The 108,693-nt window shown below is 65.4% G+C and overlaps 9 protein-coding genes across 19 annotated transcripts in view; 7 read left to right on the top strand and 2 right to left on the bottom strand.

Annotated features, from left to right (window-relative positions):
- The window catches only part of LOC125120571 (endoplasmic reticulum mannosyl-oligosaccharide 1,2-alpha-mannosidase-like), an 8,415-nt gene extending 1,710 nt beyond the window's left edge, over nucleotides 1–6,705 (top strand). Inside the window, exons 3-12 of the mRNA XM_047769031.1 lie at nucleotides 112–257; nucleotides 490–599; nucleotides 1,542–1,727; nucleotides 2,209–2,357; nucleotides 2,670–2,858; nucleotides 4,326–4,516; nucleotides 5,166–5,286; nucleotides 5,781–5,978; nucleotides 6,068–6,199; nucleotides 6,484–6,705. Of these exons, the coding sequence (XP_047624987.1) occupies nucleotides 154–257; nucleotides 490–599; nucleotides 1,542–1,727; nucleotides 2,209–2,357; nucleotides 2,670–2,858; nucleotides 4,326–4,516; nucleotides 5,166–5,286; nucleotides 5,781–5,978; nucleotides 6,068–6,199; nucleotides 6,484–6,687 (1,584 nt within the window). The 5' untranslated portion in view covers nucleotides 112–153 and the 3' untranslated portion in view covers nucleotides 6,688–6,705. The remainder of the gene's footprint in view (nucleotides 1–111; nucleotides 258–489; nucleotides 600–1,541; nucleotides 1,728–2,208; nucleotides 2,358–2,669; nucleotides 2,859–4,325; nucleotides 4,517–5,165; nucleotides 5,287–5,780; nucleotides 5,979–6,067; nucleotides 6,200–6,483) is intronic.
- Nucleotides 6,706–16,284: 9,579 nt separating this feature from the next.
- On the top strand, nucleotides 16,285–20,747 carry DPP7 (dipeptidyl peptidase 7). The gene is made up of 13 exons (XM_047769030.1): nucleotides 16,285–16,436; nucleotides 17,263–17,376; nucleotides 17,462–17,601; nucleotides 17,687–17,850; nucleotides 18,078–18,213; nucleotides 18,292–18,373; nucleotides 18,455–18,621; nucleotides 18,808–18,868; nucleotides 19,253–19,371; nucleotides 19,468–19,624; nucleotides 19,757–19,821; nucleotides 20,161–20,231; nucleotides 20,348–20,747. Exons 1-13 carry the CDS (start codon nucleotides 16,355–16,357, stop codon nucleotides 20,481–20,483), a joined length of 1,494 nt encoding a protein of 497 aa, XP_047624986.1. The 5' UTR covers nucleotides 16,285–16,354; the 3' UTR covers nucleotides 20,484–20,747.
- Nucleotides 20,748–21,896: 1,149 nt separating this feature from the next.
- On the bottom strand, nucleotides 21,897–31,549 carry MAN1B1 (mannosidase alpha class 1B member 1). Of its 2 annotated transcripts, XM_047769029.1 has the most exons (13): nucleotides 31,301–31,549; nucleotides 30,826–30,934; nucleotides 30,035–30,150; nucleotides 28,986–29,131; nucleotides 28,646–28,755; nucleotides 27,538–27,723; nucleotides 26,909–27,057; nucleotides 26,408–26,596; nucleotides 24,750–24,940; nucleotides 23,980–24,100; nucleotides 23,289–23,486; nucleotides 23,068–23,199; nucleotides 21,897–22,783 (listed from the first exon to the last, which is right to left on the bottom strand). In XM_047769029.1, exons 1-13 carry the CDS (start codon nucleotides 31,406–31,408, stop codon nucleotides 22,580–22,582), a joined length of 1,959 nt encoding a protein of 652 aa, XP_047624985.1. In that variant the 5' UTR covers nucleotides 31,409–31,549; the 3' UTR covers nucleotides 21,897–22,579. The 2 variants fall into 2 exon arrangements, with proteins under 2 accessions (XP_047624985.1, XP_047624984.1); XM_047769028.1 differs by lacking the exons at nucleotides 30,035–30,150; nucleotides 30,826–30,934; nucleotides 31,301–31,549 and adding an exon at nucleotides 29,749–29,773.
- Nucleotides 31,550–38,848: 7,299 nt separating this feature from the next.
- UAP1L1 (UDP-N-acetylglucosamine pyrophosphorylase 1 like 1) lies at nucleotides 38,849–45,293 on the bottom strand. 2 transcript variants are annotated; one of them, XM_047769026.1, is made up of 9 exons: nucleotides 44,979–45,288; nucleotides 44,155–44,359; nucleotides 43,753–43,928; nucleotides 43,289–43,461; nucleotides 42,989–43,182; nucleotides 42,453–42,593; nucleotides 41,732–41,917; nucleotides 41,163–41,229; nucleotides 38,849–40,690 (listed from the first exon to the last, which is right to left on the bottom strand). In XM_047769026.1, exons 1-9 carry the CDS (start codon nucleotides 45,265–45,267, stop codon nucleotides 40,607–40,609), a joined length of 1,515 nt encoding a protein of 504 aa, XP_047624982.1. In that variant the 5' UTR covers nucleotides 45,268–45,288; the 3' UTR covers nucleotides 38,849–40,606. The 2 variants fall into 2 exon arrangements, with proteins under 2 accessions (XP_047624982.1, XP_047624983.1); XM_047769027.1 differs by lacking the exons at nucleotides 38,849–40,690; nucleotides 41,163–41,229 and having other exon boundaries at nucleotides 41,733–41,969; nucleotides 44,979–45,293.
- A 3,748-nt stretch (nucleotides 45,294–49,041) lies between these two features.
- SAPCD2 (suppressor APC domain containing 2) lies at nucleotides 49,042–56,603 on the top strand. Its single transcript, XM_047769024.1, has 6 exons — nucleotides 49,042–50,309; nucleotides 52,723–52,835; nucleotides 53,363–53,509; nucleotides 53,775–53,882; nucleotides 53,963–54,085; nucleotides 54,154–56,603. The coding sequence occupies exons 1-6, from the start codon at nucleotides 49,709–49,711 to the stop codon at nucleotides 54,280–54,282; spliced, it is 1,221 nt and encodes a 406-aa protein (XP_047624980.1). The 5' UTR covers nucleotides 49,042–49,708; the 3' UTR covers nucleotides 54,283–56,603.
- Nucleotides 56,604–65,073: 8,470 nt separating this feature from the next.
- Nucleotides 65,074–70,824, top strand: ENTPD2 (ectonucleoside triphosphate diphosphohydrolase 2). Of its 2 annotated transcripts, none has more exons than XM_047769020.1 (9): nucleotides 65,074–65,273; nucleotides 66,594–66,711; nucleotides 67,321–67,471; nucleotides 67,664–67,823; nucleotides 68,008–68,157; nucleotides 68,610–68,864; nucleotides 68,954–69,073; nucleotides 69,997–70,131; nucleotides 70,221–70,824. In XM_047769020.1, the coding sequence occupies exons 1-9, from the start codon at nucleotides 65,157–65,159 to the stop codon at nucleotides 70,422–70,424; spliced, it is 1,410 nt and encodes a 469-aa protein (XP_047624976.1). In that variant the 5' UTR covers nucleotides 65,074–65,156; the 3' UTR covers nucleotides 70,425–70,824. The 2 variants fall into 2 exon arrangements, with proteins under 2 accessions (XP_047624976.1, XP_047624975.1); XM_047769019.1 differs by having other exon boundaries at nucleotides 67,930–68,157.
- A 1,539-nt stretch (nucleotides 70,825–72,363) lies between these two features.
- Nucleotides 72,364–77,817, top strand: NPDC1 (neural proliferation, differentiation and control 1). Of its 3 annotated transcripts, none has more exons than XM_047769022.1 (9): nucleotides 72,364–72,643; nucleotides 75,235–75,381; nucleotides 76,474–76,608; nucleotides 76,697–76,870; nucleotides 76,940–77,006; nucleotides 77,087–77,171; nucleotides 77,281–77,360; nucleotides 77,469–77,565; nucleotides 77,665–77,817. In XM_047769022.1, the coding sequence occupies exons 1-9, from the start codon at nucleotides 72,532–72,534 to the stop codon at nucleotides 77,731–77,733; spliced, it is 966 nt and encodes a 321-aa protein (XP_047624978.1). In that variant the 5' UTR covers nucleotides 72,364–72,531; the 3' UTR covers nucleotides 77,734–77,817. The 3 variants fall into 3 exon arrangements, with proteins under 3 accessions (XP_047624978.1, XP_047624979.1, XP_047624977.1); XM_047769021.1 differs by having other exon boundaries at nucleotides 72,479–72,643; nucleotides 77,278–77,360; XM_047769023.1 differs by lacking the exon at nucleotides 76,697–76,870 and having other exon boundaries at nucleotides 72,475–72,643; nucleotides 77,278–77,360.
- A 3,586-nt stretch (nucleotides 77,818–81,403) lies between these two features.
- On the top strand, nucleotides 81,404–85,002 carry FUT7 (fucosyltransferase 7). 2 transcript variants are annotated; one of them, XM_047769660.1, is made up of 3 exons: nucleotides 81,421–82,740; nucleotides 83,157–83,296; nucleotides 83,383–85,002. In XM_047769660.1, the coding sequence occupies exons 2-3, from the start codon at nucleotides 83,284–83,286 to the stop codon at nucleotides 84,396–84,398; spliced, it is 1,029 nt and encodes a 342-aa protein (XP_047625616.1). In that variant the 5' UTR covers nucleotides 81,421–82,740; nucleotides 83,157–83,283; the 3' UTR covers nucleotides 84,399–85,002. The 2 variants fall into 2 exon arrangements, 1 of the variants encoding a protein (XP_047625616.1); XR_007133463.1 differs by lacking the exon at nucleotides 83,383–85,002 and having other exon boundaries at nucleotides 81,404–82,740; nucleotides 83,157–83,275.
- A 1,427-nt stretch (nucleotides 85,003–86,429) lies between these two features.
- Nucleotides 86,430–106,161, top strand: ABCA2 (ATP binding cassette subfamily A member 2). Of its 5 annotated transcripts, none has more exons than XM_047769018.1 (49): nucleotides 86,430–86,534; nucleotides 90,583–90,676; nucleotides 90,981–90,983; nucleotides 91,699–91,810; nucleotides 91,891–92,054; nucleotides 92,228–92,355; nucleotides 92,494–92,604; nucleotides 92,850–93,068; nucleotides 93,455–93,822; nucleotides 94,023–94,182; nucleotides 95,012–95,140; nucleotides 95,243–95,410; nucleotides 95,479–95,575; nucleotides 95,733–95,906; nucleotides 95,974–96,076; nucleotides 96,157–96,271; nucleotides 96,516–96,637; nucleotides 96,746–96,896; nucleotides 96,973–97,177; nucleotides 97,269–97,433; nucleotides 97,531–97,711; nucleotides 97,797–98,009; nucleotides 98,123–98,319; nucleotides 98,403–98,585; nucleotides 98,678–98,862; nucleotides 99,120–99,240; nucleotides 99,508–99,744; nucleotides 99,832–100,038; nucleotides 100,339–100,441; nucleotides 100,545–100,864; nucleotides 100,953–101,166; nucleotides 101,261–101,366; nucleotides 101,466–101,577; nucleotides 101,654–101,714; nucleotides 101,789–101,963; nucleotides 102,094–102,209; nucleotides 102,292–102,439; nucleotides 102,525–102,648; nucleotides 102,759–102,891; nucleotides 103,040–103,157; nucleotides 103,272–103,450; nucleotides 103,522–103,663; nucleotides 103,737–103,871; nucleotides 104,001–104,104; nucleotides 104,197–104,289; nucleotides 104,411–104,513; nucleotides 104,644–104,781; nucleotides 104,854–105,060; nucleotides 105,446–106,161. In XM_047769018.1, the coding sequence occupies exons 1-49, from the start codon at nucleotides 86,445–86,447 to the stop codon at nucleotides 105,479–105,481; spliced, it is 7,269 nt and encodes a 2,422-aa protein (XP_047624974.1). In that variant the 5' UTR covers nucleotides 86,430–86,444; the 3' UTR covers nucleotides 105,482–106,161. The 5 variants fall into 5 exon arrangements, with proteins under 5 accessions (XP_047624974.1, XP_047624969.1, XP_047624970.1 ...); XM_047769013.1 differs by having other exon boundaries at nucleotides 96,447–96,637; XM_047769016.1 differs by lacking the exon at nucleotides 86,430–86,534 and adding an exon at nucleotides 86,780–86,933 and having other exon boundaries at nucleotides 96,447–96,637.
- Nucleotides 106,162–108,693: the final 2,532 nt, after the last annotated feature.

Raw genomic sequence — 108,693 nt, 5'->3', positions numbered from 1 at the left:
CCTCTCGGGGTCCACCTGCAGCGTGGGGCCGGCCCTGAGCCGGAGGCAGGTTCCAGCTGCAAGAGAACCAGCAGTTGAGTCGCTTCACGCGTGACTCCTGTGTTTGCGCAGAGGCCTCAGGGGCATTTCCGCCGGGGACCCCCCAAGCTGCAGATGAGAGCCCCCGAGAGCGACGCCAAGGACAGGAGGCAGGATGCGGCGGCCCGGGGGGCGGGAGCGGGCGGCGCTGGCTGGGAAGGCGCCGCGCAGAGAACCAGGTACCAGGAGCGGGCGGGGGTCTGAGCGTGGGAGACCAGGCCCTTCTCTGGGGCAGCTCTTCTCCGAAAAGCGGGGGGGGGAGGTGCGGGGGGGGGAAGCAGCGGAGGAGGGCTTACCCTTGAGGCGGCTGCCTGCGGGTGGCGCTCCCGCCTGGGGTCTGAGCCGACCAACCCGCAGCGCCCCGCGCCTGTGCTCCGGCTCTGAGCGCTCCTCCTCGTCCATCCCCTCCAGCTGGAGAGGAGCCGCGACAGAGCCGGAGCAGGGCACCCAAGGCCCCTCGAGGAAGGCAGAGGGCGCCCCCAAGCCTTCCCCGCAGGCTGCGAGGATCCCACAGGATCCAGGTGAGCTCGCACCCGGGCCCCGGGGCCTCGCCTGGGCCTTCGGGCGTTGGCGGCGAGGGGGCACAGAGGAGCATCGGGCGAGGGGGCGGCTCCCGCCGCCGTGCCCCGTGCCGCTCTCCCTCGGACACCCCGCGGGCCCCGGTCCTCGGGTCGGGCCCTTAGAGCTCTGGTGACGACAGTGGCTCCTGGGCGGCCTGGCGGCCCGGGCCGAGCCCTGCAGCCACGGGAGGCACACGCCAGAGGAGGCGCGTTTCTGGGCCGGTGACCGGGGGGCGGGGTCCTGGGTCCGAGGCCTGTGGGCACACAGCTGGCCCTCATGGTGACCCCGGGCCGACAGCTCTGGGCAAGCTCGCGGGATCCCTGCCTCCGGCCCCGGTGGGTGGGGGCCGGCAGGGCTGGCGCCCTGTGAGCGCTGCACGGCCTGGCCCCGTGGGGCATCGGGAATGGGCGCGTGGCTGTGGGTATCGGCACGAGCGGGCCTGGGACACGTGAAGGGGCCGTGGGGGCAGCTGTGGCCGCACACGACCCCCGCATGGTCGCCCGCGTGCACGTCGTCTTGAGAGGGCGCCCCGGGAGGGTTCCTCGCGGCCTTGGCGGTGCTGGTAGCCTTTCGCGTCCCCTGCGGAAGCGCCCGGAGCTGATGGAGCCGGGGGTGGGCACTGGGAGATGAGGTGTCCTGTCCCCGGCGCCCGTCCTACGTTGCGTCCCCAAGCCCAGACGGCGCAGGCAGCAGCACTGGTTCTGTGGCCTCGGCTGCCTTTGCCCGCTGAGTGTCCCCTGCCCTGAGGGTCGCGAGGGCAGGAGGGCAGCGGGCCGGGCAGCGGGCGTGGCTCTGAGCGTCGGTCCTGCAGCACCGCCTCCTGTCCCCCGCTGGTGCTCCTCGGCCGCACCCCCTCCTGGGGCCCTCGGAGGCATCCCCATGGCCCGCTTCCCTCCTCCCAGCCCAGCAGAACAAGCGCCAGCAGGCCGTGGTGGAGGCCTTCCGCCACGCGTGGGCCGGGTACCACAAGTTTGCCTGGGGCCACGACGAGCTGAAGCCCGTGTCGCGGTCCTTCGCCGAGTGGTTCGGCCTCGGCCTCACGCTGATCGACTCCTTGGACACCATGTGGATTCTGGGCCTGAAGAAAGGTACCCGCTCACGCCTGGCGCGCGGCCGGGTTCCCGCGGGTGCCCCTCGGCAGGCAGGCAGCCAGACAGCTTCCCGGGTCCTTCTGGGGCCGCGTTTGCCCTCGTCCTGGGTGCCGGGGTGGACGTGCTGGGGACCGGGGGCGGTTCCTCTGTCCCCTGCTGTCCACTCGTTGGGGGGCTGTGTCTCGGGTTTCTGCGCTGGTGACGTCAACACCGGTGTTCAGTCTGGGGATTGGGCTGAAGGCTGCCCGCCCCCCACTCGCTCTGCGGTGCTCCTTTGTGTCGTGGCCTTGGGTGGTCCAGCATTTGTCCTAAGCGGCCAGGCTGTGCCCAGCTGCGTTCCGCCCCCCCCGCCCCACGTATTTGGCGCCAGGACGTGACAGCGAGGCCCCGCAGGGACAGAGCTCTCTCTCCAAGGGCCGCGCGCGTGTCCCGCTGGGGCTCTCAACGCGTCCTGTACCGCTGCTGTCTCGTGTGTCAGAATTTGCAGAGGCCAGGGAGTGGGTGTCCGAGAAGCTGTGGTTTCAGAAAAACGTGGACGTCAATCTGTTTGAGAGCACGATCCGGATCCTGGGGGGGCTCCTGAGCGCCTTCCACCTGTCGGGGGACGACCTCTTCCTGGAGAAGGCCGTGAGTGTCCAGCGCTCCACAGTCGTGCTCGGCTCGTGGGGTCCGGGGCGGGCGTTTGCTCCCACCTCCCGGCTCCGATCGACGCACACGAGCCGGTCCCCGCACACGTGCGTGTCGGCGCCTGCGGGAGAACCTTCCCGAGCTGCTGGGGTCCAGCTCGGTGTCTGCCGCCGTTGGGTGCTGGGGCCCCGGGAGGCCCCAAGCTCATGCTTTTCCACTCAATTGGATGAAAACGGGTGACGGGCCAGCGTGTGATGTGGAGACAGGGCCGCTGGGGGGCAGCAGTGAGTGACTCCTCGCTTGTCGTGTCAGGAGGACTTTGGAAATCGCTTGATGCCTGCGTTCCAAACACCCTCGAAGATTCCGTACTCCGACGTCAACATCGGCACTGGGGTTGCTCACCCGCCCCGATGGACCTCCGACAGCACGGTGGCCGAGGTGACAAGCATTCAGCTGGAGTTCCGAGAGCTGTCCCGTCTCACGGGCAACAAGAAGTTTCGGGTACGGAGGGGCTGCGTTTCTGGCTGGAGCGGGTTTGTCGCGGGAGCTGCCTCCGCTCGTCGCAGCGGGTGCAGTTTGCGTGGCCGGTGGGCTGGGCCAAGAGACGATGTTGTTTGGGGGACTGTCCCCATTTTTTCTTGGAGGACGGCAGCGTCTTGTGGTACCAGGCGCGCGGGCAGGAAAGGCATCGACTCGGAGGGTCCTGTGCCCGGCCCGTCCTTGCTCGTGCCCCGTCCCTAGGGCGCTGCCGGCGGACGGCCTGTCGTGCAGCGCTCTGCGGGGCCCCGGTTCCCCCCACGGTTGTCCTGGGGCCCGCCTGTGCCCTCGTGCGGGTGGTCCTGTCACGGTCACGTGCTGCGGGATGTGTTGAGAGGCCGGGTTTCCGTGGCCAATTCTGTGCTGACAACCTGGTGGTCGTCCCCGCGGGGGGCTCCCGGGGTGGGCGCCGTGCACACGTCTGCCCTGGTGCGTGGTCAGTGCAGACCTGTCCGTGGATGTAACTGCTGTCTTGCTCCCCGCTGCCTGAGTCCTCAGCAGTCACCGTCACAGTCACCCGGGCCCCTGTGGACCAATTCTCACCGTGTGGCTTTTCTCCACGTTGATGTGTTTCATCGGCTTTGCTTTTCTTGAGGTTGGTGTGGGGTCTAATTAGAGAGCCTGGCCTCTCCCGTGCACGCTGCGTGTTCTCCCGTGTTTGCTGCTGTCACCGTCATCTGCTTTTAGGAAGATGCCTGGCACTCTTGGCGCCTCGCCTGGTCGCTGCTCAGCCCTAGGCGGCTGCACGAGGCTTTGCCCTGACGGTTCCTCCTCGTGGGGCTCTCCCGTCAGATGGCAGTGGCTGTCTGTCTGCCCCCCGGGCTCCCTGCTCTGCAGCTGCGGCCTTGTCACTGGTCTTCCTTTTCCTGGGCAACAGTCTCTCCTCCTCCCTCCGTCACACGGGCCTTGACCTATTTGCCGCCAGGGACACGAGCAACGGGCTTCCTGCCCTGGTCCTGCCCTGCAAAGGGTGCATCTTGCCGCAGCACAGACCAAACGCGTACCGCCTGGTGCAGGGTGAGCCGGCTCGAGTTGCACGCGCCTTCACTGACCATTTGCAGAGCGCCGCGTGTGAGCGGTCGGCGTGTGCGTGTCCTCTGTGTACAGGTGTGGGTCCCGGTCCCCTGCCCGTTACTGGACTGAAGCGTTGGTGTTTTCCGTGTTGTTGGCAAACCCTCACCCAGGGTCTCGGCAACGTGCTCCTGTGACATCTCTCAGGACCCAGGCAGACACTGCCCCTGCACTGGGGCTGGAGGCTGTCCCCGGGACCCGGGCAGCCCCGTCGGCAGGGCCCGCGGCCTCCGCGGCCCAGCGAGGCAGCCGCGTCTGTGGGTGGCCGCAGACCTGGGCGCCATGCGGTGCGGCCGCTTCTCCGAAACCCCCCGGAGTGGCGGGGCGGAGCCGCTCACCCGCACCCCCTGGTGTCCACAGGAGGCGGTGGAGCAGGTGGCGAGGCACGTGCACTCCCTGTCTGGCAAGAAGGACGGGCTGGTGCCCATGTTCATCAACACCAACAGCGGGCTCTTCACCCACCTGGGCGTGTTCACCTTGGGCGCCAGGGCCGACAGCTACTACGAGTACCTGCTGAAGCAGTGGATCCAGGGCGGGAAGACGGAGACGCAGTGAGGCCCGCTCCTCTGCCTCGGGGCCCCAGCGCTCGGGCAGGGCACGGCGGCCGCCCCAGGCCGGGCCTCGGCGCCTCCGTGGGAGGCCTCTCTCCCCACGGGCTGCGTGCAGAGGCAGGGCCTGGCCGGACCCCGGGGGCGGCGCGTGGTCCGCGCCAGGCGGGCCCGGCTCTTCCTCGGGGCCCGGCCCCCGGCGGAGGGAGGGCAGCCGGGAAGGTCCGGGCCTCCTCTGCTCAGCACCCTGCCGCTCAGCCCGCACGCTGTCCCGGGAAGCAGCGCGGCAGCTCACGGTCCGGCCTGGAACAGGCAGACGAGCCCTCGCGAGGGTGCTGGCTCCGCCCCGGGGTGACCGTGACCCCGACTTGGGGGCGGGGCAGCCCCAGGCCGACGCCCGGGGAGACACGAGGGTTGTGCCCCTGGGAGCCCGCGGGGTGGGCTCAAGAACCGGGGTGGGCGTGAAGGGTCCCGGGCTCTGCCCGGGCTGGTCTGGGGGGCCCTGGGGGCTGATGGAGGCGGGGCCCCTGGGGGGCAAGCCAGGCCTGGCGGCCCCTGGAACACACACAGCAGCTCCGGCTGTGCCCCGTCCCCGGGAGGCTGGGGCCGTGCAGCCGCCCGGCCTGAGCACAGGGCCCTGCTGTCTGCACAGGCTGCGGGACGACTACCTGGAAGCCGTGGAGGGGATCAGGAGGCACCTCCTGGGCAGGTCGGAGCCCCAGAAGCTCACCTTCGTGGGGGAGCTTGCCCACGGCCACTTCAGCGCCAAGATGGTGAGCGGGAGCCTGGTCCAGCGGGGCCTTGGCGCCCGCCCCCCCCCCCCCACCAACTTGCCCTTGACGCCCGACGGTGGAGGGAGCCGTGCAATTCTGGCCACGGAGCAGGAGCTGTCGGGGCGGCCTTGGGCTGCAGGGCCTGGGGTGTCCCGGGCCGGCAGGGGGAGCCAAGGTCTGTGGGGGGCCAGCGCCCCTCCGGCCCCACGGCCCCTCCCCTGCCCCCGGGGCCCAGCCCCCCACTCCCAGCCCCGCCTGCAGCCCCGGCCCCCCCATCGGCGCTTGGGGCGGGGGTGGGGGAGCCCCGGGTCAGGCGGGCGGTCCTCCCGGCAGCTTCTCCCTGCCCGCGTGGAGCCCCGGGGGCTCTGCCTGCGGTTCAGCGCCCTGTCCGAGCCCTGCGGGCCCGCAGGCCTCCTGGGGTCCCCACGGGGCGGGAGCGGAGGGGGCGCCGGCCCGCCGTGGAGGCCGTGCTGGTGGAGACCCGCTGGTTTCAGGACCACCTGGTGTGCTTCCTGCCGGGGACGCTGGCTCTGGGCGCCCACCACGGCCTGCCCGCCGACCACATGGAGCTGGCCCGGGCGCTCATGGACACCTGCTACCAGATGAACCGTCAGATGGAGACGGGGCTGAGCCCCGAAATCGCGCACTTCAACCTGCATTCCCAGAAGGCCGCGAAGGACGTGCAGGTCAAGGTGAGCTGGCGGGGGAGGCGGGGCGGTGCTGGGGGTGGGGGGAGCGAGGGGGCGCAGGGAGGCGAATCCTGAGCCCGCGTCCTCCCCAGCCGGCTGACAGGCACAACCTGCTGCGGCCCGAGACGGTCGAGAGCCTCTTCTACCTGCACCGCTTCACGGGCGAGCGCAAGTACCAGGACTGGGGCTGGGAGATCCTGCAGAGCTTCAACGCGTACACCAGGGTCAGCGTCCCCGGCCTCGCCGTTCAGGGTGCACGGGACCCGGGGGCCGGGCCCGTGTGGGGAGGGTCCCTGCAGCGGCCCGAGGCCCCAGAGCGGGTCCTTCACGGGTCCTCCATGTGGCCCGCGCAGCACTTTGCACCTGGTCACGGGAGGGCTGCTGGCACCCCAGGGCGCCTCGGGAGGAGCCCCGCCGGGCCCCCGGGCGGGCTGCGGTGCGCGGGCTCGGAGGGCGCCCCGCCCGGCCGCCCCGCGCTCGTGACCCCGCAGCCCGGGCTCTCGCGCAGGTCCCCACGGGCGGCTACTCGTCCATCGGCAACGTCCAGGATGCCCGCAACCCCCAGCCCAGGGACAAGATGGAGAGCTTCTTCCTCGGGGAGACCCTCAAGTACCTGTACCTGCTCTTCTCCGACGACCCGGACCTGCTCAGCCTGGACGCCTACGTCTTCAACACCGAGGCGCACCCCCTGCCCATCTGGGCCCCCGCCTAGGGCGGGCCCGCTGCCCGGTGGGTGCGGCTCGGGGCTCTGCCGCGCGTGGTCGCGGGGGGCGCCTGTCGGCAGGACCCTGGCCCTGCCCTCGGCTGTGCGGCGCCCACCCAGCTGGCGGGACGTGCTCCGGGCCGATGGCAGAGGCCTCTGGCTCCGGGCACCTTGCCTGGTTGTCGTCGGGACGCAGGCCGTCAGGAGCCCATCGGAACACGTCAGCGCTGTGATGCGGGGAGGCCCTGCCCCCGGGAGGCTTCCGCCTCCTTCCTGAGAAGATCAGATTCTGACTCGATTCCCGAGGCCCGGGCGCCTCCTGCTGCTGCGCCGCGCACGGGCTCCGTGGGGGTCCCGGGGCCTGCGGTCACCCTGGGCCCCTCGGGGTCCCCGGAGGCGCGATGTGGTGGTCAGAGACGGGAGCCGAGGGGCCAGCCCGGGTGCGGCTCAGCCTCGAGGTCTCAGAGCCTGTGGACGTGCTCTGACCCCAGGGTCTCGGGGGGTGTCCGTGACCTTATGGGCAGCAGCCGGGCTCCCGGCGGCTGTAGTGTTTACACGTTGGACTCAGGGATCCTCCCCCTGCCCTGCAGGTGCGGGGCGGGGCGGGGCGGGGCTGGGCGGGAAGGTCACCTGCTCCCAGGCCACTCCGTGAGGGACTTCTAGTGGGAGAAAAGCAATTTGCTCCAAGCGTGATGTTCCGTGTTCGCAGGATCTCGGTTTTGGTGAAATTGATACGGTCTGGGTGGGGATGGAGAGACCCAGATTTTTACGGTCTCACCTCAACATTCAGGCCCCGAGACTCCCGTTTCCATCTGCTCCTCAGTCCTTAGGACGATTACACCTGCAGCTTCCCTGTTTTCATGTCAGGTTGCATATTCAGTTTTAGGAGAGGCAGTGCCATCTTACCCAGCTCACCCCAGAAACAAGTGCCAAAGGGTGTGGTCACTGTTGTGGAACAGAAGTTAATGAATTAAAGAATTAGGATGATGGGAGACCAGTAAAGCCAAAGGAGAGAGACGGTCGTCAGCCAGCAGCCGGGCGGCAGCTCTGAGCTCCCGTTCCCCCAGCGGGAATGTTTTGTTTTAAATCAGGGTGTTCCCTGGAGGTCTAGTGTTTAGGACTTGGCACTTTCACTTCTGCACCTAGGTTGGGTGTTTTTGTTTGCTTTTTGTCTTTTTAGGGCTGCACCCACAGCATATGGTGGTTCCCAGGCTAGGAGTCCAATCGGAGCTGTAGCCACCGGCCTACACCACAGACACAGCAACACAGGATCCGAGCCGCATCTGCAACCTACACCACAGCTCACAGCAACGCCGGATCCTTAACCCACTGAATGAGGCCAGGGATCGAACTTGCATCCTCGTGGATGCTAGTTGGATGCGTTTCCACCACACCAGAAGGGAATTCCTACACCCAGGTTCAATTCCTTGTCTAGGACCTGAGATCCCACAGCAAGCTGCTGCACACCACGACCAAAAAACAAAACGACGACAAGGAAAAAACCAGAACCATCAGAGCCCGCTTTCAACACCAGCAACAACAAACTCACAGGGAAATTTTAAAAGCAGGAAAGCATGGTCCACTCAAAGGAACAAAATTAGTTGATAGAGACCCTCCCTGAGCAACTGCAGATGCTCGAATTATTAGCAAAGGACTTTTAAGAGAAATGGCCTGATGCTATAGGCAGTCATTAGAGACATGCAAATCAAAACCCCAGCGAGGTACCACCTCACACCTGTCAGCGTGGCCATCATTAATAAGTCCACAAATAAAAGCTGGAGGGGGCGTGAGGAACAGGGAACCCCTCCTGCACTCTGGGTGGTCATGTAAGGTGGTACAACCACTCTGGACAACAGAACGGGACTTCCTCAGAAAACTAAATACGGAACTACCATATCGTCCAGCAATCCCACTTCTGAGCATGTATCCAGACAAAAGTTGAATTCAAAATGATACCTGCACCCCTGTGTTCACGGCAGCACTATTCGCAAAAGCCAAGACATGGAAACAACCTAAATGTCCATCAGCAGGTGGATGGGTGAAGAAGATGTACACACACACAATGGAATACTACTCAGCCATAAAAAGGAAAAAATAATACCATTTGCAGCAACATGGATGCAACTAGAGATTCTCATACTAAGTGAAACAGGTCAGGAAGAGAAACACCGTATGATATCACTTGCATGTGGAATCTAAAATAGGGCACAAATGAACCTGTCTACAGAGCAGAAACAGACTCGGAGACGTGGAGAACAGACTTGCGGTTGCTAAGGGGGAGGTGGGGGGGCGGGGTGGACGGGGCGTTTGGGGTGAGTAGATGCCAACCATTCCATTTAGAACGAATGAGCAGTGCAGTCCTGCTGTGCAGCACAGGGAACTCCAGGCACGTCTCTCAGGATAGAACATGATGGACAATATGAAGCAAAAAAATGTACAGAGGACTGGGTGACTTTGCCATACTGCAGAAATTGGCACAGTGTTTGTAGATCAACCATAATTTTTTAAAAAAAGGAAAAAAGGATATATAGGTATAACGGCATGTCTTTGCTGCACAGTGTAAGTTAATACATCGTAAGTCAACGCCAATAAAATATATTTTAAAGATAAAATTGGAAGAGATGAAATGCAACCAACAGTATTTGCAGATGACATCATTGTACACAGAAACAAATCTATAGAAACCACAAGAATTAATAAAGAGAATTCAGAAAGGCAAAAAAAAATGCCAAGAGAGCTCAAGGGAAATACGCTCCTAGACGTAAAGGAAATCAGAAAACTGTGTATGAACAAAATGAGAATATCCGTAAAGAGAAATCGTTAAAAGAACTAGAATCTCAGGAGTTCCCATTGAGGCTCAGTGGCTAATGAACCCAATGAGCATCCATGAGGACCCAGGTTCCATCCCTGGCCTCACTCAGGGGGTTATGGATCCGGCGGTGCCGTGCGCTGTGCTGTATGTCACAGGTGTGGCTCAGAGCCTGCGTTGCTGTGGCTCTGGTGTAGGCCGGCAGCTGTAGCTCCAGTTGGAGCCCTAGTCTGGGAACCTCCATGTGCCACGGGTGCACCCTAAAAAGACAAAAAAAAAAAATCACACCAAGACAGACCAAACTGTTGAAAGACAAAATGTCCCGAAAGGAGCACCACAGAAATGGCTTGCGCTGCCTAAGCAGCATCTGCAGTGAGATGAACAGGTAACACGGTCCGGACGCTCGTGGAGATCAGAAGACAGTGGAACGAGGTTTAACGTGATGGAGGGAAAAAGTGCCAGCCCGGAAATCTGCAAGGGTGACCTTCAAATGGGAGAATCTAAGGCATCCCAGATAAATAATAGCTAAAGCACTTTGCTGCCGCCAGACCTGACCTGCAAGAAATGCTCATAGGAGTCCCTCAGATTTTTTTTCTCTCTTTTTAGGGCCGCACCCGCAGCATATGAAGGTTCCCAGGCCAGGGGTCAAATTGGAGCTGTGGCCACTGGCCTGCACCACAGCCACAGCCACGCCAGATCCGAGCCACGTCTGCGACCTACTCCACAGCTCACGGCAACACCAGATCCTCAACCCACTGAGTGAGGCCGGGGATGGAACCTGCGTCCTCATGGATGCGAGTCGGGTTTGTTTCTGCTGAGCCTCAATGACGCCGCGTCCTTCAGACTGAATGGAAGACACGAGTGCCTCAGAGCCGTGGGCAGGAGTGGAGATCTCTGCAAAAGGCGAGAGCAGGGCACGTACAAAGCCAGGCCTGTTTTCGGTTTTGACTCCACTTTTTATTTGCTGCCGGATTTCGAAGGCAAACGCATAAGCGATGGTCACACATTGATTTTACTGCGCGCGCACAGGTGTGCGGTTCGCAAAGACAGTAACGGAGGGGAGAGGGCAGGGCGCCGAGGGGCACACGAGGTACGTCCTTGTCCTTCTGATGCCCGTCGTCACACATCTGCGATGGTAAGTGCGATCTCCGTGGTAATCAAGGGAAATACCTAGAAGGCACACACACGAGAATCCACGAGAAAGCTACGGAGCTGACAGCCTCAGCAAAGGTGCAGGCCACTAGATGAACGAAGCCCGTTTCGTTCAGAGTCCCCACCGTGGCACAACGGGACCAGTGGTGTCGCTGCAGCCCTGGGACGCAGGTGTGATCCCCGGCCTACCACAGTGGGTTAAGGATCCGGCGTTGCCACAGCTGAGGTGCAGGTCTCAACTGTGGCACAGTTTGATCCCTGGCCTGCCCTTTTGGCAGGTGGAGCCGACAACAAAACCAACCAACCAACCAAACTCTAAAAGACTGCAATAACTAGACATAAGTGTAACCAAGGGATGCTTCAGTTGCACGCTAGAAACGGTGGCGCGCTGCTGAAAGAGAATTAAAGCAGACCTCGGGGTTCCCGCCATGGCACAGTGGTTAACGAATCTGACTAGGAACCATGAGGTTTTGGGTTCGATCCCTGGCCTCACTCAGTGGGTTAAGGATCCTGTGTTGCTGTGGCTGTGGTGTAGGCCAGCGGCTACAGCTCCAATTGGACCCCTAGCCTGGGACCCTCCGTGTGCCACGGGAGCGACCCTAGAAAAGGCCAAAGACAAAACAAAAAAGCCGGCCTCAATACATGCAGAGACACCCTTTGTTCACAGGTGGGTGGGCTTCAAGACGTGAGAACTGCCCGAAGTGACCAACGTGTTCAACGCAATCCCTGTCCAAATTCCAACAGCATTTTCTTTTTTTTTTTTTTTTGCAGAAATTGAAAAGTCAATCCCTAAATCCACACAGAATTGCAAGGGCCCTGAATCGCCCAAATAAATCCTTTTTTAGTAAGATTTTAATTTTTTCCATTGTAGTTGATTTACAGCATTCTGCCAATTTCTACTCCAAAATCAATCTTAAGGACAAAGTTGGAGAACACACGTTTCCTAATTCCAACACTTCCTCCAAAGGCGCAGTGTTCAACCAGGGCAGTGTTGGCGTGAGGATGGCCATGTAGACTGATGAAATGCACGTGAGAGGCCAGAAATAAACTCACACGTCTGTGGCCAGTGGATTTGTACAAGGATAGTAAGTCTACTCAATGAGGGAAATAATGTTTCTTCAGCAAAGGATGCCGGGAAAACAGGATTTCTACTTGCAAAGAACAAAGGTGGACCCCTACCTCACACCATAATCAAAAAGTTAATTCAAAATGAATCAATGATCTAAATATAAGAGCTGAAACCATAAAAACCCTAGGAAAAAAAAACAGGTTAATCTTCACAACATTGATTTGACCTTGGATTCTTAGATAAAACTCCAAAAGCACAAGCAATAAAAGACACTGACCTGGGAGTCCCCGTTGTGGCTCAGCAGGTTAAGAACCTGACTAGTATCCATGAGGATACAGGTTTGATCCCTGGCCTCATTCAGTGGGTTTATGATACGGTATTGCTGCAAGCTGCAGTATAGGTCACGGAATCGGCTTGGATCTGGTGTTGCTGAGGCTGTGGCATAGGCTGGCAGCTGCAGCTCCAATTCGACCCGTAGCCTGGGAGCTTCCATTTGGTGCCGGTGCTGCAAAAGAAAGACAGAGAGGGAGAGCGACGAGTAAGACTTCGCCAAAATAAAAAAAGTTGGAGCACCAAAAGACACAATCAAGAGTAAAAAGGCATCCCACAGAATGGGGAGAAAATATTTGCAAACGATAAATCTGATAGGGGTTTCCTAACCAGACTATATTTTTAGACGTTTGATAACTGAAAACTCCACAGCAAAAGCTCTTGAACCTCAACCAAAAAATCCTCAAAAGCAAACAAAACCCCAAATTCAACAACAAAAACACTCCTAAGACTCGACAATGAATAAACAAGGAATGAAAAGATCTTGCGGGACGTTAACAGGGCGCCTTGTCTATCGTAACACACCTGCACACACACACACGTGCGCGGACACAGCGGCAGGTGGGCTAGAGCTGGCGGCACTGGGACCTGCTTGGGGAGAGCCTGTGCCCACTCGAGAACAGGCAAGGGCCCGAACAGACGCTTCCTTGGGGAAGATTCCTAAGTGTTCACTAAGCGCATGAGAAGATGCTCGATGTCGCTAACCATCCGGAACACGCACGGCCCCGTCGCGAAGAGGAAGCACCTCGCACCCACCGGGATGGAGACCGCTGGACGGCAAATGGGAGGTCCCTAGCGGCCTAGCAGGTTAGGGACCCAGCAGCATCACCACTTTGGCTTGAGTCGCTGCTGTGGTGCAGGTTGGATCCCTGGTCCGGACACTTCCACATGCTGTGGGCATGGCCCCCCAAACAAGAAAACAAACAAACAAAGCAAGTGTTGGCGAGGATTCGGACAAATTAGAGCATCTGGGCACAGCTGGGTAAAATGGCGCAGCTGCTGTGAAAAACAGGTTGGCAGTTTTTCAAAAAATGAAACGGAATTACCGTAAGCTCCTGCAATCCCATTTCTGGGCATACGTCCCCCACACTGAAAGCAGGGTCTTGAAAAGATATTTGCACACCCAGGTCCACAGCGGCATCTTTAACCACAGCCAAGAGGAGGAGACAACCCCAGGTCCACTGACGGACAACTGGACATGCACAATGGGGCCCGTGTGTACAGCGGAATACTATTTACCTTTAAAAAGGAAGGCAAGGGAGTTCCCGTCGTGGCGCCACGGAAATGAATCCGACTAGGAACCATGACGTTGTGGGTTCGATCCCTGGCCTTGCTCCATGGGAAGGACCCGGCATTGCCATGAGCTGGGGTGTAGGTCGCAGGCACGGCACAGATCGGCACGGCTATGGCCGTGCCATAGGCCGGCAGCTACAACTCCAATTGGACCCCTAGCCTGGGAACCTCCATATGCTGCAGGTGTGACCCTGGAAAGGAAAAAATAAATCAATAAAAAGGAAGGCAATAAAACATGTAATAAAATTCATTGAGTTTATAAAAAAAAGGAAGGCGATTCTAACACGTTTCGACATGGGTGGACCCCAAAGATGTTATGCTGAGTGAGACAAGGTGGACACAGAAAGAAGATTCTGTGTGATTCCACTGAGATGAGGTGTCGGAACAGGCAAACGCAGAGACAGAAAGGACAACAGCGGGCACCCGGCCGGGGAGGGTGGCGAGGAGCTGTCGAACGAGGGGAGGTTCTGATGCGGGAAGACGAAGCGGTCTTGGAAACAGGTTAGGACGGCAGGTGCACAACAGCGGGGATGTACTTACAGCCCCAAAGGTCAGACAGAGTTTGGAGACACACACGAGCGTGGCCGTCATTGCAGGGGTTGCCTGAGTCAGAGCTGAGAGCCGTGGAACTGCTTAGGGACCCCCCCATCCCTACCCCCGGTTCCTGGCAGCCTCGAGGTCTGAAAGGGGCAGAGCAGCTTGTGTTGAGACAAAGCTGGGGCCTGGCTCCCCAAAAATGTGGGCTGTGGAGGGGGATCAGGCCCCAGCTTTGTTCCCAAAGTCAGTGGCCCCGGCCAGTGGTGGGAAGGGCTCCTGGACCCCCAGACATACCTGCATGCGCAGGGCCACCAGCTGTGGCAGGACAGGCCCAGAGGGAGTCAGAATGCACCTTCCTGGTGCCACCCCAGGCACAGGGGAGCTGCCCGGATGGTTTGGGGGGGACCCGGCGGTCTGCAGGGTGGGGGAGGGGTGCTGGGATCAGGCCCCTGAGCTGACAGAGGAAGGGATGGGAGCGGGGACAGCCTGGGGAAGGGCTGCAAGTCCTTGAGTCTTGTCCTGGCCCCCACCCTGAAGAGGCTGTGGGGGGGCCCGCAAGGACAGCTCTCTCAACACAGGACAGGCATCCCTAGGTGTGGGGATGGGGACACAGGCACGGGGACACAGGGATGTGGGAAGATGGGAACCTGGGAACACAGAGACAGGACGGGAACATGGGGACACAGGGATGGGGACATGGAAGTGGGAACACAGGTTCGGGGACAGAGGGACGGGGACATGGGGGGATGGGGACACAGGGATGGGGACACGGGAGTGGGCACACAGGGACAAGGACAGAGGGATGGGGACACGGGGGGATAGGGGCACAAGGGCGGGGACACGGGGGGATGGGGACACAGGGACGGGGACATGGGAGTGGGCACACAGGCATGGGGGCACAGGGGCAGGGACATGGGATGGGGACAGAGGGACGGGGACATGGGAGTGGGCACACAGGCATGGGAGCACAGGGGCGGGGACACGGGGGGGTAGGGACACAGGAGCGGGGACACGGAGGGACAGGGGCACAAGGGCGGGGACACAGGGGGACAGGCACACAGGGACGGGGACACGGGAGTGTGCACACAGGGACACGGACAGAGGGACGGGGACACGGGGGGATAGGGGCACAAGGGCGGGGACACGGGGGGATGGGAACGCAGGGACGGGGACATGGGAGTGGGCACACAGGCATGGGGGCACAGGGGCGGGGACACGGGGGGATGGGGACACAGGGACGGGGACATGGGAGTGGGCACACAGGCATGGGGGCACAGGGGCGGGGACACGGAGGGACAGGGGCACAAGGGCGGGGACATGGGGGCTGGCACAACGGGACACGGGAACATGGGGACACAGGGATAGGGACACAGGGACGGGGACACAGGGACATGGGGATGGGTCAGGGGCTGGGTTGATTGTGGTGTGGCACTGGGGTGACCTCACAGTGACCACACCCATAGGATGGTGTCACATGATGGACAGCTGCGGTCACCATGCTGACTGCCACAGCCACAGTCCTGGATCAGTGCAGGGGAAGCCTAAGCCCCCTCCAAGTGCTGCTCCCCAGGCAGCCCCAGGCTGGCCGGCTCTCTGGTTTCCTGGCTGCAGCCAGCGTCCCAGGCCATCCCCCAGACCGGGGGTCACGCTAGCCAGGGACAGTCCTGGGAGTGAGGACAGGCGACTCCCCTTCCCTCTGCTGTCTGGGAGAGGCCACGTCCCCCCACTTGCTCGGGGCCTGGCTCACTGCCCACGTCCCCAGCTCTGCCAGTCTGGCCTCTCCAGGCACTGACCTGGACACTGGGAAAAAGCGGCCCTTGGGTCCTTGGGCGCCAGTGCCCCCCGAGGCCCTGTCCCACTGCGGAGCCAGGGAGGGGACTGGCTCAAGGGGGAGGGGAGAGGGTGGCAGGTCCCAGCCTTGGCCTCCTCGCCTTCTCGGCCCCCGGAGCGACCCCAGCGCCTGCCAAGGCCCCGTCCGCCCCCGCCCCCCGCCGCCGCCGCCGCCGCCGCCGCCGGGGCCCTCAGGGTCGCTTGGCCAGACGCCGCTGACCCTCAGCGAGAGGCCCCCCTCCGCCGTCTCGCTCAGGCCCCTCCCCACCCAGACTCCCGCGGAGCCGCAGGCCCTCCCCCGGGGCGCGGGCCGGGACCGGCTGCGGGCTGCGACGGCGCCGAGCAGCAGGCGGTCACGTCTCGCCCAGCAGCCTCCTCGCCTCCGCGGCTCCCACTGCCGGAGGTGGGCCCGGCCCTGAGCAGGGGCCGCCGGAGGACGGGGCCCGGGCACACTCGTCCCCTGCCCAGGGCGGGGCCCGCGGCGACCGTCTCCACGGCGACGCCGGCGCCGCCGGAAGCTTGAGGACCGGGGCAGAAAGCGGCGGAAGCTGAGCGGCGGGAGGAAAGGGCTCGCTGCCCCGCCCAGGCCGTCACGTGAGGGGCCCGCCGGTCACGTGAGCCCGCCCTCGCGACAGAAGCCGGCGGACGACCTGGACATGAGCACGCAGCCCCCCCCGGCCCTGCCCTGGGCACTGGCCCTTCTGCTGGCGCTGCAGCTGCGCAGCCTGGCGGCGGCGGGTAAGTGCAGACCCGCGGGCCCTGTGCCCTCCGCTTCCCACCCCGCCCCGCCCCGCCCCGCCCCGTCCCGTCCCCTCCCCTCGGTCCGGTCCCCGACCCCCTCCGCCCCCCACACAGCCCGCCCCATCCCCTCCCTCCGCTTCCCACCCCCCGCCCCGCCCCGTCCCGTCCCGTCCCGTCCCCTCCCCTCGGTCCGGTCCCCAACCCCCTCCGCCCCCCCCCACAGCCCGCCCCATCCCCTCCCTCCGCTTCCCACCCCCGCCCCGCCCCGTCCCGTCCCGTCCCCTCCCCTCGGTCCGGTCCCCGACCCCCTCCGCCCCCCACACAGCCCGCCCCATCCCCTCCCTCCGCTTCCCACCCCCGCCCCTCCCCGTCCCCTCCGTCCCGTCCCCTCCCCTCGGTCCGGTCCCCGACCCCTCCGCCCTCCTCCCCACCCCGCCCTGTCCCCTCCCGACGCTTCCCACCCCCACACACACCCCGCCCCGTCCCCTCCCTCCGCTTCCCACCCCCACACACACATCCCGCCCCGTCCCCTCCCTCCGCTTCCCACCCCCCGCCCCGCCCCGCCCCGCCCCGTCCCCTCCGTCCCGTCCCCTCCCCTCGGTCCGGTCCCCGACCCCTCCGCCCTCCCCCCCACCCCGCCCTGTCCCCTCCCGACGCTTCCCACCCCCACCCCCGCCCCGCCCCGCCCCGCCCCACCCCGTCCCGTCCCCTCCCCTCGGTCCGGTCCCCGACCCCTCTGCGCCCCCCCCACCCCGCCCCGTCCCCTCTACTCCCCCGCCCCGCCCCGCCCCGTCCCCTCAGACGCTGAGGTTGCGCCCTCCAGCCCACAGCCCCCCAGAGCCCGGCTTTCGGGAGGCCTACTTCGAGCAGCTCCTGGATCATTTCAACTTCGAGAGGTTTGGAAACAAGACCTTTCGCCAGAGATTCCTGGTGTCAGGTGAGGTCACTTGGGGACCGCTCAGGGTGTCGGGGGAGAACCTAAGGCTACACCCCTCACCCCGCTCCTCGCCTTCCTCCAACAGACAAGTTCTGGAAGAAGGGCGAGGGGCCTTTGTTCTTCTACACGGGCAACGAGGGGGACGTGTGGTCCTTCGCCAACAACTCGGGGTTCATCCTGGAGCTGGCGGAGCAGCAGGCGGCCCTGGTCGTCTTTGCCGAGCACGTGGGTACCAGCGGGGTCGCCTGGGCAGGGGGGCCCCCAGCGAGGGCGGGCGCGGGCTCAGCGTCTGCTGGTCGCCTGCCCACAGAGGTACTATGGGAAGTCGCTCCCATTCGGTGAGCGGTCCACGTGGCGCGGCTACACGGAGCTGCTGACGGTGGAGCAGGCCCTGGCTGACTTCGCGAGGCTGCTCCGGGCACTGCGGCAGGACCTTGGGGCCCAGGATGCCCCCGCCATCGCCTTTGGTGGAAGGTGTGTTCTCACCTCCTTTCTCTCCTGGAACAAAGGCGTGTTTGGCCCTGGCCAGAGATTCTGTGGGTCCGAGAAGTTTTACGTGCTTCTGGGGCAGAGGGTGGGGGAGCTCCACGGAAGGATAGAGGAGGTGGTGGTGTCCAAGATGCGCTCCAGCTGGCGGGAGGTGGCGCAGAGTGGCGGGTGGCGGGCGCGGGGCACCATGCTAATCCGGTGCCCCCGCCCAGCTACGGGGGAATGCTCAGCGCCTACCTGAGGATGAAGTACCCCCATCTGGTGGCGGGGGCACTGGCGGCCAGCGCGCCTGTTGTCTCCGTGGCAGGCCTTGGGGACCCCTACCAGTTCTTCCGGGACGTCTCAGCAGTAAGTGAGGACTCTGCCCCCTGCCCCCACCCCTGCTGCTGGGCAACCTGGGTGAAGCCACTCCCTTCCTTCCTCCAGGACTTTGAGGGCCAGGGTCCCGAGTGTGCCCAGGGCGTGCGGGATGCCTTCCGGCAGATCAAGGACCTGTTCCTACAGGGAGGTGAGGAGGCTGCCCCCCAGGCCTCCCCGCCCCCGCATGCCTGCAGCCTCCCAACACCCTTGTCCTGCCTCCCTCTGGCAGCCTATGACAGGGTCAGCCAGGAGTTCGGCACCTGCCAGCCGCTCTCGGGCCAGAAGGACCTGACCCAGCTCTTTGGCTTTGCCCGGAATGCCTTCACCCTGCTGGCCATGATGGATTACCCGTACCCCACCGACTTCGTGGCGCACCTTCCTGCCAACCCCGTCCAGGCGAGGCGCCTGCTCCTGGCTGGCTGGGTGCTGGGGAGGGCAGTGCCCCATGGACAGGGATGGGCCCAGCTGCCCTGGAGTGGCCAGAGCTGGTCAGCCTGAGGGCCTTGCACCCACTCGAGGACCTGGGGCCAGGGAAGGTCTCGAGTGGGGGCTGCCAGCTGAGGCATCCCGCTGGCTCCCCAGGTGGGCTGTGACCGGCTGCTGAGCAAGAGCCAGAGGATCAAGGGGCTCCGAGAGCTGACGGGTACATCTGCCCACCTGCCCAGGCCAGTGCTGAGTTGGCATATGGGAGCAGGAGAGTGGAGGGACAGCCAGGCCCAGCGAGGGCTGTGGGGGGACAGGGGACACAGAAGCCTAGTGCAGGAAGTGACCATCCTCCTAGTGACCTAGCAGTGCCCCCGTGGCTCTCCGGGAGGTCCCCAGGTGTGAAGGTGAGCACACCCCACCCCAGCGCACCCTGCTGTAGGGGGAGCATCAGGAGGGCTGCCCAGCCGCCTCTAGAAGCCTGGCAGTAGTTGATAGTACAAACCCAGGCACTCCACTCCTCCTGAGCCATGGGATCCCAGAACCCCCAACAGGGAGCAGGGTGGGTGTCCAGGCACCTGGCGCCAGCAAGCTTCTCCCCCAGGGCTGGTGTACAACTCCTCTGGCACGAAGCCCTGCTATGACATCTATGCGCAGTACCAGGCCTGTGCAGACCCCACAGGCTGTGGCTCAGGTCCCAATGCCAAGGCCTGGGACTACCAGGTATGGGGAAACTGGGGGCCTGGCACTCCTGGGGGTGGGGGTGCTAAATGAGGAGCCCTGCCCCAAGAGCCTGATGGTGGTGTGGGTATCCCACAGGCCTGCACTGAGATCAACCTGACTTTTTCCAGCAACAATGTATCGGACATCTTCCCTGACCTGCCTTTCACGGAAACCCTCCGCCAGCAGTACTGCCTGGACACGTGGGGCGTGTGGCCCCGGCAGGACTGGCTGCAGACCAGCTTTGGGGGGGGCGGTGAGGCTGAATGCAGGGGGGTGGGGGCTGTTTCCCACTCCCAGGATATAGCTGGAGTCTGATCTGGCCCCTGCATCACAGATTCGGGGGGCCACACCCAGTCCCCACCACTGCTTACTCTGTCCCTTTTAGAACTCACAGCTGCCAGCAACATCATCTTCTCCAATGGTGACCTGGACCCCTGGGCAAGGGGTGGGGTGAGTCACAGCCAGGCAGCCCTGCTCCTTTGTGGACCCCAGCGCTTTTGGCTCTGTAGCTCCTTCATCTTACTTCAAAACTTGTGTTCTCCTCTCCTTTATTTGGTTCTGTTGCTGACTTCTTACGGGGACCTGACCATTGGTTAACCTAACTCATTAATGTGCATTTAATTTGTAATGAGATCATTCAAGGCTATGTGGCTATGCAGTTGCCTCAAGCTGCTGACTTAGCTGCACCCCCACAAGCTGGGACAAGCAGCTACCAGCAGGTGGTGCTACAAGGGGTGAAGCCCAGATCATGTGCCGTGCTCCTGATGACAAGTCTCCCTAACGACCCAGATCCAGAGCAACCTGAGTGCCTCAGTCCTCGCCATCACCATCCATGGGGGGGCACATCACCTGGACCTCAGGTGCAGTCCTGCCTGGGAAGGGGTGCGGTCCCTGCCTTGGGCTGATGGCTGGAGGGGGGATAGGGGAGCATGAGGCCTGCCCTCCCAGCTGAGGGCCCTCCATGCCCACTCCTCAGGGCGTCCCACCCAGCAGACCCCACATCCGTCGTGGAGGCTCGCAGGTTGGAGGCCACCCTCATCGGCAAGTGGGTTGAGGCGTCCAGGCGTGAGCAGCGGCTGAGGCTGGCACAGCACCCAGAGCACAGAGGCTGAGGATGCTCCCCTGGCAGGAGTGGAGGACTTGCTGGGCTCCTTGCACAGTCAAGGGGAGGAGCCAAGACCCAGCTCCCTGAACCCAGAGCCCCCCCCCCCGGCCCCCAGTGTGGGCAGGGCCTTGCCCAAGGGAGAGGTCAAACAACTGGTGACCTGGCAGGGGCGTCCTGGCCCGTGTCTGGTCCCAGCTGAAGCCTGGGACACCATGAACCCACTCACACAACTTCCACTATTCAGCTCTTGAATAAAGCAGACTCGGCTCCACTGTTTGCTGTCTTGGGTGACGGGACGTGGGCCTGTTCCTCAGCAGCCCGATCCGTGACACCAAGACAAGAGGCCACGCCGGCGCCTCCCCAGCTCCTTTCCATCCAGGACCACGCAGTGGCTGGCAGGGAGCCCCACAGACTCCGTCCACCTGCTGGGAGCCAGGCCTGAGGGTGGGCTGGACAAGCAGCTTCACTCAGCTACCTCAGGCCCTGGGTGGGGACAGATCCGAGTGGGGAGCCTGGAAGCCCTGCCAAGGCAGCCCCGGGGCTGGGGGACAGGGACCACTGCATATCGTCCAGCTGGGCCCCGCAGGTCAGGGAGCCAGCAGCCATGAGGGCCTGGACAAGGCAGGCCTCGCACAGCTAAGGACAGAAAGCTGCAGGGTCTGGGGCCAGGGAAGGAAGCAGCCCCGCTGGGCGGCAGAGGAGCCGCCGGGGGCCAGGCCCTGCCTGGCACTGGGCCGCACGGGTGCAGAGGCTGCTGAGAAAGCCATGCTCCGAGGCTGTCGAGAACCACACCCCATCACACATGCAGGGAAGGCCGGGCCTGAGCCACTCAGGCATCGGGTCCTGGGCAGGAGGCCAGGCCAGGGACAGCTTTCGTGTCCTCATTCTGGAAACCCATACCCTGTCAGGCCTAAGGGACACCTACTCTGGGAGTCAAGGAGGGAGGACAGGGCCGGCCAGGACCCTAAAGAGCCGCAGGAGAAACCCCACATACCAAGGATGCTGGTGAGGCAGCTAGGACCCACCGCAGCCACGTCCTTACCCAGCACGAGTGCCCAGTGCCTGCCCATGGGGCTCCTGCTTCAGACGCCCAGCCCCACCCCTGCAGGCAGAAACAAAGCTGATCTCGGGCTCCTGGCCTGGCACACCGGGTTAATGGTCCAGCTTGTCTTTCCGGAGACACCAGTTCGATCCTCGGCCCAGGCGAGGTAGGGGTCTGGCACTCCAGCAGCGGTGGTGTCACAGCTTGGACTCAAGTTCAACAATCTGGCCTAGAAACTTGCACATGGTACAGGTGCTGAAAGCAAGCAAGCAAGCAAAGCTGACCTCAACACGCGAGACCTGACCTAAGCTCTGCCCCTTCCGCAGACCGCACAGGCATTTGAGGGACTAAAAGACGCAGACACGAGGCGGGCACCAGTTAGAACAAACGTACATTTATCCTGACTGAAAAGTCCCTCCACGGAGCTGGCCTGGGAGCAGGTGACCTTCCCGCCCAGCCCCGCCCCGCCCCGCCCCGCACCTGCAGGGCAGGGGGAGGATCCCTGAGTCCAACGTGTAAACACTACAGCCGCCGGGAGCCCGGCTGCTGCCCATAAGGTCACGGACACCCCCCGAGACCCTGGGGTCAGAGCACGTCCACAGGCTCTGAGACCTCGAGGCTGAGCCGCACCCGGGCTGGCCCCTCGGCTCCCGTCTCTGACCACCACATCGCGCCTCCGGGGACCCCGAGGGGCCCAGGGTGACCGCAGGCCCCGGGACCCCCACGGAGCCCGTGCGCGGCGCAGCAGCAGGAGGCGCCCGGGCCTCGGGAATCGAGTCAGAATCTGATCTTCTCAGGAAGGAGGCGGAAGCCTCCCGGGGGCAGGGCCTCCCCGCATCACAGCGCTGACGTGTTCCGATGGGCTCCTGACGGCCTGCGTCCCGACGACAACCAGGCAAGGTGCCCGGAGCCAGAGGCCTCTGCCATCGGCCCGGAGCACGTCCCGCCAGCTGGGTGGGCGCCGCACAGCCGAGGGCAGGGCCAGGGTCCTGCCGACAGGCGCCCCCCGCGACCACGCGCGGCAGAGCCCCGAGCCGCACCCACCGGGCAGCGGGCCCGCCCTAGGCGGGGGCCCAGATGGGCAGGGGGTGCGCCTCGGTGTTGAAGACGTAGGCGTCCAGGCTGAGCAGGTCCGGGTCGTCGGAGAAGAGCAGGTACAGGTACTTGAGGGTCTCCCCGAGGAAGAAGCTCTCCATCTTGTCCCTGGGCTGGGGGTTGCGGGCATCCTGGACGTTGCCGATGGACGAGTAGCCGCCCGTGGGGACCTGCGCGAGAGCCCGGGCTGCGGGGTCACGAGCGCGGGGCGGCCGGGCGGGGCGCCCTCCGAGCCCGCGCACCGCAGCCCGCCCGGGGGCCCGGCGGGGCTCCTCCCGAGGCGCCCTGGGGTGCCAGCAGCCCTCCCGTGACCAGGTGCAAAGTGCTGCGCGGGCCACATGGAGGACCCGTGAAGGACCCGCTCTGGGGCCTCGGGCCGCTGCAGGGACCCTCCCCACACGGGCCCGGCCCCCGGGTCCCGTGCACCCTGAACGGCGAGGCCGGGGACGCTGACCCTGGTGTACGCGTTGAAGCTCTGCAGGATCTCCCAGCCCCAGTCCTGGTACTTGCGCTCGCCCGTGAAGCGGTGCAGGTAGAAGAGGCTCTCGACCGTCTCGGGCCGCAGCAGGTTGTGCCTGTCAGCCGGCTGGGGAGGACGCGGGCTCAGGATCGCCTCCCTGCGCCCCCTCGCTCCCCCCACCCCCAGCACCGCCCCCCCCTCCCCCGCCAGCTCACCTTGACCTGCACGTCCTTCGCGGCCTTCTGGGAATGCAGGTTGAAGTGCGCGATTTCGGGGCTCAGCCCCGTCTCCATCTGACGGTTCATCTGGTAGCAGGTGTCCATGAGCGCCCGGGCCAGCTCCATGTGGTCGGCGGGCAGGCCGTGGTGGGCGCCCAGAGCCAGCGTCCCCGGCAGGAAGCACACCAGGTGGTCCTGAAACCAGCGGGTCTCCACCAGCACGGCCTCCACGGCGGGCCGGCGCCCCCTCCGCTCCCGCCCCGTGGGGACCCCAGGAGGCCTGCGGGCCCGCAGGGCTCGGACAGGGCGCTGAACCGCAGGCAGAGCCCCCGGGGCTCCACGCGGGCAGGGAGAAGCTGCCGGGAGGACCGCCCGCCTGACCCGGGGCTCCCCCACCCCCGCCCCAAGCGCCGATGGGGGGGCCGGGGCTGCAGGCGGGGCTGGGAGTGGGGGGCTGGGCCCCGGGGGCAGGGGAGGGGCCGTGGGGCCGGAGGGGCGCTGGCCCCCCACAGACCTCGGCTCCCCCTGCCGGCCCGGGACACCCCAGGCCCTGCAGCCCAAGGCCGCCCCGACAGCTCCTGCTCCGTGGCCAGAATCGCACGGCTCCCTCCACCGTCGGGCGTCAAGGGCAAGTTGGTGGGGGGGGGGGGCGGGCGCCAAGGCCCCGCTGGACCAGGCTCCCGCTCACCATCTTGGCGCTGAAGTGGCCGTGGGCAAGCTCCCCCACGAAGGTGAGCTTCTGGGGCTCCGACCTGCCCAGGAGGTGCCTCCTGATCCCCTCCACGGCTTCCAGGTAGTCGTCCCGCAGCCTGTGCAGACAGCAGGGCCCTGTGCTCAGGCCGGGCGGCTGCACGGCCCCAGCCTCCCGGGGACGGGGCACAGCCGGAGCTGCTGTGTGTGTTCCAGGGGCCGCCAGGCCTGGCTCGCCCCCCAGGGGCCCCGCCTCCATCAGCCCCCAGGGCCCCCCAGACCAGCCCGGGCAGAGCCCGGGACCCTTCACGCCCACCCCGGTTCTTGAGCCCACCCCGCGGGCTCCCAGGGGCACAACCCTCGTGTCTCCCCGGGCGTCGGCCTGGGGCTGCCCCGCCCCCAAGTCGGGGTCACGGTCACCCCGGGGCGGAGCCAGCACCCTCGCGAGGGCTCGTCTGCCTGTTCCAGGCCGGACCGTGAGCTGCCGCGCTGCTTCCCGGGACAGCGTGCGGGCTGAGCGGCAGGGTGCTGAGCAGAGGAGGCCCGGACCTTCCCGGCTGCCCTCCCTCCGCCGGGGGCCGGGCCCCGAGGAAGAGCCGGGCCCGCCTGGCGCGGACCACGCGCCGCCCCCGGGGTCCGGCCAGGCCCTGCCTCTGCACGCAGCCCGTGGGGAGAGAGGCCTCCCACGGAGGCGCCGAGGCCCGGCCTGGGGCGGCCGCCGTGCCCTGCCCGAGCGCTGGGGCCCCGAGGCAGAGGAGCGGGCCTCACTGCGTCTCCGTCTTCCCGCCCTGGATCCACTGCTTCAGCAGGTACTCGTAGTAGCTGTCGGCCCTGGCGCCCAAGGTGAACACGCCCAGGTGGGTGAAGAGCCCGCTGTTGGTGTTGATGAACATGGGCACCAGCCCGTCCTTCTTGCCAGACAGGGAGTGCACGTGCCTCGCCACCTGCTCCACCGCCTCCTGTGGACACCAGGGGGTGCGGGTGAGCGGCTCCGCCCCGCCACTCCGGGGGGTTTCGGAGAAGCGGCCGCACCGCATGGCGCCCAGGTCTGCGGCCACCCGCAGACGCGGCTGCCTCGCTGGGCCGCGGAGGCCGCGGGCCCTGCCGACGGGGCTGCCCGGGTCCCGGGGACAGCCTCCAGCCCCAGTGCAGGGGCAGTGTCTGCCTGGGTCCTGAGAGATGTCACAGGAGCACGTTGCCGAGACCCTGGGTGAGGGTTTGCCAACAACACGGAAAACACCAACGCTTCAGTCCAGTAACGGGCAGGGGACCGGGACCCACACCTGTACACAGAGGACACGCACACGCCGACCGCTCACACGCGGCGCTCTGCAAATGGTCAGTGAAGGCGCGTGCAACTCGAGCCGGCTCACCCTGCACCAGGCGGTACGCGTTTGGTCTGTGCTGCGGCAAGATGCACCCTTTGCAGGGCAGGACCAGGGCAGGAAGCCCGTTGCTCGTGTCCCTGGCGGCAAATAGGTCAAGGCCCGTGTGACGGAGGGAGGAGGAGAGACTGTTGCCCAGGAAAAGGAAGACCAGTGACAAGGCCGCAGCTGCAGAGCAGGGAGCCCGGGGGGCAGACAGACAGCCACTGCCATCTGACGGGAGAGCCTCACGAGGAGGAACCGTCAGGGCAAAGCCTCGTGCAGCCGCCTAGGGCTGAGCAGCGACCAGGCGAGGCGCCAAGAGTGCCAGGCATCTTCCTAAAAGCAGATGACGGTGACAGCAGCAAACACGGGAGAACACGCAGCGTGCACGGGAGAGGCCAGGCTCTCTAATTAGACCCCACACCAACCTCAAGAAAAGCAAAGCCGATGAAACACATCAACGTGGAGAAAAGCCACACGGTGAGAATTGGTCCACAGGGGCCCGGGTGACTGTGACGGTGACTGCTGAGGACTCAGGCAGCGGGGAGCAAGACAGCAGTTACATCCACGGACAGGTCTGCACTGACCACGCACCAGGGCAGACGTGTGCACGGCGCCCACCCCGGGAGCCCCCCGCGGGGACGACCACCAGGTTGTCAGCACAGAATTGGCCACGGAAACCCGGCCTCTCAACACATCCCGCAGCACGTGACCGTGACAGGACCACCCGCACGAGGGCACAGGCGGGCCCCAGGACAACCGTGGGGGGAACCGGGGCCCCGCAGAGCGCTGCACGACAGGCCGTCCGCCGGCAGCGCCCTAGGGACGGGGCACGAGCAAGGACGGGCCGGGCACAGGACCCTCCGAGTCGATGCCTTTCCTGCCCGCGCGCCTGGTACCACAAGACGCTGCCGTCCTCCAAGAAAAAATGGGGACAGTCCCCCAAACAACATCGTCTCTTGGCCCAGCCCACCGGCCACGCAAACTGCACCCGCTGCGACGAGCGGAGGCAGCTCCCGCGACAAACCCGCTCCAGCCAGAAACGCAGCCCCTCCGTACCCGAAACTTCTTGTTGCCCGTGAGACGGGACAGCTCTCGGAACTCCAGCTGAATGCTTGTCACCTCGGCCACCGTGCTGTCGGAGGTCCATCGGGGCGGGTGAGCAACCCCAGTGCCGATGTTGACGTCGGAGTACGGAATCTTCGAGGGTGTTTGGAACGCAGGCATCAAGCGATTTCCAAAGTCCTCCTGACACGACAAGCGAGGAGTCACTCACTGCTGCCCCCCAGCGGCCCTGTCTCCACATCACACGCTGGCCCGTCACCCGTTTTCATCCAATTGAGTGGAAAAGCATGAGCTTGGGGCCTCCCGGGGCCCCAGCACCCAACGGCGGCAGACACCGAGCTGGACCCCAGCAGCTCGGGAAGGTTCTCCCGCAGGCGCCGACACGCACGTGTGCGGGGACCGGCTCGTGTGCGTCGATCGGAGCCGGGAGGTGGGAGCAAACGCCCGCCCCGGACCCCACGAGCCGAGCACGACTGTGGAGCGCTGGACACTCACGGCCTTCTCCAGGAAGAGGTCGTCCCCCGACAGGTGGAAGGCGCTCAGGAGCCCCCCCAGGATCCGGATCGTGCTCTCAAACAGATTGACGTCCACGTTTTTCTGAAACCACAGCTTCTCGGACACCCACTCCCTGGCCTCTGCAAATTCTGACACACGAGACAGCAGCGGTACAGGACGCGTTGAGAGCCCCAGTGGGACACGCGCGCGGCCCTTGGAGAGAGAGCTCTGTCCCTGCGGGGCCTCGCTGTCACGTCCTGGCGCCAAATACGTGGGGCGGGGGGGCGGAACGCAGCTGGGCACAGCCTGGCCGCTTAGGACAAATGCTGGACCACCCAAGGCCACGACACAAAGGAGCACCGCAGAGCGAGTGGGGGGCGGGCAGCCTTCAGCCCAATCCCCAGACTGAACACCGGTGTTGACGTCACCAGCGCAGAAACCCGAGACACAGCCCCCCAACGAGTGGACAGCAGGGGACAGAGGAACCGCCCCCGGTCCCCAGCACGTCCACCCCGGCACCCAGGACGAGGGCAAACGCGGCCCCAGAAGGACCCGGGAAGCTGTCTGGCTGCCTGCCTGCCGAGGGGCACCCGCGGGAACCCGGCCGCGCGCCAGGCGTGAGCGGGTACCTTTCTTCAGGCCCAGAATCCACATGGTGTCCAAGGAGTCGATCAGCGTGAGGCCGAGGCCGAACCACTCGGCGAAGGACCGCGACACGGGCTTCAGCTCGTCGTGGCCCCAGGCAAACTTGTGGTACCCGGCCCACGCGTGGCGGAAGGCCTCCACCACGGCCTGCTGGCGCTTGTTCTGCTGGGCTGGGAGGAGGGAAGCGGGCCATGGGGATGCCTCCGAGGGCCCCAGGAGGGGGTGCGGCCGAGGAGCACCAGCGGGGGACAGGAGGCGGTGCTGCAGGACCGACGCTCAGAGCCACGCCCGCTGCCCTCGCGACCCTCAGGGCAGGGGACACTCAGCGGGCAAAGGCAGCCGAGGCCACAGAACCAGTGCTGCTGCCTGCGCCGTCTGGGCTTGGGGACGCAACGTAGGACGGGCGCCGGGGACAGGACACCTCATCTCCCAGTGCCCACCCCCGGCTCCATCAGCTCCGGGCGCTTCCGCAGGGGACGCGAAAGGCTACCAGCACCGCCAAGGCCGCGAGGAACCCTCCCAGGGCGCCCTCTCAAGACGACGTGCACGCGGGCGACCATGCGGGGGTCGTGTGCGGCCACAGCTGCCCCCACGGCCCCTTCACGTGTCCCAGGCCCGCTCGTGCCGATACCCACAGCCACGCGCCCATTCCCGATGCCCCACGGGGCCAGGCCGTGCAGCGCTCACAGGGCGCCAGCCCTGCCGGCCCCCACCCACCGGGGCCGGAGGCAGGGATCCCGCGAGCTTGCCCAGAGCTGTCGGCCCGGGGTCACCATGAGGGCCAGCTGTGTGCCCACAGGCCTCGGACCCAGGACCCCGCCCCCCGGTCACCGGCCCAGAAACGCGCCTCCTCTGGCGTGTGCCTCCCGTGGCTGCAGGGCTCGGCCCGGGCCGCCAGGCCGCCCAGGAGCCACTGTCGTCACCAGAGCTCTAAGGGCCCGACCCGAGGACCGGGGCCCGCGGGGTGTCCGAGGGAGAGCGGCACGGGGCACGGCGGCGGGAGCCGCCCCCTCGCCTGATGCTCCTCTGTGCCCCCTCGCCGCCAACGCCCGAAGGCCCAGGCGAGGCCCCGGGGCCCGGGTGCGAGCTCACCTGGACCCTGTGGGATCCTCGCAGCCTGCGGGGAAGGCTTGGGGGCGCCCTCTGCCTTCCTCGAGGGGCCTTGGGTGCCCTGCTCCGGCTCTGTCGCGGCTCCTCTCCAGCTGGAGGGGACGGACGAGGAGGAGCGCTCAGAGCCGGAGCACAGGCGCGGGGCGCTGCGGGTTGGTCGGCTCAGACCCCAGGCGGGAGCGCCACCCGCAGGCAGCCGCCTCAAGGGTAAGCCCTCCTCCGCTGCTTCCCCCCCCCCCGCCCCCCCCCCGCTTTTCGGAGAAGAGCTGCCCCAGAGAAGGGCCTGGTCTCCCACGCTCAGACCCCCGCCCGCTCCTGGTACCTGGTTCTCTGCGCGGCGCCTTCCCAGCCAGCGCCGCCCGCTCCCGCCCCCCGGGCCGCCGCATCCTGCCTCCTGTCCTTGGCGTCGCTCTCGGGGGCTCTCATCTGCAGCTTGGGGGGTCCCCGGCGGAAATGCCCCTGTGGCCTCTGCGCAAACACAGGAGTCACGCGTGAAGCGACTCAACTGCTGGTTCTCTTGCAGCTGGAACCTGCCTCCGGCTCAGGGCCGGCCCCACGCTGCAGGTGGACCCCGAGAGGCTGTCCCTTCCCAGAGGAGGCCGCGTCCACCTTCCCGCGGAACAAAGAAGCGGAGGAAAGAACGCCCACCGGCTCTTTCGCCCGCAGCCCCTCCAGGAAGACAGGTTGTGGGCAGCCCCCCGCCCCCATCCCGCCAGCAGCCCTGCAGCGGGGAGGCTGGCAGGCAGCCGGCCCGGGGACTCTCCCTGGGGAGCCTTAGCAGTGCTGGGCGTCCCCAGCTGCACAGCACCCGGGTTCTCGGGGCCACCCCCTGGAGCCCCCTCCCGCCCTCTGCAGGGGACCTTCCCAGGCTCTGTGGCGGCCCCCCACCCTCTGGGCCCCACACCCCCTACTCCCCGCCCACCTGCCCAGCGCCCCGTAAGGGCGGCGGGGGGGGGGGGTGCGGGGCAGGACTAGGAGGACACGCACCCCGCACCCGAGCAGCCCCAAGCCCATCTCCCAGACCCGACCCTGCCACTCGGGGGCCCTGGCAACTCGGTGGGGGCAGGTCCACACGGAGCACCTGCCTGAGTGCCCCCGGCCGGCAGCTCCCGGGGACAGGGGACCCGTCTCCTTCACACCTACCAGGAGCCCGCCCAGCAGACCTGCAAAGAGGAGGAAGGAGAGAGGCCCCTCCTCCCCTCCCCACGAATCCTTCGTCCAACCCGCCCACCGCGAGACGCCTGAGGCTCAACCCTCACACGCGGGCTGAGGATCAGACCCCTCCCCGTCCGTCTGCAACGGCACCCGCTGTTCTCCAGGGCTTCTGGAAAGGACCCGGCCACAGCCCCACGTAGCGCTGAGTCACAGTACCTGCGGTGGGCCCCCCGGGACGGTTTCCGGCTTCGCCTCTGCTTTCCGAGGAGCTGGCAGGATGGGTGGGTTTGCTGGTCTCACGTTCAGTCCTTCCGACGACCTGCCCTCCAGGGCTGAGCAAGAGAACCTAGGTCACCCGAGACAGGCCGCCAGGCCTGGAGGAGAGCGGGGCGGGCGGCTGAGCACCGCACGCCCGGCCTGACTCCTGCACGAGGACGAGGACGCAGCGGAACCACCGGAAAGCAGGTGCCGGGAGCCGAGAACGGCCGAGGGAACCCCACCTTCTCTAGAGCCTCCGGGGTTCGGCCCTTCTCCCCGCCCACAGCCCGGCTCCCCGCCACCGTCTCCACCTCGGGGCACGGAGGGAGCTCCCCACAGAGGCGCTTGGCTGTCCTCCTCAGAGAAGCAAGCTCAGGGCCGTGCAGACGGGGCCTCTCCAGCCACACCGGCCCGGCCCCGGCCTTCCCGAACACCCGGTGGCCCGTGGTAGAGACGCAGGAACGCGGTGACACCGAGTGTCCGACCTCGGGACCGGACCCTCCCTGCCCGGAGCCGGGCCGCGAGGCCAGCCCTTGCCCGGGCCCTTGGGAACAGCACACAGCCTCTGAGCCGCGGCCACCCTCCGGCCGGGGGGCTGGTATGGAAACCCCCGATGCTTCTCCTCGCTGCCTCCTCCTGCCCATCGGCTGCGGCCCCTGCCTCCTGCCGCTGCAGGACGGCCGCTGCCCCTGTCTTGTCCCCCTCCGTGACCACACGCCTCCCTTCAGGCCGCCCGCAGCAGCTGGTACCTTTCCACTCCTCAGCCAGGCTGACGAAGGACAGGAGGCCGCAGAGCGCGAGAAACGCCAGCAGGAGGAGAATCACGTTCCGCTGTAACCTCGACAGCTGCTTCCATTGCTACGAGAGGGACGGGCGAGCACGCGTGTCACCGAAAATGGCCCAACTGGAGCCCTCTCCCCGTGCTCCAGACTCTGCCGGGACGCCGAGAGATTCAGAAGCCCCGCTGTTTCCGAGCCGCGGCCAGTTCCCTCTCCGCAGGGGTCCCAGGCTGCCGGGACCCCGCAGGTGACACGTCGCCCTGGTCCGCGTAGGAGAGGACGGAAAACGTGCCCTGAAAGCGTCAGGCCCCGTGCGGGGCCCGTGGAGGAGGACCGGCCTCCCGAGCGTCCTGGCCCAGGCCCCCTTGGGGCTTTGTCGCCGCCCAGACGCGCTGGGCCCCCGACTCGCGCCCCAAACCAGGCCCCCGCCCGGCCCGCGCCTCACCCGCCAGCACGAGCGCCGTCTCGGGCCCTTGCTGTCGTCGTAGCTCCGGCCGAAGCTCAGCGTCACCGAGATGAAATCCCGACGCGGCTCCGGCGGCGGCGGATACATGACAGCGGCGGAGGCCCGCGAGACCTCGCCCCCGGGCGGTGTCAGGAGGCTGGGCTCCGAGCGGGGCTGAGAGGCCGGCCGGTCCTGCCGCTGCCGAGAGCTGCCATCGCAGCGCGGACCACTCCCCGCCCATCGCGCGGCGCCGCCAATGCGCCTCTGCCGCGCCCCCCGCGTCCCTCTGCGCCTGCGCCCGCCGCCCGCCGCCTCTCCGGCGGCGCCTTACGCCCTATGACGCTCGCGTCTGTGCGTGCTTGCGTGCGCGGTGACCTCACGCCCACGGCGCGCGCGCGCCTGCGCCCACCTCAGCCGCGCTTCCTGGCTGCAGAGGTGCTGGGGCTCCGCTGCAGAGGGTCTCCCCCGCCCTGCTGGTGCTTGCGCTCCGGGGCCGTGCTTCCTCAGGGCCTGTGGGCGGTGGTGGTCGGCCGGGTCTCTCGAGATCAGTGAGACCCCGGACCCCAGGTCTGGTCCTCGCCCGCCCAGCCGGTGGATTTTGAGGCGTGTGCCAGCCTGCACCTGGGGTCCGGCAGAGCGAGGGATCTGAGCGCCCGGTGCAGTCAGAGGTTCTCGGAGTTTTAAGCCATTGGCCCCGTGAACCTTAATAGTCTAGCCAGCGCTTTTGCCCGCAAAGTAAAATTATTCAGGAACGGCAGAGAAACTGCAATTACGGACGTCCAACCGCTACAAAGAATAGGCAAGGCTAGAAACCAAGGGATGTTATTTTGCACAGAAAAAAAGTTGGGAGGGGCTGCTTTCTCCCAACACCTCCGTTGACCTTAAAAATAAAATAGCCAGCGGAGGTCTGCGACTAGTGGGTTAAGGATCCCGAGTTGTCACTGCAGCGATTCGGCTTGGGTCCCTCCTGTGGCGTGGGTTCCCTCCCTGGCCAGGGAACTTTCACGTGGTGCAGCCAGGGCCAAATTAAACAGCCAGTTATCAGAAAAATGGGTTCACTCAGGAATAGCAGAGAATTGCAATTTGGGGTAAACTTCTTATAGAAAAACTACAGGCAAGTCCGTATAAACCAAGAAGTATACATTTTTTGCTCCTAAGAAGTGGAAATTGTAGGTGCTGTTCTAAACAGAGTCCATTAGAGGAAACTGGGTGTTGTAAATCTAGTGGCTTCTCATTGGCTGGTCTCATCTCTCAATGGTGAACTGTTCGTTGCCTGGCGGAAAGGAAATCTTCCTCCTGCTGCCTCTTGCCCAGGAATGTGAAAGGTCGGAGTTCCCGTCGTGGCTCCGCGGGCTGTGAATCCGGCGTGTAACCCTGAGGATGTGGGTTTGATCCCTGGCCTCGCTCAGCGGGTTAAGGATTCGGTGCTGCTGTGATCAGGAACTTTGAAAGCATCACTGATGGAGAATCCGGTTTTCCGTTTAGTACATCTTGTCTCTTGGTGTCAGGAAGGGCCTTTCCCTCCTGTGGCGTCCCCGTCAGAGGGAAAGTGCACCACATGTGGAGCCCATTAAGGCCACATTGAAGAGAGAAGGAAGGTGAGCAGGGAGCCTCAGCCTCAGGCATTCCCGTCTGAGGTCCATACCTCAGCAGGGTTGTAGCCTGGGAGCTCCTCCCCCGAGAGTTGAGCAACACCACCCTTTAGGTGTGTCCTTTCTACAAAGGCTCCACAGGAAACAGGTACAAAGGTTAAAAGTAATTGTGCAGGAAGTTCCCTTGGGGCGCAGCAGGTAAGAATCCAACACTGCTGCAGCTGGGGTGCAGGCTGCAAACACAGTGAAGGGTTGGTCCCTGGCCCAGGAACTTGGATATGCTGAGCATGTGGCTAAAAAGTGTGCAAGGAATTAATTAGGGCTAGGATTAGGCATTGTCACTGCTGTGGCTGTGGCTCCAGACTGATCCCTGGCCAGGGAACTTGTGCGTGCCATGAGCACAGCCCAAGATAATGACAATAAGAGCACAAAAACAGTAAAACTTTAAGTAATGTGATAATTCCAAGTTATATGATGGTTCTAACCCATGATCCTAGGCCTGGAGATGGCCAGCGGGAGAAATCAAAGGACCAGAGAATCAGGACGATTTAATGCAGCCAGTGCACCTGCTCCCTGATTTTGTGACAGAATTTCTCCTCTCCAGAAAGAGCAGGTAGTCTTTGATATCCCACAGGCGCTTTCTTGCTGAGCAGGTAGGTGGACGAGTGGCTATGCATTTGTCCAAACTAATTTAGCCAGCAAGTTAAGTGATGGCTGCCACTCCCTCGGCTGGGGAATTGGCCAGCTCGTCTCATGTTAGGAAAAGATTTCTTTTTTCCTTTTTTCTTCTTAGGGCCGAACCCGTGGCATATGGAGGTTCTCAGGCTAGGGGTTGAATCGGAGCTGTAGCCGCCAGCCTACACCACAGCCACAGCAACGCAGGACCCTTAACCCATTGAGCGAAGCCAGGGATCGAACCTGCAACCTCATGGATGCCAGTCAGATGCATTAACTGCTGTGCCACGACAGGAACTCCGGTTCCCTGCTTTGCAGTCAATGGGGAAATGCAGATAAGGGTCCAGAGAAGAGGGAGAAGATGGGGCAGAAGCAACAGCGAGGGAAGGGCCTGCAGGCCTGGTCCTGACGTCTGTCAGGGGTCATCCATTCAGTTCCGTGGCATCTCTGCTTCCAGGTCACCAGACGGTGTGCAGCTCCGTCGACGGTGGGGGCTTTGCCAGGTGTGTCAGTTGGCAGCACGGGTGGGTTAGCAGTGGCTGAGTGGGGTCTTGCCAGTGGGGTGGAAGGGAGTCCTTCCGGAGGCGTCTTCTCCAAAAGACAAAGTCTCTGGGTGGCAGGTGTGATCCTTGAGCTCCTCGGCTCCCGGGAGCGCCCGGCGAGCAGACGGCCCTCCCAGAGCGGGACCATTTCCAGCAGAAGCTCTCAGGCCTTCAGGATAAGGAGGAACAGCTCCCTTTGCCCGCAGGCCGCAGGCCGAGCGGGTCAAAAGAGGCCCATCTCAAGGGAGTGGCTCTGGGAGGGAGGGAGAAGGGTACGTGGCGATGCTTTGGGCCACCATGGTGGTGGTGGGGGGGGTCTCTGCAAATCCTGCCAGGTGGGAGTTTCTCTGCAAATCCTGCCAGGTGGGAGTTGGTGGTGCCAGTGGTGCATTCGACGGAGCCTGCAGCCTGGGGCCAGGGAGGCGGGAAAGTGCAAAGCCCGCCCAACAGGGGAGCCTCGTTGAAGTCGGGGACCCATCCAGTGGGTCCCCCCGTCACGGGGAAGTTGGAGGGGGGCCCTCAGGGAAGGATACTCCTTTCTAACAAAGGGTTGGCCTCGGAAGAAGCGGCGGCCTGTGTACAGGGGACACGTTGGTCCGGCGAGAAAACGTACAGCGCGAGGTAGCCCAGACTTGGATCCACGGTGGCAGCGGCCTCGCGAAAGCTGTCTTCCAGGCCTCCAGGGCTCGCGAGGCGGTGCGGAGGGTCTGGGAGCCAAGGGCCCCTCTGTTCAGTCCAGGTTTGTCCTCCCGTCGCGGGGCTTGTCCCCATACTTGCGAGCAAAAGCGTCGTTTTGCCACCTCTTAGGTTTTCTGTTAGCATGTTACGCTGCGTTGAACCCTGTGCCCTTAAAACTCTGTCCGTGTGTCTTGATGTCAAGAGTCTGAACAAGGCATGGCCAGCATTGTTTGATAGTGAAATTTAAGTGTTTTTTTTTTTCTTTTTAAAATTTATATTTATTTTTTGTCTTTTTGTCTTTTTAGGGCTGCACCTGCGGCATATGGAGATTCCCAGGCTAGGGGTCTAATCAGAGCTGTAGCTGCTGGCCTACACCACAGCCACAGCAATGCTGGATCCTTAACCCACTGAGCAAGGGTGGGGATTGAACTGGCAACCTCATGGTTCCTAGTCAGATTAGTTTCCACTGCACCACAACAGAAACTCTGAAATTTAAGAGTTAATAAAATAGTGTGCCTATGAAAAAAATGTCTGGGAGCAGAGCAGAGAGGTTTCTCTGGATCATATTTTGGACAAGTGGGCAGGCAAGGGGGACACTTTTTTGTGGCCTTATTAATATTTCCCCACCAGTGCTGGTTCATGTGGTTTAATGCATGTACACTGGTGAGAAGAGGGAGACTCAGATTTTTTTTTTGGTCATTTTTTTAGGACCACACCTGCGACATATGGAAGTTCCCAGGCTAGGGGTAGAATTGGAGCTACAGCTGCCGGCCTGCACCACAGCCACGGCAACGCCAGACCTGAGCCACGCCTGTGACCTACACCCCAGCTCACAGCAACCCCAGATCCTTAACCCACTGAGCAGGGCCAGGGATTGAACCTGTGTCCTCATGGATACTAGTTGGGTTTGTTACCCCTGAGCCACGAAGGAACTCCTTTTTGTTGGTCTTGGTTAGTTCTGCCGAAAGGTTTTGAGAGATCTGTTGGGATCTGGGCGGGAAGAGTTCTGTGGATTTTGCCCAAGAGGAAGGAGGGCAGTAGCTGATCCCATAGGGACCAATGATCCGTGTCTCCAGAATCAGCGTCAGGACCGCCAGAGACAAAGCAGAGATGGCGAAGTGCCCCTTCATCCGCTTGTCTGGCTGTTTTGATTCTTACTGTCAAATTCTCGAAGTATCTCTCCCTTTGGGGAGGAAGAAAATCCAGCTTGGCATTTTCAGTGACGCCCCAGCCTAATAAGCGAATGCGATGGGGGGACCAGCCGAGGCGGGCGGGCGGCGTCTCTGGGAGGGGGGCTCAACCAAAGGGAGCCGGTTCAGAGGTGGGGCTCTGTGGGTGCTCCTGGGAGCTCCCCACCACTTGGGCCATTTGAGTCCGAGGTGAGGACCGCTTTCTCGCTGGTGAGCCCTGAGAGGGTGGCTCTGGTGCCAATGAGAGCGCTTCTGCCCCGGGCTTGAGGGTGGTTTACCTGAGCTGATTCAGAGGGAGCGAGGGGAGAATGCGGTACATCCTCGGAGCCCCATCCCGGGGGCAGGAGGCTCATGCGCTTGTGACAGTCTGTTGTCCAGTGGCCTGGCTCCAGGCAATAGCAGAAACCAGGAGGGTTTGGGTTTGGCTTAGGGGCCTCCATGTGCCAGAGCTGAAGGCTAAGCGTTTGAGGAGTTCCTGCTGTGGCGCAACAGGATGGGCCGCATCTCTGGAGCGTTGGTACACAGGTTCGATTTCCAGCCTGGGGCAGTGGGTTAAGGATCCAGCGTTGCCGCAGCTGCAGCTTAGGTCGCAATTCTGGCTTCGATCCCTGGCCCAGGACCTCCATATGCCATAGGGTGGCCAAAAAAAAAAAAAAGTTTAAATGCCTTCCTCTTGGTCGGATCATCCAGGGAGCAGGTGAGTTGCTGGGCGAGGTCAGCTGACTCTGCAGCAGACAGGGCTTTCCGCCCCCCTGCAGTCCGTTGCGGTAGGAGGGGGGGACCCAGTTCACCCAGTCACGAGCACAGAGGTACCCAACAGCTGCCTGAGTGGGTTCAGCCCCCAAAGGAAGAGCGGCGTTTTCTTCAAAGCATCGCTGTAACGCTCGTGAACAGGTAGACAGGTCTGTTGGATCCTCTTGTGAAAGCCTGAATCGTTTTTCCGTCAACAGACTGAGGAAAACCTTTTGAAATTGCTCGGTAATGACCTCCAGAGAGTCCTGGGGCCTTCTGTCAACAGTCAGAAAGCCCCTTCGAGGTTTTCCCACCTGGCAGGTTTCCTCCAGTGTTGCCCTAAAGGGACACCAACAAGCACGTGGACTTGACCGGTACAAACCCGCAGAGCCGGCTTGGTTAAGTTTGGACACCTAATGTCACTTCTGCAGCGAACCCGCGGGTGTCCCCAGTTGCTTGGGGAAAATCTTTGACTGTGGCTCACAGTTCAACTTTATTTAGTTCAGGGAACATAAAAAATGAGGGATTTTCGAGTTGGGTCCCTGGCCTCACTCAGTGGGTTAAGGATCCAGCGTTGCTGTGGCTGTGGCGCAGACTGGCAGCTACAGCTCTGATTCGACCCGTAGTCTGGGCACCTCCATGTGCTGCAGGTGTGGTCCTAAAAAGCAGACAACAACAAAGCAAAAACTAGGGATTTAGCATTTGAGCCCCCAGAAAGCTCAACTTTCGTAAGTTTGGGGGAGGGGGAATCAGGGAGAGATTTGGAGAAAAAGGGAAGTCCAGCAAGAGGTTAGAAGGAGGGAGTGGCCGAGGGGGGGGTGGGGGGGCAAGAACCTCAGAAGCCATTTCATCTTTTTTATTTTTTATTTGCTTTTTACGGCTGCACTTGCAGCATATGGAAGTTCCCAGGCTAGGGGTCTATTCGGAGCTACAGCTGCCGGCCTCCACCACAGCCACGCTGGACCCTTTAACCCACTGAGCAAGGCCAGGGATCGAACCCGCAGCCTCATGGTTCCCAGTCAGAATCGTTTTCGCTGCACCACGACGGGACCTCCATTTCATCTCCTGTCCGTCCTTTGCTCGCCTGTTAGTTTAGGAGTGGCATTTTGTTTTGTTTGTTTCTTTGGGCCAACCCATGGCATGTGGAGTTCCCGGGCCAGGGATCAGATCCCAGATGCAGTCGCTACCTAAGCCGCAGTGGCGGCAACAATGGATCCTTAACCCACTGTGCGGGGCCAAGGATCGAGCCTGCGTCCCAACACTACAGAGATGCTGCCGATACCGTCGCGCCCCGGCACTTTTTAAAGAAACTTCAGAGGCCTGGATGCGTCTGGAAGGTTCCAGGCACCAGCTAAGATGAGCCTCCCAATCAGCCTCATTGGCTGGGCTCCGCGGGGCGGGAAGCAAACCTTCCTCCAGCCCGGAGACGGGAGCGGGAGGAGGGTACAGGGCCACGACCGCCCCCTGCAGGCCTCCCGGAGGGTCGCCAGCTCAGCGCCTGCTGGGCGAGCTCCCCTGAGCTCAAACTCAGCCCTCCCTCGTGCTCTCCAGGCCAGGCTGCCCACCGCTTCCTGCCATCCCAGCTGTGACCTTTCTGGGCACCAGGAGGGCGTGTGCCTCCTGCTCAGTTCAGGCTTGTCGGAACCTGCTCCAGAAAGATCTTCCTCCTCGCCTGCCCTTCCCTTCTAGGGGTCACCCCTGAGGCCCCCACAGGGCTTTGCCTGCACCCAGCACTGCCGGCCCTGCCGGCGGTGCCCTCTCGCTCCCCTCCCTGCACAGCCCATTGCCAGGGAAACGGTGGCATCTGGAGGGCGCACGTGCAGCAGGGGGAGCCCCAGGGTCTCCGGGCTGAGGGCCCAGGAGGCCACCCCTGGAGAGCTGGTCCGAGGGGCAGGTCTGGGCTGCCTCCAGGTGCCTGACCCCCGGGTTGTCTCAGGCTCCCCCGAGACCCTGGGAGAGAGCTGGTGGCAGCACGGGAGGTTCCTGGGCCGCCCAGGGCGGCATGGGCTCCGTGCGAGGGCTCTTGTTCCCAGAGGGCCTCCACAGACCCCCGCCCTCAGAAGGACGCAGACCTGGGAACGCCTGGTGCTACTCCCGCGACCTGTGCTGCGCAAGACCTGCCCTCCCCAGGCCAGGAGATCACAGCACCCTGTGTTTATTTGAAATCCCCGCATCACATGCAAGGTCACGAGTCTGGCCATCTTTCCAAGCTCAGCTGCTTCATTCGAGGTTGTCTGGGTTGGGGACGGTGCGGGGGTGCGGCCATCGAGGTAGCAGGAGGGCCTCTCGGGGGACAGGACAGGTGTGAGGGCACGGGAAGCCACAGCTGTGTGGAGTCCCTCAGCGTCTCCTGGCTGGCTTGCAGTGTTCCGCAATCACAGACGACACAAAATGTTGCGGGTCTGCGGCGTGGGGTCCCTGGACCTCCCTGTGCTAACTTGAAATTTTACATAAAGGCACAATTATATGAAAACAAAAGATTCTTCAGACTCCAGCTCTTTGACTAGTTCGCCCAACCAGCTCCCCTTGTAGCAAAGGTTCCTCGGGGGTGCGGCGGTGGCAGCAGTGGTGGCCCTGGACCGGGGCGGGACCCTCCTCTGCCCCAGGCCCTCTGCCCGCCTGCGGAGCAGCACGGAGAAGGCAGCTCAGGCACAATGTTGGGTTCTGGGGTTTGGAAAGCCAGGCAGGCTGGACGGTGCAGAGATGTCTTCGGGGCCGCCACCATGGCCCTGACCCTGCCATCACGCCGAGGTCAGGGATGTGGGTGCGCCCAGTGTCCACTCCAGGCCACTGGAGGGAAGACTGCACCTGAGCCCGCCGGCCGGGCTCACCCTTCCCGGGGGGAGACCTCGGCTACGAGAGGCGGGGAGAGGCACGCGGCCGAGGCCCTGTGGCAGCCGTGTGGACGCATCCGCATCCGCAGAAGAGACATGTACCCTGCACCGCTTCCCAGACAGAGAAGCCGGCAGCGGGGCCCAGAGCAGCTAAGCTGGGCAAGGGACCAGGACCAGCTGGTTCCTCCCAGCCTCGGCCGGGCTGCAGCCAGGGGTCTGCCGCCCCAAGTTGGGAGGCTGTGCCCCCCTCCCCAAGGGGCCTGAGCCCCAAGATCCGTCACAGCTACAGGCAGGCCAGGCAGAGGATGGCAGCCCCCTGGTGGGTACATTCCAGATTCACCAACCACTGCGGAAGCCCCTGGTTCCCGGGGGAGGCACAAACTCAGGAGTCCCAACCCGCCGCAGAGGAGACCCAGGGCCCGAGGCCTTGGGCAGAGATGGGGAGCATTCAGCCCCGGGCATGTGGGCCAAGCTGCCCCACAGCCGCGGCTCGCTGGTGCAACCAGCCCTGCTCAGTGACGCGTCGGGGACCTTCTGTTGTGGCCTCAAGCTGGGCAGGAATGGGGGGCTGGCTGTGACCCCCCAGGTTCACAAGCCAGGTGGGAGGGGCTGTCCCTTCAAGCCTGTCACCCTGTGAGGGGAGGACACCGTCCCCTCCTGTGTTCCCTCCTCACCCCGGGGGAGCACGGGCGGGGCCAAGGGGCCACCATCCTGTCCTCTTGGGTCTGCCTCAGACAGAGGCTGGCCCTGCTCCCCCAGGATGCCACCCTCCCTCAGGCCCCGCCCCAGCCTCCTCTGAAGCCAGTGTCCAGGGTCCTGAGGGCCTCTGCTTCCCACCCAGACCCGAAGCCGGAAAGCCCACAGGGCCCAAGGCAGGTCTGGGGGCACTTGTGTCCAGGGGACGGGGTGACGGCAGAGTCCCCGCCCTCGTGGGGTAAACCGGCGGGCTCCCTTCTGTGATCCGTGTTTCAGAAACTCAGCGGCCCGCTTTCCTTCCCGGAGCCCAGGCCGGGGCTGCGTCCTCAGCCTTGGGGGCCCTGGGGCTGGCAGGTCCAGGAGGGAGTCAGGGCTTCAGCGCCCTGGCCTGGTTCTCGTCTAGGATGAGCGGGGATCCGAACTCCCGGCCTTGCAGGTATGCCTCCAGTCCCTGGGAAGGAACAAGGCGTGAACAGGGTCAAGTGTCCACGTCCGAGACCCTGGGTGGGTCCCAGTTCAGCCGGGAGCTGGTGAGGGCGGGGCCGGAGATGAAGGGCTTCCTTCCAGGGTCAAGGGCTATAGGCCAGCACGGGGCCGGCATGAGCCCTCCCACGAGTGGAAGCCAGAACTTACTGGGGGCGGGGGGGAGCCAGCAAGGCTCCCGCCAAAGCCTGGCTGCCCTGAACCCTAGTGTCAGACCCCAGATTCTGGCTTGTCGTCCCAGCCCCCCCGGGCTCTCGAGCCCTCACCACACCTCCCGACCCAGGACGTCCTCTGCCCCTTGAGAGGCTGGGTACCGCACTGGCCAATGGGGCAGAGCTGTGACTTTCTGTCCGAGCACCCACCTGAGCGCCCCTCCCTGTCCGCCTGTGATCACACAAACCTGACCCCAGAAAGGCCCAGTTGGGTCAGGTGCCTCTCACCTCTCCAGAGTAGGACACCAGGGGCGAGATCTCGCAGATGGCCGGAGGCTCTCCGCTGCTGGGCAGGCTGGGGGAGCCCACTTGTCAGCACCTGCTCAGGGGCGTGCACCCCAGCCCCCCTTCCCCGGCACCACCCATCACGGGAGCGGGCTCAGTCCCGGCCTGGGCCAGGCTGTCCACGACGCCCCCTTTTCTCAGCGATCTTCCCTTCCCTGGACCCCCGAGCCCTGTCTGAGCGACGGGCCTGATCAGAGCTGGGAAACCCCCCTCCCTCCCGCAGGCATCCCACGCGGCACCGGGGCAGCCAGCTTTAGGTGGTGGAGGGGACAGTCGGGAGGCGGGACCCTAAGTCCTCTTCTTTCCCAGCCCTGAAAAGTGGCCTGCCTGCTGCTTTCTGGGTGTCACGCTGGGTTTCAGCTTCAGAACTTCTAAATGAGCCGGGAAGGATGCAACCCGCGCCTCCCCAGGGCCCTGAGCAGACCTGGAGGGCTGGCCTGCGCCTGGGGGTTGGGCCGTGACAAACACCCCGATGCCCTGTCCTCTGGCGGCACCCTGCAGCCCACACTCACCTGGGCTTCTCGGGGAGCCGGGCCCCGTGTGCGTCCAGGAAGTGGGCTCCGGCCTGCAGGGCCCACCGGTAGTGCTGCGTGAGCAGGGCCCGCCGGGCTGTGGAGGGGTTGTCTCTGTCAGCGGAGTCAGCGTTCTTCAGCGGGGAGAACTCGTCCTCCCGCAGCACTTGGAAGGCCACGAAGTTCCTGGCAGGGACAACAGCTGGGGACCCAACGTCCTGGCCCAGAGGCCCTGGTCCTGGGCAGGTGAAGGCCAGGCCAGGGTTACAGTGACTAAGTGTGTGGGGGGGTCTGTTCTGCAGGCAGCGGGCCAGGGAGGGCCCCACAGGCACCATGGGGGTCTGTCCCTGAGACCCCAAGTTGCCTCAAGTCCTCCTTTCCCACCAGCCACACCCCCAGAACCGGGGACCCCAGAGTGAGGGCCAAACACTCTGGAGCCCTAGGCAACCCTGCCTGGAAACAGCTTCCCAGTCCCAGGCCAGAGGCAGATGGTGGCACAGGCCCAACCCCAAGGCTCTGACTGCCCCTCGTCCCGAGGCTCCCCCCCAGGGCCTGCTCCCTCTGGCCTTCTTGCCCCAAGACCAGCCTGCAGCCCTCCAGCCCCCGCAAAGGGGCTCTCCCACTGGGAAGCCCCCACCTCCACGCCCCTGCCCGGCTGCGCCTCGGAACCCACCGCCAAAGCGGGGGTGGGAAGAAGAGCAACACAGAGAACGTTGCGTACTTGGCAAACGGAAGCACGTCGAACACAAACTTCTCCATCTTTATCCCGTTGGGCTCGAGCGGCTTTACTGGAGTCCCCTCCTCGTCCACGTAGGGGACCTTCTTCACAGCTACATGTGGCTTCAGCAAGGGCTCCAACTCCCTGGCGCGCCGGGGACAAGGGGAGGGAAGACGCAATTCAGACAGGACAGCTTAGAGCCGCACCCTGCCTCTCTGCTGCTGGGGCCGGTGGGCGACAGGCCCCAGGCACAGAGCAGCGGGCCGAGGCCTGTCTCGGGGAAGGCAGGGCGCACTCCTGCACCACCAGCCCCATCCCTGCCCAAGCGCGGTGGCAGCCGGCAAGCCACTGGCTGGAGGTGGTGCCCGTGGGCAAAACCACTCCACCAGAGAGAGGGCCAGGCCAGGGTGGCCACAGAGCCTTGCACCAGCTGCCAGGGGGCTCTTGTGTAGACGCAAGCCCCTTTCTCCACTCCAGCCCAGAGTCCCTGCCCAGCTCAGATCTGCCTGGCTGGCCGGGCGGCCACCTGCCGTGCACACCTGGTGACCCTCTGGAGGAAGTCTCGCGTGAAGAAGTGGTTGCAGATGTTGCCCGCGTTGTAGAGCAGGCCCCCGCCGGGTGCGCGCCGTCGCGCCGTCTCGGGGCTGATCTCGCTGTACTCCACCACCTGGGGGACGCCGTCCACCTGGCACACGACGCCCACGGGCTCCTCGGGGTAGGCCTTCTCCACCACCTGCCGCCACCAAGGGAGGGCTGACGGGCGGGGCGGGGCCGGGGGAGGCGGGGCTTTCGGGGGCGGGGGCGGAGGGCGGGGCGGGCGGGGCAGCCCGCGGGCTCACTTTGGCGCCACAGTCTGCACCGCGCAGCACGCAGAAGCCGATGAAGACCGGGTCCGCCAGCCGCACGAGGATGTTGTCCACGCAGTACACGTGCACAAACTCCACTCCTCGCCGCTCCATGTCCTCTAAGATCTGGTTGTCTGCCAGCGCGCAGTACAGGCCCCCATTGCCGTCTGCAGGAAGAAAGGACGGGCCTTGAGAGGGCTCCAGCCCCGCCCCAGCCAGCCAGAGGCCGCGGAGGCCCCTCCTCGGGGCTGGACCTTGTGCCTGAGGCAGCTCTCTGTCACTATCCAAGGAGCCCTGTGGTTGTTCCACGTGACAGATGAGAATCAAGGCCCGGACAAGGGAGGCCACTTGCTCAGGACCGTGCAGCCTCTGGGCAGCATCGTCCGGCCTCGGTCCCAAGCCTCCTGACCCTTGGGAGTAGGCAAGGCAGCTCCCTCCGCCTCAGAGATGGAACATACCTGGGGCCATGGCAACCTTGTCTTTCTGCTCTAGGATGGCCTTGCCATCGAAGGTCACGGCAGGCAGCATGCGCTGTTCGAACATGACCACGTTGTCCGGGTCCAAGTGGAAGAAGTCATGCTCCTTGAAGAACTTGGCCGTGGGCCCCAGCGTGAACTCACTGGTCATGATGTACCTGCAAGGGGACGCGAGGCTGAACCTGCCTTCCGGAGGGCCTGGCCCCGCTGGCATGTGGGGCTGGCAGCAAGGTCCAGCCTCAGCGCAGCAGTCAGGCCTCCATCTGGGCGGGTGCTGGGCTCTGTCTGGGGCTGTGCTGGGGTTGGGGTTCAGGTCTGGTGTGGGGCAGGGCTGGGGCTACCGGAGGGGATCCCTCTGGGGCCAGGGTAATGCAGAGGGCACACCAGGGCACGGTGCAGCGGGTCCCATAGTGCTCGCCAGCCAGTTGCTCCACCCGCCGAATCCGCTCCGCCTGCAGCTGATACAGGGTCTTCCGGCTGGGCAGCCCCACCTGATACATGCCCTTGGGGTAGGCCACGCCCAGGCGAGTGCCCTGCCCCCCAGCCAGCAGCAGCACCGCCACCTTGTTCAGGGCGATCTGGTGGAAACCTGGGGGCATGGGGCGCCATGAGGGGACGCCTGGAACCCACCACACAACCCCCCTTTCATTTTAGAGCAAATCAAAGCAGCGCCTGAGTCTGAGCAGCACAGAACAGAAATCTCCAGATAACATTCTGATCTGGGCCAGGGCCTCACCCAAACCTAACCTTGCCCGACCCTGGCCCTGCGGAGGCTGTGACCACGTCCTCTGGGTTCATTCCCAGTCTGAGTCCTTCAGCTGAAACACGGAGTCCGCCCGGCGGGAGCCGCACAACAGGGGGCCTGGCCTCCAGGGGCCACCGCCTCCCCGCCAGGCAGGCACAGGTGTGACGAGGAGCTTGTGCAAGTGTCCAAGGCGTCCCCTGCTGCCAATGCGTGGGCTGGACAGCTGGCCATCCAGGTGTGCCCATGCCCAAAACGCTCTCCCTAGGGAACGCCGCCTGGGGGCAGCGTTGGCGGGTTCCCATACCCAGCCCCCAGCCGGTCTGTGCGAGGAGGCTCCGAGATTTTGCCAAGTAAGAGGGCAAACTAAACTCTGAGCACAACCTCTCCTCTCACCGCGCAGTGCGGGCGAGGCCCCTTCCGGCCGGCCCGGGGCGCCCGCCGCCGGGACCCCCGCCCCACCTACCTTCCTCCTCCCAGAGCCGCCGCGTCTCGGGGTCGCCCCCGATCGCGCTGCCCACGCGCTCGGGGGGCAGGGGCCGCAGGCGCGCGGCCAGGTCGGGCGGCGGGCCCGGGGGGCGCGCGCAGGCGTCGGCCGCGCGCCGGCAGTGCTCGCGCAGCGCCTCCGGCTCCAGGGGCTCCAGCTGGGCCAGCAGCGCGGCGCGCGGCCCCGGCGCCAGCTCGGCGCAGAAGCGCAGGAGGTGCTCCTGGCCCGCGCGCTGCAGCCGGGCGCGCACGTCCCGCTCCGAGGCCATGTCGCCGCCGCCACGGTAGCCCGCGCTGGCACTCGTGACCTGCGCGCTCCCACCAGCGTCACGGGACCCGGCGGGCGGGGTCGACCCCAGAGGGGCGGGCCCAGGACGCCCCGCCCCGGGAGGCCGCTTGGAGCCCAGTCCCCTGTCCACCCAGGCGCTGAAGGGCTGGCTTCGGCTGTGTTTCAGCCCCACTGCCCACAGGGACGGGGAGGCTGGGGTCTGTCCCTGCCCGTGGCCGTGTTCGCGGGAATCAAGACGCCTGGCGCCAGGGGCTCCGTGAAGAGACCTCCAGACTCAGGGCTGGGCTGGCCTGGGGACGGTAGAGCCAGGTCGCCAGCAGGGCTGGGTGTCTGAAGGTCATCTAGGCCCCCAGAAGGCCACCCTGCATCCTTGGGGGCTCCCTCCTTCCCATCCTTCCGCCTTCCCGTCGCCAGGGGACCAGAACCTTGGAGGAGCTGCCCCAGCCTGCCTTGTTATTAAAATGATCAGGTTTTCAGCGTCTTGCTGTTTATGAACTACCTTGTGAAAAATATGAAACAGTAGCTCCAGCCACTTTCTTTTAGAAACTAGTTTTATTAAGTCTTGCGGTTCCCTGGTGGCGCAGCCCGTTAAGGATCCGGCGCTGTCCCTGCTGTGGCACAGGGATATTTTTTTGGCAGATGCGACCAAAAGAAAAAAGGAAAAGAAACTAGGTTTATTAAGCCTGTAAGTAATACATGCGCATGATTAAAAGAAGTTCAAATGGGAAGTTCTCATCGTGGCTCAGTGGTTAACGAATCAGACTAGGAACCACAAGGTTGCGGGTTTGATCCCTGGCCTTGCTCAGTGGGTTAAGGATCCAGTGTTGCGTGACCTGTGGTGTAGGTCGCAGACGCGGCTCGGATCCCGCGTTGCTGTGGCTCTGGTGTAGGCCGGTGGCTACAGCTCCGATTAGAACCCCTAGCCTGGGAACCTGTATATGCTGCAGAAGCGGCCCTAGAAAAGGCAAAAAGACCAAAAAAAAAAAAAAAAAGTTCAAATGGTGCTTTAGGACCTGAAAGGAGAAGTAAGATCTCGCCCTCGCCACATCCCAGGGAACTCTGTTAAGGCAATTGCTCCCCCAGCAGGCAGTTCTGCTCAGAGTCCACATACCTTCCAGGCCTAGGAGTGGAGCTTCACAGCCCCCTGGGGCCCTGGTATACATTCCTATGGACTTGACAGAAATAGGCCTGCCCCAGGGCCTTTGCACTTGCTCCTCTCCCTGCCTGAATGGCTCTAACTCAGGAAGCCGCAGGACTTCTTGCCCCACTTGGCCAGATCTCTCCTGACAAGTCACCCTGTGGGGAGACCCTCCCATCCTCTTCTGCCCCTTCCTGCCTTTCTGCGTTCCCCACTCCTGACTTCCCCATGAGACGGAAATTCCATGAGACCGGGATGCGGTGTGGTTCCTGCTCCGCCCCATCACTCTAGATCCCCGCCCAGCACACAGTGGGCACCCAGTGGATGTTAGGCAATGGAGTGAGAATGTTGGGTCCCGAGAAGCGACTGGGCTGCACAGATCTGTGGGGGCGCGCACTGACTGAGCTAGCGGAGGGAAGGGAGTGCTCCAGTAGGTCCGGGGCAGATGGTGGAGGCAGGAGATGCGTGTGGGAGGAAGTGAATCAGAGCAGAGCCGGCGCCGCACCCCAGGCCAGAGTCCACGGAGACTTTCATTGCCCCTGCAATGTGCCCTTGAAGGCAGGTGTCAGGACACGACCTGGGAGCCCATGGTGGCCAGGTAACCCCTAAACCTCACTTCAAGGTGGGGGTGGCGCTGAGAGCCGAAGGGTTGGGTGCAGCCAGAGGCATCTGTGGGGCGGAAAGAAGGGGAGCTGCCTCACCTGGGCAGGTGGGCACACAGGCCAGCCAGAGGACCAGTGAGGCAGAGGTGGGTGGTAACTTCTGGGACCACCTGCCAGGGCCAGGCCTGCGGCCAAGCAGTCACCTTCTCTTTGTCCTGGGGCCTCGTCCAATGGGTTCAGGGGAGCAGGACCCAGAGGCTGGCATGGGTTCCTGGTTGTCACAGCAGAGGAGCGGAGACCACAGAGCCCTGGCCATGCTCCTGGGCTGAGAGGTAGGTGCCTGTCCTTCAGGCCCCGGGCTAAGCAGGGGACAGAGAAGCGCAGTGCCCCTGCCCACCCCAAGGAGCGCAGGGCTGGCACAGTGAAAATTACAATGGGAAGGCTCCCTCAAAAAGTACACGGACCCCAGAGGACTCACGTGGCTGGGGGGTCTGGGAAGCTCGCCCCCTCCCCCACAGTGGGACAGCAAGGCTGAAAGCTACAGGTGGGAAAGGGCTGGGCCAGGCTGGAAAGCAGCAGAAGGAGGAAGTGCTCAGAGTTCAGGATCAGAAGGACAGGGGGCCAGGCCTCAGTCCCACACCCAGAGCTGGCACTGGCTCCAGTTTGGGAAAGTGCACAAACCAAGGGCCAGCCAGGCCCGCCTTCCCCACAGCTCCGGATGCCCTGAGAAACCCTTGTTTGTTCTCACGGTGGGCTCAGGCTCACAGGGGCATTTGGCCTAGCCTGGGTACCACTGGCCATGCTGCAGCAGCAGCAGCAGCATCACCTGCTGCCAGCCGGCGGCCCCCACATGCACACTCACCCCCACAGAGCTGTCCCCAGGCCTCCGCATCCCACAGGCCTCACCCTGGCTCAGTGTCCCACCCAAAGGTGCTTTTTGCTGCAACCTCCAGGGATGGTTTCCTGTGGGCTGGCCATCTGCCGAGCACCACTGTGGACCGGGCCCTGCCCCCAAAGGGCACCAGGGATCATCCAGGAGCCCATGGGAAGAGCAACCCTGGTTGGAAAGCCACCATGTGCAAAAGCCCAGAGGGGAGGGAATGCTGATACCAGAAGGACTGGGACTGGGGCAGGGGTGGGATGGATGGGTGGTACTGGAGGCAGAGAAGGTAAGGAGCCATGAGCTGCAGGACAAATGGCTTGAATGCTGCCACTAAAGGGGAGGCAGGGACAGACCAGGCTCCCGGGGGGACGCTGGCTCACAGCTTTCTAGGTACCCCCTCCAATTCCTTACCACCAAAGAGCCCTCACTTTGAGGGGTAACCCCAGGAGAGAAGTGGAGCCAGGACATTCCCTAGCGAGGGCAGCTGCCCTTACAGCCTGAGACACAGACCAGTGCCTTGGGACCCAAGGACACAGAAGCCTAGGCAGGCAGGCCACCCAGAGGGTGGAGCGGAGCCCTGTGCCAGGAGCCTGTCTGGAGGAGGTGTGCTGTTTGATCCCTGGAGGTGGACAGTCTGCTTCTCCAGCAGCAGATAATACCTGTGCAATGCTCAGTGGCAAGGTGCCTGTGGCATGGAGGCATCTGGGAAAACCACTGCAGAGGGGTAGCGTGCAGGGCAGGGCCTGGGTGGGCTAAGGCGAGGGGTCCAGGCAGACAGCATCTGGGGCGCCTCTCTGGCTTTGGGAGGGTCCCACCAGTTGGCCCTGAGATGGGCTCCCAGAGCTGAAGTCCTGGTCCCCTTGCAGACTGATGAGACAGTGCCCAGATCACCGCTGGACATGAAGCAGGGTAGTGAAGGGGGGCGGGGGACCAGGAGAGCCGCTGGAGGAGGTGCCCAGCTGAGGAAGGGGCCAGAGCAGAGGACCTTGGGAGAAGGGAGCTGGTCACCAGATGGGGATCTGGGGACACAGGAAAAGTGCCTTTGTCCTACAGCCAGCAGGAAAGGCGAGGCTATCCCTAGGGACCAGGGGAGGAGCTAGCAGCAGTGGAGACAGAGAGGCCCCTGTGAAAGGAAGCGCCCAGCTGGCTGGAACCCACAGTCCTCCCAGGGCTGGCCTGGCGCAAGAGAAAGGAGCCCCAGGGTAGGCGGAGCTTGTGCCAGGGGACCCTCAGCAAAGAGTGCCCCTGGGAACTGGAGGGGATGGTGGATCCCTGGAGGGTTGTGCTCCTTATCCTTAACCCATAAGGCCACCTGGGGACAGATTTTCTGCTGGGCGCCTGGCCCCGCCCTTCGGAGAGGTAGGCTGGGCAGCCAAACCCGGCGAGGGCTAAGATGCGGCGGAAGGGCGGGTGTGGCAGGGGTGGAGGAGTTTAATGGGGCTGTTTGAGGATCCCTCCCTACCGGCGAAGTCGGGAGCGGAGGCAGACCCCAGCCCCCACTAGCCTGGGGCCAATGCGCGCGCCCGGCCCCTCCAGGCACGGCGGGAGCGCGCGAGGCGCTGGCCCCTCGGCCCGAAAATCAAACCTGGCTGTTGGCTTCTCAGCCAATCGGAGAGGAGACAGGCCGGCCTCGACCAATGGCTGCCGAGAATGCTAATGAGCGCTGACGCCACGAGGAGGCCCATTCAAAAAGTCGCCGCTATTGTCGGGGCTGGTTGTACGCCGCCGGGCCCTCCGTCTGGCCGCGCGGGGACCGGTGCGCGGCCGGCCGAGGACCGAGCCCCGCCGGCGGGCGCCCATGGCCGGAGCCGCAATGGCTGAACCCGGCCGTGGGCCGCCCCCCGCGCCGGTGCCCGCGCCCGGCACAGAGGGGCTGCCGCGCGCCTTCCTGCAGAGCCTGCGCACCCTCTTCGACATCCTGGACGACCGGCGGCGCGGCTTCGTGCACCTGCGAGAGATCGAGTCCCGCTGGCAGGGCGCCGACGCGCGCGAGCTGCCCCGCGGCGTGCTCGAGGGCCTGCGCCAGGTGGCCCCGGCCAGTGGCTACCTGACCTTCGAGCGCTTCGTGGCCGGCCTGCGCGCCTCTCTGCTGAGCACCGACAGCGCCACCCGGGCCCCGGCGCGCGCCCCGGCCCGGGGAGGCTGCTCGGCGCGGCCCGGGGGCCAGCCGCCGCCGCCGCTGCCGCCGCAGCGCTTGGTGTTCGCGCCGGCTGACGAGCCGCGGACGGTCCTGGAGAGGAAGCCCCTGCCGCTGGGCGCGCGCCCTCCGCCGGTCGGCCCTGGCGGCGCGGCCCGGAGCCTGGAGAAGCTGTGTGGCCCGGCCGAGGCGGCGCCCGGCCCTGCGGAGCCGGAGCGTCCCCAGGGCGCGGCGCTGGAGCGGAGTCCGAGCACAGACGCTGGTGAGTGCGGGGCGGCCCTCAGCCCCGCCTCGTAGCTCCCCGCACAACCCCCGCCGCCAGCGCCTGTGGCCGCAGCCCGAGAGGTGCTGCCGGAGCCGCGGGGGGCGAGGCGGGCAAAGCTTCGTGGGCTTGTGAGCCTGAAACACACCTCGTGGCCCGGAGGGAAAGAAGCCTCGTCCCCATCCCGGGGTGCTCGGGGCCTCCGGCCAAGGGGCTTTGCAAACCCCACCGGGAAACCTGTCTGTATGAGAAGGCTCTGCACCCTGTCTCCTGCACACACCTGGGGACCCCTGGGCCCTTGGGCTCATCTCTGGTGGCTTGGGCAGGCACAGTTCCTGCTGTGGTAGGGGCAGACCCCCGGAATGTGGGGAAGGGCCCTTGCAACCTTCTCCATCTGGTAGCTCCGCTGAGGGGCCTGGCCTCACTGCCCTGTGAGGCCAGCGCAGGCAGGAGCTGCCAGAGGTGGGACAGGAGGACCTGGCCGGCTTGCCAGCTAGAGTACAGGGGTGGGTGGTCTCCAGCCCAATCTTCCAGACCTGGAGCTGTGGCGCCCCTGACACCTGGGAGGGGCCGCCAGGGCCCCTGGGGATGGCCCGGCTTCCGGTCCAGTTGGCAGGGACAGGAGATGGCTGAATGGTCCCCTGTTTGTCCCCCAGAGCTTGCCCTGGGAACAAGACCTGCATTATGGCCGGGGGCGGGGACTCCCATTCAGCCCGTGCAGGTGCAGGCCTTCCACCAGGGCAGCTGCCAGCCTTTTTGTGCTGCCCACCACTCTGCCAGCCTCATTGGACCCCCTGCCTGGCCTCGGCCAAATCCCCCAGCCCTATAGCTGCGAGTTGGAGCTGCGGTAGCCCCCAGCCTCCCTGGTGACCTAATCCAGCCGCCCAGCTGAGGCTGGAGGTGTCCCCATCCAGGCTCCTCACTGTGCAACCTCCCTGTTGCCAAGGGGTGCGTGTACAGGAGGGCTTCTGGGTGTGGCCGGCCCTGAGTGCGTGGCCCGTGCCAGCCATGTGTCACACACAGGTGCAGATCAGCCATGGGTTGGGGTTTGGAGGCCTCAGGCCTGTGGCACAGCCCTGCTCTGCCCTGATGGCCTTTCCGCACGGCTCTGAGGTCCAGGGTTGGGCACATGGCCAGTGCCCGCCACGGCACAGCGTTCATTCCAATCCCTCTGAGTGACTCACAGGACAGGGCTCTCACTGGCACATTTTACAGGCAGAGGCCAGGCAGGGGCCGTTGATAGACACTGGGAGCCAAACCTGGAGCCCCGAGAGCCCCCACTCCCCAGGAAGAGAGAGCCCCCGAGCCTCTCAGAGTGCAGGCCCTCCTTCCTTGTCCCCGCTGGCGCTTGCAGTGCCCTGCAGGCTGTGCCAGAGGCCCAGGCAAGGCAGGGCTGCCTCTGCCTGCTGTGCAGCCAGCTGGACGTCGGCATGCTGCCATCTGGGGGCCCGGAGCTGCCCTGTGGACCTGGCGGTGCAGACGGGCCCAGGGGTTCCGGGGTGCACCCTCTGCCTTGCTATGCCACCTCTGCTTGCTGTACAGCACGGCAGGTTAGAACGGGAACTGGGCCTGCTGGAGCCTGTCTGCCAGGGCTGGCTGGCTGGTGCCAGCCCTCTGGATGAGTCCCTAGGGGGCATGCCTGTGCCCTCTTCTTGCATCGCCTGCCCACCACTCTGCCCAGCAGGGCACAGGGCTAGGGAGTGGGGGGAGGGGGCCCTCCTCCCCACCGGCACCCCCACCCCCACAGCCCTGCACATGCTCCCGCCTCCCCAGTAGCTGCAGGCTTCCAGAGGGTGCTCACAGGGAAACACCTGGCTTTCTGGCCTCAAACCAGCTGCGTGGAGGGGCACTGCCCCGTCGGCACCTGCATTTCTCCTGCACGAACTCCGCCTCCCATAAAGGGCCCCTGCAGACCAGAGGCCGCCTCGCTCACCCTGTGCCTGGCAGCCTTTGAGCCCAGGTGAACCTCAAGTGTTCGGGCCCCCGGGGGTGCAGAGATGGCGAAGCCCCTGCCCTCAAGGAGCTCACGCCTGAAGCGAGCGTGGCATGCGTGCAGATGTGCGGCCTCAGTGGCCACACGACCATCCCCAAGGTGTGTGTCAGGGGAGCATGGAGTCGACAGAGGACCAGGCCCCCCAGGCACTGGCGAGGGGTGGGCCAGGTCAGGCTGGTGCCCGAAGGCCCTGCAGAGGCTCTGAACTTCAGGCGATCCCAGAGGCACGCAGGCCGGGACACCTGGCTTTGCATGGCCACAGACGGTTGCGGGGTGGGTCCGGGATGGACCTAGAAGCCAGGCCTCGTGGGGTTGGGGAGCTTGACTCGACGGGCCCGGAAGTGAGCCAGGCCTCGTGGGGTTGGGGAGCTAGACTCGACGGGCCCGGAAGTGAGCCAGGCCCTCACCTCTTTGCTGCAGGTGCGGTGGCCTGCAGGGCCTGGGAGCTGGGCATGGGGGACGCCCGGTGGGGCCCCCGGGCCCGAGGGGAGCGTCGGCGACACACCATCACCAACGGTGTGGACTGTGACCTGGTGAGCAGGGGCCCGGGGCTCTGGGACACCTCCCCCCGGCCTGGGATTGGACTTGGCCCCCACACTGGGTCTCCAGGAGCACCGCTCTGCCCGGGAGGGCTGCTGGGGGCGGGACATCTAAACATCTCTCCCCATCCCGGGCTTGAATGCACTGGACCCCAAGATGGTGGCCCAGGGTCAAGTCAGGAAATCCTTTAGGGGAAAGGCTTGGCCCCCTCCCCAGCAGCGTGCCTCCCCGCCCTGCTGAGTGCCCGGCCCCTGCTGTAAAGAGAAGGGAAGCTTCCCCCGGGCCGCCTGTGTGAAGGGGCTGAGGAAGGCCAGGAGCCCCCAGGAGGGGACATGGGGCCGAGCTCCCCAGCGCAGCAGCACGCGAGGGCTCGCACGTGCATGATGTGTGCACACGTGCCCCTCGGCCCGTGTCTGTGTAGGCTGGTACACGTCTCATGACTGGGGCTCCTCCAGCACATGTGGGCAGGTGCAGGCACGCACCCACTGTGGGCTTGGTGGCTTTGGTCCCTGTGTGACAGCTGAAGCAGATGAAGGAGCTGGAGCAGGAGCAGGAGGTGCTGCTGCAGGGTCTGGAGATGATGGCGCGGGGCCGGGAGTGGTACCAGCAGCAGCTGCAGCGAGTGCAGGAGCGCCAGCGCCGTCTGGGCCAGAGCAGGGCCGGCGCCGTGAGTGTCGCTGCCCCGGGCATCCATCCCCCAGGCAGAGTGACCCACATGTGATCACCCACCCAAACATAGGCACCCCCAAGTGGGCAGGAGACTGCCCTGTTCCCGGGCACAATGGCTGTCCCACCACCCCCAATACCGCCCCCCCTCAGCTCTGGGCAGTAACTCCCCCCCGCCCCCCCCATGAGGACGCCCAGGGCAGGCACTGGGGCTGACCCTGGGTAGGCTCTGCTCTCTGAGCACCCCTGCCCTGCCTTCCTCCCAGGACTTTGGGGCTGAGGGGAGTCCCCGCCTGCTGGGACAGCTACTGCCCAAGGTGCAAGAGGTGGCCCGGTGCCTGGGGGAGCTGCTGGCTGCAGCCTGTGCTGGCAGGGTGAGTGCCCCGGCCCCAGCCCCAGCCCTCACCCTGCCCTAGAGGCTGTGCCAGGCCTGCCTGACTGTGCCCTCCTATAGGCGCTGGCCTCATCCTCCGTGGGGCCCCTGGGCCCTGTCGCAGCCCCTGCGTCACCCTTGGCCCCAGGCTGGCAGCAGCAGACCATTCTCATGCTGAAAGAGCAGAACCGGCTGCTCACCCAGGTGAGGTGCGGAGAGGGGGTGGGGCGGGACCACGGGCCCGGCAGCCTGACTGGCCTCCTCCTGCCCAGGAGGTGACGGACAAGAGCGAGCGCATCACGCAGCTAGAGCAAGAGAAATCCGCCCTCATCAAGCAGCTGTTCGAGGCCCGCGCCCTCACCCAGCAGGACGCTGGGCCTCTGGACTCCACCTTCATCTAGCCTGCTGCAGGCACGGACACGGGGCCCCGCAGCCCGGCCTGGCCCTCCTCCCCAGGCGGGCACTTCCTTGCGCCCCACCTCTGAGGCTGAAGACGCCCTGGCCAGCCTGGACATCGCCTGCCCTTCTCCCTTTCAGTCTGGGCTTCTCCAAGCTCTCCCCAGGCCTCCTCCCACCGCAGGATGTCCTGAGGCCTCAGCAGACTCCATCCTGGTCTCGGGCTGACCTGGGTGGGACTCCAACGAGCCCGCACAGCCTGAAGCTGCTGCTGCTGCCATTGTCCTAAAAGGCACTGGTCACACCGCACTGCACTTCCAAGAGCGGCCAGCAGAGGGAGCTGCGCGCACCGGTCGCCACCACCCGGCCGCCCAAAGGGCTGGGGTTTGGGGTATCCCGCGGCCTGGGGCGCGCCGGGCCCGGGGGTCCAAGGGCCTCTTCCCCGCTCCAGAAAGGAGGCTGTTCCTCAGCCAGGACCAGCGGAGGGTGGCCTCCAGGAGGGGGTCTACTTGTGTCCGGTTCCAGGGGAGCCCCTGACCCGGGAATGGTGTCCTGGATTTGTGCTGGCCCGCTTGCTCTCCCCACAGACCTTAGGTGCTAAACAAGGGAGTCAGCTGTCTTCCCTCCTGGGCAAGATCACCGAGCACCCTGTGACCCAGGCCCAGAGCCTGCGGCCTGCCCGGTGACCTGGCTGGGGCTGTGGTCACCAGGGGGGTGCCCAGGCCCCTCCCACCAGATTCAAGGTTCTGCAGGTATGCGGACCTGCCAAACCCCCCATCTTCCCACTCTCAGCTTGGCCCTGGGTCGGGGACTCAGGACTCTGGAAGGGGCTGGCAGAGGGTCCTGTTGGGGGGTCATGGCCTGTGCCCAGCAACAGGCCTGCTCCAGGGGGACCGCTACACAGCTGGGCCTGCCAATGGCATCTCGGGCGGGGCGGTGCCCCCACTGCCGCCCCCCAGGCTAAGAGGACAATAACATTTCAGGCAGTCTGAGTGGTTCTGGGCCCTGGTCCCACGTGGGCGTGTATGGAGCACAGCCCAGAGCCGGCTTGATCACAGCGGAGGGGCACCGGGTGCAGGGTGGCAGCTCCTGCCAGCCCCGCCCTGGGCCACACCAGCAGCAACCTGGCTGAGGCCGCTCCCCACGCGGCCCTTGGGTTGTTCCAGTCAGGCCCAAGTCCGCCCAGGACATGTGCTCCCCGCTCTGGATGGGAGTGGGAGACAGGAAGGAGACATGGTCCCCAAGGCCAGATGTCACCTGCAGCCCCTAGGCAGGCCTGCGGTGTGGTCATTAGACCAGTGTCCACCCAGGAGAGGTCCTCCTGCCACCAGGACCTTCCCAAGGCTGCCTCTCTCCTGGTTCTTGGGTCCGTTCCTTTCTTCCATCCATGGCCGGTCCCCCACACCAGCCTGGGCCCTGAGCCACCCTCACCAGGGGTCCCTCTGCTTGCAGGCTCTCCAAATGGCCCTCGCTAATTCCAGAGCTAAAAACTGCCCCTCCCCTGCCCCTAATCCTCCAGGACGCAGGGCGGGCCCAGGCCCTGAGCAGGCTCAGCCATAACCCCCAGACCCCTGCCACCAGCGAGGCTTGCCCACTCTGGGCTGTGCAATCTGCAGGGGCCAAAACAGCAAAGGCGGCAGGACTTGGCCCTGGGGGCGTCTGCTTCCGCCCGGGTCTTTACGGAGCTTGGGCAGCTGAACAGCAGGAGCCCAGGGGTGCCTCCCCCCGCCCCCCCGGACGCCGACCTTCAGCTGCAGGGCCAGTGAGGAGTAAACCGGAGACTCAGGGAGAGGCTTCTGGCGGCGCTGGCCTTCCACGCAGGGCAAAGACCTCTTCTTTTGCAGCCTGAAACCTGGCTGCCTGTGTGGCTCGAGACATCAAAGGGAGAATTCTACGTGGCCCCAGGTTGGCAGTGGCCGGCAGAAGCAAGAGGCGCCCTGCCTGGAGCGGCGGTTCTTAGGGGACGTTGCACTGCAGGCTGTTTAGCAACATCCTGGCCTCCATCCACAAGGGGCCAGAAACACTCACACACACACCCTGACAACCAAAACGTTGCTGATGCCTGGGGGCGGCAGGGGCAATGGCCCTTAGCTGGGCATCTACTCCAGAGCAGTGCAGCTCCACCAGGCCACCAAGGATTTCCTGTGGATCAAGAACCAAGGAAAAGGAGCATCTCCAGCTTAAAAAACTTTTCACAAACACCATAAGGAAAGCCATGAGAGCCAGCAGAAAGAGCAGATTCGATAGCCATTGCAGATATTCAAATAACCGGAGAATATAACTATGTTTTGTATGTCTGAAGAAATAAAAAAGTCTTTGAAAATAATAATAAGGAATCGTCTTTACAGTTTCTTATTCTATTTTTTTTAAAAAAGTATAATCTTGGAGTTCTTGTGGCTCAGCAGGATAAGAACCCAACTGGTATCCGTGAGGATGCAGGTTCGATCCCTGGCCCCACTCAGTGGGTTAAGGATCTGGTGTTGCTACCAGCTGCAGTGTAAGTCGAAGATGTGGCTCAGATCTGGCGTTGCTGTGGCTGTGGTGTAGGCTGGCAGCGGCAGCTCAGAATCAACCCCTGACCCGGGAACATCCACATGCTGCAGATGTAGCCCTAAAAGACAAAAAAAAAAAAAAAAATCAGTTTCGTTTCGGAGTTCCTGCTGCGGCAACACCAAAACCTGTTCAAACGAACCGAAGTTGAGAGTCGGCTGCCAAGAGCACTCGACTCTAGGAAGCTCCAGAGGAAGGACTTTGGAGGTGAAATTCAAGAAGGGCTGAGTGTTCTGCTGCTGCAGAACAAGTCAACTCACAATAACTTACTGCCTCAAAGCTACACTTCCTTTCCTGTGTCTCGGTGGGTTAAAGACCCGGCGGCTCTGGCCTGGGGGAGGCGGTCTCCTGGGAGGCTGACCAGGGCGGCAGGCCCCACTTGCAAGACGCTGCCAGCATAACAACTGTGATGGGGCTGCGGGGGGCGCGGGCAAGGGGAGCCCGAATCCCACGGATGAGTAGCACCTAGAGGTCGGGAGGAGTGACCCGAGCTCAAGCATCCTAATGGTTCCAGCGGCGGGGGCGATGCCAGCCTCAGCCTCTATTAAGGATGTGTGTTCAGCTGACCGGGAGAAGTGGCTGAAAGGAGAGCAAGCCAGGGGTACCTCCCCGAGAGGGGCGGGGCGGCGAAGTGGGGGAGCCGGGGAAGGAAGTTCAACTTGAGAAGGAAAAAAAGAAAGACCGCACGTGACTGGGCTAAACTCTGGCGAAAGAGTCGTCAGAGTGGATTTTTATTCATTTGCTTAGTCTTTTTTTAGGGCCGCGCACACAGCATAGGAAAGTTCTGAGGCTGGAGTCGAATCGGAGCTGCAGCTGCTGGTCTGTATCGACCCGGGATCCGAGCCGCGTCTGCGACCTACAGCACAGGTCTCGGCAACACCAGATCCTTCACCCCCAGGCTCGAGGCCAGGGATAGAACCTGCGTCCTCACGGATACCAGTTGGGTTCCTTACTGCTGAGCCACAACGGGAACTCCAAGATCGGATCTTTAAAAACTCAGATATAAGCTGTTCTAAGAGACACGCCTATACTATAATGGCACCAGAAAACAATGATCGAATAGTTGTATTCATAAAAACAAAACATATTTTAAGGCAAAGAGACCTTCCTCTCTGAGGAAGCGATGAAGAGAGTAACTTCCCAGTTGCCGGAGGCCAGCTCCGGCGGCCAGGGAGTGGACGCTTTCCCCTTCGGAGGTGGACGGCGTCGGCAAAATGTACACACGGAGACAGCCCCTCTGTCCCTTCTTTTGGGGCGCGGGACTGCTCAAACTTTATTGGCATAAGTGGTTGATTACATAGACAGCTTTTCACTACCGATGACATCACAGTGGTAAAAGTACGTTGGTTAGCGGTTGCATGGTACAGCAGCTCTCTGCATCACGCCCTTCTTTCCGTTTTTTTTTATTACTCAAATGAATTGATCACATCTGTAGTACACTTCATGTCCTAAGGTCTTTTTCTTCACTGAACTTAGTGAGTACAATTGAAGGGCAATTAGGGACAATACATCCTGTGGAAAGGAGGAGACTCAGGACCAATCATCCCACGGCCAGCCGGTCTCCACAAGTGGAACTTGGGCATTCCCAAGTCCTGTTTGTAGACTGACGCTTATCTTTAAAGCGTTATGGCAGGAAGGCAGTGTAAGAAAATATAAACCACCTTAGCTAGCTACCACTTAAAAGCTTCTATAACGCATAGCTAGGTGTCTCTGGGTCTTGCATAATATATGTCTAACGTCTATGAACCTCATTAAAATCCTCCCTCTAAAGTGTACCGTGTAACTAGTTAGTAGATAAACACCATGTTTTAATTAAGATGGATTTAAATAGGGGAAAGTCCATCAGGATGAAGTTTTTATTATATTATTGTTGTAACTTTGTTAAATCACAAATCACCACAGGAAAATAAGAATGAAAAATGAGAATAATAAGCAAATGATCAGGAAAGACTGAGGAAAACGGAATAACAAGTGAATAACAAAAAAGACTAAGTCATCCATGGAACAAGCCCCACTCGGCAGCGCAAAATGGAAATTGTCTTCTGGAAAATTTGGTTCTCCCCCAAGGTCAGCGGGCGAGCCTTATTGTCTTTTGGGGCCTGTCCCCGGAATTGCACCGTCCAGGCAAGCTCCCTTCCTCGGCTCCTTCTATCTTCTCGGCTCCCCGCATCTAATACTAAAAAGTTGAATTTACCTGTAAGATGTAGCAACCCCAAAGCTGTAGTCACCCAATAACAAAATATAAATCCTGAAGATATGCAGACATTTCACGAAGGAAGACATGCAGATGGCATATAAGCACATGAAAAAATGTTCGCTATTATTAGCCATTAGAAAAATGCTGATTAAAACTACAGTGAGAGGGAGTTCCCGTCGTGGCGCAGTGGTGAACGAATCCGACGAGGAACCATGAGGTTGTGGGTTCGGTCCCTGGCCTCGCTCCGAGGGTTAAGGATCCGGCGTTGCCGTGAGCTGTGGTGTAGGTTGCAGACACGGCTCAGATCTGGTGTTGCTGGGGCTGTGGCGGAGGCCGGCAGCAACAGCTCCGACTCGACCCCTAGTCTGGGAACCTCCTTAGGCTGCGGGTGCGGCCCTGAAAGCTCAAAATACGAAAACAACAACAGCAACAACAACAAACTGCAGTGAGAACAGCCGCACCCCAGTCAGAATGGCTGACGCGAGAAACTGTAGCTCTGTACGCTGGTGAGGATGCGCAGACACAGGGAATGTCAAATGGTGCGATCCCCCTGGAAAATAATTTGGTAATTCCTTTTAAAACTAAAGCTGGGGGGAACAAAAGAAAAGAAAAAAAACGGAGCGTTCCCATTGCGGCTCAGTGGGTTACAAACCCGACTCGTATCCATAAGGATGCAGGTTTGATCCCTGGCCTTGCTTAGTGGGTCAAGGATCAGGCATTGCCAAAAGCTACAGCATAGGTTGCAGGTGCGGCTCAGATGTGGCATGGCTGTGGGTGGCTGTGGTGTAGGCTGCCAGCTGCAGCTCCGATTCGACACCTAGCCTGGGCACTTCCCATACGCTGCAGGTGCAGCCCTAAAATAAATAAACACGTAAATAAAATAAACAATTAAAAAACAAAATTGGGGGAGTTCTCCTGTGGTCTTGTGGTGCAGGGGGTTAAGGATCCAGCATTTTCAATGCAGTGGCTTGGGTCACTGCTGTGGCTCAGGTCTGATCCCTGGCCCAGGAATTTCCACAAGCCATGGGCGAGGCCAAAAAAAATAGAAAGAAAAGAAACGAAACTAAAATTTGGAAATGTTAACTGATACACTACTCTGGAAATAATTAGGAAATTCCTTTGAAAACTGAGACTGACTCACCATACGTGACAGTTCATCTCATGTCAGCTTGGCTAGGGGATGGTGCCCAGGTGTTTGGCCAGACACAGATGTTGCTGTGAAGGTATGTGGTATTATTATTATTATTTCTCTTTTTAGGGCCGCACCTGTGGCGTATGGAAGTTCCCAGGCTAGGGGTCGAATCAGAGCTGTAGCTCCTGGCCTACACCCCAGCTCACGGCCATGCCCTGTCCTTAACCCACTGAGCGAGGCCAGGGGCCGAACCTGCATCCTCATGGGTACTAGTCGAGTTCTGCTGAGCCACAGTGGGAACTCCCCGGAGGCAAGTTTTTGATGTGATTGCCATTGACGGCAGTCGGCTTTGAGTACAGCAGCCGCCTGTCCTCCAGGCATGGGTGGGCCTGACCTAATCAGTCGAAGGCCCAAAGGAAGGAAGCCGGCCTGCAGAGGCCTTTGCACTCACGTTTGCTACGTCAAGGCTTCCCTGGGTTCTAACGTGCTGAGCTGCTTTGCAGACTTCAGACCGCGCAGCTCCCACACGGGCGGAGCCACTTCCTTCAAATAAGCCCGTTTCTCTCCCTCCTCCCCCAATGTACAGGCCTGTTGGTTCCCTTTCCTTTCTTGGGAACATCCTGACTAATCTAATGTACACACAGCGACGTCATTCCTGGGCACTTATCCCAGAAAAACAAAGATGTATTTTCACGCAGGAACACGTACAGGGACTCTCAGCGCTGCTTTATGGGTAACGGCCCCAAACTGGGAAGCGCTCAGCGTCCGTCCTCCTGTGGGTGATGGTTTGAACAAACCCTGCTCCATCCACAGCTCAGCAACAGCTAGGAGGGAGCTCTGGGCACCCGTACCGACAGGGATGGACCTTGGCAACTATGCCGGTGGTGAAAACCAGCCTCCCGAGGGTTCATTATGTGTGATCCGCTCACACGCCGGGGGTGGGATGAGGTGGGACGTGGGTGGCTGAAGGGGTCACGCGAGGGGTCTCGTGGGGATGGGTCAGAGGAGTTTCCGGTTGGGGTGGTGATTGCAGAAGGCCACGGCATCGAGAGTTCCCTGGCGGCTCAGCGGGTTAAGGATCTGGCATATCACTGCTGTGGTTCTGGTGGCTGCTGTGGTGCAGGTTCAGTCCCTGCCCAGGAACTTCTGAATGCCACTGGCACAGCCAATAAGAAGAAAAGGCAACAACACGTGGTAAAATTGCAGAAAACTACACGCACACACAAAATGAGTGCATGTAAAACTGGTGAAACAGCAGCTCCTTAGATTGTACCAATGTCAATGGCTTGCTCTGGCTACTGTATTACAGGTTAGAGCTTTATATATGCGATATACAGCTATAAAGAAAAATTGACAAATTCCCCATCACAGAGAGAAATCTTAACACATACCTCTTTTGGGTTTCTTTGGCTGCCTCCACAACATACAAAAATTCCTGGGCCAGCGATAGAACCCAGCATTCTCACCACTATGGCTCCGATTGCTGCTGTGTCACATGGGTTCCACCCCTGGCCCAGGAACTTCTGCGTACTACCTGCATTGGCAAAAAAGAAACAAAATGCAGAGTATACACAAAGGACTCCTGCAGGAGTTCCCTGGTGGCCTAGTGGTTAAAGCATCCGGCATGGTCACTGCTGTGGCTTGGGTTCAATCCCTGGTCTGGGAATTTCTGCATGCCGCAGGCGTGACCAAAAAATAATAAAAAAAATAAAAAAATAAAAAAGGCATTCCTGCAAATTAATAAGGAAAAAACAAAAACTCCCTGGAGAATGAACTAAAGATTTGAACAGATGACTCACAGAAAACAGGAAAGGCTCCATTTCTTTTTTCTTTCTTTTTTCTTTTTTTTTTTTTGGCTTTTTAGGGCTGCACCCACAGCATATGGAAGTTCTCACGCTAGGGGTCAAATCGGAGCTACTGCTGCCGGCCTCCACCACAGCCACAGCTACGTGGGATCTGAGCTGCACCTGCGACCTACACCACAGCTCAGGCAACGCCTGATCCCCGACCCACTGAGCAAGGCCAGGGGTCGAACCCGCGTCCTCAGGGATGCCGGTCAGGTTCGTTTCGGCTGTGCCATGACAGGAACGCCTCCATTTCTTTGGTAACAGAGGGAAACACCAGTAAACGCTCAAAGAGCTTTCTTCCTTGACATTCTCACAAATCCAAGATCTGCACGACACCAACTGCCCGCCTGCGTGGACGCGGAGCAGCGGGACCGGGCTGCCTGCTCCTGAGGTGGCCAGAGGGCGGCCCATCCCGAACGCTGGTGAAACTGAACACCAGGAGCCCCCAGGGGAAGCCTGGCCCGCGTGCCAGTGTGCGCAGCAGCAATCCTGGTGAAAACGGCCTGCAGCCGGGACCCAGGCGGGCTCCCGTGAGCTTTGCTGCGCTCGTACCAGAAAACCACGCAGCAGCAGGCCACACCGCCTACAGCCTCATGTGTCAAGGTGACGAATCGCAAAATACACGTGAGTGGGAGTTCCCGCTGTGAACCCAACTGGTATCCATGAGTCTGCGGATTCGATCCGTGGCCTCGCTCAGTGGGTTAAGGATTCCCCTGGACACGGGTGCCCCCCTTGTATGTCACAAGGCTGCACTGGCCTCCCCTTCCCAGGGAGGCTTTGACAAGTCTACTGCCCCCTGGACTGCGGAAGGACAGAACACACCCACCCCCCAGAGGTCACGAGCACCGCTCGCTCTGTGTGCGTGCACGGAGCCTTGGTGGGCCTCTGGCCCCCGGGAGGCCTCAGCAAGCGTTCAACGAATGACTTACTGAGCACATGTATAAAGGGAACAGTGAACAAAGGCCCTTTACCCTTCAAGCTGTTTCAGCCACAAGACAAGACACCGAGGCTTGAGGAGGGGGAGACAGGCTCAGCCAAGGCCTTAACCGGCCTCGCTGGGAGGTCTGGATCCTGTCGGGGGAGGAGGGCTCTGAGGACCTGTTCTCCGAAGGCCTCTCCTGGACCCTCTCAGCAGCCGTGTTCCTCGGGCCGGAGCCAGGGCCCACCCGTGTCAGCACATCTGGAGCCCCACCCTGCTGGGGTTTCCAGAGGCCTGAGGCCTGGGCTGCCCCAGCCCGAGCCCCCTCCTGCCCGCTGGGCTCCTGCCAGGGTGTCCCTGGCGCCTGCCCCCCCCCCACCGGCCTGCCCCCCAGGGCCTGGCCAAAGGAAGTCTCTGGGCCAGGAGGTGCATTCCCAGGCTTCGCCGAGGCTGTTCCATGCCTCCTGCCTTCCTCCCTCTTCTTTTCCCAGGCTCATCTGGGCCCTGGCCATGAGCCGGAGGGCAGGGTCCAGGCCTTGGTCCCCCTGTCCCCACTCCCAGGCCTGGTGGGGGAGGCGGGCCCGGCCAGGCCTTGCACGCACCAGGCTCCCTCCCGGCTGCCTTGTCCCTCACGTATTAGCCCAAGCTGCCGGCCTCGCCCTCCCCCCGAACTTTCTGGGGAAAGGGCCTAGCGGAGGGGGAGGGGGACGAGGAGAGCTGGCGGGAAACTGGGGCCTGGAGCCCTGTGCTGGCCACGCCCAGAGACTGCTGGGGCCGGCCAGACGGGTCTGGGAGCCTGAGCGACCTCCCAGGGCTCCCACCCTTCCCGCCGGGGTCCTGAGCTGGAAGAAAGGCCCCTTTGCTGGGCCTGGAACACCAGCCCCTCAGCCTGGGCAGCCGTCCCAGGGATCCCAATTGTCCCCGCCGGTTCCAGCCGGCGGGCATCGCCCAGACCCTGTGCTCATCAAAGGCCGCCTCTTGGTCCCCCACCTCCCCATCCGCAGTCTCTGGCACTCCTGGGTGGTCTCGACGCATGGCTCCCTGCCGCTGGATTTCCCATTTTGCACAAAATGGGGGTGGTCCCTGGCCAGGGAAAGGGGTAATGCTCGGGTGGCACGCAGGGTACATGGGGGTTCCCAGCATAGAAGCTGCAGCTGGGGTCTGGGGCCAGCCAAGCCATTGCTCAACCCAGCGTGTGGGGATCCGTGTGTCGACAAGCCCAGCCCCGGCCCCTCCCTCACCTCCGGAGACTGCCTCGCTTGCAGAGGACCTGCCCCTGTGCCGCCGCAGGAAGCCTCTGGCCTCCCCAGTCCAGGCTTCGGGGCCCTGGGCACAGGGGGCAGCAGGGCTGGCTCAGGCCCTGAGCCAGGAGGGGGCTGGACCTTCTGGAGCCTGGGTTCTCCTGTTTCTGGGCTTGCTGTGCCTGTGGCCATCCTGCTCCCCTCTCTGCCTCTGTCCTCACTTGTCACCGGGGAACTTGGGCTGTGGGAAGCAGGTCTGGTTTCAACCGCTTGGCACTCAGCTTTGAGCTCTCGGCACCTCCGGGGCAGACCCACCCGGGTCAGCGCAGTGTCCTGGGCGCTGGACCAGTGGTGTGCCATGCAGCCCAGGGCAGGGTCAGCACTGCAGACTGGCTGGCCCTTTCTTGCAGGGAGGGCCTGGCAGAGACCCTCGGGATCCAGCCGCTGGCAGGGCTTTCTTCCTTCAGGACCAGGCCAGGGAAAAGCCAGGCTCTCCGGCAGCAGGTCCCTCCCCAGGAGCCTGCCTAAGGGCCAGCCCAAGCTCCCCACCCCGACTCCCACCCCGGGTCCAGGCCTCCCGCCTCCATGCCCAAAGGCGGGCGGATTCCCCTGGAGAGGGCTGGGGGTTCCGAGGTCCCGCTGGAGCGGAACGCCTCAGTGCCCCTGGCAGCCCTGGTCCGCAACCACTTGCGGGCGGGTGGGAAGGGGAGAAGCTTTGGGCTGAGCAGAAGGAAGGAGGCAGGTGGGAGACAACCTCGGGCCACCGGGGCTGCGACCAGGGTGCTGGGAGGGGCGGCGCAGGTGACTCAGCGGCCGCGTCTCACCTGCGCTCCCGGGCGGGGGCGGGCGGGGGGCGGGGCGTCCCGCCAGTGGGCGTGGCATCCGTGGACCGGGCCAGGCCGCGCCCCGCCCCGCCCCGGGCGCCTACCCTGCTGTCCCCGGACCTCGGCCGCCTGGCTCTCCGCCTCCACAGCCTAGTCCGCCCGCGCCCCCATGGCCAGGAAGGTGCTGCCGCTGCTGCTGCCGCTGCTGCTGGCCGTGGCGGGCCTCGCCGGCCTCCTGCTGCTGTGCGTCCCCACCCGCGACGTCCGGGAGCCGCCCGCCCTCAAGGTGCACGCGAGCGCGCGGGCATCTGGCGCAGTCCGCGGAGCAGCGGGCCGGGCCAGGGCCGGGCGGGGAGGCTCGGACCGAGCCGGACTAGGCTGCGCGCTCCGCTCCCAGCCCGGCGGCTGGGATCCTGGGCGCCCCCAACCGCGCCCTGGGCCCGGGTCCAGGGCGCGGCGGCGGCGCTTCCGGGGGACGCAGTGCTGGAGGCCGAAGTCCCGGGAACTCCCGGCTCGGCGCTTCGCCCGTCACGGCGCAGCGGAGGGGTGAATCTCTGCTTCTCCCTGGGCGCCCCAGGCCGCGGCCCGAGCCGCACCCCCAGCAGCCTGGGCTTCCAGGGAGCCTGGGCTCGGAGCGTGGCCAGATGGGGTGCGACAGGCGCTGGGGCTCGGAGACCCCGCTCCTACCTCTGCGGTAGTTCTGACAGTGCGCCGGGGCAGCCCTGCCTGGTCCCAAAGGGGCCAGAGTGGGTGAAGCCTGATCCCCTCACCCACCCGCCCGCCTCAGCCTCCAGACGCCTGCCCTCCCTTAACCCTCTGCCGGACTTGTGAGCCGGCTGGGCGCGTGGCTGCGTGGCCGGTGCGCTATGCCCCAGGGACCTGGGATGGAGGTCGCACGGCGTGTGACCGTAGCCAAGGGGCACCACAGGGTAGGGGTGGGGTGCGCAAGCTGGCCTGCTGCTGCTGCTGGAGGTCCCTGATTCCCAGAGTCGACTGGAGCGGCCTCTTTCCGGGCTCCGGGAGGGCAGGCTCTCCAGCCCGCTTCCCCTGTTGGAATCCAGGCCCTTGGCAGCAGGTGCTGGAAAGGGGCTCTTGCAGGCAGGGTGCTGATCTCCCCCGACCTGTGAGGAGGCCCGTGGAGGGCCCCTCAGCTCTCTCTGGCTCTGCTTTTGGCCCAGGTGGAGGCGTCTGCCCACTCCAGGCCTGCGCTCAGCCCCCCTCCCGCTTTGTCCCTGGGGGCTGAGGTCAGAGGGAGGGAGAGAGTTCTTCCCGCCACTGGCTTCTCTCCTGCAGCCTGGGGACCTCGTCCCCCAGAGTAGGTTCTAAGGGTGGTCCCGGGACCCCCTGACCCTGCCCAAGCCCGGCAGCTCGCCCCTGCCAGGGAAGGCTCCTGGCCATCTGCCTCTGCTCCCATCTGCGCCGCCCCCGCCCCAAGCCAAGCTGTGTCACAGTGGTTGTCCCCGGCCTTCTCTGAGGCTCAGAACCTCATTCTGAAGCATTCACCCTTGACACGGGGGGTGGGTGGGTGCAGAGCTGAGAGAGCCGAGGCGTCCGGCCCTCAGGCCCCCACCCCATGCCCGAGGCTGACCTCTGCCCCCACCCCCAGTACGGCATCGTCCTGGACGCTGGCTCGTCGCACACGTCCATGTTCATCTACAAGTGGCCGGCAGACAAAGAGAATGACACGGGCATCGTGAGCCAGCACAGCTCCTGTGAGGTGCAAGGTAAGCGCTCCCTGAGCACCGCCCCACCCCCGCCTGGACGCCCACTCATTAGAGGCCTCGGGGGCCCTCTCTGGCCTTAGCCTTCGTAGATCCAAGCCATCAGGCCCCGCTGCTGGATGCCAGGTGGGGCCCATTCCGGGCAAGAGCTGCAGGAGCCGCCCCCCCCCACCCCAGAGGCTGGGCCCCTGAGCCTTGGAGGGCCTTACGGTTCCTGGAAAGGAAGCCCCAGGTAACAGAAGGTTTGGGCTTTGCCTGGCCCGAGACTGGCCTGTCCATCCCCAATGAAGCCGGAGGGGCTCTGAGGAGCTGCCGGGCACACCCAGGCAGGCCCCGGGGAGGCGAGGCTGGGTTGACAATGCCCACGGCTTTGTCCTAGCACCTGTGTGCACATCCACTAGGCGGGTGGGAGCTTGGAGACCGCGGGTGGCATACGGCGGACCCTTTGTCTCTGAACTGGGCGTCCCCAAGGATTTAAGGTGGGAAGGTGTGTCTAAGCTGCCCCCCCCTCCGGCTTGGAAGCACAAGCCCCCTGCCCCCAGCCCTGCTGGCCTGTGGTCCCCCCCGGGGGCTGCCCGCCAGGCTTAGGCCCATCTCGCTGCCTCCCTCTAGGTGGGGGCATCTCGAGCTATGCGGACAACCCCTCCAGCGCCGGCCAGAGTCTGGTGGCATGCCTGGACCAGGCACTTCGGGACGTGCCCAAGGAGAGACACGTGGGCACGCCCCTCTACCTGGGAGCCACGGCGGGCATGCGCCTGCTCAAGTGAGTGCGCCGTCCCCTGACACCGGGCCCCAGGGCCCCATGACAGCCTCAGCGCAGGGCGGGCCCCTCCCGTCCCCAGCAGCCGCCCTGGGCTGGGCCTTCCTCGGCTGGCAGGGCAGACTCTGGGCACCCCGGCCGCAGGGTCATGGCCACCTGGGGAGGATGCCCCTCAGAGTCCTCCCTGTGTCACAGCCTGACCAGTCCGGAGGCTTCAGCCAACGTCCTCGCGGCCGTGACGCGGACGCTGGCCCAGTACCCCTTCGACTGCCGTGGTGCCCGCATCCTCTCGGGCCAGGAGGAGGGGGTGTTTGGCTGGGTGACCGCCAACTACCTGCTGGAGAACTTCATCAAGGTGGGCCCAGTGGCCATGGCCCGCTGAGCCGGGGGGGGGGGGGGGGGGGGGGGGCGGGACCCGGTGGGACCCGCCCGCTGGCTGACCCCACCTCCGCTGCCCACAGTACGGCTGGGTGGGCCGGTGGTTCCGGCCAAGGAGCGGGACCCTGGGGGCCATGGACCTGGGGGGCGCCTCCACACAGATCACCTTTGAGACGGCCAGTCCCGTGGAGGATCCCGCCAGCGAGGTCCAGCTGCGGCTCTACGGCCACCACTACCGCGTCTACACCCAGAGCTTCCTCTGCTACGGCCGAGACCAGGTCCTCCGGAGGCTGCTGGCCAGTGCACTCCAGGTACCCTCGCCATGTCCTCCCGGAGGCAGGGGCCAGAGGGCGTGGGGGCTCAGGGCCCGGTGCAGAGCCTGAACAGCAGCCGTACTGAGAGGGGCTTCTCCAGGCGGCAGGAACCAAAGTCGGGCTTTCACCAGCTGAAAGGACAGGTGGGCAGGGAGGCGGCACGAGCCAAGGCCCGGTGGCTGGGGGTGGGCCTGGCGTGTGCCTGGCTGGGGAGGAAGGAGGGCCAGGGCCAGATCTCAGAGGGGCTGGAGTGCCTGGGGGATGGTTTCTGTCCCGCAAGCCACGGGGAGCCATGGCTTGCTCCTGAGCTCGGAGGCGACGTTGCCAAAGTGGGACGGGTGGGAGAGTCATCGGGCTGGTCCTGGGGGAGGTGCTCCAAGGGCCCTAGGGTGGGGGTGGCGGGCAGGGCTTGGCCTGGGGTGGCACCACGGGCACTGTCATTCCCCCAGAGCCACGGCTTCCACCCCTGCTGGCCGAGGGGCTATTCCACTCACGTGCTGCTCCAGGACGTGTATGAGTCGCCGTGCACCGCAGCCCAGAGGCCCCAGACCTTCAACAGCAGCTCTAGGGTCAGAGTGTCGGGCAGAAGCGACCCCGCTCTGTGCCGCGGCCTCGTCTCCGAGCTCTTCAACGTCTCCTCCTGCCGCTTCTCTCGATGCTCCTTCAACGGCGTCTTCCAGCCCCCTGTGGCTGGGAGCTTTATCGTGAGTCTGAGGGGGGGGGGGCGGGGGCGGGGGGCCTGGGACCTGAAGTGCCCGGGTCTGGCCGCAATGACTGCACTCCGTCCCCCCAGGCCTTCTCTGCTTTCTTCTACACGGTGGAGTTCCTGAGAACAGGGATGGGGCTGCCCGTGGCAACCCTGCAGCAGCTAGAGGCGGCCGCGGTCACCGTCTGCAACCAGTCATGGAGTGAGGTGGGGCCTGCGCGGGGGGCTCGCCCAGCCAGCGTCATGCCCCCCCCCCCCGGGTCCTTCCTTTGCTCTCTGAGGAGAGGGGAGCCCCAGGCTTCTCAGAAGGCCGCTGCAGGGGACATGCTGCTAATCACGCTGAGCAGTGGCCGGGCTACGGCAGGGAGGCTGGGAGCCAGACGAGATGGGGTTGCAGAAGGCTCCCTGAGGCCTGACCCTAGCACCATGATCTGGAGGGAAGAGCAACAGCCAGTGCAAAGGCCCTGGGGCCGTGGGAGCAGGGAGTGGACAGGGCAGGGAAGAGTGTGGTCGGGAGCATGTGGAGGAGAATGGCCGAGCAGGAGAGACATAGAAGGCCCCGGGGCAGGCTCAGCAGGTAGAGTTGGCACATAGGGCTTGGCAGGGTGAGGGGGGAGTAGAAATCAATCCCAGTTTTCTGGCTGCTGCCACTCACTGGGACACTGGTTCCAGGGAAAGTCCGATGGAGGGGTTTGGGTATGTGGAGGATGAGGTGACTCGGGGAAACACGCGAGTGTCTGCGGGGCTCAGGTGGTGATGGAGGCCCGTCCCGTCCTCTCTGGGTCCCTCTCGGGCAGATGTGGGGGGTGGGGGGGAGGTGGGAAGCGGGAGGCAAGCCCAGGGCGCGGCTCAAGCCTCTGATCATGCACGAGGTTGCTGCAGCCCTCTGCTCCCTGGAGGCCACCCCAGCTGCCCCCTGGAGGTCTGCCTCCCAGGCACGGGTGCTTGCTGCCATCCAGAAGCCCCCTGTTCTTCCCCGAGGGAAGAGCCTCGTCTGGGAGGTGGCCCCCGCAGCCTGGATCTTTCTGGGGCCTGCGACGGGGTCTCTGGCCCCGCATTGCTCTTCCCTGTCTGGTGGGGCAGAGACCTCCCTGTGCTCGCGGGTCCAACTGTCTCCACTTGCATCCCAGCTGCAGGCTCGAGCGCCAGGCAGGCAGGCCCACCTGCCCCACTACTGCGCAGGGGCCATGTTCGTGCAGCAGCTGCTAAGCCGCGGCTACGGCTTCGACGAACGCGCCTTCGGAGGCGTGACCTTCCAGAAGAAGGTGGGAGCCCGCGGGGCGGGGCGCGGGGCGGGGTCGGGGCGGAGCCTCCTGAGTTGGGCCCAGGCTGAGGCCGCGCCTTTCGCCCGCAGGCCGGGGACACCGCGGTCGGCTGGGCGCTTGGCTACATGCTGAACCTGACCAACCTGATCCCCGCCGACCCGCCCGGGCTGCGCAAGGGCGCAGACTTCGGCTCCTGGGTCGTCCTCCTCCTGCTCTTCGCCGCCATGCTCCTGGCCGCGGTCGTCCTTCTGGGGCTCCGGGCGCGCTCTTCTAAGGCGCCGAGCGCCATCTAGTGGCGGGCTGGGGACAGCAGCCCCAGCTCCACGTCCCCGCCCGCCGACCCCGTGGCTCGCCCCCCTCCACATCTTTTCCCCCCATGCAGCCACGGGAGCAAGACTCTAGCGGCAGGATGGGTGGGATGGGTGAAGGGCACTGAATCTAGCCCACTCCTGCCCACTGCAGCCTTAGCTTCACCTCAAGGCCTTGTGTTCATCCTCTTGCTGGGGGCAAAGGTTTCAGACACGGGCTGCCCTCAGCCTTTGACTGCAGGGGTGGGTCTTTATTCCGACAGGTGCCCTCAGAGTCCCCTCCCACTCCCAGTCTTGGGCACTGGGGGCAGGGTCAGAGCCCACAGGCCGGAAGCCAACCCAGTGCCTACTTGTAAAGATTTTGTAATAAAAAGCTTTTCCTAAAGCAGTGGAGAGAATGCTCATGGGGTGGGGCCTCTCTGCTCCAGCCAACCCCCCCCCCCCCCGCTGTGTGGGCCACACAGGCCTCTCCTGGTCCCAAGGGAGGACCCCCCCCCCTGCTGTTTTTACTTTCCTCCTCTCTGGGCCCAGACCTGGGGGGGTGCCAACCAGGCCTTTTGCTCCACCACTGTGGCCGGGGGAGCTGCCAGTTGGCTGGGCTAAAACAGACTCCCTGAGCACCAGCAGATCTGCAACAATGACCTTGGCCAGACCGGAGGCTGGGCCATGGCCTAGAGTTAGACTGGGGTGGGGACAGGGGTAGCAGGCAGGGGACTCCAGGGGCAGGGTGGCTGCCTAGCGTGCAGACAGTGTTCGAGACACTGGGGAAGGGGGCAAACCCTCAGCGGGAGGTATCGTTGGGGGATGTCGAGATCTCAGCCAGGCAGGACGCGGGGCCCCATCGCTCAGAGGGATGACCCTTGTAAAGAGCCTGGCTCTAGAGCCAAGCTGTGCAGTGGCACCAGATGTGGCTCCCCTCCTGCCCGGGTGCTGTTTTCTGCATCCCCAAGAGACATCAGCCAGCCCCCTCCCCAAGCACTGTTTTCTCCAGCGTGGGAAGGCGTGGTCGTGCCTCCATTCCCCGCCCCCCCTTCTGGGAAGTGAGCTCAGACTCTATTTCCGTCTGGTCAGTGCCTGGAGAGGCAGGATGGCGTCTTTGTTCTGCTCATCACCCCCCCCCCCACACACACACATACGCTTCTGCTGGTTTCTGAGCCATTTCACAAACCTGAGGGCGGGCAGCCCTATCTTTGCAGGTTTGAGACACAAAGGGCTGAGAGGAAGCACCAGGGCAGACGGCCCACCCTTGTTCTCTCAATGACGTGAGCCTGGAGGTGTCCAGGTGGGTTAGGGTGGGTGTGCTCTCAGGAGGCAGCAGGCGGGGGCTTAGGGGTGCCTCACAGCGCTTGCTCTTGTGGGGCACCCCGGAACTAAAAGGCTATCACCTGGGACCGTGGACAGCTCCCAGCTGGCTGTCATCAGCTGCTCCAGGTCGCTCTTGCCCCCTGGTGGCCTCACGGAGAGCAGCCGCTCCGCTCGAACCACCGCGGCCACCGGTACCGGCCTAGTTCTGTGCGGGCGGGTCTTTGGACACACCTGCGCATCCGTGTGCGCCTGTGCGTCTGCGAGCGCCTGGTGTCCCTGTGGTCCCGGGCGCTCGCGCCTCCAGGCGCGGGCAGGTGCTGCGCTCCGGGGGGCTGGGGGAACGGTGGGAGTAAGCGGCCCGAGAGGGACCGGGCTCGCTGGAAGCGCGGCCCGGAGAGGCCGAGCCCCAGCCAGTCCCCAGCCGAAACAAGGGCCTCGGCCGCAGAGGCCGAGGCTCCTGCAGGCCTGGGTGGGCGCGTGGGGGGAGGGGGGGATCGGAATCGGAGGGGGGCGGGGGCGCAGCCTGACGGCGCCGTCCCGCCCCCGCAGGTGGAGCGCGCAGGCGCACTCCCGGCACGCGCGCCGCTCCCGCCGCCTCGCCTCCAGCCGGGATCCTTTGCCGCAGCGTCAGCGCCGCCGCCTCCTTCCCTCCTCCTCCGCCTCCTCTTCTTCCTCCGCCCCCTCCACCGCCGCCGCCGCCGCCGCCGCCGCCCCCGACGCGGCGCCGGGAGCCCGCGCCCAGCCCCGGGCGGGCGGTGCCATGCTGCCCCCGCGGCGGCGCTGAAGGATGGCGACGCCGGTCCCTCCGCCCTCCCCGCGGCACCTGCGGCTGCTGCGTCTGCTGCTCTCTGGCCTCGTCCTCGGCGCGGCCTTGCGCGGCGCGGCCGCCGGCCGCCCGGGTGAGCGAGCGTGCGGGGCGCCCGCCGTGGGGGCACCCCGGGCGGGGGATGGCCGGGCGGGGGTCCGGCCGCGCGGCGCCGTCGTCACCACCCTCCTCCTCGCCCGGGCCCGCCGGCCCCGCCGGCCCCGCCTCGTCCGGCCCGGTCCGGTAAACAGGCCCGGCGGGGAGGGCGCGGCGCCGGAGGGCTCCTCAGGCTGGGGCTTCTCCCGGGTTCTTGGCGGCGAACTTGAAGTTCACTGGCTTCTTGTCTTTGTCTGGGACCGTGAGCCTGCGTGGGTCAGGGTCTCCGGAGGCCGCCGTGCGTGGGCCCGCGGCCTGGGGCCTGGCCTGTGGGCGTCTCTGCGTGGGCACACGCCTTGGGCAGCACCGCCAGTGTCTGTCTTGGAGTCGGAGTCGCGCAGTGCTGGTCTGTCCCTGTGCCTCGGGTGATGTTGGCCATGCTTTGCTGCCACGGAGGGGCCTGGCGTTTCCCTGGGCATTGGACAGCTTGTCCCAGGCTTAGGGTCTTGTTCGGGCGCCGGTGGGGACCGGAGGAGCTTACAGCCTCATTGTTTCCTTGCTCAGCCTCTGCCCTGGAGGGCCCCTCCGTGCTGTGCTCTGTGCCAGCGGTTGGGGGGCACCCTCCAGGGCACACTCCGGCGGAGAGGTGAGCCCCGGGGCCTGGGAGACCTTCCTGGCTTCCCAGATGGGTGCTCAGGTTCCACAGGTCTGCAGGAGCTGGGAACCAGACTGCACACCCCCCACCCCCCCACCCCACCCCCGCGCAGCCTTGGCAGCAGACTTGGGAGGCTCTGAGGTCATACCTTCACCCGTTTCCCTGGGAGAGGTGCTGTTCTTAGCCTGTCTTACAGATGAGGAAACTGAGGCACAGCGATGTTTAAGTGACCGGTGTGTGGTGCAGCCAGGTTGCCAACCTAGGTGACGCGGTCAGTGCGTGGCCACAAGGGGCCAGAGCAGAGTGGTCTCCCTCGTGGGCACAGCACCCCTGGCCCGGGGCCTGGCAGGAGCAGGGGAGGTGCCCAGGGAGGCCTGAGGGCCAGAGCACGGCTGGCCAGGGGTGGTGGAGGCTGCTTGCTGATATCCTGGCTCCAGGGCGTACAGGGAGGGGCCTCCTGAGCAAATGGATGTGGCCCCAGTGCTGAGCCTCTGCCGGGGCAGGTGCCACCCAGCTGCTCTGCGCCTGCCCGGAGGCAGGGCAGGGTGCCAGGCACTCTCCAGCTGCTGCTGTTCCTGGGACCTCGTCTTGCTCCCGGAGGCTGGAGTGTGCACCTTCGCAGGACCAAATGGGCAGCAGCCGCGTCCCCCGGGGCTGGGGGACTGGGAGTGGGGGGAGGGCCCTGGAACCCAGAACCCAGAGCCCGCTCTGGCCCTCAGGCTCCGACCCTTGGCCTGGGGTTCTGGGTTCACCACCTCAGGTGCCCCAGCTGGTAGGTGGGTGCAGATGGACCTGTGGCACCGGCCCTGGGCCCTGCTCACTGATCTTGGTGCCTGCCGACCCTGGTTGTGCAGGAGGGGGAGTCCCTGGGGTGGCAGCCTCTGCCCACCTGCCGTAGGAGCTGCTGGAACTTCTTCAAGGGGTGCCTACAGCCAGGTGGCTGTGAGTGTCAGGTTACCAGGGAAACCAAGCCAGGCCAGCGCAGGTCTGGAGAAGGACAGAGCTGGCATTCCCTGAGCCCCTGTGCCACCCTCCTGCAGTGCGGGCTGGGCTGAGGAGACTGGTCCTGGTCCTCCGGAAACAGCCCCATCCCAGCTCCCCGGAGAGAAGGGACAGTCTGCTGGTGTCCCCCTGGCTGCACTGCTCTGCCGTCCCGGGGCTGGGGCCAGTGTCCCGGGCCCCGAGATGTTTCCTACCTTTGAGTCAACTCACCTTCCGCATCCAGAGAGGAAGCCGAGGCAGCTGGGCCACGGCCCTCTGTCCGAGCGACAGGGTGGGAGCCGCTGTTGTGTGTACAGGACCCTGAGGGCTGGGCCCCGAATCAGGAACTGGGCCCGGCCTGTAGTCCCAGGCCCCCCCCCCCCCAGTCCCTGGCAGTGGTGGCTGCAGGAGTGACCCCCGCAAGTGAGCCTGGCCGACTCCATCCTAGGTTTCCTGACCCCAGCAGCTCTGAGGGGGCGGAACCCTGAAACGGGAGGTGGGCGAGGTGGTGGCCAGTATCCTTCGCTGCCCCTGAGCCGGAGAGAGAGCCCTGAGCCGCCCACCCTGGGGCTCCCAGTCTGGGCCAAGGGCGGGGCTTGCTCTGGGGAAGGCTGAGAGCAGAGGCGGGTCTCGGAGGCCTGTATGACCCTGCCCGGGAGACCTGGGCGTTGCGCCGCCAGTAGGGGACAGCTCCTGCGCAGAGAGCTGGTCGGGCCTGGAAGGTGGACTCGGGGGAGTGGGTGGGGCGAGGCGTTCCGATGAGCGCGTCAGGACTGTTTGTCTTCCTGGTTCTGACTCCTGGCGGCGGGCGGAAGGGCCTGCCCTGCACAACGGCCGGAGCCAGGTTTGGCCCGCGTGCTGGGGAGGGCTTGGGTGGCTGGAACAGTCCTGCTTCTGTGCAGGCGCTGAGCCAGGCTGGGCCATGACTCTGCTCTCTTCTGCTTCCTTTCCAGATGCAGCCGCCTGTCCTGGGAGCCTGGACTGTGCCCTGAAGAGACGGGCACGGTGCCCCCCGGGCACACACATCTGTGGGCCCTGTCTTCAGCCCTTCCAGGAGGATCAACAGGGACTCTGTGTGCCCAGGATGCGCCAGCCTCTGGGTATGGGGGGCAGGGGTCCTTCCTCTCCCCCGCCTGCCCCCCAGCCTCAGCTCCCAGGTTTCCTGTGCTTTGCGGGGGTGCAGGGGACTCTCACCTCCAAGTGGCCTGGTCGCCCTTTCCGGAAGGCACCCGCCCAGAGCTGGGTGGCAGGCTGAGCCTGGGGCCTTTCGCCACTGCCAGGGCTGGAGGATCTAGGGTCAAGTGCTGGGGCGATCCTGGAAGAGGCAGGCCGAGAGAGCTTCCCAGGCCTGGGTCCCCGAGGGGTCTGACCCAAACCCTCAGTCACCCACTTCTTCCCCCACCCCGGGCACCCCTGCTCTTTGCCCAGTGCCCCCTCGCTCTTCATTGCTGATTGCACTGGCCGTGCCCCGCCTGCCAACCTGAGCCCGTCTGTCGGCATGGTACCAGCCAGACGCTGAGGGACGTCAGGGGTGGTGGGGCATCACAGAGGGTGCTGTGGGGGCTGAAGTCGGGGGTGGGGGTGGGGTGGGAGGGGCTTCCTGGCATAGTGTGTTCCTGGCAGCGAGTGGAGTGGGGCCTGCTCTGCTCTGTGGATGCTGAGTGTGGGCATCTGGTTGGAGCTTCTGTCTAGACCGTGGCACCCACCCATGGCAGGGACAAGGGAGGCCCAGCCAGAAGCCTGGTGCAGCGGCTGCCCTCTCTTCCTTCTGATGACCTGGCAGAGGTGGGGGGTACAGAATGGGGCATCCCCCCATTCCTTGGGGAGTCCTGCCCTCCTGGCGGGGAGGCGCTCGCTGGGTGGGGTGATGCATCGTCCCCGTGCTTCTCCCACCCTTTTGCCCGTCTCTTCCTGGCCTCTGCCCATCCCTCGAACACCTCCATCCCGCCCACTTTCCTGGGAAGGCTGCCAGAGCGCCCTCGGTTGTCTCCATGGCAACTGGGATGGCCAGGAGCCACAGTGGTACCTGGTCCCCAGGCTCCGGGTGCCTGGGAGGAGGCTCTGAGGAGAAGGAGGCCGAGGCCTGGGGAGCGCCTCCTGGATGGGCCTGTCCCTTGCGCCCTCTTGGAAGCCACCTGTTGCCAGGGAGGGGCTGGTGGCCTCTCCACCTGATGGCCCCTCACCACCCCCAGGGAAGGGCTTGCCCCAGCCCAGACTGGAAGAGGAGATCGACTTCCTGGCCCAGGAGCTGGCTCGGCAGGAGGCTGGGCACGCCAGGCTCCAGGCCCCGCCCCAGCCTGAGGGGCAGCAGCGACTCCTGGAGGCTGGTGAGACCCTGCCGGTTCCCCCTGCCCGTCTCCCCACCACCCTGACCCCAGCCTGGCCTTGCCATTCTGACTTGCCATCTCTCTGCAGCAGTCACCCTGGGGCTGTCACAGCGTGGCCAGGGCCCAGACCTGGGCCTCCCCTCCACTCAGGGAGCCCCAGTGCCCACGCCCCGCACCTCCCTGGGCTCCGCTGTGTCATCCGGGCCTGTGCACATGTCCCCCCTGGAGCCGCGGGGTGGGCGTGGGGACGGCCTCGCCCTCGGTAGGTCTGGGTGGGCTGGGAGGCAGGGTCCTGCCTGGGGGGCTGCCCTCACCGCGCCCCCTCCTCCAGTGCTGATCGTGGCCTGCTCCGTGGCCGGCATAGCCGCCCTCGCTGTGGCTGCTCTCTGCTGGTGTAGGTGAGCGCGGGGCCTGGCTGGGGGGCAGGTGGGCGGTGACCGCGCGGGACTCGAGCCGTGGGCCTCTCCGCCCCGCACAGGCTGCAGCGAGACATCCGCCTGACGCAGAAGGCCGACTACATGGCCCAGCAGGCGCGCAGCTCCCCCGCGACGCCAGGGGTCTCGGTGCGTGGCTCCGCCCCGCTGCCCTGGCCCCGCCCCGCTGCCCTGGCCCCGCCCCCGGCCCCGCCCCGCCGCCCCTGGGCCTGACCCTCCCTCCCCACGCCCCCAGCAGCCTGGAGACCAGCGGCTGGCGCACAGCGCGGAGATGTACCACTACCAGCACCAGAGGCAGCAGATGCGGTGCCTGGAGCGGTAAGAAGCCCTCCCGCCCCCAGCCTGCTGCCCCCACCCCGGGCGGTACCCCCTAACCCGGGCACCTGGAGCGTGTGGGAGGACCCGGCGCTCCTGCCCCTCACCCAGGCATAAAGAGCCGCCCAAGGAGCTGGACTCTGCCTCCTCCGACGAGGAAAACGAAGACGGGGACTTCACGGTATACGAGTGCCCGGGCCTGGCCCCGGTGAGTGCAGGGCGCGCGGGGCTGGAGGCGGGGGAAGGAACCAGCCCGGGGCCCTCCCCTGCCCTGGGCGGCGCTCCTGACACCCGCGTTCGTTCACAGACCGGAGAGATGGAGGTGCGGAACCCGCTATTCGACCACGCCTCGCTGTCTGGGCCCGCGCCGCAGTGACCCGAAGGGCACAGGACGCGCCGTCCGTCCGCGGGTGGGGAGGGGCAGGGCCTGGCGTTTCCCATTAAAAAGACCACGTCCTGACACTGGCGTGCTTATGGCTGGGGCTGCGAACCCTTGGCGGGGAGATGACCCCCGCTGCCAAGGACCCTCTGTCCTCCCTCGCGTCTGGACCCCTCAGTGGAGGGGAGGAGAACTCTAGAGACCAGGCGTGGATTGGGGGCCAGGAGGCAAGCCGATTCAAGTACACCTCGAAGCTCTCCGTGTGCGGGAGACGGACACCCCCCCCCACCTCGGGGCCACGGTGGAGGCGGTATCGGCTTGGTCCCACCCCCCCAGAGAGAGGCTGCACGTCTGTCCCCTGCTGAGGAAGACCTTGTCTGCTGGGGAAGAGGCTTTGTTTTTGCAGACGCCAGAGGGCCCCGAAACTCCTCCTCCAGGGCCCCCCCCCCCAGCTTCTGTCCCACGCGGGGAGGGGAAGGTTTGGTGCCAGGTCAGGCGTCTGCAGTTGGGGCCCCTCCTCCGAAGACACCCCCCCTTGGTGTGTCAAAAAGGGGTGGAAACCCGTGCCTGCAGACACCTGCCAGTGGGCACCCAACATCTGGGTTCCTGCCTGACGCCTGCCTGGGCTGAGGGTGGGGAGGAACAGGACGCAGGCTTGATTATGGGTTTGGTACAGGGATTCCACAGGCTCCGGAGCCCAGCAGCCCATGCGGTTCTGGGGCAGGCCAGGCAGCGAGGACACACGTGGGTAGACCAGGGCGGGCCAGGTGAGGGGAGAGGTGGCAGGGGCCCTGAGTGTCAGAAGCGGGGTCTTGGGCCACCGCAACCCCCCACCAAGGAGCAAGGAGGCCAGTGAAGGGGGAGGGTGACCTTCAGCCAAAGGTCCAGAGCAGTGGCTGCAATTCCTGGTGGACAATGCCGAGACTGGGCTGGGGAGAGGGGCTTCTGGGGTCCGGGCAGCAGTGGCGCCCCGTGTGGACAGGGTGGGGGGATCAGACCTAGCTGGGGAGGCGGGGGTGGCTTGGGTTCAGAAGCCTCTCAGGGGAGTTCCCGTTGTGGCGCAGTGGAAACAAATCCAACTAGGAACCATGAGGTGGTGAGTTCGATCCCTGGCCCCGCTCAGTGGGTTCAAGGATCCAGGGTTGCTGTGAGCTGTGGTGTAGGTTGCAGAGGCGGCTCGGATCCCACGTTGCTGTGGCTCTGGCATAGGCTGGCTGCTACAGCTCTGATTAGACCCCCATCCATATGCTGTGGGTGCAGCCCTAAAAGGACAAAAGCCGGAAGAAAAAAAAAAAAAAGTCTCCCAGTGATTTCTGGGGCGGGGGTCTGGACAGTGCTGGACCATGGCTGCTGGATGGACGGGGGCAGCCCCGAAGGGGAACGCAAAGCCAGTTTGGGACAATTGGGTCCCCGAGGAGAGACAGGCGGGGCTGGGGGTAGGGTTAGGCCTAATGGCTGAAGGCTAATGCCTGCAGCAGAGGCTTCTAGGGCTGACCCCGGGCCGGGGTCTTGGGCTGGCCTCCCGCAGAGAGCCTCCGTCTGTCTCCCTTGGGTGCACTGGTGTGGCGAGATGGGAGGGGCGAGTAGAGGGAGCTGGAGATGAGGCCAGGGTGATGGGCATCGTGTGCCCACTGTCTCTTAATCTGTGTCATGAGGGGGACAGCCAGGAAGAAAATGGGGGGGGGGTGCTGCAGCGAGATTAAGGCCTCCCTCGAGAACAAAGGCTGTCAGGCACCCTGGTGGGTCTGGCCTAGGCCAGTCTGCCTGCGGGCTGGACCCTGGGGTCCTGGCACCGACCTTTCCCACCTCGCGCTGGCTTGACCTGCGCAGAGAGCGGCCACCCCTCATGTCCCTGCTGACCCTCACCTCCTTCCAGACACCAGCGCCTGGGCAGCAGGGTCAAAGAGCGTCCAGCCCCAGGGGCCCGAGGGGAGCGAGGCCCAGAGCCTGGCTGCCCACCCGGCTGCCCGAGGCTTGGCTTAAGCAGAGCCGAGTCCATACACATGCCCAGAAGGCCCCCTGGTGGCCGTGCTCTGAGTTGCCCTGCTCCCGTGGGAGGGGAGTGAGGCGGTGGAGGGAGCTGGCCCAGCTTTACTGTCAACTGGAGGCAGGGGCAGGGGCTTCCGGGCGCCCCTTGGGGAAGGAGGGTGCACAGAGGCTGGAGGGGGCCAAGGGGCTGCAGGTTGGGGGTGTACCTGAGGGGGCAGCATGAGGGCAGGGCCAGGAGGCAGACACGGGGCCGGCCCGCAGCCTCAGCCTCACATCCAGCCAGCCCCTCCCGCCCTCCTGACCTGCCCACCCTCCTTACCCTCCCGCCCAGAGCCGCGTCCTGCCCAGAGGGCGCCTCGGGACCCTGCATGCCACGACCGAATTGGCTGTTCTGCGCCCAGACCAGTGCCTCTGGGCTGCACCGGGGGTGGGAGGGTGGCACGCAGGGTGGGGACTCAGGTTCCCGGACCAGCCCAGCCATCCAGGCTGGCAGGAGAGCTGGCACCTCTTCCTGGGGTCTGTGGCTGGGGGTTCCCACTTCCAGGCTCTGGGCTAGGGGGCCGCCGTGCTGCACAGTCTGTGCTCAGAGCAGCCTTACCGCTGGGGTCTGTGCTGGGCAGAGGGCACGGGCTGGGCACGCTGCCTTGGGAGCTGAGGCACAGGACCGTCTGGGGGCGGGGGGGGGGGTCTTCCTCTAGTGAGAACCGGCTGGGGTGGGGCTGCCAGAGGCCAGGCCTGCGGGAGTTTCAGGAGGGCTGGGGGCTCTGCCTGGGGTTGGGCCCAAGGACAGAGGCATGATCAGCCAAGCTGGGTGTTCACGGGTGGGGACCTGGGGCGGGGACAGGAAGGGCAGGACAGCCCCAGGGGAGCACACTGCACCCCAGGGCCGAGGAGGGGAAGGCGATGGTAGGAGTTGGGCCAAAATCAGGGGTTGGCTCTGTCTGGGCTCAGCTGGGGCCGATGGACGTCACAGAAACCAGATGAGGTGCGGGGACCCAGCCGCGCAGGGCTTGTGCCCCACTGCCTGGGGGTCGGCGCCCCTGTGCTCCCTTCCCCCGCCCAGCCTGCCAGCCCCCATCTCACTGCAGAGGCCACTGCAAGGGGATCCTCCTCTCTCAGGCCCGGGGAGTAGACAGCAGGGACCACGGGGACAGCTTGGGGACCCTCCCTCCGGGCATGGCCCTCTGGTTGCGGCTTCTTCCGCTGGTGCCACTGGGAGGCGGCCCCCGGAACAGCTGGCGCACTCAGCCCTGGGAGCGGAGCGCGTTCCTGGGTCCGGGATACTCCCAGCTGCTGGGCAGGAGGTGGGTGCCCGCCTGGGTCCCAGAGGCTCCTAGGCCTTGGGTTGAGCTGCCAGGAGGCCCCACTCTCCTTTTGACTCAGACTCCCTCGCCACCTTCTTTTTCCTCTGAGAATCTCTCATTCTGACCCATCTCTGGCCCAAACCTCAGAGCCACGTCTCCTAGCCAGCAGGTTCCCGTGACTGGGGGCCCCCCACTGCCAACCTGAGTGGCAGGCATGTGAGAGGCCCAAGAGCAGCAGACCCGAGGTGGGGCTTGGGCGGGGGGGGGGGGCCTCCTTCAAGGTCCCCCAGGAAGGGAGCGGGGTGTGGGTGTGGGTGAGGCCTGTGGCAGGCCCCTGGCAACCTGGCAGTGCAAACAGGAAGGCAGAGGCCTGGCAGCTGGGAGCCAGGTCGTCAGCAGGCTGCGGTGGGATGGGTTCCTTCCTGCTCTCGGCCCTTGGGGTGCTGGTCTCAGGGCCCTCCTGCCGGGGAAGAGAGGCCAGGGTGGGACCAAAGGCCCAGGGCCACCGTGGTGGGCTCCCTAAACATGGGGGTTCTGGAAAGGCAGGGCCTCATGCTGGTCATGGGGAGCCAGGCCCGGCTGCTGCAGCCACGCGTGGGGCCCAACAGATGGTTTGCGACAGATCCCACCCCCCGATGTTGCACAAGTCCTTGCCACAGCCCGGAGGTTATGCAGGGGGTGGGGGGCCTCAGAGGGGTCAACGCCTGCCCTCTGCTGGACTGCCTCTGCCCCAGCAGGGTCCTGCTGCCAGCTTGCTTGGTCCTGCCCCAGAGGCAGTCTGGTCCTCCCTGGGGGAGGGGTGGGAAGCCAGTTGAGCTGGAGGTGAGCAGGGCAGGGGTCCAGGGAGTGATGGGAGGCCCCCAGGACGGCGCAGGCAGCAGACCTGGCCCGTGGATCCCGGCTGCTGTTTCCCCCCGGGACACCCAGCCCACGGCCTCCAAGAACCGGCCTGGCCTGAGGCCTCTAGGACACTGGCGCAAGGGCTGGGCCTTGCCCGGCTACGTGTGGCCACCGGAAAAGAAGCTGATGGCTGAGAGGGGGTGTGGGCCGGAACTCGGAGCAACGTGGCCACACTGCCCTGCCGCACGTCCAGCTCAGAAGAATCAGAGCAAAGGGGGAAGGAACTGGATCTCTGCACCTGGGCGCCTGGGCTGGCTGGGGCTGGGGGAGGAAAGGGGCTCCGGACCCGAGCCTTCCTCTTCCTGGAGCAGATGCCCGCCCCCTGCCCACGTCAGGGACACTGCGACTCCTTCCCTTTCCAGCCTGGAAAGCCCCCTCCCTGCCCCCACCCCACCCTGTGCTGTTGGACCTGGAAAAGAGACCTGGAGCCCCCAAGGACAGCCTTCCCGCCCAAGTTCCTGCAGCTCTTCCAGCTGGCCAGGGCCGGTGCCCCCCCACCCCCCCGGCCTGGGGCTCCTACGGACACGTGTCCTCGGATGGGGAAAATGGCACAGCAGCCCACAGCCCACCCCACGGCCAGCCCCAGCCTGGCATCTGCCTGCTGTGCGTATGTACTGGGGCCTCGTGGGGTGTCCCCAGACCGAAGAACAGAACCCCCCTCTGAGAATCTGAGTTCTGTGACGAGTGTCCTAGAGGCGGGCTCAGGTGGTCCGATCAGAAGCAGCGGGAGAAACGTCAGCCTCTTGGCAAAGAGCTGAGCGCAGCATCTGTGGCAAGAGGGTCTGGGAGCCGCAGCAGAACTCAGCGGGCGGTGAGCAGGGGAAGTGGGTGATGAAACAGCGCGGGTGGAGGTGGTGCCCGCCTGGGCTCAGGTGGCCTCCGAGGGGAGCATGCCCGCTCGCCACGGGCACCCCAGGCCTGGGCGGTGGGCCGTGGCTGGGTCCTTCTGGGGAGGGGGCCCCCTCCACTCAGGATGGCCTCCCCTCCTTCTGCCTCCTGTGCCTGCCCAGTGGGTCATCTCCAGGCCTTTTCAGAGGCCGCCAGGGGCGGGGGACCGGGTAATGGGACCCCCTCCTGTAGCCGCCTCCCCACAGCAGCCAGAAGATGGGGGGGGTGGGGGGGGCGTGGGTGAGGATGCTGACTGACGCCAAAGGTCACCTCGGGGTAGGGGTGGGGCTGTGCGGGGCGGGGCAGGAGCGGGAAGGTACCCGAGTTTCCTTTGTGCAGGGCAGATGAAAGGAGAGCGGTGCCAGGTGGTGCTGAGGGCGAGGGCGCAGCTGTGATTTCGGGGCGGGCCGTGCAGCTGCGGCTGTGATTCGAAAACCTTCTCGGGTGACTGCCCTGGGGGCTGCAGATGCCCAATGCTGGTGAGTGGTCCTGGGAAGCCTGGGCTGGGAGGATGGGGCCCGCCGTGAGCCCATGGAGACAGTCTCTCTTCCTGTGTCCTGTGCAGCGCTCGGCCCCGCTCGGAGCTTCTGGGTTTTGGGGGCCCTGGCCGGAGCCGCCCTTCTGGTGGCCCTCGGGCTCCTGTGGCTGCTTGGGTCGGCCCTCCGGGGAGCTCCGGCGCCCCAGCCCACAATCACCATCCTCGTCTGGCACTGGCCCTTTGCCACTCAGCCCCCAGAGCTGTCCAGCGACACCTGCGCCCGCTATGGCGTGGCCCGCTGCCGCCTGACCACTGACCGCAGCCTGCTGGCCAGCGCCGACGCCGTGGTCTTCCACCACCGAGAGCTGCAGAGCCGGCGGGCCCGCCTGCCCCTGGCCCAGCGGCCACGCGGGCAGCCCTGGGTGTGGGCCTCCATGGAGTCGCCCAGCCACACCCGTGGCCTCGGCCGCCTCCGTGGCATCTTCAACTGGGTGCTGAGCTACCGGCGAGACTCAGACATCTTCGTGCCCTACGGCCGCCTGGAGCCCCGGGAGGGGCCCGCACCGCCGCTGCCGGCCAAGAGGGGGGTGGCCGTCTGGGTGGTCAGCAACTTCCAGAGGCGGCAGCGGCGCGCACAGCTGTACCAGCAGCTGGCACCCCACCTGCCCGTGGACGTGTTCGGCCGCGCCAGCCGGCAGCCCCTGTGCGCCGACTGCCTGCTGCCCACCGTGGCCCGGTACCTCTTCTACCTGTCCTTCGAGAACTCCCAGCACCGAGACTACATCACCGAGAAGTTCTGGCAGAACGCGCTGGCGGCTGGCACCCTGCCGGTGGTGCTGGGGCCCCCGAGGGCCACCTACGAGGCCTTTGCCCCGCCCGATGCCTTCGTGCACGTGGACGACTTCGGCTCGGCCCGGGAGCTGGCCGCCTTCCTTGCCAGCATGAACGAGAGCCACTACCGGCGCTACTTCGCCTGGCGAGAGCGGCTCCAAGTGCGGCTGATTGGCGACTGGCGGGAGCGCTTCTGTGCCATCTGCACCCGCTACCCCCACCTGCCCCGTGGCCAGGTCTACCAGGACCTGGAGGGGTGGTTCCAGGCCTGAACTCCGCCAGCTGGAGGGGGCAGGGGAGGGTGGCTGGGGAGCTGGAGGTGTGGGTAGAAGGCTGGCTGTTGAAATCAAACCACTGGCATCCGGCCCCCACAGGACACCATCAGGCTGACCTGGAGGCTGGGGTCGAGGCCAGGCAGCAAGGGTTAGGGAGGAGTGGGCCCGTCTGGGTAGGCTACCTGGAGGAGGAGTCTGGTGGGTGCCGGAGCCAGTACTCGGGGGCCGAGGTGAGAGCAGGGAGGGAGTAATGTGGGGTGCATGTTGCCAAGGCCCATGGAAGATGAGAGAGGCCACTGACCCCCCCCCCCCCCCCCGACCTTGATGAAACCTTGGGCGGGTCAAGGCTGTCCTCAGATGGAGGCTGAGGCTGGTGGCAGGACCCTTGGGGCTGGGCACACGGCCTGGGCATGTGGTGGCAGAACCTGGGCCCCTGGCCTCTGTAGCCGAGGCCCCCTTGTCTGAGATGTGCAGGCTGGAGCTGGGGTCAGACCCGTGGGGCCCAGACCCGAGCGGGCCTTCCAGCTTGCTGGGCTTTTTGCAGCCTGCAGTCCCCTCAGGGCGGGGCGGAGTCAATAAAGAAACAAGGACAAGAAAGGCACGTGCTGAGTCTGCTTCCCTTTTCTGGACTGGATCTGGCCCATTCCACCCCAGGCTTCTGCCTGCTCCTCCCAACCCACGGGAGGGCACCGCAGCTGAGAGCCCGGTTGGCCCCTGAAGGGCCGAGGTGGGTGCACCATGGCCAAAAGGTCAGAAATGCCTCTGGCTGGAAGGCACCAAGTCTCGAAGGCCTTGGGATTTCATGCTCGGGCTGCAGGGGTTTCTGGGGTGTGACAAGGTCTGGTTTTTGATGTGACATTCGCCTGACTGGTGGCTGGTGGCAGCCTGGCATCCAGGGGCACCAAGATCGCTGCTGTAGCCAGGGGAGCCCCTGTGGCAGGCTGCAGGCTGGTGGTGAGCCTCCGGGTGGCACTGACAGGGCTCCCGCAGCAGACTTGTTCCCGCCCCGGGCTGGGTGGGTGGCAGGTGGAGGCAGGAAGCTGCCCTGCCCTTGGCAGTGGCTTGTGGGAAAGGCCCACTACTGACTTCCGGCCCTGACCTAGCCCCCGCGTACACCGATCCTGACCGGGAGCAGGAAGTGTCCCCAGGCTGCAGGGTAGGGTGACTGTGGGATTGTGCTCCGCCCCTTTTCCCCGGGGCAGCCCCTCCTCCCACTGCCAGGAGCTGGGAGGGAGTGGCGAGCTGCGGCCTGCCATTCCGCTGAGGGTGGGCCCTCTTTATTGACCCCAGACACTGGACACCACTGGGCCTGCCCCTCCCATTCGCAAGTGGGGAAACTGAAGCTGGGAGGAGCCATCCGAACTGCCTGCCAGGCTCGGCTCCCTGCAGGGGTTGGCTTGCTCTCTGCGAACCTGGGAACCTGGGGGAATGGACCTTGTCCGCCGCAGCAAAGGGTCTCCAGCCGTGAGGCTCCAACAGGCACCAAACCACCTCCGCGGAACTCACTGGACCCCAAACTCACACATAAGAAAAAGGAGCCACTCGTAAAAGCGGCCGCTTCTGTCTCCCTGCGCACCAGGCCTGCCCAGCCCGCAGGGAGCAGTCGCCTGGGTCCCTTTCCCTCCTCTGGTGCCTTAGGAGCTGCAGCCCTGGCCGAGCCTCATTCACAAGGAACACAGGAAACCCTTTCGGGGGTAGGACAGCCCTCCTGCAGCCCTTCTCGCCAGCACCTCGTTAACCTTTGAGGAGTGCAGGTCAGGCTGCATCCAGCTGGGCAGGAAATTTGACTCTTGAAGCCTTGAGAGCAGTGCGCATTGCAGAGGTGGCATCACCACCCACAACTGAATTCCCCCCCACCCCCGAGTGTGGGACCCCCCCCCCCTCCAGCCGGGAAGTGCCCTGGGGACTGGGACCTGGCTCTTGGGTTCAGATGTAATTCCTGCCAGCAGCCCCTCTTGGAGGAGGTCAGGTGGAGCCGGCCTGGCCAGCTTGTGGGGGCCCAGCATCCCCTTAGGGCGCCCCCGGGAGAAGAACTGCAAGGGGATGGGGCGCGGGCGCGCTGGTCTGCTGCCCCTGGAAGAAGAGCGCCCCGGAAGGGGGCGAGTCAGGGTCACGGTTCAGACGTGGGCTCTGGTACGCGTCCCTTCCACGCCTGGTGACACGGGGCCACCGGGAAGTGTCTCACGGCGGGGTGGGGCTCCAGGAAGCGCGGGGACAGAGGGGACAGGGGTCCGGGCGGGCTCCGGGCGGCCCCTTTAAGCGGGGGCGGCGCAGGCCGGGTGCCGACGGGAGGGCGGGCGCCAGCGCCCGTCGCCGCGGCCGCCGGGGCGGAGCCAGCGCCGAACCGGCCCGGACGCCCGAGACCCCGCCCCGCGCGGGCGATGCCGAGCGGCGCGGCGGGCGGCGGGCGGCGGGGCGCGCAGAGCAGCGGCCGCGGCGCGGAGGCGGCCGGAGCGCGGCCCCGCCATGGGCTTCCTGCACCAGCTGCAGCTGCTGCTCTGGAAGAACGTGACGCTGAAGCGCCGGAGCCCGGTGAGCGACCTCGCGCGCCGCGGGCCTGCGGGAGCGGGAGGCTGCGCGCGCCCCCCCCGCGCGCGCGGCGAGCCCGGCCGGGCGCGCGCAGCCCCCTCCCCGCCCGCCCCTCCCCCGCCCCTGCCCGCGCGCCGGCCTCCGGGAAGGGGGTCTCGGCAGAGCCCGGGCCGCCGCCCGCGACCGCTGACATTCGCGGTCCTCGGCTGAGTCATGGGGCGGGCGCCCTCCGCATCGCGCTCCCCCGGGCCGGCCGCGGGGGTGCGGGGTTGGAGGTGGCCCCGGGAGCCGGGGTCGCAGGAGGTCCAGCCTCCCCGGGGCAGAGGGGGACTCCATCCTGCTCAGAGGCTCTGTGGTCGCTGGGCCCAGCCCCCTTGGCGCCCCTGCGGGGACCATGTCCCTTCTGGAAAGGCACCACCCCTCTGTCCTTGGGCAGGCACCTCTTCTCCTCCTCCTCTGCACACCCACTGGCCTTCGCTCAGGTTTTCTCAGCCCCGGCGATGTCCTTGCTGTGCCAGCCTCGGCCAGCTCAGGTCCCTGCACCCTTCTGTCCTTTGGGTCCCTTCCTCCCTGAGGCCGATCCGCTCTTTGACCGCCCACCCACCCTCCTCTGCCGACTGGGTCCTGCTGTCTGGACCTGTGACCGCCGGGCTCCCCGGCTCTCCGCCCTGAGCCTGGGGCAGCTCGGGGCCGCAGGGTGCAGGACACAGCAGCTGTCAGGGACAGAAGCCCTGGGGAGTGACCGGGCTGGGGTGGTCTGGATGTCATCTTGCTGGCCATCACGGCTGTGGCCCCGGTAAGGGCAGGGGCATCGCCTGCCGGCCGGCCTGCCTACCTGCCTGGCAGCAGCACATGCGCACCCGAGAGGCCTGGGAGCCCCGGTTCCTGAATGGGCCCCGGGGATTTTTCCACGATAGGGCCCAGAGCAGGCTGGGGTCTGGGGATGGAGCCTGAGGTGGAGGCACCCCTTGCCCACCTGGCCCTGGGACCCCTGAGGCCGACCAGCTCCTGCCTGCGCCCCCCCGGGAAGGGCTTCCAAGTACACGGGGAGAAACCCGAGTTTGCAGGTAGAGCAGGGTGGCCGTCGTCATCACGGCCTGGCAGGATTCCCTGGGGCACCTGGCCCTGGCAGGGAGCCAGGGTCGGGTACACTCCCTGCCCAGGGCGCCTGGGGCCAGCTGCTGCTGGGCCCCATGGATCAGGCCTGCAGCCTCAGGCCGCCTCTGGCGCAGCTCCCCCCACCTCAGGGACACTGGGGACAGCAGGGTGGGACTCCGGGGAGGAAGGGGGACTGGGAGGTGGGCACGTGCTGGTGTCCGAGTTCTTGGCGGGAAGGAGCCCAGGGCCTGGGAGCCGGAGCCCCAGTGACGGCCCAGCATGCCCTTCTGTTGTCCCACTGCAGGCCCCTTCTGTTGTGTCAGGGGAAGAGGAGGTGAGGCCTGGGGATGGACCCCAAGGCTTAGGGAGGGGAGCAGTGCTTGGTAGATACCTGGCAAGCATGTGGCAGGTGCCCACCGACCTACAGGCGAGAGTAGCCCCTGCGTGCTAGATCAGAGGCCCCCCTCCCGAAGCTCCCTGTGCCCACGCCCCACGGTGCTGCCAGGGCTGGTTAGGCACGTGGAGTCCTTGGCCCGTGGCCACACACCCCAGAAATTCTTCCTCCAGGATGGCCGAGGCCGTGCGGGGCTCGGCTGTGGGCTGGGGCTGCCTAGATGTCAGGCCCTCCTGGGCCGGACCCGCGCTTTGCCTGGAGGGTCTCAGGCTTCAGAGCTGCACCCCTGGGCTTGGCTGGTAGAGGTTTTGCCCTGCGCACGGGGTGCCCCGGGGAAAGCCTGGGCTGGAGGAGAGTAGGAACCCAGGGTCTGTGCCTCCATGTCGCCGTCCGTGAGTGTGGCCTGTGCCCTCTTAGCTGGACATGGGTCTACCTTGGGGCCACAAGCTGCTTCTGGGGGTGGGGGGACCAGATCCTTGTCACCAAGTGGCCAGAGTGGGAGGGAGGCAGCCCCTCCATCCTCAGGCCTCACCTCTTCTCCCCCTGACACAACAGAAGGGGGCTGCAGTGGGACAACCTGGGGCACTGGGCTGGTCTCAAGGGACAGGGGTTTGACCACTCCGTAGGCCGCCGGGTGGGGCAGCCAGGTGAGGCTGAACCTGCTCTGCCCGCCGTAACCAGATGCCCCTCTGGCCTCCCGCCCGCCGGCCAAGCAGGCCTCTTCTCCTGGCAGCTCGTGCATGGCTGTTGCTATAGCAATGAGGCGGCAGCGTGGCCCGTTGCTGCAGTTACGTGGTGGAGGTGCCCAGTGGTGGGGCCGGTGTGGGTGGAGCTGGCACTGCGGCGCTGACCCCTGCCTCCCGCATCGCCACTTGCACGCAGCCGTCCTCGCTCTGTGTATGCGTGTGGCATGCGCCTGCCCCAGCCCTCTGGTGCCCACGGTACCTCCCTGGCTAGCCCTGGCTGCGTCCCTTCTCAGGAGGGGGTGGAGGCTGGCACGGGCTGGGGCGGGCATGGAGCGCAGACACTCGGCGGGGTGTCCAGGCCACAGAACGCTATTGTCAGAGCCCAGTCAACACAGCGGCAGCCGCCCCCACCCCGGGGGGCCGGGGGCTCGGGCCCTGGGCCAGAGGGAGTGCCGCTGGGTGAGGGCTCTGCGGTCTGCTTTGGGGTGGGCTGAGGCTGAGGGAACCGGGGGACTCCAAGAAGAGCTGGGTGGGGGTGGGAGTCAGGGCGCCCCCGGCTTGGGCAGGCAGCTCCCCCGAGGAGCAGCTGGCCTGAGGTCCTCGTCTCGCTCCTCCCTGCCTGAGCGGGGAGGTGGGGTGCGAGTGGTGAGTCCTTCTGCTGTCCAGGGGAGACAGGGAGGCCTGGGCCCTGGGCCCCGGGCCCCACTCCGAGCAGGTCCCCCCGGGACTCACCTCAATGCCCAGCCCGAGTGGCAGGAGCTGTCCTGGGAACACTGAGCCAAGGCTCCAGGCAGGGGGGCTGCCGTGCACACCTGAGCCCCCTGGGGTGAGGGGAGGGGGGGGCCACGGCAGAAGGAGGTGCTGGTGCCCCGGGGACCAGGGGCTGTCAGAGCCCTGACCAGGTCTTTCTGTTGGCTCAGGACCCTGAGCGAAAGCCAGGCCTCTCTCGCCACCAGGCCTCAGGTCCCTAGGCCCTCGCTTGGGGGTGTCATGGCACCACAGCGGTGGGAGAAGGGCTGACCCTGGGGCGGCGTGGGAGCGGCAGCCCGTCCAGAGACTGCCTCCAGGATCTTGCCCAGGCCCCCCTGCAGGTGGCAGTGGAGAAGACGAGCTGGGCAGATGCGTGGCTCAGAGTGGACCACCCGCTGGTCCATCTCTCCCTGCCGGCCTTGAGTGTGGCGAGCGGACCCTGGGCTGGCGGGTGGGAGACCCAATTCGCTTGAACCAGATAACACCGACCCTCTCACGCTTCGCAAAGGTCCTGCAAGAAGGAGGCCGGGGTCTCTGTGGCCTTGGAGGGCCTGGGTTGACCTTCCGAGGTCTCCAGGGGAGCGCGTGGCGTCTGGGCCGGGCTGGCCCTGCCGGGAGGGTGTCTGCTAGGAGGGGGCTTGGGTTGGTCCCGCCCAGCCCTGGGCCGTGGATGGGAGGCCAGGCTGCCCCGGGCAGGTGGCCTCACCCCGTCCGCCCTTTCCAGTGGGTCCTGGCCTTTGAGATCTGCATCCCTCTGGTGCTCTTCTTCATCCTGCTGGGGCTTCGGCAGAAGAAGCCCACCATCTCCGTGAAGGAAGGTGAGGGTCCTCTGGGGCGGGGGCGCCGCGGGGCGGGCAGGGCGGGACCGGGACAGGCAGCCCTCACGGCGTCACACGCACGCGCGACCTGTGCGCGCGTGGCGCACCAGCTCTCCGGGCTCCTCTGGGCGCAGACCGCGCGCCTGCTCCCCCGCGTGGTCCCCGGCCTCGCCTCCTGGCGGGGCCGGAGGACGTGGCTGGCCGTGGTGGCCATGGGTGGCCGCGGCCCCCGTTTCTCACTGTTCTCCTCTGTTCTGTTTTGCCCTCCCCCGCATGGGCTCTTGTCCTCCCGGCCTGCATGCAGTCTGTAAGTGAGCGGCCGCCTCCTTGCTGGCCCGGGTGGCAGCCACAGGATGGCCCTGCAGGGCCATGTGGTGCGGCCTGAGCCCCCCTCCACCCCCCCCACCCCCGCTTGCCTTAACAGTCTTTCCTGGCCCGCTGGGTCCTGCAGGGCCCCCTGCCCGCCGTGGGGAACGGCAGGCTCTCTCGGCGGGGGATGGGTGGCGGGTGGGAGGGTGGAACCTCCTGGAACACGGTGGCTCCCGGGCCAGCGCCCAGGTGTCACCCTCTCGGGGTTGCCTGGCAAGGCTGGGGCGCCCAGCTGCTCTCCACCCAGGCCCTTGTGGGCTCCTGCAGTCACTCCACTAACCAGCTGGCCGAAGGTCAGAGGTCGCCGCCCTGGGGCGCCCCACGAGCTCCCCCGGGCTCTGCGGGCCAGGCCGCATCGTAGCTCTTGGGGAAGGTGGCAGAGCACCTTGGTCTGGACTGGCTGAGGGAAGAGGGACGTTCCGGGGGTTGTGGGGAAGGGACGGTGAGATGCCCTTTGACCTCTGACCTGCTGGGATCATTCGCACTAGACCTCTTGGCTCTGTTTCCTGTCTGCTGCCTGAGGCTGCTTTTCCTTCCTGACTTTCTTTAAATCTCTCTTCTCGGCCTCTGTCTCCCTCCCCCTTCTTGACTCCTCCCCCTCTGTCTGTCCCCCACCCCGCTCTGGGCCCTCTCACCGGCCCTGTCCCCCCCAGCCTTCTACACGGCTGCGCCCCTCACCTCCGCCGGCATCCTGCCAGTCATGCAGTCGCTGTGCCCTGACGGCCAGCGGGACGAGTTCGGCTTCCTGCAGTATGCCAACTCCACGTGAGTGCCCCCGGGGATCCCGCCACCCCTCCCCGTCCCGGGGCCTGGCGACCTGTGGGTGACGTCCGGTGGTGGTGCAGGGTCACTCAGCTGCTGGAGCGCCTCAACCGCGTGGTGGGCGAAGGCAACCTGTTTGACCCGGCGAGGCCCAGCCTGGGCTCGGAGCTGGAGGCGCTGCGCCAGCACCTGGAGGCCCTCGGCTCGGGCCCGGACGCCTGGGAGGGCCACTCGGACAGACCTGCAGGTGTGTCTCTGGGGGGAGGGGGTCCCTGGGCTGGCGGGCAGTGGCTCGGTCACTTCTTGCTGGGGCTCTGCCTCTGGGCCTTGCGGGGGGGCCCCGTGGCTTGGCTCGGCTGGGCTCGGCTCTGGGGCGGTTCGGGGCGCCCGCCCTTCAGCCCCGTCCCTCTGCCTCTGCAGCATCCTCCTTCTCTCTGAACTCGGGGGCCAGGGACCCGCGAGAGCTCTGGCGTTTCCTGACACAGAACCTGTCGCTGCCTGACAGTGCAGCCCAGGCGCTCCTGGCCGCCCAGGTGGACCTGCCCGAGGTGAGGTGGGCTGCGTGTTGGCGGTGAGCGAGCGTCTGCCCTGGCCCCTCTGCTCTGCCTCCCTGCATTTCGGGTCGGGGTGAGGGGGATGCAGGGCTCTGGAGCCCCGGCCTGAGCCCTGACCCCCTTGTGTTCCAGGTCTATCGCCTGCTTTTTGGCCCTTCACCTGCCCTGGATGCCGGCGCAGGCCTGCCCAGGGATCAGGGGCCCTGGAGCCGCTTGGGTAGCAATCCCCTGTTCCGGACGGAGGTGAGGGGACTTCCGGTGCTGCCGGCTCCTGGGCAGGCGTTTCCGGGGTGAGGGAGGGTCTCTAGGCATTTGTGGCTGGGATGGGGAGGGGGAGGCAGGTGTGTTCCACTCTACCCACCGCCCCCACCGCAGAACCTGGCACAGTGGGTGGAGCAGGGTACGGCCGGAGGCCATCCCGGGCCAGGCCCTTGGTCTCCTCTTGGTTGGGGCTCCTTCTCACTGCATCCCCTGCACCCTGTCCCCAGGAGCTGCTGTTGGCCCCTACCCTCCTGGAGCAGCTCACGTGCACGCCAGGCTCCAGGGAGCTGGGCCAGATCCTCAGGGTGCCCCAGGGTCAGCAGATAGCACTGCAGGGCTACCGGGACGCCGTCTGCAGAGGGCAGGCGGCAGCGCGTGCCCAGCGCTTTGCAGGGCTGGCTGCCGAACTCCGGAACCAACTGGATGTGGCCAAGATCACCCGGCAGGTGAGGCCCTGCCTGCCAGCTGGCCCACAGAGCTGCTTGCTGCCTGGGCTGGAGGAGGTGCCAGGCTCCGTGGCATCACAGGGGACTCCTGGGCCCGAGGCTGTGCTTGGTGTGCCTGGGGTTAGATGTCCTTCAGCTCCCACCAGGGCCACGCCTTGTGCCCCCTGCTCTGTCCACAGCCCTCGCACCAGTCTGTGCTCCCAGCCCCGCCAATGCTCCCTCTCCACACCCCGGGCTGCTCCCCTCCTCCCAGCCTGTGTCCTGTGTCCCTTGCCAGTGTCCTCCCCATGCCACCCCTGACCTCAGTCCCGCACCTGCAGATCAGCCGCCCGACCCTGTTCCCTTCCCTGGATCAGCGTTGCCCCACTTGCCCCGTTTCCCCTCAGCTGGGCCTGGATGCTGCCAACGGCTCCGCCCCCCAGCCGCGGCCGCCACCCCCACAGCGGTTGCAGGCGCTCCTGGAGGACCTGCTGGACGCCCAGAAGGTTCTACAGGACGTGGATGTTCTTTCGGCCCTGGCCCTGCTGCTGCCTCAGGGCGCCTGCGCCGGCCGGGCTCCTGGGCCCCCAGGCAGCGGCCCTGGCGGGGCGGCCAATGGCACAGGGGCTGGAGGGGGCACAGGCTCCAACACCACGGCCGAAGAGGGTGCCCCATCCGCTGCAGCCCCAGCCTCCTCGGACGCGCTGCAGGGCCAGTGCTCTGCCTTCGTGCAGCTCTGGGCCGGCCTGCAGCCCATCCTGTGCGGCAACAACCGGTAGGTGGGTGGCAAGGTAAGGGCGGGGAGGGAGACAGATGGGGCGGGGCCTGACCCGAGGCCTGGTCCTGCCACCCTCTCCCTGGTCATGGTGCACCCCACTCCACGTCAACCCATCGATGCCCGCCCCGACTCTGAAGCCCCCGCCCCGCCCCGTCGATGCCCCGTCCCTCCCTGAGGTCTCGCCCCGCCTGCCCCAGCACCATCGAGCCGGAGGCGCTGCGGAGGGGCAACATGAGCTCCCTGGGCTTCACGAGCAAGGAGCAGCGGAACCTGGGTCTGCTCGTGCACCTCATGACCAGCAACCCCAAGATCCTCTATGCGCCAGCGGGCTCTGAGGCGGATCGCGTCATTCTCAAGGTGCGCAGATCCGCTGCGTTGAGCGCTAAGGCTGCACGTGTCCTTTGGGGCAGGACCTGGAGGAGCTGGGCAGAGGGTTCTGCAGCCCCGGGACCCCTGAACAGGGGGCGGGCTCGGTAGAATTGGCATGGGAGGGCTGCAGCCCTGGCCCTCAAGCTCGACTCAGCTCTGGGGGTGGGGGGAACCTGTGGGCTGGTTCAGGGTGCAGGTGCACTGTGGGAGCTGCCTTGGGGTTGCCCTGGACGGCTGGTGTGGTGCCGGAACCTGGCCTGGCTGGGCACGGCCAGGGCTGGGCAGCGCTGGTGAGAATAGAGGAGGGGCAGAGCCGTTGGGCAAGATGCTCTGGAAACTGCTCAGAGTGGCAGCCCGAGGGCGAGATGTGGGCCTGTGCAGGCCAGGCTGCCCCTGGCCATCCCAGGGTAGAGGGAGCGAGTAGAAACTGAGACTGGAAATGGCCCAGGAAGGGGAGAGGCTGTGGAGGGGGGTTCTAGGATGAGCAGGGGAACGAGGGCCATGTGTCAGGGCTGCTCAAGGGATGAGCAGAGGGGGCTCCCACATAGGAGCGGGCGAGGCACAGCTGGTGAGGTGGGGGTGGGGGGAACGGGAGGCCGTGTTGCCCTGGAGCTGGGGCACGGGGTTTTCCAGGGAGGCCCTGAAGAGAGGCCTGAGCAGGGAGGGCCTGGCGCTTCCAGGTGGGACCTGGCTTCGTTGTTGGTGGGGACTGGCAGGTGGTGGGCACCCAGCCATGGGGAGAGGCAAGGAGTGAGAGAGTCCCCGGGCTGGTGGGCATCCCTCCATGAGCCCCATGCTCTGCCCTCACCCTCTGCAGGCCAATGAGACCTTTGCGCTCGTAGGCAACGTGACGCACTACGCCCAGGTCTGGCTCAACATCTCGGCGGAGATCCGCGGCTACCTGGAGCAGGGCCGGCTGCAGCAACACCTGCACTGGCTGCAGCAGGTGCTGGGGGTGCGGGGCTGGGGGGCGATCGTGGCGCGGGGCCCCCTCAGGCCTGGGCGAGGCTGGCCCAGGCCTCCCTCTGGAGCTGGCCCCCTCCCGCAGTATGTGGCGGAGCTTCGGCTGCACCCCGAGGCCCTGAGCCTCTCGCCGGAGGAGCTGCCGCCGGCCCTGCGCCAGGACAACTTCTCACTGCCCAACGGCTCGGCCCTCCTGCAGCAGCTGGACACCATCGACAACGCGGCCTGCGGCTGGATCCAGTTCATGTCCAAGGTGGGTGGGCGGACCCCTTGGGGCCCAGCTGGGGCCCAGGGTGGGCTCTGAGGACTGCCCTCCCCCAGGTGAGTGTGGACATCTTCAAGGGTTTTCCCGACGAGGAGAGCATCGTCAACTACACCCTCAACCAGGCCTACCAGGACAACGTCACCGTGTTCGCCAGTGAGCAGCCCCCTGGGCAGGTCCCCGCCCTGCTCCTGCCCCCAGTCCCTCCAGGCCCCCCCACCCCCACCCCCACCCCCCCCGCCTTTCACCGGCCCGCCCTCGGCCCCGCCCCCGCCCCGCCCCTTCTGCCGCCCTGACCCTGGTTCTGTTCCAGGCGTGATCTTCCAGACCCGTAAGGACGGCTCCCTGCCGCCCCACGTGCACTACAAGATCCGTCAGAACTCCAGCTTCACCGAGAAAACCAACGAGATCCGCCGGGCCTATTGGCGGCCGGGGCCCAACACCGGCGGCCGCTTCTACTTCCTGTACGGCTTCGTCTGGATCCAGGGTGAGGGCCGGCCCTGGGGCCGTGGGGGGCCGGGCGCGGCCTGCGCTGACCGCTGCCCGCTCCGCAGACATGATGGAGCGGGCCATCATCGACACCTTCGTGGGCCACGACGTGGTGGAGCCGGGCAACTACGTGCAGATGTTCCCCTACCCCTGCTACACGCGGGACGAGTGAGTGGGGGCCCGGCCGGGGGCGGGGCGCCGGGGGCGGGCAGCCCGAGCCCCGCCCTCAAGCCCCGCCCCGCCCCCAGCTTCCTGTTTGTCATCGAGCACATGATGCCGCTCTGCATGGTGATCTCCTGGGTCTACACCGTGGCCATGACCATCCAGCACATTGTGGCCGAGAAGGAGCACCGGCTGAAGGAGGTGGGATCGGAACCCAGGCGAGGGCCGGAGGGCTGGAGGGGGGCGCGGGGGAAGGGACGGAGGCGGCTGTGGGCACCCTCCCTCCCTGGGCCTGGGCTGGCAGAGCCGGGGCTGGACGTTCCTTCCCGGGGCCCCTGTCCCGAGGCCTGGGGCCCGCCCGCCTGCCTGCCCGCAGGTGATGAAGACGATGGGCCTGAACAATGCGGTGCACTGGGTGGCCTGGTTCATCACCGGCTTCGTGCAGCTCTCCATCTCCGTGACGGCCCTCACCGCCATCCTCAAGTACGGCCAGGTCCTCATGCACAGCCACGTGCTCATCATCTGGCTCTTCCTGGCCGTCTACGCCGTGGCCACCATCATGTTCTGGTGAGCGAGCACCGTGTGGCCGGCGGCAGGCTGGCGGGCGGGTGCATGGGGCCGAGCTTCTGGTGCGGCGGGTGGCCCACCGTGCTGTTCCCCTCCCCCCCACCCCAGCTTCCTGGTGTCCGTGCTGTACTCCAAGGCCAAGCTGGCCTCGGCCTGTGGCGGCATCATCTACTTCCTGAGCTATGTGCCCTACATGTACGTGGCCATCCGCGAGGAGGTGGCCCACGATAAGATCACTGCCTTCGAGAAGTGCATCGCGGTGAGGGTCCCGGGGGGCCGGCCGGGCTTGGGGGGTGTCCAGCCTCCTCTCCCCACTGACCCTGCTGCCTCCCCAGTCCCTGATGTCCACGACAGCCTTCGGCCTGGGCTCCAAGTACTTCGCCCTGTACGAGGTGGCGGGCGTGGGCATCCAGTGGCACACGTTCAGCCAGTCGCCCGTGGAAGGGGACGACTTCAACCTGCTCCTGGCCGTCACCATGCTGGTCGTGGACGCAGCCGTCTACGGCGTGCTTACGTGGTACATCGAGGCCGTGCACCCAGGTACCAGGCCCTTTGGAGGCACAAGCGTGGGGAATGCTGTCTCCGGATGGCGACTCTGGGCCCTGGGTCAGCCTGCCCCTCTCCCCGGCAGGCATGTACGGGCTGCCCCGGCCCTGGTACTTCCCGCTGCAGAAGTCCTACTGGCTGGGCAGTGGGCGGACGGAGGCGTGGGAGTGGAGCTGGCCGTGGGCTCGCGCCCCCCGCCTCAGCGTCATGGAGGAGGACCAGGCCTGTGCCATGGAGAGCCGCCGCTTGGGTGAGGCGGGCGCCAGGGCGGGGGCGGGGGCGGGGGGGCCGGTCGATGCGCTTCGGGGGCCTGAGGAAGCCCGGTGCTGCCCTTGGCCCCGGTGCAGAGGAGACGCGGGGCATGGAGGAGGAGCCCACCCACCTGCCGCTGGTGGTCTGCGTGGACAAGCTTACCAAGATCTATAAGAACGACAAGAAGCTGGCCTTGAACAAGCTGAGCCTGAACCTCTACGAGAACCAGGTGGTGTCCTTCCTGGGCCACAACGGGGCCGGCAAGACCACCACCATGTGAGCGTCGGCACCCCGGCCTGGGCCGGGCGGCTGGGAGGGCTCCCGGTGGTCGGCGGGAGCCTGACCCCGCCTCCCCACCCAGGTCCATCCTCACTGGCCTGTTCCCGCCGACGTCGGGCTCCGCCACCATCTACGGGCACGACATCCGCACGGAGATGGATGCCATCCGCCAGAACCTGGGCATGTGTCCCCAGCACAACGTGCTCTTTGACCGGCTCACGGTGGAGGAGCACCTCTGGTTCTACTCGCGGCTCAAGAGCGGGGCCCAGGAGGAGATCCGCAAGGAGATGGACAAGTGGGTGGGGCGGGGCGGCGAGGGGCGGCGAGGGGCGGGGCCGGGGGCGGGGTGGCGTGCGCGCGCGCTCCCGCAGGCCGCAGGCCGGGTCCCAGCCTCCCGCCCCACGTCAGGATGATCGAGGACCTGGAACTGTCCAACAAGAGGCACTCGCTGGTGCAGACGCTGTCGGGGGGCATGAAACGCAAGCTGTCCGTGGCCATCGCCTTCGTGGGCGGCTCCCGCGCCATCATCCTGGACGAGCCCACGGCCGGCGTGGACCCCTACGCGCGCCGCGCCATTTGGGACCTCATCCTGAAGTACAAGCAAGGTGCGAGGGGCGCGGGCTGGGTGTGAGCGGCCCCTGCCCGGCCCCCCGCGGCCGCCCTCTGACTCCGGCCTCGGCTCCCCCAGGCCGCACCATCCTCCTGTCCACCCACCACATGGACGAGGCTGACCTGCTGGGCGACCGCATCGCCATCATCTCCCACGGGAAGCTCAAGTGCTGCGGCTCCCCGCTTTTTCTCAAGGGCGCCTACGGGGACGGCTACCGCCTCACGCTGGTCAAGCGGCCCGCCGAGCCCGGGGAGCCCCAAGGTCTGTGCTGAGGCTGCCTGCCCAGTAGCGCTTCCCCAGACCCGTGAGGTGCGGCCCCCGAGTGAAGCCCCCCTGGTCCCCTTCCCTCCTAGAGCCAGGGCTGACGTCCAGCCCCCCAGCTCGGGCCCAGCTGAGCAGCTGCTCGGAGCCCCAGGTGTCCCAGTTCATCCGCAAGCACGTGGCCTCCTGCCTGCTGGTCTCGGACACTAGCACGGAGCTCTCCTACGTGCTGCCCAGCGAGGCCGCCAAGAAGGGGGCCTTCGAGCGCCTCTTTCAGGTGAGGGGGGTGCGGCGGGGGCCTGGGAACGCGCTGGGACCAGAGGAAGGGGTGGCGCTCGGGGGGGGGAGAGGTCAGCGTAGGAGGTGGGGCCCCAAGGAGGTGTGTTCAGCACAGGAGGTGGGGCTGGCGAGGGAGGCAGGACTCGGGTAGGGCGCAGGGGCGGGGCCCAAGGAGGAGGCGGGGCGGGGGTGGGGGGTGGGGGGGACCCGTGCTTTGGCCCACGCTCAGGGGGACCTCACGAGGCATGTTTGCAGCACCTGGAGCGCAGTCTGGACGCTCTGCACCTGAGCAGCTTCGGGCTGATGGACTCGACCCTGGAGGAGGTGTTCCTTAAGGTGTCGGAGGAGGACCCGTCGCTGGAGAACAGTGAGGCAGGTGAGTGGCCCCCGAGCTGCTGACCGGCCCTGCCCCACCCCTTCTCCACCAGGTCTGAACTTGGCCTTGGGGCTGCTCCCTCCTCCCCGGTCTCTGGGGGGCCTGGGGTCTTAGGTGGGAACAAGAAGCCCGGACCCCCCCCCAGTGTCAGTCTGGGGCTGGGGCCGGGGGGGTGCGTGGGTGTGGAGGCTGGGGTTCCCGACAGGCCTGCAGGTGGCAGGCAGCCCCGAGCCCCCGCCCCCTTCCCTGGCCCCTCTCCCTCCGCAGACGTGAAAGAGTCCAGGAAGGACGTGCTGCCCGGGGCCGAGGACTCCTTGCCGAGGGAGGCTCATGCTGGCAACCTGGCCCGGTGCGCAGAGCTGACCCAGTCCCAGGCATCGCTGCAGTCTGTGTCCTCCGTGGGCTCTGCCCGTGGTGACGAGGGAGCTGGCTACACGGACGTCTACGGCGACTATCGGCCCCTCTTTGACAACTCGCAGGACCCCGACAATGTCAGCTTGCAAGGTGGGCGGCGGCGGCTGGGTAGGGCCGCGGAGGGTCTGCCTCGGAGGGTGGTGTGAGCACCTGCTCAGCCCCCACCTCCCTGCGCAGAGGCCGAGGCGGAAGCCCTCACGCAGGTCGGCCAGGGCAGCCGCAAGCTGGAGGGCTGGTGGCTGAAGATGCGTCAGTTCCACGGGCTCTTGGTGAAGCGCTTCCACTGTGCCCGGCGCAACTCCAAGGCGCTGTCTTCTCAGATCCTGCTCCCTGCTTTCTTTGTCTGCGTGGCTATGACCGTGGCTCTCTCCGTCCCAGAGATCGGTATGGCTGCCTGGCCGGGGCCTGGGGACGTCATCACAGGCCAGCATCCCCCCCCCCCCCGCCCCGCGCTCAGTGGTTCTGGGGCTCCGCCCAGCTCCTGAGTTGCTTGGGGGACCCCCACCTGCCCTGGGTGCTGTGCCCGAGACTGCTGGGCACATTCCAGGGCTCCGCTGGGATTCATGGCTTCTGGGGGTGGACCCCAAGCTTGGGCCCTACGGGTGTTGGGAGGAGGGGACCTCGGCCTGGGGGATGTGGGCGGGCTGTCAGAACCTGCTCAGCCTTCCCCGTGCATCCGGCCAGGTGACCTGCCCCCACTGGTCCTGTCACCCTCTCAGTACCACAACTACACCCAGCCCCGCGGCAATTTCATCCCTTATGCCAATGAGGAGCGCCGGGAGTACCGGTGAGGCTGTCGGTGGGGTAGCCGCGGGGGTGGGGGTGCTGGGGTGAGAGCTGGGAGGGGTGGGCCCTGCCCCCGAACCCGGACTCCTGCTGTGCGTTCCCAGCTTGCGGCTGTCCCCCGACGCCAGCCCCCAGCAGCTGGTGAGCACATTCCGGCTGCCATCGGGCGTGGGCGCCACCTGCGTGCTCAAGTCTCCCGCCAATGGCTCGCTGGGGCCCACGCTGAACCTGAGCAGCGGTGAGTCGCGCCTGCTGGCTGCGCGGTTCTTTGACGGCATGTGCCTGGAGTCCTTCACGCAGGGGCTGCCGCTGTCCAACTTCGTGCCACCCCCACCCTCGCCCGCCCCGTCTGACTCTCCCATGTCCCTGGACGAGGACCCGCTGCAGGCCTGGAACGCCTCCTTGCCGCCCACCTCCGGGCCAGGTACTGGCTCCTGGGCTCCTGGGGCAGCCTGGGACTTGGGGTGGCACGGGCCGGCTGACTGTGCCCACTGTGCCTGCTGTGCCCACAGAGAATTGGACATCGGCACCCTCCCTGCCGCGCCTGGTGCGGGAGCCCATCCGCTGCACCTGCTCCGGCCAGGGCACTGGCTTCTCCTGCCCGGGCGGCGTGGGCGGGCACCCGCCCCAGATGCGGGTGGTCACGGGCGACATCCTGACCGACATCACCGGCCACAACGTGTCCGAGTACTTGCTCTTCACCTCCGACCGCTTCCGGCTGCACCGGTGAGCCAGGCGGGCGGGGTGGGGGGGCGCAGCGGCCCAGGGCCAGGGGCCAGCACCGCGGCCCGGCCTCACCGCTCCTCGCCTCGCCTCCCAGGTACGGGGCCATCACCTTCGGCAACGTCCTGAAGTCCATCCCAGCCTCGTTTGGCGCCCGGGCCCCGGCCATGGTGCGGAAGATCGCGGTGCGCCGGGCCGCCCAGGTGAGCGCCGCTCGGCCCCGGGCCCTGCCGCGCGTCCGGCCCCTGCCCCGGGGTCTGCAGGCCCACGGGCCCCTGGGCCTCTCTCTGCCCCCGCTGCAGGTTCACTACAACAACAAGGGCTACCACAGCATGCCCACCTACCTCAACAGCCTCAACAACGCCATCCTGCGTGCCAACCTGCCCAAGAGCAAGGGCAACCCCGCGGCCTACGGTGAGCCGGGCGGCCGGGCGGGGTGGGCGGGGCAGGCGCAGAGCAAGCCCCTGAGGCTGCTGTCCCTGTGCCGCAGGCATCACCGTCACCAACCACCCCATGAACAAGACAAGTGCCAGCCTCTCCCTGGATTACCTGTAGGTGGTGGGGGCGGGGGGGGGTAAGGCCTTGGATGGCGTGCGGGCGGGGCTGAGCGCCACCTCGCCCTCAGGCTGCAGGGCACGGACGTGGTCATTGCCATCTTCATCATCGTGGCCATGTCCTTCGTGCCGGCCAGCTTCGTGGTCTTCCTGGTGGCCGAGAAGTCCACCAAGGCCAAGCACCTGCAGTTCGTCAGTGGCTGCAACCCCGTCATCTACTGGCTGGCCAACTACGTGTGGGACATGGTGTGCCCCCTGCCCCCCGGCCACCCTGCCCCCCCACTCCCCCCCACCAGCCCTCAGTCGTTCCCCCCCCACCCCCACCCCCTGGTCTCGTCCCCGCCCAGGCCCCTCACCGGCCCCCCTGCTCTGGTAGCTCAACTACCTGGTCCCGGCCACCTGCTGCGTCATCATCCTGTTCGTGTTTGACTTGCCGGCCTACACATCACCCACCAACTTCCCCGCCGTGCTGTCCCTCTTCCTGCTCTACGGGTAAGGGGAGCGGGGGCCGGGGGCGGGCGCGGGGCGGCGCGGGCTGCCCCGTGACCGCCGCCGCCGCCGCTGCCGCCTGCAGGTGGTCCATCACCCCCATCATGTACCCGGCCTCCTTCTGGTTCGAGGTCCCCAGCTCGGCCTATGTGTTTCTCATCGTCATCAACCTCTTCATCGGCATCACGGCCACCGTGGCCACCTTCCTGCTGCAGCTCTTTGAGCACGACAAGGTCGGGGAGGTGCCGGGGCGGCGGGCCGGGGCACCGTGGCGGCGGCGGGGCGCAGGCTGTGTGGTGACCGCGGTGGCCTCCCCAGGACCTGAAGGTCGTCAACAGCTACCTGAAGAGCTGCTTCCTCATCTTCCCCAACTACAACCTGGGCCACGGGCTGATGGAGATGGCCTACAACGAGTACATCAACGAGTACTACGCCAAGATCGGTGAGGCCGGCCGGCGCGGCGCGGCCCGAGCCCTGGGTGGGGGCGGCGGGCGGGCCCGGCTCCGGAACCCAGGGAGGCCCAGGCTGAGCCCCGGGCCTGCTGCCCCGCAGGCCAGTTTGACAAGATGAAGTCCCCGTTCGAGTGGGACATTGTCACCAGGGGGCTGGTGGCCATGACCGTCGAGGGCTTCGTGGGCTTCCTCCTCACCATCATGTGCCAGTACAACTTCCTGCGGCAGCCGCAGTGAGTGGGGGGCCCGGGCAGCACGGGGTGGGGGGCGGGGCGCAGGGCCGGCCGCCGCCGCCCACCTTCCCGCCGCGGCCGGGGAGAGATGGGGGGCGCCGGGTGACGGGCGGGGCCCGGCCGGGCGTTGCTCGCCCTGTCCCCCCAGGCGCCTGCCAGTGTCGACGAAGCCCGTGGAGGACGACGTGGACGTGGCCAGCGAGCGGCAGCGTGTGCTGCGGGGGGATGCCGATAACGACATGGTCAAGATCGAGAACTTGACCAAGGTGGGCCCTTGGCAGGTGGGGGCATTGGGGGTGGCGCCCAGATGGGAGCCCGACAGGACAGCCAGCCTGCGCGCCCCACCGGGCCTGAGCGGCAGCCCCCCGCGCTTCCGCCAGGTGTACAAGTCGCGGAAGATCGGCCGCATCCTGGCCGTGGACCGTCTGTGCCTGGGCGTGCGCCCCGGCGAGTGCTTCGGCCTCCTGGGCGTCAACGGCGCAGGCAAGACCAGCACCTTCAAGATGCTGACGGGCGACGAGAGCACGACGGGGGGCGAGGCCTTCGTCAACGGGCACAGGTGCGGGCAGGCGGGTGCCTGGGAGAGCAGGGCCGCTGCGGGGACCGGTGCTGACGGCCCTGTGTCCCCAGCGTGCTCAAGGAGCTGCTTCAGGTGCAGCAGAGCCTCGGGTACTGCCCGCAGTTCGACGCCCTGTTTGACGAGCTCACGGCCCGGGAGCACCTGCAGCTGTACACGCGGCTGCGTGGTATCCCCTGGAAGGACGAGGCCCGGGTGAGGGTCGCCCAGGGGATGGGGGAGGGGCCGGTGAGGAGGGTGGGCCCCTGACGTCCGCTCTCGCTCCCAGGTGGTGAAGTGGGCCCTGGAGAAGCTGGAGCTGACCAAGTACGCCGACAAGCCCGCCGGGACCTACAGCGGGGGCAACAAGCGAAAGCTGTCGACAGCTATTGCTCTCATTGGGTACCCCGCCTTCATCTTCCTGGTGAGCTGGGGGGCGAGACGGGGCTGGGTACCCCGCCTTCATCTTCCCGGTGAGCCTGGGGCAGGAAGCAGCTGATGGGACCAGCTGGGGTGACTGGGGCGCAGCAGCTGAGCCTGGCGCCACCCCCAGGACGAGCCCACCACGGGCATGGACCCCAAGGCCCGGCGCTTCCTCTGGAACCTCATCTTGGACCTCATCAAGACCGGGCGCTCAGTGGTGCTGACATCGCACAGGTTTGCCCCTCCCCGCCCCCCCTCCCCCCGCCGCCCTGGCAGCCACCCCACCCCCACCCCGCCCCGTGCCAGCCTGCGCATCTCCCTGGCAGCATGGAGGAGTGTGAGGCGCTGTGCACGCGCCTGGCCATCATGGTGAACGGGCGCCTGCGCTGTCTGGGCAGCATCCAGCACCTGAAGAACCGGTGAGCGGCGGGGGGCGGCGGCGGTGGGGGGGGGGCGGCGGGGCTGGGGCAGGCAGGGCTGCAGCAGGCGGAGGCTGCGCCCTCCTGCGGCTGGGGCCGGGGCCATGGGCCTGTCGCACAGGTTCGGGGATGGCTACATGATCACGGTGAGGACCAAGAGCAGCCAGAACGTGAAGGACGTGGTGCGGTTCTTCAACAGGAACTTCCCGGAGGCCGTGCTCAAGGTGGGCGGGTCCTTGGGGCTGGGGGCGGGCCCTGGGGGCGGGGCTCGGGGCCCTGGGGCGGGGCGTCGGGCACTGGGGCGGGGCGCGGGGCGCACAGGGAGCAGCCTCTGACCTCGGCGTCCGCCCCCAGGAGCGGCACCACACGAAGGTGCAGTACCAGCTCAAGTCGGAGCACATCTCGCTGGCGCAGGTGTTCAGCAAGATGGAGCAGGTGGTGGGCGTGCTGGGCATCGAGGACTACTCGGTCAGCCAGACCACCCTGGACAACGTGAGTGCCCCGGGCTGCGGCCGCCGGGCCCCCTGGGCCGGCCCCGCCCACCCACCTGCCCCTGCCCACCAGGTGTTCGTGAACTTTGCCAAGAAACAGAGCGACAACCTGGAGCAGCAGGAGACAGAGCCGCCCTCGGCCCTGCAGTCCCCCCTGGGCCGCCTGCTCAGCCTGTTCCGGCCGCGGCCCACCCCCACCGAGCTGCGCGCGCTCGTGGCCGATGAGCCCGAGGACCTGGACACGGAGGATGAGGGTCTCATCAGCTTCGAGGAAGAGCGGGTGAGGGGGCCTGAGGGGCAGGACAGCCAGGTGGCTGCAGGGTGCAGGCTGCAGGCCGGGGAGGGGCTGGAGGGTGTGGCCCGGGGACCCCGGATCCTGAGCTCACGGGGACAGAGGGCCCACTGGAGGCTCAGGATTAGAGAGGACGTGGGAGGCCGGGGCACAGGCCGAGGAGACAGAGCCACAGCCGACCCTGGGTTCAGAGACGGGCAGGTGGGGGAGCAGAGCCTGGGGACAGCAGCCATCAGACCGGCAGAGAGGCCACGGGGGTGGGGGGCCTCACCATGCGCAGAACTCGTGGAGCCGGCGTGCAGCCCCTGTCCTGGGGTGGGGGTCGCGGGGCGGGCGGCGGGCGCCCGAGCGAGGCCTGTCCGCTATCCTCCAGGCCCAGCTCTCCTTCAACACGGACACGCTGTGCTGAGCGCAGGAGCCGGATCGAGGACAGGCCGTGGGAACGGAAGCCGGGCGGCGGCCGAGGTCCCACCCTGCGCCCCCAGTGCCCCCCTGCCAGGCCCTGGAGTGGGAGGTCCAGGACCAGGGGCTTAACGCCCCGCCAGCCCCCTCCCGCTCTCGGCCTCTGCGCCGCCCTCCCTCATTGTGCCAAAGGCGGCCCGGCCCCGGGCTGCACGCACCCTCGCCCTGCTCTGCCTTAAAGCCTTGGGGTCTGGCCGGCCCCTCGCCTCTGCCCCTGCCCAGCTCTGCCACCACCCCTAGGTGCCGCCCAGCCCTCTCCGAACAGGGCCTGGCCTCCGGAACCGGTTCCCCTCTCACACAGAGTTTGGACGGTGGCGGCGCCGGCCCGGGGCTGAGGGGGGTGGGTTAGGGCCCCCCCAAGGCGCCTATTTATTTTGCTTGAGGAAGAGGCTCCCTCACCCTCTGCTTTCCCGCAGGGAGGCCGCCGTCGGGGGCGGGGAGGGGGCTGCCCCGAGGCTGCGGGCCGGGTAGCAGGACTGGAGAAGCTGGCCCCCCTGGCCAGACCCCCTCCCCACCCCTCCAGCTACGGTTGCCCTCCCGCCCAGCTTGGCCCCCTGCCCGACCGCCCGGGAGCCGGACCTGTACAGAGCGCACAGATGTTTGTTTTCAATAAATAAACAAAAAGCCTGTGAGCCTGCGTGTGAGGGGTGGGCTGTGGGGCGATGGCACAGCCCCGGCTCTGCAGGCAGCAGGCTCGGGGGCGGGGGGGCCTGGAGGAGGGGTGGCCTCCTCTCCCCTCACGGTCCTCCACGCCGTCTAGAACAGAGCCACTGCGACGTTGCTGGGAGGGGCTCAGGAAAGAAGTTTCCAGCACGGGAATAAGGCCGAGGCCAGCAGCCCCGGGACCTCGGCCGAGCCTGCCCCGCAGAGACCCAGAGGCGAGCAGGGTGGGCAGCCCCCAAGTGCCTTCCCCACCCCCACCCTGGGACTGCTCTGTGGACGGGGTGGGGGTGGCGGGAGGGTTAAGCACCAGGTGGCCAGGTGAGTTGTGGTCCAGTTACAGCTGGTGACCACGAACTTCTCTCGCATCTTTTAAAAGCATTTTAAAAATGCAGTGGAGGAGGGAGTTCCCGTTGTGGCTCAGTGGAAATGAATCCAACTAGGATCCATGAAGACGTGAGTTCAGTCCCTGGCCTCACTCAGTGGGTCAAGGACCTGGGCTTGCTGTGAGCTGTGGTGTAGGTCGCAGACATGGCTTGGATCCTGCATTGCGGTGGCTGGGGTGTAGGCTGGTTTTTGGAGCTCCCATTCTACCCCTAGCCTGGGAACCTCCATATGCTGCGGGTACAGCCAAAAATAACATTTCAGCTGGTGCCGGTGGATGGAAAGCACAGATTGAGATTGGACGCCCGTGTTTCACGTGTCAGAGGTGGTGGCCTTTTTTCAGATACGCATAAGCTGGGTGACCTACACTAACCCGGGGGGTGTTTTTTCCTTTTGTTTTCTTTTTTCTTTCTAGGGCCACACCCGTGGCACATGGACGTTCCCAGGCCAGGGGCTGAATCAGAGCTACAGCTGCCGGCCTACACCACAGCCACAGCCACATGGGATCTGAGCCACATCTTCGACCTACACCACAGCGCACAGCAAGGCCGGATCCTTAACTCACTGAAGAAGGCCAGGGATTGAACCCGAGTCCTCACGGATACGAGTTGGGTTCGTGACTGCTGAGCCACAACGGAAACTCCGATGCGTAGTTTCTTCAACTTGCTGGGTTTCTCCCTCCCGCTTGGAACCGGTTTGCCTGGACCCCACCATGACGAAGTACCACAACGGGGCTGCCTGAACACCAAGCATTTACTTCCCCAACATCTGTCGCGGGCCAGAAGTCCAAGCACGAGGTGTCGGCACGTTGGTTCCTCCCGAGGCTGTGCGGGAGGATCTGGTCTCTGGGGGCTGCTGGTGCCTTGCTGGCCCTCGTCAGAGTCCTTGGCTTGTAGAAGCATCACCCCTCTCCACCTCCACCCGCCTGCAGGGTCTCCCTCTGTGCATGTGTCTGCACTCACAGCTCCCTTTTCTTTCTTTATCTATTTGGCTGCCCCCTTGGCACGCAGAAATCCCAGGCCAGGGATCAGATCTGAGCTGCAGCTGCGGCAACACTGGATCCTTAACCCTCTGTGCCGGGCCAGGGATTGAACCTGTGTCCTGGGGCTCCAGAGACACCACCGATCCCCGTGCACCACAGCGGGAACTCCCAAGTCTCCCTTTCAATGAGGACACGGTTGTGTTGGGTTAGGGCCCATCCTGTGACCTCCTCTTAATGTGGCTTCTCTGTAAAGACCCCATCTTCAAACATGGTCGTGTTCCGAGGGGCTGGGGGCTGGCCAGGACTGCGCCACAGCAATTCGGAGGGGACCCAGTTCACCCCTGCCCCCTCTAAACCTCAGACCCGCCTCCTCCGTGGGAGGGACAGCACTCCCATTATCCGTCCCTTGGGTACATGGGGACGTCTCGATGGCTCCTGCTGTTTACCAGTGACAGCAACCCCCAGGAGCACATCCCCACCGCCTTGCTGGGAATGCGGTCGCCACATTTCTGCCCGTTGCAACCACAAACCGTGTCTTGTTCTGATTTGGTCTAGAAATAAGTGTTCAGCGAAACACACACTCGTGCATTCTGGTGGTGTTTCATTTCCTTCTTTCTGAGCTGGGTGACACCCCCGCCCCCCACCCCTGGTTGAGAAGCAGCCCCACGGCGGCGGCGGAAGGGAGGCGGGGGAGGGGAGGCCCAGGCTCCAGAGGGGAGCGGGGTGCCCAGCTCCACAGTCTGCTGAGGTCAGGCCCAGGCTCGCAGGGTGGCCTGTGCCAGGAGCCTTGACCGGGAGGGGCCCGAGCGAAGGGGTGGCGGGAGTCGGGAGGGAGGTGGGGGGTGGCAGCACCAGGCACTGGGCTGACAGAGGAAGGCGCTGGGCAGATCCCACTTGCCGCCACCAGGCGGCGCCGCGCACCCACGGCCCTTCCCGAGGCGCCCCTCCCCCAGGTGCGGGCCCCGGGGAGAGGGGGGTGGATGCGGCCAGGGGCCCCTTCTGGGGCAGGCAGGTGCAGTTTTGGGGCTGCCAACTCCTTTGACCTCCCCTGCCCTTTTCCTTCCAGTCCAGGGAGCGGGGGCGGGCGGGTCAGAGGTTGTGGCTTCTAACCCCCCCAGCGCGCCCTGGAAGGG

This window comes from Phacochoerus africanus, chromosome 2 (genome assembly GCF_016906955.1).
Source record: "Phacochoerus africanus isolate WHEZ1 chromosome 2, ROS_Pafr_v1, whole genome shotgun sequence".
Lineage (NCBI taxonomy): Eukaryota > Metazoa > Chordata > Mammalia > Artiodactyla > Suidae > Phacochoerus > Phacochoerus africanus.
Note: the sequence above shows the minus strand (reverse complement) of the source record. Positions and strands in the feature narration are given on the sequence as shown.

What these genes read in the sequence shown, in the direction of transcription:
- MAN1B1 (XM_047769029.1), bottom strand. Translation starts at nt 31,408, where the DNA reads ATGTATCCGCCGCCGCCGGAGCCGCGTCGGGATTTCATCTCGGTGACG. An exon ending in GACGGCGCTCGTGCTGGCGG is followed by an intron (nt 30,935 to 31,300) that starts GTGAGGCGCGGG and finishes TCCCTCTCGTAG; the next exon opens with CAATGGAAGCAGCTGTCGAG. An exon ending in GATTCTGGGCCTGAAGAAAG is followed by an intron (nt 27,058 to 27,537) that starts GTACCCGCTCAC and finishes CTCGTGTGTCAG; the next exon opens with AATTTGCAGAGGCCAGGGAG.
- ABCA2 (XM_047769013.1), top strand. Translation starts at nt 86,445, where the DNA reads ATGGGGCGCGGGCGCGCTGGTCTGCTGCCCCTGGAAGAAGAGCGCCCC. An exon ending in ATCCGCAAGGAGATGGACAA is followed by an intron (nt 98,010 to 98,122) that starts GTGGGTGGGGCG and finishes GCCCCACGTCAG; the next exon opens with GATGATCGAGGACCTGGAAC. An exon ending in ACCCCGCCTTCATCTTCCTG is followed by an intron (nt 103,872 to 104,000) that starts GTGAGCTGGGGG and finishes CGCCACCCCCAG; the next exon opens with GACGAGCCCACCACGGGCAT.
- ENTPD2 (XM_047769019.1), top strand. Translation starts at nt 65,157, where the DNA reads ATGGCCAGGAAGGTGCTGCCGCTGCTGCTGCCGCTGCTGCTGGCCGTG. An exon ending in GCGGGCATGCGCCTGCTCAA is followed by an intron (nt 67,472 to 67,663) that starts GTGAGTGCGCCG and finishes CCTGTGTCACAG; the next exon opens with CCTGACCAGTCCGGAGGCTT. An exon ending in TGCTGGCCAGTGCACTCCAG is followed by an intron (nt 68,158 to 68,609) that starts GTACCCTCGCCA and finishes TCATTCCCCCAG; the next exon opens with AGCCACGGCTTCCACCCCTG.
- NPDC1 (XM_047769021.1), top strand. Translation starts at nt 72,532, where the DNA reads ATGGCGACGCCGGTCCCTCCGCCCTCCCCGCGGCACCTGCGGCTGCTG. An exon ending in TGGGGACGGCCTCGCCCTCG is followed by an intron (nt 76,871 to 76,939) that starts GTAGGTCTGGGT and finishes CCCCTCCTCCAG; the next exon opens with TGCTGATCGTGGCCTGCTCC. An exon ending in CAGATGCGGTGCCTGGAGCG is followed by an intron (nt 77,361 to 77,468) that starts GTAAGAAGCCCT and finishes CCCCTCACCCAG; the next exon opens with GCATAAAGAGCCGCCCAAGG.
- UAP1L1 (XM_047769026.1), bottom strand. Translation starts at nt 45,267, where the DNA reads ATGGCCTCGGAGCGGGACGTGCGCGCCCGGCTGCAGCGCGCGGGCCAG. An exon ending in GCGGCTCTGGGAGGAGGAAG is followed by an intron (nt 44,360 to 44,978) that starts GTAGGTGGGGCG and finishes CCATGCCCCCAG; the next exon opens with GTTTCCACCAGATCGCCCTG. An exon ending in GACGTGCTTCCGTTTGCCAA is followed by an intron (nt 41,918 to 42,452) that starts GTACGCAACGTT and finishes TGTCCCTGCCAG; the next exon opens with GAACTTCGTGGCCTTCCAAG.
- SAPCD2 (XM_047769024.1), top strand. Translation starts at nt 49,709, where the DNA reads ATGGCCGGAGCCGCAATGGCTGAACCCGGCCGTGGGCCGCCCCCCGCG. An exon ending in GCCAGAGCAGGGCCGGCGCC is followed by an intron (nt 53,510 to 53,774) that starts GTGAGTGTCGCT and finishes CCTTCCTCCCAG; the next exon opens with GACTTTGGGGCTGAGGGGAG. An exon ending in CTGCAGCCTGTGCTGGCAGG is followed by an intron (nt 53,883 to 53,962) that starts GTGAGTGCCCCG and finishes GCCCTCCTATAG; the next exon opens with GCGCTGGCCTCATCCTCCGT.
- DPP7 (XM_047769030.1), top strand. Translation starts at nt 16,355, where the DNA reads ATGAGCACGCAGCCCCCCCCGGCCCTGCCCTGGGCACTGGCCCTTCTG. An exon ending in GCGCAGCCTGGCGGCGGCGG is followed by an intron (nt 16,437 to 17,262) that starts GTAAGTGCAGAC and finishes TGCGCCCTCCAG; the next exon opens with CCCACAGCCCCCCAGAGCCC. An exon ending in CCAGAGATTCCTGGTGTCAG is followed by an intron (nt 17,377 to 17,461) that starts GTGAGGTCACTT and finishes TTCCTCCAACAG; the next exon opens with ACAAGTTCTGGAAGAAGGGC.